This window comes from Calonectris borealis, chromosome 2 (genome assembly GCF_964195595.1).
Source record: "Calonectris borealis chromosome 2, bCalBor7.hap1.2, whole genome shotgun sequence".
In the NCBI taxonomy this organism is placed as follows: domain Eukaryota; kingdom Metazoa; phylum Chordata; class Aves; order Procellariiformes; family Procellariidae; genus Calonectris; species Calonectris borealis.
The window spans coordinates 78,163,479-78,276,421 of record NC_134313.1 but is presented as its reverse complement, the minus strand read 5'-3'; the positions used below and the strand labels follow the sequence as shown (position 1 = coordinate 78,276,421).

General features: G+C 41.2%; 1 protein-coding gene across 23 annotated transcripts; it reads left to right on the top strand.

The window, feature by feature from the left end:
* Positions 1 to 40,698: 40,698 nt before the first annotated feature.
* IKZF1 (IKAROS family zinc finger 1) lies at positions 40,699 to 112,527 on the top strand. Of its 23 annotated transcripts, none has more exons than XM_075142385.1 (10): positions 40,841 to 40,890; positions 52,037 to 52,230; positions 53,285 to 53,338; positions 60,530 to 60,649; positions 87,885 to 87,944; positions 90,056 to 90,316; positions 96,075 to 96,242; positions 98,231 to 98,356; positions 103,723 to 103,857; positions 108,107 to 112,527. In XM_075142385.1, exons 2-10 carry the CDS (start codon positions 52,152 to 52,154, stop codon positions 108,811 to 108,813), a joined length of 1,710 nt encoding a protein of 569 aa, XP_074998486.1. In that variant the 5' UTR covers positions 40,841 to 40,890; positions 52,037 to 52,151; the 3' UTR covers positions 108,814 to 112,527. The 23 variants fall into 23 exon arrangements, with proteins under 23 accessions (XP_074998499.1, XP_074998494.1, XP_074998486.1 ...); XM_075142384.1 differs by lacking the exon at positions 40,841 to 40,890 and adding an exon at positions 40,992 to 41,643; XM_075142388.1 differs by lacking the exons at positions 40,841 to 40,890; positions 52,037 to 52,230 and adding exons at positions 40,992 to 41,643; positions 47,646 to 47,777.
* Positions 112,528 to 112,943: the final 416 nt, after the last annotated feature.

The window sequence follows — 112,943 nt, the reverse complement described above, 5'->3', positions numbered from 1 at the left end:
GTCAAAGGCACACTTTTTATGTTTGCAGAAGAGAAGCTAAGAAAATGTAAATAGGATGAGGGAATTATATGACTCAGTATTATTTCTAAAATAAAAGGTAAAACCATCCCATTTTCAGTTACAGCCATAGATACACGATGTAAAATGGAAAGAGCATAATGTCAGCAATGACATCAGCGCTTACTTCGAAGTAGTTGTTTTTTAGAAGAACTGCACTTGTAAAAATGCCCCAAAATGCAGAAAAGGGCCAGTCAATAACAGCAGAAGCACAGAGGATAAGACGATGTGCTCTTACACAGTCTGAAGGGACTGCACGTCACTGGAGTCAACATCTCTCCCAGGTCACGGCTTACCTGGGGGGACGGCTAACAGGGATGGAGGAAGCAAGAGGGAGAGCCAGTGGCTATAGCAGACATCGCCTGCTGCGGTGCTTTACTCGAGTTATTTCTCTTCTAAGTGAGTAGATCCACTGACACTGGAAAATATTTTCTCCTCCATTTTTAACCATGATCAAGCTTCTGCTAGCAAAATTCTTCTACAGAATTTCTTAGGAAATTAAAACAAACAGAAAGGCAATAGTTTAAAAGGAATTATTTCATTTTCTGAAGCTTGTCAAAAGTCCACCAGCTTGCATAAAAATCCCTTGCTCTGAGAAGAGATCCTGCCTGGTAGATATTTGCCTAAACACTGAGCTTGGTTTGTCTGTGCTTCAGAAAGGGGGGCCTTGGCAGCTGAGGAGATGAGCAGCTGGGGGAGGTACATTTATTATCTGTGCAAACACACCAAGGCTTCTCTCCCACAGGTGTTTGCAGTCTTTAAGAAATCCCAGTCCTAAAACTTTCAAAATAACTAGAGGAAAAACTATGAAATTCAATGGGCCCTCAATTAGTATCCCTAATTACACTTCCTGAATCATTTTCTACCTTAGACAGTCTGGACAGGAACTTGGCTAGTGCATGACATCCTAGCTGTGCCTTTGCTGGGCACTGCATCGCCTGCTTTCAAAGATGTGATTCTCTATAGGCACCTTACAAACTTACATATACAGTACCTGTATGGAGCACAGTGCACACTTATACGTACTTATACACATTTTTACTATATAAATGTGTAAACATATATATAAAAGTATACATAGTGTAAAAAGTATATACTTTATACACTATATTAAAAAAGTATATAAACACACACTTCAGCTGTTTACTAAGGCATGCACCAATGCATGTTGGTGTCAAGTACAACCCAGCAGCCTTCGAGCCTAAGAAATATTCTGCTCTTTTACAAGACTCTTTTTACAATGATTTTTTTTTTTTTCATCTTACACCATCCCCAGAGCTGTGAAAAAGCGGTGAAATTTTTTTATTCTTTTTTGGTTTTTTTGACACAGAGAAGTGTGTTTTCCTTTCCCCTTAAACTCAGAAGACAGTTTTACCTCACATTTCCAAAAAGTTGTAGCTTCACGCAGAGGCCAGGCATGGAAATTTTTAACCTGAAGGGTGAAAGTTTGAGCAAGTGGTTTAGGTGGGTGACCGAGAAGAGTGGGCTAGAGTGGAAATTATTGCACAACGTTAACAGAGACACGTAGGGGGATACCACTCCTGTAATAGTCTGGTTTGTTAATGAGAATATGCAACGGGGTATGCTGTACTCTTTCAGCATCTAACAAAGATAGATAATCAGAGACCATTTTTTAACCTGATGGGTGCCCTTGTCTTTTTTTTTTTTTTCTGGCTAAAAGAGTGAGCAGTTCGATGTTGCTTTTTTTGGTCAGAGAAGGAAAGATGACATCCCCTACAGCTGCGCAGAGCCAGGACCAGACTCCTAGGGATTTCCCTGGGAGAGCTGAAACTCGCCTCTCTGCCTGAGGTCTTTGGGTTCCTGGTGTTCAGAAGACATCAGGATATCATTCACGAAACAATCCAACAAAGTAAAAACCCGTGGTCCAGGATACTCCTTGGCTAGAGCCGCGTGAGGCAGAGCCTGTCACTGCACACTGCAGGCAGCCAGGGGCACGTCCGGAGGGAGCGCCGTTTTGGGTGGAATGTGGATTTGAAAGGCAGATTTGGAAACTATGAGAGAATTGCCTCTCACTCAGGGGAGAAGGGCAGACAGCTTCTCATTTTGCTTCTTTATAAGGAGACAGCAATATGGTGGCTGTAGGGTAAACTCCCTCCCTCGGTGGAAATGGCAGGCCTCCCTCCTGCCTTTCTGCTATGCCGCAGCCATACAACACACCCTGCAGGGCCCTGGCTCCTGGGAAGGTGTTGAGACAAGTGCACAGCCATGACAGTGACATTTCACTGCCACCGCCTGTGGGGCAGTACCACAACCGGGCACTGAGAGACCATCTGGGCTCTCTTGCTGCCCTGGGGGGCAGCCATTTTGCAGCAGTTACAAATCCCGTGCTGATATTCACCCCTCGGGGGAGCCCCTGTAAAATGATGTCAGGGCTCCCGAGAGCACTAATGGATCTTAATGTCCCTGAGAAGCCTCATCTGGGGCCTTCACCCTATGCCTGCAGGCTGGGGCTCCATTGCAGGCACCCATCCTGCCCTGCGCTACTGCCGCACAGCAAGCTCAGGCCCATGGGGCCTGGCCTCCCTCTATACCAGGCCCCAGCAGGGCTGCGCCTTGGAGGTCTGTGCCCGGCTGCGTCAGGCGCAACCGCCACCAGGCCCTGGGTGGCCTCATCCTCCACAGCTGCGCAAAGCCAAGGCGCAGTTTGGGGGGCAGCAGGTGAGTCCCTGCCAGTCCTTGCTCAGGTGTGGTGGCAGTGGAAAGCAGAGGGTTGGAGGCTTCATCCCAAGCAGCACAGATCTTCAAGCTGTCCAAAGGTATGTGCTTTATATTGTTTTTTTAAAGTATGAGGCTGTGAAAAAGTTGCTTAAAAGTTAATATTAAGTTAGTCTTAAAAAAAAAAAAACAACCCTATAACACATTTTTCCTTAAGGCTTTCTCTGAGTTAAATTCTTCTCAATTCTGGTTTTCCTGTCATTAAGTAAATGAGTTTGTGGCTTTTGATTTAACAATTATGTTTTATTGTAGCTGAGGCTGTCTAATATAATAGAGGATGGGTTGGGTTTTTTTTCTTCAACTGTGAACCCTGTGTTTTTCATGGAGCCTTCCGCAGCAGTCATGCCAGGGAAGTGCAGGGCAGCACCACCTTTTTCCAAAGAGGTGGCAGTCGCTGGCCCATATTCTACGAATAATTATGCGTGTGCTTGCCTTCATCACGTTAGAGGTTTCTGTTAATTGCAATAATGTTTCTCGTTCCAGTAAATATGTACATAAGCAGCCCTAGCAAATGGCTAGATAATGACCTTTTCTGATATTTTGACTTTGCTGGAGAGGAAGAGATAAGGGAGAGGGGTGGCCCCAATGAGGCTGTAGGGTTGCCTGCGGGGAAGGGAGCTTTCCCAGGTGCTGGGGAAGCTCGAGATGGGGACCCGTTTCTGCTTTCCTCCATGACATTATCAGCACAGCCAGGCTGACAAGCCTTCCCGTGCCATACAGTTGCTCCAGGAAAAACCTCCAGAGCGGAAAATTCAGCTGTGCCCCACATTTGACATAGCCTTCATCCCTGAATCGTAATTACTTGTCTGCAAATTCCTTACTCAGGGAAGAAGTAACAAGGGAAAATCAAAGTTTGGGGAAGGACAGGAAATGAGCATGCTGACGGTGTGGTAAAGATTGCAACCGAAGCGGTGAACATTGACAACTTTGAGAAAGAGGGAGATGCGGTTGGAAAATACAATGACTGGAGGAAGAAGTGGAGATGATAAAATGGCTGGCGACAGAAGGGAACAGTAAAGGGAAGGGGTGTAGAGGTGCACATGAATTAAGGGGCAGAGCACAAATATCTATTTGTCAAAGAAGAGAAGCAAGTGCCTGGGTGTGTAAACAGGTAGGAAAAGATAAGTGTATGGGGGTATTAGGTAAAAGTTTCTTTCTACTAAGGGCAAAGCCAAAATTCCCATGGCTTTATAAATAGATGGTCTTGAGTTTACAGAAAAAATAAGAAAAGCTATGGAGAAACTTTGTTACTACTGAATTCATCGATAACCATTGAGTGCAGATTTGGGTAAATACTAACCTCCTGAAAATCCCACACACATTATCTAGAGACAACTCCACAGAAAAATTTAAGAGTACCTCCCCCCACTCCCCAAACCAAAACAGAAAAAAAAAAAGACCAACCTCACTAAGCTGTCTGAAATATCATGAAGCTAGACACAGGAACTCGTTTGGGGTTTTGTTTTGTTTTCTACTTTGGACATTAGCCTCAAGAGGAGGAAGAATATCATACATCTAGGAACTAAAACTGGAAGAGACTCTGCTTCTGTGCCAGCAACCACCATATGGTTTGGTATGAACATCTATAGTAACTTGTATGCTTACTGTTCTGCACTCTGCCAGCTGATATAAGAAGTGAGTTATTTGATAACCACCTTGCTATTTTTTAAGTATTCTTTTTCATGAATCAAAATAAAGGCTATTAGGGACTGAGTAGCCTTTTCTTCCAGGCATGCACTGTAGTTAGGAGCTTGGAAAAGAATTGTTCAGATAAACTGTATGACTAATACTTGGATGTAAGGTAGACTTACATTGTTGTGGCCTAAAGCCTTACCTCTTCTTCCAAAGACATGACTTTAAAATTATAATAAAAAAGCCTCCTCAAGAGAGGTCTGTCCTTATTTAGCATTCTTACATCCAGTTAAATATTCTGATTTATTTGTGTTAGAACTTGATTTAACTGCTATGTGGCCAACCAGCAGAAAGGCTGTTGCTGACTTCAGTGGGCTTGGAACAGGCCCGTCTGCTGACAGATAGATCAGGTACTTGAACCATGTCTGCATTGAAATCAGAGCCAAAGATATAACATCACACTATGATACCAATTGATAAAGAAGACTGCCCAGCTAGTTTCTCACTGAAGTCACAGGCAATGAAATCCTTGGAGCAGTTAGTCTCCTGCAAGTTGTGCAAGTAAGTGCTGTGGTTTGATATTGAGTGGATGAAAAAGAATCAAACTAGTGGATTGGTAGCTAGGTGCTAAAAAGTAGATAGATAGCTGCTTGGGGTAGTTCTTCCATGGAAAACTCAGTTATTTTTAAAGTAAATCCATCTTTGTAGCCAGATAAAGGAAAAGATAAAAAAATGTACTAAAATTTTCCTTGCTTTCTACTACTACTTCGCTTTTATAAGGGAATTCACTCACACTTACATTCACTTTCTTCCTCTTCGATAAGCAATTTGATATCTCAGTGATCTGTTCTTAGATGTCTTATTTTTCAAGAAATTTCCTGCAAGTGAAGAAATTAAAATGAATCATCATAGTCTTCAGTTTGCAGATACCTGAAAGGACATGGAAAGGTTTCTTGTGTGAACTCAAGTCGATAGTTTAGAACTTGATAAGAAAGGATTTAGTAAATGAATGTTTAATCATTTTACATTTAGTAGCTTATATTTAGACAGGCTCCAAACTGGGGAAACATCTTTTGACCCACAAATATTTCCCTAGTTCATTGAAAATGGAACATGGGATTAAGACAGCTTTAGATACAAATTGACCTATGGTCTGATAAATAAGGGACTTTCACCAGAGAAGCAGGTTCAAGTCCTCACAGATGAAGAAAATTTCCACATTCTGGAAGAGTCCTGTAAGCAATTAGTTACAAGTAAGGTTGCTCACCTTCTGCAGAGATGCTTGGCTTAGATCCCTAATTCACAACTCGGTAGCGTATTCTTGGGGCAGGGGGAGAGGTTTCTCCTTGTAGGAAAAATGCCTCATGCTCTCCTAGCTGGGGCTGTAGCTGCACTCCTCTCCTTGGCAGTTTTTGCGTGCTCTAGACAGCTGCTGATTCTTGTGGGGTGCCATGCTTGAGCACTTAACTTCTTTGCATGTATTGTGTAGGGATTTTGAGTGCCCAAGTCAGAGCAGTAAACTCTGCTAGATTACAAAGTGAATGTGTCAGTACTTTTGTTCTGCAAATCTAGCCTTTTGTCTGTATGTGCTACTTCTCCATCTAGGCATAGAAGTACTTTCTGGTATTGGGTATTTTTTTGAAAGATCCTGATTCCTTCCTGGGGGCTTTCAAACAAAAACTAGACAAAGATGTAGGATAAATGTCCCAGATAGTGACTCATTCCAATTAGGTACACAATGAGGAGTAGCATGCAGTTTTAAATATCAGTCATTTGTGTCTAGTAATGAATATTTGTAGTTTCAAGATGACTAGCATAAGGGCATCTGTGTTTCATTCTAGAGCAAAGACAATCAAAGGAATATAAAAGAACAAGGGGGAAAAAAAGATATATTTAGCAATAACACATTTGTGTTCATTTGACTATGAAAAAATTACTTATGCAAAGCACAGATGCCCAGGGCCACCCAGCTTCACAGCTGACCTAAACTGGCAGGGCTTCCTGTCAAGCTGTTTTGATGAGCTCCTTGCCGTCACATAGGATGCAAGAAGGGATCATATCTGATCGAGCTGGTTTGCATCCCTCTGCACCAGAGTGCCAAAGAAAGCCTGCAACTCAGCAGTTCCCTTCACACCAGAGGAATCCTAGGTTGGAGTGGAGCCAGCAAAGTAGCTCTGTTGTGCTGTCTGTCTGGCAAAATAGGGGCCATGGCAGGAGAAGTGCTCTATAAAGAAGATTTCTTCCTACTAGCAGAATCAGTCGAGCCCAGAGCAAGCTGTATGGACTGTGCACTGCACTTGGGACGTGCTGTGCATGGTCACAGCTCTAGCTCTGCCTTGATTCAGTTGAGCTCGAGTACCCAATGCCACTGTAGCCAACTCAGCAAAACGTCAATTGATGTGGGCTGTACAGATCTGCCTGGAGTCCCAGGGGCAGCCAGAGCAAGACTGCGCTGGAGCCTGTGCTGTTGTTGCAGCACTGCTAGGCTGAAGCTGTCTTTGTTAGGTCAGTCCATGCTAGAGGGCTGTATCATGTTGCAAATGCAAACATGTCCTGTGCGTTGTTAGAGGGGCTGATGAGCTCCCTCATACCAGCAGATCTGGCTTAATGTCAGTTGTTCCTCCCAGCCCTACTCTAACTCGATCCGACCAAAGGCTGGAGCCCGCACTGCAAAATTTCAGGTGTGCTGGAAATATATTGCTGGATCAGAATGAAGTGTTCTCTTATGTTTCTTTTTTATTATCTCAATTTCAATGTTAAAGAAATCTAAAATTTTTGTTTTATCTCTGAGATTTGGCTTTCTTCTTTGTCATTGTGTTTGTTCTTGGTAAATCATAGGAATAGAAGCTTTTGACGATGAACTTGTCCTTCCTAGCTTTTAAATACAAATTTCCTCAAACTGCCTCTCTTTTTAAGATCAACTTGACATAAGTTCAGAGCTCATAGTGAACAATGTAGTGTTTTCTCTCTGTATATATTGAACAGGAGAGAATTAATGAGGAAAAGCATAGCTAAAAGGCTCGCTGGGACTTTTATCGGAACCCTATCTGAATTTTAATAGTTGAAATCTTTCAAAATCCTGCTACCTACTGAGATTCTCATACTTCCTTCTTTCAAACAGCCTGACATATTTCTAGAAAAATCTTTCCTGCCTTATTTTTCAGGTATACTTCCTATTCCAAACTAAAAGAATATGGCACAGATTTCTTCTAGATAAGTGTGTGCACAGGCAAGTTCCTTGGCCTCCCTTTTCAGGGAAATCTCTGCCTCTGTTTAAAAGCACATGTTCTCTGAGCAGATAGTCATTTACGTTTTCAGGGTGCCATCTGCGCTGTATCTGATAATTCCAGGAAGGGATGAGGTACACTTAAATGTTTGTGTTAAACTTTCAGAACTTTAACATATAAGAGTGTCAGGCTGTTCTGTCAGTGAAAATTTGTGATTTTTTCACTTACAGAAACTGATTAAACTGCATTTTATCCTAGGGGTCTGTAATCAAGATTTTTTTTTGTCATGTAGATAAGTATTAATGATAACCAGAAGTAGAACTGAACAAAGAAATAGATTCATATCTCGGCACTTGGAATACTTGACCTGAATCCAGCAGATTCAAACCCTGTGGTCAAGCCTGTGTCCTTGGTTAGAATTACATTTAATCCAGAGTTTTTTGGTGCTCTGTATTTATGATAGAAGGGTGATAAGAACCTCTGCCTCTGATCCTGACCTACCTCTGCAAAGCAGCTATTTAAAATAGTTACTCTCGCAGCACGTCATTTTAGGGGAAAAAACAAAGAATGGAGTCTTATCAGTGGGGAATTTGATTTCTTTCATTTAAAGAAGGCTTTGCCTGTTGTTGAACCTATGTATACATATATGAATGCAATTTCACAATGCTTCAGACAATGCATTCGTTGGCTTTAATGTGATTTAATTCAAAGGGTTTTTCTGTTTGTGAAATGAAATCATATTTCCCGCTTCTGGGTGTTTTAACGTCCACCCTTTGCAGCACAGAGATAGCTTTCAATATTGTGATTTTCCTATTGCTAGCTCTGTCACTCAACAAAACTTCTGTATGTGAGAACGCTTACTGTAAAATAGAGGTTACTGAGCATCATCATATTCAAGAATTAGGCATGTCTATGTAACGAATGTCTTTTAGTGATCTGATGATTATTACTGTTACAATGGAGGAAATTACTGTATTCCTTACTCAAAACATTCCTACAAAGTCAAGCATGACTATCAACCATACATTTATTCGTGCAAAAGAGGCCTACAAAATGTAGGTGTTCCCCTTACATCAGCTTATATCCTGTTGACAACTCAAATGACACTAGGCCCATTTATTAGTTTCTAGTGGTTTAACTGACAACTTTTGGTCTCATAAAATGTACTATAAATACTATCAGTAGCACAGCTTTGCTGTTCAGTGGTACACCAAGTGTTCAGATGGTTGAGAATGCTGTTTCCCAATGGGAAATGTGGCATTTGGCAATCGTTTATTCCAGTTTCCTTTGAGGATATGAAGGAAAGATTTTACCAAAGTAATCCCTGAGTAAAAAACAAGCGACAAAATGATTAATACCAAAGCACTGGACTATGGAATGAATGCTAAAGTGCAAACTTTATTATACCTTAAAAGTAGATAGGGTGATTGCATACTTCTACCTCTACAGGGAAATACGTGTTTGTTCTTTCCACACACGAGGTTGGTGGGAAAATTGCATGGGATTGATTTCATGAGTTTGGAAATGAGCCCTGGTATTGAGAATGACTTCACAGCCCCAACTCTGAACTCACTTGGCAGCATGGATGTAGGAACCTCTTGCTCCCAGCGAAGTCAGTCCTGCCAGTGGTTTCAACACAAAGAGGGTTTGGCTCGGAAAGGACAAGTTGTGATATAATGAAGTCCCACTGTGGGGTGAAAAAAACTGGATTTGTTTTCATCTGGAATAGGACAGTTTGTAGAGAGGGAGGAAAAAACAGCCTGTGCACTTATTCCTCTTGGTTCCTCTAGAGCTATGCCGCTTCTACCTTGTCAGGAAGAGCAAGGAAATTAAGAAAGACTGTAAAGCGCAGGTTTAGCCAATGTAAGATCAACACATTTGCTGAACTTTAATCTCACTTTTCCAGTACCTAAGTTTACCGTGTTCCTCATCTGCAGAGAGTTTGTAGTTGATCTTTTTTTCTTCTTGGCCTCCTTCTTGAGGACATGAGGGTTATGGGGCTGTGCTGTTACATCACTTTAGGCAGCAGGCAAACTGGCTGGTGACTTTCAGCTAAATTTGACGTGATGTAGGGATGACAAGTATATTAAGTTCCTACCAGCCTCTCTAGAGAATTCATGTCTGTATGGAGAAAAGAGCCTGAACTAAGAGAAAGGCCCCTGCCTAGCCTAATGGCAGAGGACAGGTGACCAGCCAGTGTGTGCGTATCGCCGGGCTGCCGACACGTGCCACTCGGAGGCAGCCACTGAGCACACCACCTCCCTCTCGGCTGAGTGTGCAAAGGATGCAGGAGGAGAGCAGGGGGAGGGAGAGTGACAGAGAGGCACATGAGAAGGTCAAGGCGGCATATGGGGGGCTGGGGTTTTTAGGAACAGGGCATGTGAAGAATGGGGTATTTCATTCCAGAGGAAACAATGCTTCATACTCAAAGAACTCCTTTTTTTTTTTTTTTAATCTAAACTAAACATTCTGTTTCATAGTTTCTTTTTTACATGACCTTTCCCTGCCCACACTCATTAACCAAGCCTGTGACAACATGGAGTTAGCAGTTTGGGTGGGCTGTACATTTTCCTCAGGAAGATTTTAACCATCACTTAGAAAAATGAATTAAAACTCTCATGTGAAGGTGCAGATGCAATGAACTGAAACACTTATCCCAGAATAAGACATGAGACCACAAACCCATTTTTTTCAGCCTCAGAATAATAGCCTCCCTGCTGAAGCAAACAGAAAATATGTTGTCTGTGCAGATAAGAGAACCTTAGAGTACCTTTGAAACTGTGATTCAGCATACTGAAGTTACTACTGTTTTACAAGAAGGTGCTGACTCATTTACTAATTGCATGTCGATGGCAGAGCAATAAAAAAGTGTCAATCTCTTTCTCCAGAAAAATTGAGACATTACTTTTGATAGCGATCATGAGCAAAGAAGGGCCAGAAATGGCTTTTGGGACGGCAAGTTATTTCTGCACCCTCCAAAGCTGACTGGCCGGTGTTGGGAATTACAGACAACTTTCAGGAACAAATCTGATCACTGGTAACAAGAGAGGTGCTTGCTGATTCTAGATGCTGGGTCTCTTGTAGTGTGATGAAGAAGGTCTTAATTTGAAGGGGATCGATCAAATTTTGAATGTTGTCCTGAGGAACCATTAGAGACAAAGAGAGAAGGCAGTCAGGTTCAAAGTTATCCTTTCTGCTGTTTCATGCTTTTTAAGGCAAACTGACAGGTTAGATCCATGACCAGCTGTTTTTTTTTTTACCTTCTTCACAGCAGCAAAGAGGTAATATCTGTCCCTGCAGAGATCTACTGAATTCAGTAAACGTCTGTAACAATGTATTTGTTAAGGTTTTTTATGTGAGGCTAATACTTTTCCACCAGAAATAACATGCTAACTGAGAGTTAATTTTGTTCAGATTTCCTAACAGTGGATGCACTAAAAATCAAGGAAATGCCAGTTAAGCAGTCATTAGTATCCGGACAGTCAGTCCCATTTGATGTAACATTCAGCATTGCACTCTGATTTTGTCCTGCACTTCCAGCATATGACCACCCATACTGCAAATCTCCAGTTACTTCCACACATGCCCAGATTGACTCCAACTTCAGTAATGTGAGATGTCATATGGAAACATGGGCTTATGCTGGGTTAACATACAGTGTACCTGGAAGTTTTGCGCTCAGTGTTCAAACTGGAAGGCTATGGAGTCCTCCCACCACCTGTGCCTTGCTTCCTGATTTCATGCCTCCTAACAGGTTAAATGCCTGTTCAGTAATTTTGAAGCGCTTCTGTGGCCTCCTTGTCTTTTACTAGAGAATTTAGTAGAATGGATGCCAGAGCAGCACTGTAGAGAGATGCTGGCTACACATTTCTGGGTTTGTAGAGTTGGTAAGGGCACTTTCTTGAAACTGACATTGTGTCCATGTGAGACATCTGCGATTCAGTTCGTGTATAAGGATGTGGCCCTACCTAACTCCAAAAATGCTTTGGAGAGAGCTGAGCTTTCTTTTATAAATAAATCTTTTGGCTGAAGCACTTCAGGAGTCTGAAAGCAAAGACACAGGTTAAACTAGTATTGATATAACCTTCTCAAATCTCTCAAGATGGGAACAGATAGTGAAACTGCCCCATGCTCCTTCTCCAGGAGTTAAATATTTACATCAAAACCACTTCTCTTTCTTGTAAATTAAACCATGGCAGGGCAGGTATGGAAACCATGAGCAATGACCAATTTGCAAACATCGCTCTCGTTCTTCCTCTAAACCAACATATGTGCCTCACACCCGGAGAAACTGTCTCCTCAGCAGACCTGGGCAGTGGATTCAAAGTGCTTGCAACTGCATCTCTCAGAGTAGGGCCCAAACTTGCATTTTCTGTATTCTAGCTGAGCAATTTATTTAATATGTGTAAAATGATCCTACTACTGCCATTTGCTCTTTTGTATAGGACTAGCTGTACTAAGAGCCGGTGACCTAGAAGTAATATAAATCCCACCATGGCTTGGCGGGAGTGCTTAGCTGCTCAGAGGAATTGGGACTCTAGCAATTGTATGGTGTGCCTGGAGATCAAGGATTTGCCTGGAAGAAACAAAAGTACCTGTAAGGTTAGGCAGCTGTGGAAGGGATACCAGTAGAGTATACATGCTGGATTCATATGCCGCAGTACCTCTTGTGAATCTAGCCTAAAGCTTTCCTAGGTTGCCCTGCCAAAGTGCCTCAAATCTAACCAATTGAGAATCCAGGTCACTTTTTGTGCTTTTTGCTTACGGTTCCCTGAGGGGTTAATTAGTATATAGCAATAATAGATCCTTGGTCTATTTACAGTACTTTTCATCAATAGAGCCCAATATTAGTTTTAGGGAAACTAAGGCAAAAAGAGATTTGCCTGAATTCACACGCCTAGTGAGGCTTAACACTAAAGGCAGCTCTGTTTTGTGTATTGACTTTTCTTTCCACATGCCCCCAAAGTCTGACTTTGGAACTCAACACTTAAAATTCGCCTGTATTGCACATTCCTGAAGACTTGTACTAGCTAAAAATGAGAAATACCACAAAATATTGCAGAAAAAAACCCTCCCCTTGAAATTGGAAGGAACTTGGACAGCAAATTCATTGGAGCAGGATTTTAATCCAAATTAAAAAAAATGCATACTTTCCCATGAGTATGTATATGATATATAATTGTAGTTGTATGGCATTACACAGCCACATGATACAGTATATAATCACCTAATCCACTACAGGAAATACATAAGCAGAGAACAGTCTCCACTGGAAGTATTTCACACTCAGGCATTTGGTAATACAGACGTAGCAGTTCGTGCGCTCTCCTCTGCATTTGGTTTTCCTGGGGTCCATTAAGAGACAAGACAATGGGGAATTGTAACCCTCCTCTACGTGCTCAGGGGAGTCCCAGAAATATTAATCTAGTATTAAATCTGTAGCATAGTGACTTAATTTTTTGGGGGGGCATAAGCTTGATTTGGAGGTACATCAATGTCCTCTTTCCATAATTTATTTTGAGAAAACTTATTAATCACTGATTTTGGAATCTCACCTGTAGCTAATTCCTCAGGTGTATGGCTCTAATGAAGCTTATTGCATCATGCCCTTGGTCTTCTCTTCCTATGGCAAATTTACTTTTTTTTTTTTTTCATTCTTTGCCCATCATGTAGCATTTCAATACATTTCTCTTTAAATATGTGAGTCTGTTGTGGTTCTTACAATGCTTTTAATTCTGCTAGCTGTCAGGAACTGCTCTAAATAGCAGCTAAAGCCTGATTTTTCTTGTCTGTGCCTTGAAAACAGTTAGTTACAGCTGTGTGGCTTCTGCACATTGTTTTTATCATATAAAGATCCAAAGGTACAGTGTATTTTCTCCTCTAGTGATCTGCTACTTGGCCTTTTCATTCTCTCTTCCTTTGAAAAGCTTCTGCCTCTGCTTCCTCCTGAAGATGCTTCCTCCCCATGTCCCCTGGCACGTAGTTTCCCACTATGCTTTGTAACGTTCGATCTGGCACAGGAGGCAGTAAAGCTGCTGTAGGAACAGGAGAAGCTGCTGCCATCTTCCCGGCTGTGGAGGATCTCTGCGGAGAGGGGGATTCTCTGGGGAGAAACTGCAAGTGCTCGTGGCTCCCTCTGTGCCGCACAAGCAGTACCAAAAGATGTAGCTGGATGGAGAACCCAGCTAAATTTTATCTTTTTGGAGGAATATCTGTTTGAAGAATAATGTGGTGGTAATTCAGAATGTACCTCACCCTAATGAGCTGCTTTGGCTGATGCCTCACTGTTTTGCTTTCCCTACTGTTTCACATGGTCTCTATGTGACACTTACACAGGCAAAAATGAGGTGTTGCTCTCAAAGAGTTTCCAAGAGCAAGAGTAATGGGGGGGTTTGTTTCCTGGAGATTAGTTTATAGTTAGTGTGACTCAACTCTGATAAGATCAGCTTGTAAGAGCTGATCATGACTTCTGGTTGTTTTTTGGTTTTGTTTTTTTTTTTAAATATCTATTTTTGACCGAGAGTGCTATTTTATGGCTTGCATTTGTTCCTAGAGAAGCCAGAACGTTATTGTGGGCAACAGCTGAAGGATTAGATTTTAAAAGATGAGTCTTCATAATCTGTGTGTTGCCTTGTCTTTGTCACACGGCTCACTGAGGTGATGCTGTCAATATGCATACGAACTGCAGCTATGCGTCAGAGAAAGTCTGCATCTGAGTGTCTCTGGTCTGCAAGTCACTGGATAGGCTTTTGCTTTCTACCTCAAGAAAAAGAGTTGCATTCAGAGATGAGGGTGTAGTGTCAGGCTACATCGGACCAATAGCTGGGTACTCTCAAAATCTAGGCTAGAGCTCCTTCTTCCTCAGTGTTGCTTCATGTAAGGCTGTATGTATGAAGTAGGGGGGTTAAAGGTCCGTATGTAACGCTAAGAGGAGGACTCTTAGACTGGGAAAAGATTCAGTAAAGTTAGTGCAGAACTCTGTTTCAATGGGAGCACTTTTGGGCTGAGAGAGCTGTTACCGCCAAATTTTGCCGGTATTGCTGCATTAGTTAAATGTGAGAAACTAACCACAGCACTGCCACATATATATGCCAGGGTGCTGCAAAGAAGCACCACAATCCTTCTTCTGGCAATGTCTGTGGTGTTTGAGGAATGCAGTTTGGGAGTGCTGGCATAAGGGCTCTGTCAGCAGAGACTGTAGTGCAGCCGGAGGATTTACAAAATGATCAAAAGAATTTTGGAGAAAGTGGTTAGAAAAAGAAAAAAATGTGGATTTCTGTTGCTGAAAGAAAATATTTATGTGCAAAATGTCCATTTCTAGTGAATATTTGGAGCGTGGAGTAGATGGGAGAGAATGGCTGAAAAAGGAAAAACACAACATATGAAAAATTCCGAATTTTGAACTCTGTTAATAAAACGCTTTTGGTTTACAGTGGAGTTTTTTGTTTGGTTGGTTTGGAGTTTTTTATTAGTTCCTCAGGAGGAAAACAGTTTTCCCAGTAAGGTCTGTAGTTGAGTGGTACTGTGAGAATTGGCATTAGTTATATGATACATATAGTAAATGATGTTCAAGGTATGCTCTAAAAAGCAACTTCAAATTTAGAGCAATATGTAGTTTTTGTTATAACTACCTTTTCCCTTTGGAGATAATAAAACATTGCATTCGTAATTAAAAGACCATTCAGAGATGCATATTGATTCAAGTTTAAGAGTCACTCAGTAAATGAAGGTATACTCTGAAGTGTTTACAGTAAAACTGTTGACACTTAGGAAGAGCAACTTTTTCTGAGGCAAGTCTGAATGTGCTCCCTACCCAGCAGGGTGCAATGCTCGGTGTTCCCTTCTCCCACCTGCTGCCCACCCAGATTATGTGAGAAATGTTTGAGTGCCTTACTATACGTAGTCAAGAGTTTATTCTCTCCTGCCGAGGTCAGTGGGAGGAGCTGAAACCAAGATGGGGGAGCCATGTGGGAGTGAGCAGGTGCATCCTGAAGCTGGGAGGTACTGGGAAGAGATGGGTCAGCTTCAGCCATCACATAGAGCAAAATGTCAGTGGGAGTGCAGGGCAAAGAGGTGGTACAAAAATAAAAGTCGCTAATACTTGTGGAGGTGGAGTGGGGTGTTTGCTTTAAATGAAAAGCTTGAGCTGTATGAATGAAGCTGCAGGGGAAAGGTGGGACTGAAAGACGCGGGTTAGAGGAAATTGTGAATATGCTTGCAGCTCCCCTTTGTGAGCTGGCAGAGCATGTGCTGGGACAAAGTCCATATGGGTTGTGCAGGAATGACATAGAAAGAGTAATATATTCCAGTAGCCATAAGTGATAGGAAAGTTCCCATGGCTGAAAGCTTTGTCATGGCTAGGTTAATCTGTCACTTGTAATAGGTGTTATTGTTATAATCTCTATAGTTGACCAGACAATATTCCTCAACTCTGAGAACTTTCCTCCCCTCAGCTTGAAATCTGGTAATGGAGAAAGACACAAATTTCAAGTGAATGCTTTTTTTCCTTTAACAGTTTTTTTTGCTTGGGGTTTTGGTGTGGTTTTTTTAACAAAGTAAGTTTTTTTAAGATTGAAAATTTTTACCTGCAGTGAATGATTGATTCTTACTTGCACAGAGATCTCCTACCTTGAAGGCCTGAATGCTTCACAAACAGATACAAAGAAGGCCTTGGAGGCTCAGAGACAAATGATGCATCTATTTTGGGGGGAAATGAATGGTATGTTAATTTTTTTTTAAATAGGGAGTTTAAATTAAAGACATATTAAACAGTGAAATTGCAGGGAAAAGCTAACACAGCTTTGAATGGGAACTGCAATTTATTCTCCCTGTAAAGGATAAGTTAAGTTTGATGGCTAACCATGACCACTGAACAAGGATTAAAGCAACTTCTACATAACTTGGCATGTGCTTTTCAAAAATAAATTCTTTTTCTCAGGTAGATGAGATTCCTTCTGTGAGGAAGGAATGTGTATCACCTTAATTTTACAATGGGAAAATGCTTGTGGTCACAGAAGAAAAGCTAAGTAAGGAATTTGACACAGGTTTTCTTAGCTGAAAAACCTTTCTTCACTGGTTTCTCTTCGAATTCAAGGAACATTTGTGAGTTTATATATGAACGAGGCTCTGCTGCGTTGGGTAGTACTCACTCCAGCTCAGGGAATCTTAAGCACCTTTAGGATGTCAAACAGGCAAAATGTACATATCCTTCATTTTTCAGAAGAATACATGTGACTAGTATATTCATTGGGTGAATTTTTCTTTCAAACCCAGTGAATGAAAAAAGAGTTGGTGTATTGGACAAAACACTGTGTTTTGGAATTAGAAAAGAAAAAAGGAAAAGTAGGGTGGAAAAGAGGAACTATTTTATTAGGCTGCAACTTGCATTCTTTATTTGGCATCTATTTCATTGCTCCTATTTCCTGATGATAGCGTAATGTCCTCCCTTTTCCTGTTACCCAAGCACTTTGCAGAACATGTGTTGCACGCCTATTGGCAATCATGGACAACTTGACATTCTCAGCTTCTTTTTACATGACTTGACATCACTTCTTTTTCAAAATACCTCCCCCCCCATCAGCAGAATATGTCTCCCCCTTCCCATTGCTGCATTACACACTGAAGAAAGGTAGGTGTTTTCTGCAACAAATTTTAAAGCTACAGGACTTAGACTTTAAAGCTTGTGCACTTGGACTGAGCTACCATCCTTGGCCATTACCCTTTTGGAAGTCAGGGGGTGCTCTTGGTGGTCCTGGGAGCATAGGACAGCCTTCATCTTTCCAGGTGTTACAAGGAAAAGACCCTGTTCCACCTCTTCCCAGGGTCGGTTTTAAACAGCAGATTTAGACAAGCTGTAAGGTCTTCTGCAATCACTGTGGGTGTTTCACAGTGTTTCGTGGGCAGTCTGGACAGGTTCTTTATGTGAGACCAATGTTCCCTAGCTCACGTCAGGCATATTTCCATATATAAATATAACACCGAGCCGACATCTGCTCTTAAAACTGCTGAGATGGCTTTCTCTTCACCCTGGAGACCGAATTACCTCCCAAGCACAGGTCCACCCCTGCTGGACATCAGGCAGCTCCCTCCATTCAGCAGATCTTGGAAACATCACCAGCTCTGAACTGCTCTGACTCTCCTTTCCCATCTGGTGCTTGGTTGCGCTGTCTGTCCTGGGTCCTCAGTGAGAGACAGACACGTGTTTTCGCAAGATAATACATCCACCCTCCTTTTCCACAGCTGTCTGTTTCTTCACTGGGAAAGCATGCCCTGCTCAGAGTGTCTGTCATCACTGCTGGCTTGGCTTGACATGGCCTTACCCCTGCATCATAGCATTTTTGTTTCAAATGTGTGGTTGTAGTTGTGTGGATCCACACCACAGGGATTTCTTTACAACACTTTCTCATAGGTAGTGACCCAATGAATCACCACTTCTGAGGTCAAAGGCAGAACCGCTGAATCTATTACCTGAATCTATCCCTTCCCTACTTTTTTTTCAGGGTGTCACCAAGCAGATGCTTAGTATCTCATCCTCTCATCTCAGCTTGTCAGCTTCTTTGACGTAACAGGGAAGATACAAGTATCTTATCATCGGTAACAATCTGTGACTTCTTTTCAATAATTGGTGGCTTTGGGTCAATGCAGGTTCACAGTCAACGTCAATATTTTCTGACCGATGAAAGTTTTCTGAGTTCAGTGACGCATTTTCTTGTCAGGTTTGACAGTTCATTCTGCAGGGACTCGAATGCAGGCCGTGCAGTGGTTAGATGTCTTTTGTCACTTCAACTCCTGCCTTATGTCCGGGCATTTTTCTTTCCGTTTTTCATTATTTGTTCCACAATGTATATACTGGATTGGGATTGCCGTGCACGTCTTCTTTGCTTTCTCCGTTTGGTCTCCATTTGTCCTGCTACCAAGGCTTCTTTTTTTGTCTGAACTGAACTACTGGCTATTAGGGTTTGTTTTGCAACTTCTTGATAAGTAAATATGAGCTTGTTACCTGGAGTTCCTCTAGAGTAAGGCTTATTTCTTGTATGACTCTTCATTTTAAGGGGAGTCTTTCTGAGATCTCCAGTGATGCTGAGGGGAGATCCGTGTGAATGCTAGCGTCCTCAGTTATCTAACATAAGTATCTAGTCTACTTTTTTTACTTTGGTTTTCAGGTTAAAATAACAAACCCAAAATCCTGTGTTTCTCAGATGTCTAATTCTGCCAGTGGTCACTGTAGTGGTCAAACACAGCTACCAGGATTTCCTGCTTTTCAGGCACTAATACTGGCAGCGTTCAGTACAAAACTGCTATGGTGGTTATTTAACTAACTGCCAGTAGTCCCTGAGTGAACTGCCGAAGACCACACTTCCTGTAAAAATGTTTTAAAGAATTAATATATGGCTATCAGATGTTACTACGCAGAGCAAGAAGCTGATGTACCTATAGTCAGAGCAAACTGATATTTTATCTGTAATGTATAGAGCATCTATTAATCAGCAATGATTCCTGAATTGCTAGTAGATGGAATTTAAATATAATTTAATATACAATGTGTTCTACTAAATCCCCCAAATTCTCCCTCTTTTAAGCTACTTTCAGGGAGGAACTGCAGTATACACTTACTTGGGTAAGTTCATACTTTTATTTTGTTTATGTAGATATTAATACATACCTTCTTACTTATGTTTCTTATTAAAGGAAGTGATTAGATGTGAGAAACACTTGTGTGGGAATGTGGAGAATGACTTATGATCTTGACTGTTTTCCAGGCAGAATCCTAGAGAAAAAATTGCTATATTCCATAGATGATATCACTTTACAATATCACATTATGTATCAGCTAAACTAGTAAACCTCCCTTTAAAGTGCCTTACATGCATACGGTTTTTTTTTTATTAAACACCATCTTGGATAAAAATGTTGTAAAGAAACAATTCTTCTGCCTTATGATTGTAGGGTTTGTAAGATTCCTCTCATAATCTTGCTGCATATGAAATTGCCGTGTTTCAAGGCATGGGCCTTAGCTGAGGGAGTTTAATGTCGTGATGGTAAGGGTGATGGAAATGATCCTCTAAGAGTATGTGCAGCCCTTGCAGCCAGGGCGGCTTTCATGCGTGAACCCTCCATTGGTTCCTACAGCAGCAAGCGGGTATGAGTTTGAGACAATCTGGTCTAAGAATAGAGACTGAAGAACAAGAAATTCCTGTTCATCGGAGTTTTCTGTCTCATCTGGAACATCTAGTGCTTCAGAGGGGGGGAAATACTATGGCAATAAGGGGGTGGAGGAGGAGGGCTCTAGCTGCCAACGCTTTTCCCCATAAAAGTACACCAGCGGAGTGCAATGATAGGAATGCGGGAGACCTGAATAAAAGAACCTCTCTTGTCCCTTTTGAACTGTGTAAGCATGGATCTTGGGCTAGAGCACCTATTGTATTAAACAGTGAGCAGCTGCTGCTGATTTGCAATTGAGAACTGAAATCTATTTAGAGAAATAATTGCTTTAGTTTCCAAGATGCTCCTGGAAATAAGATCTAAATTTCTCATTATAGTCTTACCTGGCAAAATACAGTATGTTCTAAACAATAATTAAAAATTCTTAAATTAAAAATTCTTAAAGAAGGTGAGTTAGTCTTCCAGGTTTGTAATGGAGAAAAAAGTAGGAACAAACAATCCTCTTGTAAAGGGGACAATACTAATTGTGTCCTGTTCTCTCATCGGAGTGAGAAATGGAACACCTGCGCTCATCCTCTCCTAAGTAGTGCTTGGGACTGTATTTCTCTCCTGGAGTATTTTTCCTTCAAAAAAAAAAAAACAAGAAGAAAGAAAAAGTAAAAAAAGAAAGAGAAAGAATCTGCATACCTTTGTTTTTCCAGTCCATCCCACAGGATATGATGTAGAGTGCTTTATTGCCAAAATTTATTCCAGATTAACCAGTGCATTTGGGTAATTCTTTTTTAAGTTGTCCCTTCTTAAATTGCTTTTAAGGGATAGTGCTTTTAAAATGCACGCAAAATTCCAAGTAACTTTTAAAAGTGTAGCCAGCTAGCATATTTCTTGCATCTTGCTGTTAAGTGCCCTTGTTCCTTTCTTATGCTGATGATCTTCAGGATACTTTTTCAGAAAGACAGAACTGAGAGTGCACATGGTGGAGGAATACAGGTAAGGCCCTAAATACACAAAAAATTGTTCATATAAATATCATCTTAGAGTCACTTCCTAAATCCTATCTAATACTGGGAATCAGGACATTGGTTAAGAGGTTACTAATTCTGAGAATTCATCTCCTGCATTTTATAGTTAAGAATTTCTTCCCTTTTTTTGTACTTCACAATAAAGATTGTAACACTTGCAATCTCCCTTTTAAGTGTGGTAGCAGGATTAATAATTTCTCTAAGGTAGTTCAGTTGAAAAACAAACTTTCCTTAAATGGCACCCAAGTTCTGAACCAACCTTACATACGCTACCATTTCTATATCAAATAAAAATAGATGGCTTAGCATTTTAGGGCTTCACCTCCTACCTTTTTTATTTTCCTCTTTTTTCCCCCTGTTCCTACTAGCCCAGATGGGTAAGAATTGAGAACTGCAGGATTAAACCATCAGCAACAAAAGACTTATTTCCAGAATTTTAATTTTGATTGCACAGCTGTCCTTTTAAAAGTCTTTATTTTTAAGTGAAAATCCGACAGTGACTTCCTGACAATCCTATCTTACACTGAGTGTTCACCTGACTTTTTCCAGAAGCATGGATCACTTACAGGTCTCATTGTTCTCAGCTGAAATGAAGTCTTGTGAGTGATTTTTTAAAAACACTGGTTTTGCTGAGTGAGATAACAAATGTTCAGCCTTTATCTCTTAATCCACTGGCTGATGCCATGCAAAGATGTGAATATCAAGGGAGAGCGCCAACTGGGCTTCTGCCTCATGAAGCGCAATCGTTCCCTTTGCTGTTTATCACACAGGATAGTAAGAACCACTGTACCATCTTCCTCTATGTGGTGAGCCTCCTGATCTGCTACCAGCTGAACACTGGTGCTGGCAGGGGCCTTTTGGGGGGGGGTCCTGTAGCATAAAGGCTAACTGTGGGGAAAGCATTAACTTCTGCTGTCTGGGTTCAGACATTGCTCTGAGATTCCTTCAAGTGCAAGGAGGCTAATCCTGCAACCTTGTTTCAAACAAACCACATCTTCTGAAGGCAAGAAAAATGCAGATAATCTCCAAGTGGACTAGGTAAGGTAAATATATGCCTTACTAATGACATTGGAAAAATAACCTCACACTACAACACATCGTATTCCTGTGACGCTGTCTTGGGGAAGGACAGTGACTATTCCTATTTAGTAGTACAGCATCAATGTTGAGTGTCAGTGGAGCTGAAGAGTTGTTGCTCACTTGTGTTATATCACAAAGCATAATTAAGTTATTGGAAAAAGAGAGGAAAAGATAGAGAATAATTGATAGCACATTTTTATGGGCCATCTCAGTTATGAAATCTGTTTTCATGGCTTAACTGGTTTCCACCAATGCAGACAGATGAGACGGATGGCTCACAGCCTGTTTTAAAAATTGCTGGGGAAATACTTCCTTCTGTGAGTGAAATTAGTCTTCTCAGTGACTGAACAAGTCCAAGTCTAGATAGGACAAACAAGGAGGCCTGATCAGCTTCCCAACATAGTAGTACCCAGGTCTCCTGTGCCTGAAAGAGCTGAAAGGGAAAAATGTGTGGACAGTTATGGGGGGTTTGTCCTGAAGAGGGAAAATCAAAGGGAAACAGGGTCTTAAACTAGTGACAGGAAAGTAACCTACTGGCTCCCTGATCTCTGATTAGGTTGAAAATCCCTTAGCTTACCACGTGTTAAACCTGTTCTGTAATTTTTTTATTATTCCCCGCTTCCCAGTTTTTCATCTCTCAAACTGTTGGAGCATATTGCAGGGGTGCCTGCAGGAATGGTGAGTTACATCAGCTAACAGTGAGAAGGGTGGGTGATCAGCATCTCGTAGGTTTGGGCCCTTCTATCAAGACTTTAATGATTGGAGGCAGAGAGCAGGTGGAAACTACTTTCACCACAACCTGACTCGGAGTGCTGACTGCTTTGAGTGATGCTGATAGGGGGCAGAAAGCTATAAATCCACCCTGTGCCTCACAACCCTAGTGGCAAAGTTGCATCGGTTTACCTGTGAGCTAAGAAAGACTCAAGAGCAGTTAATGTATAAGCAAGCTGATCTACAATTACCCTAAGAACTAGTTTGAGAGCATTATTACTGTTCAAAATGCAATAGCAGTATTACATAAGCAGAATAACAATACTACATCTCTAAATGGTTGCAGACTGCCTCTTTTGACAGCTGTGGTAGAAAATGGATCACTGGATGGTCATGAAATGAATATTTTCCCTAATCAGAATGGAGAGCTTTATTACCCTTATAATTACTTGTTTAGCAGTCACTTATTAATTTTTTTTTTAGTCCATGAGTAATAAAATGGGCCTGTTTATTAAATAACATTTTAATTAGGAATCATTTTTAACATGTGCCAAGTTCTTAATGTTTTCTTCTATGCAATTACTTAGATAAATGCTTGTATTTCTGATAACTCCATTGACACCATCAGCCAAACTAAGCCTTTCCTGGTATACAGCTCATATAAAATAACAGGCTCCAGGTGTCTTAGCTTCCCCAAATAGCTAATTTTTAACATATTGCAATAGAACATTGCTTATTTTACTAAATAGCTTTTACATACTCCTGCTAGATACTGTGTATTTACAGCTCATTTGAATTCAAATGTACTATTTTTGCTCAGCTAAATTTCTTATTAACTGCACTGGAAGGCTTGTATTTAAACATTTTTTTAGGAAATTTCACATTTTCATTAAAACACACCTCAGAGGCAATGTTGACAAATTGTTTTGCAAATGTCTACATACTTTTGGCCATGCATTAAACTTGTTTAAAACATTATGAATGTTAACGTAATGTCAAGTAAATATTTTAAGTGTTGATCTCAAAATGAAATAGTCATGATCATTCTGATGAAATGAAAATATCTGTCTTTCATCTCTTTCACAAAAGCTAAACTACTTCTTTTTTTTGCTTTTTGCTGCTATTTTTTGAATGAGGATCAGCATCATCAGAGTGCCTACTTGTTTACACATGAGATATTGGCACAGTTTCTTCTCTTGTCCTGAGACAAACTCTTGCTCAGGTCAAGAAGAGACATGGCTGTCTTTTCATTAACATGGAACATGAGTAGATCAAACATCCTGTGCTTGTTTGTGCAAGTAAAGCCCTCTTTGGCCAGCTAGTACACCTAATTTTGGCATAGGAATTAGGCTAATGAAGTATCAATTCTGGTAATAGCATGAGACCTACAGATTCCTTGCATAGTGCCAGCTGATTTTACTAAATCTCTGCTGATCTATGCTCACCAACAATTTTGCTTTCTAAATAGTTTCCACATGCTTATCTATTGCTTCCCTACCTCTTCTGTACAGGTTTGAGGCTAAAACTGGCCATCATAGATAGCAATACAAATTGTCTTATGAGACTCAGTTTCAAACATGGGCTTGTATTTCAGTCCTTTGTCATTTTTATGAGTTTCAGCCTCGTGTCCCAGAGCTATCTGGAATACTAGCCATTCAAAAGTTAATGCAATTTCACCAGGACAATTTAGCCACTGTGAGGCATTCCTATATAAGGGGTTCCATGTGTTCCCTGCTTTTTCATTAAAACCTTTTCTTTGGGATTATTCTAATGTATGCTAGTTACCATTTGTCAGTAAATACTGGATGCATAAATCTTTGTTTATAGCTTTAAACCTAGTTTTGAAGGAAGATTGAAGTGGGCTAAGGGTTCAAGCTGACTGTAAATGAGAAGTGCATTCTGTTCTGAAATGAACATTTCCCTTCACGCACAGGAACAAAGGAAAGAAAAGAAGAAATTGTCCTTTCCCCTGGAAAATTTCTACAGTATTTTTCACCATATGACATTATCAGTGATAAGAACATAAATCTGTGAAAGATCCACATTTTTTTTTTTATTTATGGACTTCAGAGGGCTCTAAAGAGAGCAGTCTTAGCTCACATGTATATCTCAGATTCTATACCTCAGTCACTATGAGAACAGGACATTAAAAAAAAGTTTAAAAAAAAAAAAGTCCATGATCACTTCTCCAGGTAGCAAAGAGACTTTGGAGAATGAGGCTTCCCAAAAATGTAAGAACCAGATGAATTTGACTGAGGACTGGTCTGATGGTTTGTCTGCATGTCAGATAGATGAAGCAATTTGCAAAAAATGAGGAGTTTTCCTTGATTTTGTCCTGCAGATCCTTATTCCTGCAGCTTGTTTCTTCTCTGCTTTTACTTGGGTTGGGTTCTAGCCGGTCTTGGGTGGTCAGTCTCACCATCCTATATGACCTTGCTCAAGTTTTCTCTGCTTACAGTTGTATACCGTACCTGGTAGTAAAAGCTCTGGACCCAATAAAATTACCTTTGATTCTTACAAAAGGATAACCCTTCGACTGGCATCACTTACAAGTGAAGCCTTGATTATGTCCATATTTCTGTGTAGTTTCTCCCAGTTTATCTCATGCTAAAGGATGGTGGAATTGAATGTACGATTTTCATGTGGTTAGAAATGGAATTTGAGATCCATATCTGGATCCTGGGCCTTCTTTGTCCTCATTGGAAATTCTCCAACACAAAGATGTTGCAGTGTTAAATTAAAATGACAGTTCAGAAGTTCCCTAGACTGCTGCCAGGGAAGGCAAATATTATTGTCTCTGGGTCATGTTGCTTAATGTAGGAATAAGGAGTAAGGAAAACACCCTCATGTTCTGGTATCATCAGGACTCTTTGGAGGCTTTCTAAGTTGACTCGGAGGTTAATCAACCTTAGTTTTAGGGGAGAGATGGAGTGTCACCTGAGTGCAAAAGCCCCAGACAACTTGGGCAGTGTTGCTAAACTTCTCAGAACAGGATCCACCCAGGTCAGTGCACGAGGAGGGAAGCACCTCAGCTCTACTCATGTTGACTAGCTTACGGTTCTTCTCTTAATCAGTCACAAATATAACTAGCCTGCTGGGAAACACAGGCTGGTACTTGGTAGTTACAGCCCTGAAATCTCCTTTGATTGATAGTTCAGTTTTACCCTGCGATGTCTGCTTTTTTCTGACAAAACACAGCAGAAGTTCCTTTTCTCACCCTGCTCCCTGATCTCCCCACACCAATTTTTATCTGATAGTCCTTGTTACGTCTATAGGAGACCTGGGTTCAAGCTCCCCATCTGCCAGTAGGAAGGAGCCTATATTTTCCATAAGAGAATATTGCCAGTTGGTTGAACTGCTGAGGTATTGACCATTCAGGGTAATGCTGTCTCTGTCTTGCCTGTTAAATCCTAACAGCTTTATACAAGTGGGAAGAGGCTTGAAGCTAGGTCCTGTAGCTGAGTGCTTTTCATGACTCCACAGGAGTGCATGGGAGTTGCAGGGATTCAACCAGCAGGGTGCACAAGTGAACCTGAGTTTGCTCAGGCAGAGGAGAGATGTCTATGTGGGTGCACAATCTGTGTGCATGGTCTAGCTGCAGGCTTGTGGGGTAAAAGCAGGGTGCTGACTTCACCGGGGAAACACAGAGGGGCTGCCAGATTGAGGTGGCAGATGAGTCTTGATTTGAGACTCTGGATTGTTCTGCCAACATACCTAAGCATATAACAGCAACATAAATGTCAGTTTAAGACCTTTTGTGCATCAGCTTCCTTGACAGTTGGATCTGAGGCTTGGACCCTGCCTGTATCTAAGCTGCTTCTTCCTCTCTGAAAAAGCCTCCTGATGTGAAGATTGCCTTATCATGACAACCTCAACTCGACTGAGTGTTTGGAAACATTCTTTAGACAAGATAAGTTTCCTTTTTACAAGAAAAAAAAAAAAAGAAGAAAGAAAAATGAGGAACACTGGTGTACTAAGGATTAATAGAAGCTTTTCTACTTAATCAGTTTTAAAGTCTAAGAGGCTGCTACCATGTCTAGATGTTCTGGTTTCAAGCAGAGAGGCAAACAATGCTTGTCAAACTTGACTCTGAAAAGACACTAGCTTTTTCTGTGGTGGTACCCCTCAGTTTCCATTGCACTGGCTTGTCCTATTTTAAATTTGTAATGAAAGAAAAAATTCTAAAGCTGGTAATCATGCGCCTTCCTTGTATAAAAACACATCTTGTTTTTATCATCAGTAACCTGTACTACACAAGAGCTCTGACACATACATTTCAGGATAGATTAGGAATTGCCTGCTGCATTTACATAACATTAAAATCACTGTCTAGGTACACAAAATAAAATGAATACCTTCCTGATTCTCTAGTATGGGCTTGCATGAAAACAATTTTACCTTGCTTTTTTTTTTTTTTTTCCATGAATGCAATAGCCCCTCTCTTTATTTAGTAGGTTGGAAGAGAAGTATTTGATAGCTGAAAGAGGGAACACCTATGTAATTCATTTTTCTGGCAGACTTGGACAGCATGCTTACTGCATTTAAAAAAAAATAGGGGGAATAACTGTTGCAAAAAAGCGTATGGAGTGTGTGACAGCCTGGCCCTATCTGACTCCCCATCATTCCTTGCAGCTGCCGGAAGCCAACCGCTCGTCTTTCCAAACCACAGGCTCATGTGGGTAATGATATGATTTCCTCTGTCTTGTGTTTTGTGTGTGTGCTTCAAGAAAAGTAACCCCCCGCAAAACTCTACACACCCAGTTAATCAAGACAGTACTGGCTTCTCATCCTCCTGAAGTGATTCTTGCAATGCTGGGACAAGCAGCTGGAGGCTTCATCTTCTGTCCCAAGCAGAGTTTTGCCATAGTTCACATTTTTCTTGATTGCTTTGGGCTTTATCCTTCATCTCACTACTAAATAGTGCCCTCACCAATTGAAAAAAGGAAGTGGAGTTCATATAATCTAGTTTCAGACTAGTATAAAATCTTTAGTATTTCACTTTATTGAGAAAATTATTCATATATTACAAGAAAAAAAATGCAAAATCAAGACTTTTTTGTTGCATTTATCATCACTGTTCTCTATTGAGGACCTTTAAAATGCTGTCTGTATGTCTATAAACGTTGGAAATAATAGATGTTTTACCAAGAGAAGTAAGGTTACACTAATCTTGTTGGAAGTATCCATATACCGATTTCTTATGATTGGAAATACCATACAGTTTATTCTTCAACCCAACATCTTGTTGTCCACAAGCCTTTCCCACTACATTATAAGTATAAATTTCAGTGTTTTTATGACATTAAAAACAGGCTATTGGTTTTAACTTTAAGAAACAGTAATTCTGGTTTCCCACAAGGCCATAGGTAAGAACTTTGAAACCGTGAAGGAAAGAGTAGAATCAGGAGCCATTCACAGTGAGGAGAAGCATGGGAGAGAGAACAAAGGTTCTTGGTGTCTTGCTGGATGGTGGAGGCAAGTTTCAAAGGACCACTGAATGTCAGGGCTTACATTTGGAAAGGCAATGAGAGATTATAGGCCAGAAAGGACTCAACCCAGATTCCTTCCTTTTTTAAGTGATAGAATTAATATCTGATGGAGGTATCTAGGAAAAGATCTATTTGGTCAAAGGGGCAGGCAAGCATAACGATCTCTGTAGCCATATTCTGAATGAACATGACTGCAGCTAGATGGTTTTTGTCATGATTAGAAGAAAGAATTTTGCAGTAATCAAGATACAAGGGGATGAGAACTTGGAGTTAGCTGTTATAACTGTTGCATGTATAGCCGAGATCATTTTTAGAAATGTTCTAAAATAGTTTTCAAGTATTGGCAATAGTCTGAATGTGAAAAACATGAGAGAGTTCTGAGTTGAGGATGAGGTTTTTGGGTGACAGTCTGAGTAAAGAGGCAGGATGCTGATTTGGTGTACTATGATTCAGAAGGAGGTCGTGGTCAGGACTCGAGGGAGAGGAATGACACCTGTTTTGGCACTGTTGAACTTGGGCTTACAGAAATATTCACAAAGACATGTTAGAGAAGGCTGAAATTTCAGTTTGGACAGAAAATGACAGAAACCAGACAGGAAAGTCTGATTGATAAGTCTGTCAATAATCAACATGGAATTGTTAGCTGAAATTGTAATTGCAAAAGCACCTTGCATCTTCTTATTTGAGGGAAGCGGGGGAGAGAAGAGGTCTAGGGCAGAGCCCAGAAGCCTCCCCAGAAAAAATGGTTAAAGAACAAGAGGGGCTTCCAAAAAGTGTGAGGAGGGTAGGAGGAGGACCAAAAATCAGCACTGTTTTGAAGTCATCAAGAAAAAGGAGATTATTATGTAAAAGGATGCAGACAGGTCAAAAAGGAAAAGAATAAGCAAGTTCTGGCTCTGAAACTTGGCTGGAAAGTGATCATTAGAGATTTTGACCAGAACAGCTGGGGGTGGTGGGGAGAATATCCCTATATCCTTGCCCATACTGATAACACTTCACAGGCATCTGGTTTCAGCAACTGTGTAAGACAGAATATTGGGTTAGATGGTCCTCTGGTCTGATCAAGTTCAGCTGTTCTTAATTTCAGTGGTGCAGAAACTTAAAAAAAGGTGCAGAAACTAGATTAGACACTCTAGGGTGGAAATGGAATACAGGAAATGTTATCGGTGCTTGCAAACAGTACACTCAATGTGTTCAGATATGAAGGGGAAATGTAGGAGGTAGCAGGACAGGCAAGGGAAGTCAAGGATGGGAGAGACTGCTGCAGAATTGGCATGGGAAGGGGGCAGATGGATTATATAGAAAAGTAACGAAGGGAGTGAGAACGGGTGTGAGGGAGATCGAGGGATGATAGGGTGGAAGGGGTTACTGGGGAAACTGGAAGAATTAGAGGAAAATAATTGCAAAATTCCTGTGCCTGTGGAGTGGTGAAGGAAAGTGGCAGGACATGAAGGAGGCAAAGTGGTGCTATTGGGAGTGTAGAGGTCATACTGGGCCCACTTGCAACTGTTACACCTTTGCAAATTGTGAACAGGAATAGCACAGTGAAGTGCAATTGAAAACATCTGTTACTTTTCTTGCTTTTTATTAATAAAAATGAAATTATGCATGTGATATAAGGAAAGTTATGCACTTACGACTTGCAGTGCTTTGGTCGAACAGCTGTACACAGAGGTGACCGATTGCTGCAGTGGCCTCAGGATAGATAAAGAAAGTGCGATTCCCTCAATGCTTTCCCACTCACCCTGGGGGCTGGTGGATGGGTTCCTCTTCCTATGCCCCCACTGCAGCGGCAACAGCCAGCTTTTCCTCCACTCAGTCTCCGTCTCCCTGGTCAATGGGAGACTGGGCGTGTAATTTGCTTAGTCCTGCGCAGTCTCACTCAGAGCTCAGAAATCCAGGGTATAAAAGGGATTGACAAGTGCTGGAAGGTGTGTATTATAATTTGCTCTTCTGCTGGAAAAAATATTTTGGGGGACTATTTCCCCCAAAAGTGGCCTGGGTGATTAGGAAGCCTGTGCCACCGTACAACTGGCCTTGCTTTTCAGACAGTCTGAAAATTGTCCTGGCAAAAAATGGCAACCTAATGGCAGACTAGTCCTAATGAGAGTATCTTAATTTGCCACATAGCAGTAAATCAAAACTATGTAAAATCCATTAAGATCTCAACTCACTTGGGGAATACAAATTTCAATGTAGTAGCATAAATGGAAGGTGTTTTCACCTGGTAGTACTGGAAATTGAAAATCAAGATTTTACCTCAAAACCCAAACTCAGTAGACAGCTTCTGAATTTGGTTATGTATTACTGCAGTAGGATAGAAATGAGAACCCTAACTGCAGTTCTTTAGAAGGTAAAAGTAGTTTTTTATTATTTTACTTAGTTATGCATTTATTCATAAGATATATTACAAGGTGTGCATGTTCATGAATCTTTTTACTTCCCCTGCCTTAAGGTAGTTAATAATCTTAAGTTACTTTAATTCTGTAAAGCGTTTCTGTTCTTAAATTTTCAAAATGTAGCAATGCTTCTAATATTTATTTCTTTTCCTAATTCTTCATCAAAAAAAAAAAGGAGCTGCCAGAATAACCATAAAAAGTTTTTGTTAGTTTGTTTGGTTTTGTATATTCAAATAGTATTCTTAACTTTGTTTCCCTATGCATTTTTCCATGAAATATTACCCTTTTCAGACTGAGATCTACTAGGCCAAATTCTCACTTAGTATAGATCAGACTAGCACTTTCACAGCTGGCTAGTTTGCCTTACTGAAGTGTGGAATTTATTCAAGTGATGGAGTTTGGGAGTAGCAAATTTGAGTTTTGGTTTTGGTTTTTTACTAATAATAACCTGGAGCAGCAACCATGAGAACAAAGTGGCAGGAAAAGCTTTTGTAGTAAAGGATTTCTGCATGTATGTGGAATAAAGAAGAAAAAAGATGAAAAATCCCAGATTCTGAAAATGCTGAGGTTCTGAAATAATCGTCAAATTCTTATTTCCTCTTATTTCAAGGTCAGGCTATCAGTTGCAACTAAACAATAGTTAGGATGCAGAGCTTGAAGATATATAATCACAAAACACGTCCCAGGATTCCCTGGATGTTCGTACCAGTTGTTTAAACATACACACAAAGAAATACTCCAGGAAGTTAAAAATAACCAAAAAAACAGAGAGATGTATGTGGAATATTGACTGCTTCAGCTTGAGTTCAGCAAGCACCATTGTTCTCTGATTAGAAAACTGGGTCATATATGTGGATGTTTATTATATTAGCTCAGCAGATGTGAGTGATAGTATTTTCTGAACCTCATATGCAGCATTCTACATGTTCAGTCTGACTTTTTTTTAAAACCCTGAGCCCCACAACTGTTGGAGATAAGCAAGAAAAATGTTCTCATTTACTGTATACCCACTTTTATCCAATTATGAGGCAAACTTTTCCTCTATGTAAGAATAAGTACTTATTGATTCAAGAAGAAACAGGTATATTGATCCGAAGGGAAAATACACTGTACATGTTGATCAATATTTACCTTGCAGGACAAAACATCCTGATATTCACTTCAAGGCATCAATATATACATATTACTGCATGTTTGTGTCATTAAGTCAGGTAACTGGGCTAGATTTCCATCTAACAGTATAAACTCTCTTAATGATTATTTTTCTAGTCAAATATTAGTCTCTAAAGGGAAGAAGGAGTTAGAGGACCAGAAAAAGAATAATTGTTCACCTCCCTTGAGAAAATAATATTTTTCATTAAACTCAGCTGATGCCTATCAAGAGCCGCTAGACTGATTACATAATATAAGCAGTGAGAAGTCCTCCAAATTCCTCCTAAAAGTATTTACCTGTACCAAGGTAAAATCGGAAATCTAAGCATATGTGTCTGAAGATATTTAGGTGCCTAGCTTGTAATTAGTTCGATGTCAATGAACTTGTACAAGAAGGAGCTGTTTCCTTTTAATTTCTGAAGATGGAGTGCATCTGAGTTCCTAGAATACCTTTAAAAATTTTGTGCAATCCAGGCATCACTGGCTCCTCTCTTTCAGCTTCACCGCAGGCCAGGGTTTTCTTCTTGCTGGAATTCATTGACATAGAGCTAACCATAAATTATACAAAGATAAACTAATTATAGTGTAATGGGGCAGTCGTGGTACACATTTTTTTTCTCTGACATTTCTTTTCTGTCCCATAATAGCTCTAACACTGGGTTAATCATTTTTATTTAAATGTTTTCTTTATGGCTAATTTCACCCTAATATCAACCGTCTCCATCTTGAGTCTCCTGAGGCGCTCGCTGTGAAGGACACACCCAGGGAAGGGGCAGGCATGGGACAAAAAGAAGCTGTGACAGCCACACAGTTAATATGTTCTTGACATGATCAACTCCATGATAAAAGTGTATAATACATGTTGCTTCAGACCAGAATATATAACGTGGTCCTCCCTTCAAACCACCTTTATTGTCTCCTCCTCTAAAGAATATGCCTGAAAGCTGTGGATCCTTTCTACATGACTTTGCCAAGGTGGCGCCCTTCCTGCACCTGCCCATAGCTGAAATGCATGTTTAAATTCTCACCACCTTGTGTCTCAGTCACCTTTCACCTTGTTTCTCACTCTTGTCAGAGACAAGCCTATCCTGTCATGTCCATTCAAAATGCTGGAAACATCATTGCCTTAGCACATGGTTTGGGAGTTTCTATCTACTCCTGGCTCTCCATCCTTGGTTTAATCTAAGATTTACTTACCATACTTCTGCTGGGAAGCTCTTGTATCCCTGCCTGCTCTCCCCAGCCTGCTCGTTCTCTTTTCAAATCGGCACTTTCTCTGGCTACTTGTGGGGCTGGGAAGGATGTGTCTGTACGTACCATCCTGGCTACTTCATTTTCTCCCTTGAACCTGTTTGTATCTGTTATCCCTACAAAACTTGATAACAACTACAATGACGTTGCGCTTCAAGCCCTGGCCTGTTGATTTGCCTGATAATATCTTACCATTTCCTTGAGTTCCCTGAGCTGTGTGTAGCTGTTGGCTATCCATTGTCTGATTAAATATAAGTCATGGACTGTTTGCACACTGCCATACATGATGGAGTCCTAGACCCTGAGTGGCATCTGCTTGTTGCCAGGTAATGCAAATAATAAAAATAATCTGAAGTACAGCTTTTTAGAAGCCCAGGTTGTAAAAGGATGCTCACCTGCCAAATGTGGATGCCTGCACGTGGATGAAGGGACAAGATATGATGTTCCCTACCTATGTTGTGCATCGGCTGGAGTAAGCAGCTCTACGCTGGGAGTCAGACAGCCTTGCTGGTATCTTCAAGCTAGCATCAGTGTGACTGTTTGTCTTCCAGCTCATTGGGTTTACATGGCAAGGTTTTGGTAGCGGGGGGAGCTACAGGGATGCGTTCTGTGAGCTGCCCCATGTCAGACAGAGCCAGTTCCAGCCAGCTCTAGGACAGACCTGCTGCTGGCCAAAGCTAAGCCCATCAGCTATGCTGGTGGCACCTCTGTAATATTTAAGAAAGGGTAGAAAACGCTGCGCAGCAGCTGTGAGCAAATGTGAGAAAAACAGCCTTGCAGGCACCAAGGCCAGTGAAGAAGGAGGAGGAGGTGCTTCAGGCGCTGGAGCAGATTTCCCTGCAGCCCGTGGAGAAGACCATAGTGAAGCAGGTTGTCCCCCTGAAGCCCATGGACCTCAGTAGAGCAGATATCCACCTTGCAGACCATGAAGGACCCTATGCCACAGCAGGTGGATGTGCCCTGAGGGAAGATGTACCTCGTGGAAAGCCCATGCTGGAGCAGGCTCCTGGCAGGAACTGCAGTCTGTGGAGAGGAGCCCACTTTGAAGCAAGTTTTCTGGCAGGAACTGTGACCTCATGAGGGATCCAAGCTGAAGTAGTCTGTTCCTGCAGCCCATGGGAAGAATGCATGCTGGAGCAGTTCTTGAAGAACTGCAGCCCGTGGGAAGGACCCATGTTGGAGCAGTTCGTGAAGGACTATATCCCATGGGAGGGACCCCTCACTGGAGCAGGGGAACAGGAGCAGTGAGGAGGAAGGAGCAGCAGAGATGAATTGTTATGAGGCCCATTCCCCATCCTCCTGCACTGCTCAGGGGGGAGGAGGTAGAAGAGTCAGGAGTGAAGCTGAGCCTGGGAAGAAGGGGGGTGGAGGGAAGGTGGTTTTTGTTTTGTTTTGGTTTGGTTTTTTATTTCTCACTATCGTATTCTGTTATTAATTGGCAATGAAGTAAATTCGTTTCCTCAAGTTGAGTCTGTTTTGCCTATCATGGTAGTTGGTGAGTGATCTCTGTGTCCTTATCTTGACCCATGAGCTTTTTCGTTGTATTTTCTTCCCCTATCCTGCCGAGGAAGGGGAGTGAAGGAACGGCTTGGTGGGCATCTGGCAGCCAGCCAAGGTTAATCCACCACAAGCTCACAGCTGGCTTGTCATCTGGCCAGCTCAAAGTGAAGGCAGAGAAGCTTGAGTCTGACCTGTAGACACGCCCTTATAATGTGTTCTTTTATCACACTTCCTGAAATTTTCAAAATGTTTATGGTGTCCTCTGAATACCCTTGTGAAATAAAGATGTGTTAATATTGCCATTTTCTCCATAGAACTATGGTACAAAGGAGACTGAACGGTTCACTTAAAACTGCACAGCGAACACTGTCCAAGCCTCTCGCTTGTAAACTGCAGCACTAATCTCCAGAGCTTGCTTTATTGCTCTGTTTCTTATAGAAGAATGCTTCCCCTTGGATTCCTTAACAGAAAGTCTTAACTGCTATTAAACAAAAAAGGTTTCCAACAAGTGATAGAGATCACAACGGCACTCTGACCACAACGGCACTCTGACCACACACCTGTCATCATTAACTATAAATAAGATAATCCAGAAAGGAGATGTACACTCTCAGCTATGTTGACATACATTGGAATAGGAAGGCATAAAGATAAGGAATATAGCTCACTTAAAATGGGTTTGTTTCTCCAGACTCAGGATATTTGGCACATGTGTGCAGCAAGCATGAGAAATTATAATTCATCACTAACTATATACCAGGATCTTAATGGACAGTCTCCTGAGCAAGGTGGGGCTTGTAGAAGATGGCAGACCTCATAGACACCAGTATTGTTTTTTAGGGCCAAATGAGTGTACTTATTATAAAGCTGAATTGCGTTTTCTTAATAGAAATGTTAAATGAAAGCAAATCTCTCACAGAATGAATACTAGATTCAGTAGAATGTGGATATTCTTGCCACTTTCTGGCAGTTCAGAAACAACGTTATATGATTCACATAATCAAATAAAACAATTGAATGTTGAACCACCACGCAATGCAAGTATTCAGAGATCTTCACTGAATAATTATCAGTAATAAATTAACTTGGAAAAATCAGGATTTGTTATTGAAGCTTTTGCAAGCAGAGAAGTTGGATCAATCCTTCAGGTATTAGAGGTACTATTAGTAGGTTACTCTTTCTGAAAATCAAGCATACTTCTGAATCTTTTTAATCTGACTTCATTTGAAAAAATAGCCAACAGACTTTAAGAGATGGAGGTTTAAAGAGATTTAAAAGCAAATGAAAAAGCAAACCTCTATGACCAATACATTGGTTCATTAACACAACTTTCCATTGCTTCCTGCTTCTTAGTAGACAGCATTGAAATGACAGCAGATTTGTTTCATTTCACCTTTACCAGAAAATCAGACAGATAGCTACCTTCAAGCTTTTTAATCTGTCCTTATTTATTTTTAGGGAGTAATCAGAGGAGTAGTTGAGGAAGAGGATGAACTATCCATTTGCCAGTCAACTATCATTCTGAATTTCTAATGTCTTCCTTATCTTATTAAGTCAATATTAAGTCCATACAAAAATTGACCTTTTTTTTTTTTTCCTATTTCCAGCTACCTGCTCAGGTAGGATTAATTTTGGCAGTAGTCTCTCAAAAGAAACATTTGTCAGCTCTTAGACAACTCTATTAGTGGAGAAATGCCTGATTAACGATGTGGATCTTGGAATAGATCCAGTATCTGACTAGGCTCAGGGACATCTTCATCCCTGCCTGGGTAGATTAGGTCCTAACCACTGTGATCTTCACCCTGTAGACAGACAGCCATAGCACCTCCATGATATAATATGTGTGCAAAAAAAAAAAAAATTAAATTCTTTGAACCTCAGATGCAATGGATAGCACGAAGGAAGTCTGATAATCCCTCTTAGTTCAGCCTCTTTTGCATACATAGAAAAGTTTTACCCCTCTTTTCCAAAAGGAAAATGACTTTAGAAATTTTAACTGAAGTACAGTTTTGTGCATGTGTGCATGTGTACGCCCATAACCAGAGTGTTTAATTCCACTGAAATCATAAATACATATAAACTTGAGATGCTCCTTGCTGAATAGCAAATGTCATTCAACTTCCTGGTTCCACTTCAGTCAGTCAGTCGCTGGTCATACAATATGTACCTGTCATTGATGCCAAAAAAGGTGTGCGGTCATATTCAGCCTATTACATTCCCTTACTGTAAAATATTCTTCTATCTTTTTTTTAAAAAAAAACAAAAAGCCCTCCCTTTGCATTTATTATTCCTAAAATGGAAAGAAGTTAACAAAGGCACTGATGAAAAATTGTTAAGTTTTCTCTCCTTTCACCTACGTACAGATTAAAAACTCACGTATCTGATCAGCTGTCATCCACATTTCCTTGCATTATTACAACAATTATTTATCTTGTGTTTGTGGTAGTGTCCATAAGGCACTAAGAGTTTCTCTGGCCTCTAGATAAGAAGAAAGAATTGAGAGGCTGAGGTATAGAAAACAACAAGGAGGGCTTTCTGATTGTACACAGGTGACACTGTTGTATGGTAGAAGTCAGTGGAAAATACACAGACTGGAGAGAGCAAGGGACTTGTAGTTGAGTTCAAGGAGGTCAGTCAGTGAAGAAAAGTTATGTGGGAAAAAAACCTAGAGGCAATTTCCTGAAATGCTTATATGTAAATGAGAAATGAGAATGATGTGAGAGATCAAGTAAAGGACAGTGGGAAGCAGATGCAAGATGGATACAAGTTAGGAGAGAGGTGAGTAATAAACATGTTGCAACAGTGGCTGAGGAATCAGCACAGCAATGCAAAGAGGAAAATGACATGATGGGAAAGATAGAAGATTTTGGTGGTGATATTTTGTATTTATGTCAGTGGCACAGGTGGTATTTCCCATGATGTGTAGGGAGAGGAAACCATGGACCTTTGAGATGCTTTTGAGGTAAAAGCATTAGAGCTTTGCTAAAAGGTGACAGAGTTCTCTTCTGAAGTTAAAAAATGGAGACTACAGTTTAATGGATCAAAAATTATAAACAAAGTAAGTTCTATTAAATGTTAGATGTTAATGGGAATGGGAATGGCGATCTGTATTTCCTATGTTTTATTCAAAAAGCTGCCAATCAACTGTTTAGTGTGAGGTCCATGATATTTTCTTAAGCACTTCTGGTACTGCAAAGTATGAAGAGCCATTTGAGAGCAAAATAGCACTGTGGGGGGTTTCTTGGGGTGGGGGGACTAGGTACGATAAGAATTGTGAAACAAAGCTGGTCACAGTATTATAATAGAAATCACAGTTTGGGGGAGATTTTTCGCTGTACAAAACAACATCGATTACCCTTTGTGCCTCTGGAAATTTACCATGCTTCAGGTGATAAATCTTCACCATCCTCATCTTGATCAGAACTTCCATTTTCCAAACTGAATGAGAACTACTCACCCGAGAAGTTCACCGTCCTGCAAGCAAACACTTTGGACACTGTGCCCAGGCCATTCTCTGAAGAATTAGGACTACAACATAAATCTTGTGGTGTAAAGGCAAAGTGCCTGGCACACTCCAGCTGTTGTCGAGAATATGCATTTTCTGTGCTTAAAACTTTGTTGTTGATTCTCAATTTGAAAAACTTTTCTGTTGTATTTTTGTATTTAATTATCATCACCTGCCTGGTAATGGACTGAAGCAGCATGAATGTGGCATGCTGTCCGTTTTTAGGATTCAGGTTGGTAAGACTGCTGTAGGAAAGCAATAAATGGGAAATGCTAATACACAGCAGTAGAAACATTGTACTTCCTGCAATAACAATTACTATTTGTATTGAAGAACAAATCTGAAGGAAGCCATTCACTGTGCAGCCTTGTTAGATGCTTCCCATAATAGAACTGAGAGCAATGGAAAAGTTTCTTTAGTAGACTTAATCTGAGATAAGATTTGGCTGGCAATGAATTAGACAACTGTAAGGCCACTTGGTTTTTTTGCTATACATTGCTCTACCTTATATTCTTTACAACCCACTTTCGCTCATCCAAAATTCCCAGTAATGTCAGTGGTAATACTGCAAGAAAAGAATTGTAGAATCTGGCTCCTCAAGCAAGTGCCTAAGTGTATATCTGCAATGATGCCTTAACAGGTCTGCTCGAACTAGCTCTAGCCTTGGTAAGCATCACTGGGACGGTGGAGGTCTCTCCAGGCTACCCACTGCTGCTCTCCCAGCAAGAAATTTGCTGTACATGAGAGCAGGCTGCCAGCAGTGAGCTCAGGGCTGCTATGACTATACCGCTAGTAAGGTGTCAGCAATAAAAGGATCTTCACAACATCTTCTAAGTCCTGAGAGCTTCTATGAGCTGTTAACAAACCTAAGCGCAGCGAGTGGCAGAAGATGCTTAACATCTCACAAGATTAGACTTCAGCAGGCTCAGCTGACACATGTCCAGCAACTTGATTCTGTCCTTAAAACTCTTATCAAATGTTTAATGAGGAATCGTGGCTTGTACAGTGTGAAATCTGCCTTTAAAAATGTGTGCCAAATCAGCTCCCCCTGGTAAGCTGCAGCACGCTCAGAGCTGCTGGCCTGCGGGCCTTGCGGCAGCTGGAACACAGGAGAGCAGCAAATAGCTCCTGAAAGCGCCATTCCTCAGTGGAGTATCGGTCCTTTTACTTCAAAATATCTGGACACACGTATCTGTGGAAAGTTGCTGCATTCTCTTGAGTTCACCAGCTTCTGCTTTTCAAGAGGGTGGTTGGTGAAGCTCTCCCTGCCTGTATTTCCCAGTCTCACTGAGGCAGAGCTCTTTGGGATTTCCTGGAGAAAGGTACTAACCGATAAGCGCATCCTGACACCTTTTTGTGGATCTTTTTTTTCTTTCTTTCTTTTTAATGCCGGGGTATGATTCTACTGATCAAATACTCTTGTTTCCCTGTATGCAAACTCTGTATGGAAGATGTGGGGGTATTCTGGAATAAATAAGAGGAGAATTTGGATAGGTTTCAACTCTATCAGATCTATAAGGTCTGCTTATGAGTTGTAGTAAAAGGAGGGTTCTGCAGCTCTGTAAAGACGCAGTGAGAAAAATCAAAAAATTGAGAAGCAGTAAGTACACCTGGTTCATCTCGAGTGTACCCAGATATTATCCTAGCTTGTGAAGCACACAGCAGTCACGTCTGCAGAGCTTTTCCGAGGAAAGGAGTGCCTGAAATAGGTCTTGCCATTTCTGTTTTAAAAGAAGCCCAACTTAACATTGGAGACCTCATTTCATTGTACAGTATAAACTTTTAGTAAGCAGTAGACAATTTCTGTTCCAAAGAGCTTGCATTATAAGGCCCTGATCTTTCCAATGCTTACATGCTTGCTTAACTTTGCATCTCTGAATTGTCCCTTTTAAGTCAATGAGATTACTCACATGCGTAAAGTTATTCACATGCCTAAATTTTTTGTAATATGAGAGCGCAGATAAAGATAGGATGTGACTAAAGGAAGTATTATAATCCTCATCTTGCAGATGAGGAACTGAAGCACAGCAAAAATGAGATCCTGATCCTCCACAGCGTGTATATGCGCTTAATTCTGAAGCGTACGAGTAATTTCCATCAGGTTCGCCGTGCCCTCTGGACTGAAGCGTAGGGTCTGGATTTCAGTGACTGGCTCTACCGCCGATTTTAAGTAAGTTACTTAAGTTCTGATCCCGCGACATTAAATTAAAGTGCTTAAAAAGCGTGGGACACGTTTTGCACGGGATGCAATGGCCAGGTGGAGATAAAGGAGGATGATCCGCCCCCTTTAACCTTAGCTCCGAGGCGTTACAGGTGGATGCCTGCATCTGGCGGCGTGTGACATCCCGCCGCACCGCTGTGACTGGGTGCTGCCTGCCGCGCTGGGAGACCTCCCAACTCCCGGCGCCGCATGAGCCCGCACCCGGCAGCGCCCGGCGGGGCGGCGCGGAGCCCGGCCCCTCTCCCGCGCCTCCAGCTCGGCGCAGCCGGCGGGGCGCCCCGGTAAAACCCCTCGCCAGGTAAAATCCCTCCGCCGGGCCCGGCGGCCGCCTCGCTGCCCACCCGGGCGCGCTGCCGCCACCCGCCCGCCGCCGCCCGAGGCGGCGGCACCTGCGGGGCGGGGGCGCCGGTGTGCGCGGGTGCGGAGCTGGCGGCCGCGCGGGGCGGGCGGGAGCGGCGAGGGAGGGACCGGGCGCGGAGCCACCGCCCGCGGGGCAGCGCCGGCACATGGAGCGGCGCCGCGCCGCGCCGCCACAGCTGCCGCCCGCCCCGGCCCCCGCCCCGGCCCCGGCGTAGCAGGTACCGCGGGGCGGGGGGTCCCGGGCGGGCACCTGCCCCAGGCCCCGGGGCGGGCGGACGGGGGGTCAGCCCCGGGCGGCCGCGGCGCGGGGGTGAGGAAGGGCCGCGCGGAGCCGGCGCTGCCGGGGAGAAGTTGCCGGGAGCAAAGTGGGAGGCTGCGGAGTCCAACAGGCAGGTCCTCCCATCCCGTCCCGTCCCGTCCCATCTCGTCCCGTCCCGTCCCATCCCATCCCTTTCTTCCCCTCCTCCCTGTCCCACCCGCTTTTTTTTTTTTTTTTTTTTTATTATTATTATTTGAAAACATTGCGCCGCCGTTTGGGTGTAATCCAGGCGTTTTGGAGCGCTTCCTTAAAATGTCAGAGATGAGTAGCCATAAGGAGCTGGCCGAGAAGGGGTGTTCATTGATTCAAAGGGGAGGGAAGCGGCGGGGCGGTGGAAACGTTGCCCCCACGCAGGAGCGGGTGCGGACCGGTCTGTTTTCGCCTCCTCGAGTCAGCACTTCGGTTCATTCAAAGCCCGAGTTCAAATTGCTTCGGCCTGTAATTTGCAGAGGGGAGGCAGGTATGGAGGTTGTAAAAGCCATTAGGAACTCGTAAAATTAGCAGCCCCTGTGCGCTTGAGGGGAGCGGCGTTAGAGGAGAAGTTGCTGACTTCCGAATAGCGGTGCCACCAGAAGTTTTCGGTCGTTGCGATACAGCCTGTCACAGCTGGAGGTCTTCTTTCACCCTGCTCCGCAAAGTTACCCTCTCTGTGAAGGGACGGTTTCGCTCTGTAGTCGTTATTAAAGAAGATGCGTGTAGTTAGAAACTGTGTGTGTGAAGAAACGACTTCCCACTGCAGCAGTCGATTCTAAGGAAACTTTTAATTTTGTGCTTCAAGAAACCTGAGTACTTCTTGGATTACTTTTCTACCTTGGTCTAGAAGGTATGGTAACGCTGCCAGACGTTGTGCAAAGCATTCTGCTTTCAAAATTGTTAGAAGTTAATAATATTGTGTCAGAAAAAAAATTGTAGCTTATGATTGCAAATTATCTCAAAAAACTGATGTTTTGTGGAATGCAAGAATTTTTAGACCGGTATGGCCACTGGCTTAAACTATGTAAATTATTGTAGAGGAATATAAAATTATTTCTTTTTTCTTTTTCTCTTTTTTCCTTTCTTTTTTTTTTTTTTTTTCCTTGCATTGAATCTGCTCACACATATAAGTGCAAGCAGTGTTTTCAAAGGACTTTGTGTGGGGATCAAAAGTTAGAATGAGAGCTTCCTGACTAGGTATTTTTATTTTCAATAGCTAAATGCTACCAAGGTTACATCCATATGCATTTACTGTCCAGCTGTCAAAAAAAAAACCAAATGAAATAAACCAGGTATCTAATCCTGATTATATTTCATGCACTCACCTTAACAATCCATTTGCTAGACTTTAATAGTCTAGTTTTAAAATTGGAAGCTGTAATGCATTGTAAGGGCCAAATCCTTTAAAAGACGCACTCTGTTAGCTTCAGTTGACTGCTCACATCAATTGTAACTTGCATGCATACTGGAGTACCATGTAGTATGACTCTCTATTAAACATTATAAATGGTCATTGAAATGTAAAGAAAAAGCATATTAATATATTGCATTTAGAAATGAGTACTGAAATTCCTTCCAAATATTTGGAAGGACTTTATCTGAATCAACTAAGCAGGGGCATGTTCCGGGTGGCAGGCGACACTGCTCTCTCGCCTTGCTAGTGAATCGCATAGTTTAAGGTTTTCAGAGTCTTAGTGAAATACAAAAATTAAGGATGAGATGTCTTTCTTATGTGAAAATGTAGTTGCTTCTGAATTTTCCAAACCAAATTTTTGCCTTAGGTAACTTTGTTTATTCTTCTTTCTCTTCTCTAATGAGGGAAATTGTAAGTCAAAAAAGTGAGAATGCATTTGTTCATGTTATCATGAAAATGCTCAGTATTCCTCTTCATGGGTTAATATAACAGTGTAGCACACAGTAGTTTATACTATGCCCCTTTTCCAAAAGGTGTCATTGCTTGCATTCAGAAGCTTTTTTCTAATATTGACATGCTCTGCTTTGATTTTAACTCATAAATGTTTGTTTTAAAACTGAATAAAAAATACAGGTTATACTGCTTAGACTGCCATATATTTCCTGCCACTGCCTCAAAAGATACCTCAATCTTTAGCAAAGCTCTACCAAGTTTAGTTTGCTGGCCATATGCCTTATCTCTTTATCAAACCCTTTGAAACTGCTGCATGTGGACATGAGAATCTAAGTGTAGACCAAGTGCAAGACCAAGAACTCTTAAAATGATAGCTGTCCTTTGCAGAACTGTGTGGGGGAAGTGTCCAAAACACTGCAGAGCTCTGCACTTTCCTTAGTTCATGTTTCTATTATCCCAGATTCACCTCTAACCTTAAAGATTTTCTCACAAATATTAACATTGGTGACTATCCATGTTCTTTCTTTCCTTTTTTTTTTTTTGAGTAAAGTAGCTTAAACTCAGAACTTGATATACTGCAAGTCTAAAAAAACCCAAGAAACAGAAATCATATCCCTAACAGTAAAGTAAATTTAACATAAAAAGCCAAGGAGAAGGCAGGTTTATTCACTAAGTGAGAAGACTGACCAGACTGAAGTCAATGGAAGTCCAATGCTGGACATCCTCAGGAGCCAGGATTTCAGACCTAATGCACTGGTACCTGCAAGAGTCCTCTGCCTCCTGGGTACAGCTTCCAGGGGAAGCGACAGGAAGGCAGAGGCATAATGTGGAATTGTACTGACTGTCCTAATTCAGTCAGGAAGGACTGGTGGATCCCAGTAATTCAACAGAGATCACTAATCTCTCTGGCCCAACGTAGTGATGGGCAGACAGGGCAGAGGGCTCTTCTCTCTTTGCCCTTCTTGCTCCCAGTAACTGCAGAAGCTTAGATGCTGATCCCGTGCGCACCATTTATTCCCGCTGAGTATTTCTGAGGGTGGCTACCTAACTCCAAGTGAGCAGAGTGAGTTGGTGTATTTTTAGTAGGTCCCATACTCAGGAGTTGCAGTAGAGAGACAAGGTTGTCATACACCTGTGACTTTCCACCTCGGCTCCCGGCTGCCACTGCTGACTCCGGCAATGGTCTGATTGCATGTTTTGTTACATATGCATGGTGACACCTTTGTCATTTGACTTACATGCAGTGTACAATAAAAAGTGCAATAGTCCCCATCTCGGTGTTACTGTAGCAGTTTTCCTTTCTCTTGTAGACCTCAATACCAAAAACCTGGTTTGCTTGCCACTTCCACTGCATAGCAATGCAGAAATGTAAGTGGAGAATCAATCCACAAGGTTTTACAGCAATGCAAAACTTGTTTCTCATCATTAAAAGCAGATAACTCCAAAAGGAAGCCAAAAACATTTCCAGGCATATTTTATTTGAGCTTAGGTACTTCTTACACTAATGCCACAATCTTGCAGAAAACAAGGAAATGGGTCCAGTCTGTATTTCAGCAACAGAAAACAAGGGCATAATGAATCGTACGCTGTTCTGGCAGATAATTTTTGGCAACTTTTTCTTAAAAAGTCCAGAGGATATCAAAAGTCATGGATCACAGCCTAATTGTGTGGCTTTTTGTCAGGAAAAACTTCCACTGAGGACTTGTGGGATTTTTCTTCCCCTGTTTTATGTGCAAAAAGAGCTAGGTCCATAGTGAATTTTATTGTTTTTCAGTCAAGATTCACATATGTACTTGATTACATTTTGACCAGTCATTACTTTCTACTATTATTAAATGTAATAGAATTAGACCAAAGAAAACATAATAAAGTAGTAAAATGTAGTGTAGCAATAACGGGATCTTTGGAAAAAGTTGTCATCCTTATGAGCGTAACGTGGGATGCACTGCTGGCACTGTAGTGGGCTCTCCCGAAATTCCCCTCCCAAGTGACAAACCCCACTTTTCTAGGAAGTATAAAATCACACAGAAAGAAAGGTTTGGGAATGAATTTTTCTTCTCAGAATCCTTCCCCCCCAAAAAAAAGAAAGGGGAGGGGAGGAGTCTGTGCTGCTGGACAAATGCCGTTGGGTTAAATGTAGTTGCTAGATACCTTCAGGAGAGAACCGGGAATACATTATGTCAGTTGAGGAGTGGAAGGTAAGGGCTCTCATCAGTTTTTCTGGGAGTAAGATTCTTTGGGAAGTGTTTTTAAATGCTTGCAAGTCAATGCAAGAGTCAAAAGAGGAAAGACCTATTCCTTGCTGGTATTTTTTTCTGTGATCCAAAGACTTTTTTTTCCCCTGCTGGAGGGGAAAATCTCCCTAGTGGCTATCCAGCAAAACAGACTGACTTTGGCTGGGAAACTCCCTGCTTCCAAGCTCAACTGTGGGTTTGTTGTCCCCTACATCTGTAATCTATACATAAACATAACTACAACTTGGAGTCAACAAGAGTTTTGTTTGCTCCCTAAATTTAAACAGAATCATCTTAGCCCCCGCAGGTATATTGTGATGCATTTTTATTAAAAGCCCAACAACTTCTGCCTCACCCTTCTCCTTTAAGACACTCCTTCCTACATGTATTAAGCTGGTGAACAAGAAGAGATTGCAGTTTTTTTTGCACTGAGCAAGTCACTACCAACACAGTGTGGTGACTGCAAAGGTAGGTCCTAGTTCTGAAAAGATACATGCATGTTCTTAGCTTTATTTGTACCATTGCAAATTCATGGCGATAGCAGGTTTGGGACCTATATGGCACGCTCATGCTTCTTGTATAAATGCCTCAAAAGGTCTTTCAGACTGTAGTTTTTCAAGAGCAGTCACACTGAAATTGTCATTTTTTTTTTAAGCAATTGGAACTGTCCACTTCTTTAGCTTATTTTGAAGTGTATTTCATGTGAAAGATTTACGTTTCTTCTTCTGATCCCAGTTGCTCTAGCTTTCTCAGTAAAAGAGAAACTTGCTCTGTAAAGATGGATCTGATTCCCCGCTGCATTGCTTCATTTTTCCATTTGTGTCAACTCACTGAGAACAGTGCAGCAATTGCAATATAAAGCTGGAATTGTCTGTAATGGATTGGGTCCAAAATATTTGCAAAAGCAGAGTGACTTAACTGAAACATGTAGTGTGGAGAAACTTGCTAATTCATTTCAGTTATAGTAATTTTAGGAGTTATTTTTAGGTTTATTTAGGGAAAAAAAAATCACACAGATCTCTAATATGCTTATTCAGGCTCATAATGTCCTTTAATAATCCGTAACAGTTTGAACAGTTTGAAGGGAAATTAGGAAGCAATTCCGTGATCATGAAGCAGAGTTATTGAAACCTCCTATAATTCAGACAAATCGACTACTGATATATTGTTGGGGATACTTGGCAATAACAATTCTAGACATAAAGGTATCCTTTTATGTCTTCTCTATTGCATATTTAGATATGCTGTTCTAAGGACATCCTACGCTTTTTAAATCATATATATATATATATATATATGGGTACAAGAAGTACAGTTTTGCATCTGCTGCTTGCCCCTCTCTCGAGTGAGGGTCCTGGAAGAATACCCAAGAGCTCAATTTGGCCACTTGAGAATGTGCTATGTTCTTAGATTGAGTGCCTTAATTTACGCACCTCACCTTTTTTTAGTCAGTTTATTTATATAATGGAAATGTGTGCATTTTCTTTGTCATGGTGAATTTATTCCACTTTTCTGGTTGATTTTTAGTGAATAAAGGTGACAGAGTTTAATGAGTTAATAAAATGTGGCCTTAATTAGGAAAATTACCTTCATATTTTTCTCATATTGTGGAAACAATTTATAATGACTCTGGTTGCAATTCAAAAACTTAAAGGAAGAACCTTTTTCATATTTGCAATGATATCAAGTCCAGTAGTTTGCACACAAAGTCAATGAAAGAACGGATTTTTTTTTATTATTTCTTTTAACAACGAATTGTTACATGAATATAGCTCAAACACAGTAGAATGCTAAGAAGAATGCATATGGAAAACACACACATGCATGCAAGATGCACTCTTTATCCTTTGTCAGTGCTTTGAAAAAGAATTCCCAAAGAACTGAGAATTATGTAGGATCTTTGAGACAACTTTTTTTACACCCTCACAATTGTTCACTAACATGGAAATTAATTTTACATGTGCCAGACATATAAATGTTTCACATCTGCACTGTTAGCAGAGTTCTTTTCTTAATCTTGTGTGCTGAATTATAGTGCTTCCTTCATTTTGCAGACAGGAGCTCTCCATTGAAATTTGACTGTATGCTCATAATTGTATTGTCAATTTGTGTAGTTAACCAGAATTTACACTAGGCTGGAATAGAGAAATGACTGAATAAACTAAACATCTCCTTAGACTTTGTAGAAAACGCTGAATATGGAATTCGTGTAGAAGGAGAGAAATTGATCCACTTAGTTTTAACCTTTTTTTCTGTTTTAATGCAGTCCTTTAAAAGACCTGGAGGTTTTTTTTTTAAAACACAAATGGAAGGACACTGAAGTGCTTATTATGACTCTCAGTTTTTAGTTTTCAGAAAGGACACCCCTCATTTTTGTAGTTATTATTTACATTGAGCTGTGTGATGAGGCGGAAATTAAAAATAGAATTAAAATGGCTCTAAAGTAGAGTCATTCACAGAGATTGTGAAGTCTAGCATATTAAATTACAATAATAAAGCTAATTATCAGCTGCTTGCCGAGATATTGGATGCTTTTAATTAAAACTAGTTTGTAGGATTCTAGCAATTTTCTTCCAGTATTTCCACTGGTTGTGCAATACATACTACCTTTTACCCATATTCAACAGCCTTCCTGTTGTGTGTTCAGTCGTATGTAACACATTTGTATGTGAAGTTAAAAGTCTATTAAAAAGAAAAAAAAAGATTAGGTCTTTTGTTTAAAAGGAAACTAAACGTTAAATACTTTTACAGGGTTGTCTTTATTCATCTCCTCTCTTGGTTGTTGTTCAAACTCATCGACTTCAGTGGATGCAAGAGACTTGGTTCTGCTAGGTCGAGACCCTCTGGTGCAATTAGAAATGCAGCTGTATTATCATTCCGCAGGTAGATGCAACTCCCAACTTAAAAACTAAAAGACCGATGACACATACATGATGATACATTATCAGTCCTAACCTGTTGTTAATGTGCAAATTCTCCTTTCAGGTATGTTAAGGGCTATAGGTGTTCAACTGTACTGTGTTTTTCAGGTTGCAGCCTGGTTTTGCTTTATTAATTTATTTATTAAACTTCTTTTCCTATGTCATGGGTTGTTGAATCTAGGACCCAGTTTAGGGGCTTTGCTTCAATTTAGATTGTAAAGTGGGTTGGGGTTTTATGGTTTTGGTTGTCGGTTTGGATTTTTAGTTTGCTAAAGCTGCAGCCTATGTGATGAGGAGCCAATGAGACATGTCAAAGACCACAAAGACGAGACGTGCTTACACACGAGCACTCCGTTAGGGCCAGCTGCTCCAATGACCTGTGCGAGCGGTCCCTTTTCCTGCCGCGGGGCTGCTTGCACAAGAGGGGCTTGCGAAATCGGCCCTTTCCCCACGGTGGCTGTGGAAGCAAGGCTGGGTTTGCCTCTTTGCTTGTTTGCTTTGTCGCAGTTAACCCAGAGCTGCCACTGCTGAGGAACCCCTCTCTTTTTATATTTGCAAAAGCACCTGGAGAACACCAGGTCCCTTGTAGAAGGTTTCTTCTCCCCTCCCCCCGTCCGGACTTTGTGAGCGCTCATATTTTCTGCTCTGAGGCTTCGTGGAAAAGTGTACCTGCCGCCGAGGGGTGCACTCAAGACAGAAGTGTTCTTTCAGGGACCTTTCTGTCTGCTCAGCAAGGCTACACCTACAAATAGTCAGGAAACATGCAGCGGGAGGTGGTGTACATTTGCAGACTCCTTGCAGCACCAGAAGTAGAGCTAGATGGAAGGACAGTAGATGGAAGGACAGCTCTGAGTTTAGGTGTGCTGGTGTAAGTCCAAGGTGGCTCCACAAACGACAAAATTTGTGATTTCATTTCCAGACCATAAGTGAGGTCCCATTGTGCTGAGCATGAAGCACATGTTCTCCCAGAGAAGTCAGTGCATATGTAGCTTGGGAAACAAAGAAGAAAACAAAATAGCTAGTCTTTGGCATTGGATTAGGTCATTCCATTGAATTATATCAATGGCCCAATCTTGTGATCTTTTAATATCCTAAGAGAGCAGGGTTTGTAGAAGGACTGAGATGCTTACATGTTTGTTTGAATTGATAAAACACTGTATAAATGCTAAGCATTCATTTTCTTGACAAGAAGGTTTACTTTTGAATTTGCATTGTAAAACAGGAGATGAAATAATAAATGAAGACTTGCAAATAATTAATTTGCTGTATTCTGAAAAATTAGAAAATCTTGACCTCGCTATGACTTCCTCATATTTACACCTGGAATCCTAAAAGGGTCCCAAATCCACTTCTAGTTGTAATTGACAGCAGGTATAAATGGAGCAGCACCTCGGTGATTCACGGGGCGTATTTTGATATATTCTTAAGACATAGCACAAGTTATATTGTAGAGGGATTTGCAAGGAGGAAAATCAGTCACATATAAATTTTCTTTGGACTCAAGATGGTAACCTGGACAAATGCTGACTAATTTAAATCCAAAAGTTTTGTGTGAGCATGGTCAGTTAGGTGCTTCCTTATTTAAAACAAAATCAACGTAGCCTTTCAGGTTTTTTGTGTGTTGATTATTAATTAGCTTAAGACTGCAACTTTTGATTCTTTTTCCAAAGCATTATGGTAGCTTCATCTGTGAATCTGGTATTTGGAGTCTGAAGAGGAAAACGTACAGGTTAGAGTTCTGTATCTGAAAAGACTTGAAGAAATAGTTTTATCTATTTTGAAGGGAGCTCTTTCAATAAGGGGCCAAACTTTGAAGCTATTTGGATTCCTAAATAGAAGAAATATCTATTATCACCTAGGTGCTGATCCCTTTCCTGCTATAAATGAGAGCTACAGCATTTGAGAGCAAGATTGTTTTGGTCAGCTGCCCACTCAGCTTTTGATTTCTAACTTCAGGCTCCTAAGTTAGCTGCTAACCTAAATAGATGCGATTGCATTGAAGACAGTGAAGTCATACACACTTCTTATGCTAGTGATAAATTTGATTCTGTAGATACAACTTACAATGAAAAATTGCAAAACAATTCTTTTTCTTGCCAAAACAGACAGTTATTTAGGGTTTCATGTCATAAACATTTCTAAAACAATGTCCTTTTAGATAAATCTTTGTAAAGATCTAATAATTTACAAACTGATGTCAAGTAGATACTTTGGTGCAAATCCTTATATCTGTACATAGGGCTCTCTTGCTTTCTGGGAAGTCTGTGACAATGTTTCTGCTGATTCTAGAGCAGAGGAGGAAAAGAAGGGAAAACAGGGAATAGTTTCCTATTCATAGATTTACCATACTAAAGACAAAGAGGTAAATTCTACTCTTAGCACTTGAAATTTAGCCCAAGACACGTTATGCCCAAGTGTGAAAAACCTTTTAACAATCACAGAGCCAAAACCAACACACTGCTGTCATTGCAGATTGGGGCAGGGGCGGGGGGGGAGTCCTGCCATGTATTCTTTGCTGATACAGAGCCTAAGCTGAAGTCAGCTGGGATTTCATTAGTATTTACCAGATACCACAGGATACTATAGTGTTAGAGTACAATTTCCCCCTGGGAGGGATTCAAAACACCCTTTAGGATTTTTTAAAGTTCGTTTTTTTTGCTTTTATCAATTTGCTTGGTGCTTGTGGATCTTAATTTACATTTAGGAACCATGCTTAATTGTTGTAAGTAATCATTAGGGGGAAAAAGAATCTTTCCCTCATCACTTTTCCACCAGCTCTATTTTCTCTCCGTGTTTCATCCCCGGGAAGTGGATCAGCTTTGACAAATGTCCTAAAATCACCTAATTCAATTGCATGCATTCAAGAGATGAAGGCATGTCTTTGAGAACTGAGGGCATCTGTTTCAGGACAGGCAGCCATCCAACCTCACAGAAAGCAAGCCTAGGAGTATTCCATTGAAAAAAAAAATAAAACAAACTGTACTGCAGTTTACCTCTCCATTTAAGAACTGCGAAGTGTTTTCAAACTGAATTCTGCCTGATGGCAGCAAGAGGCAGGAAGGAGTACAGCTTAAGTGTGCTTCTTAAGTTGCAGAAATGCTGAACGTAAGGCTTGTCATGCCAAAGGCAGGTAAATTCAGGAATATGAAAATAGAAGAAATTTTATCCTTTGCCACCTCAACCCCTTGTCGCTCCCAGTCCTGCTGAAGCCCTGCTGAAGGCAGGTGCAGTTGGAATAAAGTGCCCTTCATGCGTGTGGTTTCCTTCTGGTGGGTGTTTTCTTGGGATGTTTTCTTTGATTGGTTGGGGTTCACTGTACTTTGTGGAAAAATGTGTAGTAATCAACTGATTAATAGTAGCCAGGTGACCCTCGAAGGCAGTAATAGATGCACGGACATTTATTTTTTTCTTCCTGTGTGTTCAGTCATGCTTGCAGGAGAAATAAGGGACTATACTGAGCACTTGTACCATACCACCTGCCATAAATACACCACATTTCCAGTAACTGAGCAGGCTACCATTATAGGATTTTCCCTCCTGCAAGAGAAGCTGCATTTCCCACTGACTACTTCATTAGAAACAGATCTATTGAAAACTCTTCAGTCTCATAGGAACTGATGCAAATTGTTGAGTGGTAGGTGGCTTTTTGCGTTTTGCATAGCTGTAGTCATTTCTGAGAATTATTTATAGATGCTAAACAAATTGTTTATCTGGAATTAAAGTTTAAGAGCAGCATAAAGCAAGACAGAGCATTATTGGATATTAAGCAGTGCTATGGTACGTGTGCAACAGGCAGAATGCTCTGTGAGAATACCAAACTTTTTTGCAGACTGCATAGACCAAAATCTGTTCCCCAACCTATCTGTCTGCAGTCCTGCAGTCTACATGCTCTCTTTTTGCAAGTCTAGCATGGACCTGGTGACGGAAGCCAGCTTTTGCAAGGGGGGGGCAGCAGTGTATTGGATCTCAGATGTACTGACGACATTCAGAAGCAAATGAGTAGACCATAAAACTTATGAAATGAGTAAATATGACCACGGCTATTACGCTTTCCCACTGCAGCTTGTCGGGTAGCAGGTTGAAGATTTTTTTGGGAAAAAAAAAAATTATGGAAGTTGGGCTAAAAAGGTTAGGATAAGGTTTGAACCCTTTCTGTAGGAACTCAAGCCACATCCTCCTCTGCTTCCAACCCTCAAGAAAATGCTTCTTCTTTAATTCCAGGAAACAGGGTTGATGGAGCAGGTATCTCAGTTTTGAGGAACAGCAAAGAGCCAGCTCCTCTGCTTGGTAAGATGTGAAGCCAGCCACACCAGCTAAAGATGTGACCTAGCATGCAATGGCTGAACAAAGAGCTTGTAGGCTTTTTGTCCCCTCCCCACCTGAGGCTACCTCAGCTGCCCACGCCATACTTCAAGGTGGGGACCAGGTTGTGCTGGGTAACTACGTGCTCCGGCAGCACATCTATTATCCAAGGGGCCACCAGCTGTCCACAGCTGGCGCTCGAGCCCTGGGACCTGCAGGGTCCCCTTCCGACTGAAAACCTGAATTTTGTTTCTACCCCACTAATCCTCTGCACGCTTCTCCCTGGTGCTTGTGGTCACTGGCCGCTGGCTCCTCGGAAGATGGTGTGTCGCAAGCAGAGGGCAGGAGCTTCCCGGTATCGCTCGCCACGCTGTGGAGCCAGCCATCTGTCAGCAAAACAGGAAGGCACGGGTTCCCTCTCCCTCCTGGGCTCGTTTCACTATTTTCGGGAGCTGTACTTCTCCCCTGCGCAGCGCCGGGCTGGTGCGGTCTGCAGGAAGGGCTCCCGGGCGAGCGAGGGGCCAAAGCCTGAAGCTGCTGTTCTGCCCATCTGCCGCGGCTGGAGGTGTATTCATTATTAATGGAGGTAGTGGCGGTTGCTGCTCAGATATGCAGCCCTGCCTGGGTAAATGAGACATTCTTCAGCAAATTGCTTCGTTTTTTGATTGCTGATTGTACGCGTGTCACCAAGCTGACTCAAGGTTCATCGATGCATGCTCAGTAAATTAGAAAGAACATAACTATGGATCAACCAAGAGAATGAATTCTGTGCCTACAATGACCCAGGGCCATTTAATTTTCTGCTTAATTTTGTTGCAGTCAGTTTGCATTTTGGGTTATTATGCAGTAGGAAATTAACAATAAATAACAAATTTGGTCCTCCTGTGCTTGTAATGATATTTTTATAAATCTTTGTAATGCTGTTTTTAAAAGGATCAAGGTCTGTGCCAGTCCGATACTCCAGGAAGTATGCAGGGAGGAAATAAAGAGAAAAATACATTATTCTTCCCAGATAATCTTATAGTTAAATAGCAAAGGTGGTTTTTTTTTTTCTTTCCCCTTCTTTCTCCTTCTCTGTGTGTGTGGGGTTGTTTCTTTTTTTTCTTTTTCTGTGTGTGTATGTGTGTGTTATTTTGCATTAACTTAAGGCTCTTCCTCTCTTCTCAGATAACTTGAGGAAAATGGAAACAGATGAGGCTCAAGATATGTCCCAGGTTTCAGGTGAGGTCCTTAACAAATACTTCTACAAAGAAAAACCCAAATTCCTGCTCATCTTTCTAGCACAGTACAATGTTTTTCTTGTTGTCAATAAAATTGCTTTGGGTCTTTTTTAAAACCAGAGTGGGAATTGCGATATAATTAATGATATCACTTGATATCAAGCCCAACAGTGCATGGATTTTTTTAAAGGAACTGGGTAAATAAAGAAGTCAAGGGAATATAGAAGCATAGATGTAATTTTGCATTAAACCTGTGGTAGCGTATCCCTGAAGCATGGTCAGGTGCACATTTACACTCTTTCTTCTGGGAGCAAAATTCTGATTGTTACAAAATAAATATAGAACAAAGAAAGTTCGCTAGGTGGGAGGGGGCAAATACTAATTAAAAGCAACAAAACTGTGTTTACCACATAGGGTTATTTGACTTTTTCCAGAGCATTCTGTTTTACTTATAAACATTTAAAAAAAGAAAAAGAAAAAAAGAAGAACTGATTGACATGAGGCTTTACACTTGTAACTGTTTTTGTCCAAGATGATAGTATTTCAAAAAAATTTGAAACAACAGAGAAGTTACGTTTCTAAAATTTGACCTGTAGTGGCATGGATAGGATTTTGCAGTCTTACTCCATATTGATATTCCTACGGGGTGGGGGGTGGGGTATTCTTAATTTCCTCGGAAATTGATTCCTTAAAAAATTGGCTTAGCAAGATAATATGTATTCATACCGTTGTGCCTCCGCAGTTGAGAAAGGACAAATTAGTCTCTTTTCCTAGTTTCCCTAATATGTTGGCAGCTGCAATGGTTAATGGCTTTCAGTTTTCACTTTTAGTGCTCAGCTTGGAGCAGGACAGCCCCACCACCAAGGCAGCACCCGGCAGATACCTGGGTGTGCGGCTCTTTCTTAAGAGGCAGTTCTTGGGCCCTGCCGGCTGAAGACCTGGAGGCCAGCTATAGGAGATCATGAAGGTCTGGGTACAGTGTGGGTGGCTAGGTCACTGGGTTTTCCTGAAATACATGAATACAATTTTCTTTCTCTTTTTTTTCTCTTTCTCTAAAAATGTTGAGGAGTCTTCTCAAAAATTGGAACCCAGAACTTTTAGTGTCATCTGAAAATTGAAAATCAAAAACATTTTCTGTCTGAAAGAACAACAATATAATAATCCTTCATCCAACAGAAGATTATCAGTTACATTTAGTATAGGGAAGTCATTCCTAGTCAGCCCTGTGGAGGCATGTTGCACTCCCCTCCTCAGGTAACAATTTTAAAATTGTAACTGGATATACTTACACATGATTGTTTTGTCGCATGCTGAAACAATTTGGAAATGAAATAAAACCTGTTGTATACATGCTGTGCTTGGAGCATGTGTGGCCCTAGCAGAAAAGGCAGCGGGGTTTTAATCCTTTATGCAGACAAAGCACCATGGATCTGCTCAGAGCAGTGATTCAAGCCCAGCTCCTCTGCCTGCTGCAGAAGCCCTTTCCTGCTTGCGTGAGCTCCTGGGAGCAGAGGTGCTGACCTCCTCTTCCTCTGCAGCAGCACAGGCTCCCCTGGATACCCACACCTAACCTTTGTGGTATTTTTTACAACGGCATTAATCGGAGCTCCACACCTGCTACCTCTTACCAGGGCATTGCTTTTTTTTTTCTTTTGACACGGGGAGGAGCAGTGTGGGAGATGCTGCCTTGAGTCAAGGAGTGGATTAGAAGGTCACACACTTTGCCTTCCTTATGGTCTGCCTCTCCCCTTGAGAGGGAAGATTTGCAAGAAACTTTGCCATTTTGAATGTCTGTGTATATGTAAATATATACATAATGTATGTATATCTATGTATATAATTTGTAGCTCTCAAAGTTTTCCAGGATTTGAATGACTGTAGTACATTTTTGTGCACTTTAGCTTTTCTAGCAAATCACACTGATGAGAATAGTACTCTCTGTGATGAGAGAGGGTTCTCTTAAAAAAAAAAAAATCAGTGTAAGAGGAATTTTACCTCTGACAAGCAGTAGACCTACATAAACACGTTACAGGAAAAAAAAACCTGCTTTGAACTTTTCCTGTTGTTCCTGTCACTAAGCATCTGGTACTTTCTGTAAGCAGAGGCTGTGAGTTCTATTGGATTGTTAGCTGGATTTGTGTACAACTGGCCAAAGAAAGACCTTGCTAATTTACTTTCATTTATGATCTGAGTTGTATGTGAACTCAGCCTTCTGGAAACAGGAGTTTGTTCCACACATACCGGCTCTTCATAAGCTCTTACTAGACCTGAAAAGTAGAGGATCTGAAGGTACAGGGTTGTTACCTTCTTCTTTCTCATAGGCTGGCAAATCCAGAAAGGAGTTTTCCCCCTCTTCTCCTCCTCCTGGGGTTCTACGTGCTTCTAGGATGCTTCCTTGCATGATAAGGGAGCTCTACTACATATTGGGAACCAGTTAGACAATTGCAGAGTTTCAGGAGTGTGAGATTGTCTTGTCAGCTGAAAAACACTTTTATTTATTTCTCCTGCTCTGTGAGTAATGCTTGTCAGATGTAGCTTACTCTCTGAGCCTATGGAATTAGGTGACTTGGCTCACTAGCGCACTTGGTTGCGTTTTAAAAAAAAAAATAGTTTGGGGGGTTTTGGGTTTTTTAGTTTTGTTTTTTAACCCAGAAATAAAATAGGTCTCTAGAAACAGTCTTCTCAGCTCAAAAGCAGTGTTTTGCAGCCATGTGCTTTATGCAGCTGTAGCTGACTCAGGTGTGGCAGGGACAAGCCAGGCCAAGAGAGTATAAAACTAGTGTGAACGAGCCAAACCCTGCCTGCGCACAGGCATTCCTGCTTCTGGGAATCCAGGCATGGCTGGCTCCTAGAGGAACTGAAATACTGTGTGACTAGCACAAAGTTCACACTTTTTATTTTTCTCCTGAAAGTGATATTTCATGAGGCAAGCAGTTGCAGTTCTGAAATGAGGAGAGAGCTGACATACATTTAACCAAACGGTATCCGGCACCCGTACAAGAGAATCAGAAAACACAGATAATATCTCACTTAACAAGCAGTATTTTTCCTGCCTTTTTTTTTTTCTTTTCTTCTCAGTTCTAGGGCCTAACAGTTAAGGAAGGTGAAAAAACAGTACAAATGTTTCCACATCTAACATAAAAAGATCCCCCTAGCACCAACCAGGCTGTGCCACACTCTGCAAAAGCAGGAAGAAGAGTTTTGCATTTGATGTTCTTGCTAGGTACTGGGAAGGTGGAAATGAGTGTATCTTGGGCTGGTATCTCCCACCTGAGAGCCTGGCTCCTGTCCCAGAGCGACTCTCTTCTCATCACTGGAGGTTTGAGGTTCCACGAGCGAAAAGGGGACATGAATTGGGTTGTAACTCTCATCCATAGAAATGTGTATGTTGCTTATGTTGCATAACTTCTCCAGCGATTCTAGTGTTTCCGTAGGGAACAACCCTCAGGTATTAAATGCACCCAACGTTAGTTTGTGAAAGGATAGAGAATGAGATTTCTGTAAGAAATCCTGCCCTGGTTTTCTTTTTAACAGTCATAGCTCCAGCAGCACCATCCTGGCATGAATGAATTGCTCCCAGAACTGAATGGAGATGTTAAAGAAACACCAGGCTATGGACTTTGGTAGGAATAAAGGATGCATAAAACCTTACTGGGCTGGGCATTTTGTTCCCTTCCTCTCTTTCCTCATGTCTTTAACTATATTGTTAGGGCAGAGATGAGGAAACTCAAGTAGAGAGAAGCTGAGGGTCTTACCAGGCACCGTTGATAGGTTAGGCACTTCTCTGACAATTTTCATACAGAAATGGCAGTGTTTGGAAATCTGAGACCGTCTTTCAGAGCTTCAGGATGAACTGGGGAATGTATGATACAGCCTGCAGCTGAAGTTATCTTCATTTGTGACTTAACCAAGGGCACCATGCGTCAGTGGCAGTGCCAGAAACAGAACTTCAACTCTGTCTTTTTTGTTTGATATGTCAGGTGGCTCTTTATAAAAATTAAAAAAAAAAAAAAAAAGACACCCCTCTGCCCCAAGATTAGATTGCATTGTTTATGCTTCACTTCCTGGTTTTGAGCAAAAAATAAAAATGGGAATGGAATAAATCTATGGTACTTTGCTCTGTTATGTGACATTTTAATAATTTACCCCAGTACTTGCCACTAGGTGTTTTTTTTTAGCTCCATCCCTTTGACCACTTATTGTTCTGGACATGCCTGTTAGAAATTAAATGGGAAATTGTTCCCTCCTTTCCCCCACCCCCTTTCCATTTCTAAATTCAATGGCAAAAGGATGTTAGTGAGATTGCATATCTGTAAGATTACCATGCAGTAGTGAATTTATCATGGTGTAACAATTTAGATGTAGTTAAGGCATGAAATACAAATATCATGCTCTAGAATCCAAGACACAGAGCTCAACAAATATATCTATTTTAAAGCCACTATTTTTACCCTGCCTTTTTGCATGCAGGGATTTCTCGATCATGTGTAACAGGAAGAAATCAAATGATGTGAAATGAGTCATTAAAGCCAAGTTTACTATGTTTTCTTAAGTGCAGTCTCCTGCAAAGAGGAAAGCGTACCAGATCTCCAGCTTCTGCCCCACCAAGTCCGTGAGGCCAGTCTGATTCATGCCACCTGGGCAAATGGCTATTAATTTAACAAGTAGAAGATTGATATCTGTTTAGTGAACCAAACAGTTCACCATAAACTGCAAAAGTACTGATCTACTAACAGGTTTCTGTTCCAAAAGACTGCTTTGACTTATCTTCAAAGCATCTTACTTAGCCTGCTTATTTAGGATGCCTAATTCCACACTAAGAAAGTTTTGATTTTGTTTGCTATCTGTTATCTCATAGGTTTGATATTATGTGTTTATATTGGTTTGTAGCCAAAAAAGCCTTCAGTTTTTTAGGGTAAGTGTTCTAAGTAATCTACGCTAAGTCAAAGCATCAACTTCCGTTGTTGTAACTGGGAGCACAATTTGAACCTTGGAAGATGCTGGTGGCTTTTTGATGGCTATTACTTTTTAACAAATTTCCTTAACCTACATGTAGTGTCAAGATTCTGACCAGACTGCCTCTTGCCCTCCGATTAAACCTCTGGGTTTTTTGGTTTTGTTTTTGTTTTGTTGGGGGGAAGTGTTGAAAAAGCTGAAATATTTCAGCTGTCTCTCCTCACCCATGCATCCTGTCTGTAAGAGATACCTGAGCTTGGCAGGATGGGACTTGCATTGGAAAGTTGCTGCCAGTTCTTTAAGTTCCTTACGTCCCATAAAAATGGTGCAGAAAACTACAGGAATAACTAAATAAGGAGCTAAAGAGTCAATGGCAAAAACTGTTTTAATGAACTTATTTCCTGCTTTTACTTTCCTCTGCTGTAAAATTCATAGTCCTTCATTTCCATTTACACAATCCACATTTGCTCTTGCACTCGCATCCAGTGGGTGTGATTTTGCCCATTGAAGTATACCCCACAGAAGCTGGAGATGGGAGGGACCCTATGAAATCACCTAGTCGGTCCCTCTGCCAGTGCAGGACTGTTCCTTCGTTACCCTCAAGTCCTCTGGCTGCAGTTTTAGATGGTTCACCTGATGCCGCTCCCACCACTCCTGCTCAGAGATTATTCCACAGTCTGATAGATGCATCATTAAGAAATGCAGTCACCCACTCATTTCGTTCATTTAAACCTAGATTTGTGCAAACAACCCAAACCAGCTGATTTGGAAGATGACTTAAACCTAGCTGTCATCCCCCCCCCATCATGATCAGTATAGATTGGAAAGCACAATGCTTTGCTCCATCCAGGATGTTGGGAGGAAACTGTTTTCCTCTTTCAGGTCAAATCTGTAACTGGCATCACCAGACTGTTGTCACCTAAGTAAGCTATATTTTTTTTATTTTTTCCTTTTCTGAGAAGTGATTTCAGAATTAATTATCGTTTGTGTGTTAATGAGGGAATTTTCATTAGAAAAAAAACACTAATTTGCTAGGCCTTTGTGTCATAAAATTACTGCCCTTGCTGGTGTGCTGATTGCCATGGGATGTCTAATAGATTGCATCAGTGTAAATTGGTAACATCTCCATTTTGGAGACAAAGGTCTTATGTGAACATTACTGAGTTCAAATCCTGCTCTGGGCCTACTCCATTCTTTGCTATTAATGCGAAGACCAGCCTTTTAGTAATAGTCTATGAAACTAATCACTTAGATAATTCTTTTGGTAGTTGTTTCCAAGGCATGCTTTTGTTACAGATCTGTGAAGTCATTTTAAAAGAAGCTCTGCAAGACAGGGATAGTACTGTGGGCAGGATATATATGCTGTGACTGAGCGCTAAACCAAGAAACCTCACCATTTCTGGAAGTGCAATACTTAGCAAAAGAGTTATTTTCCTTATTGTATTGCATTCGGCACTAAAACAGTTCCGTAATCTTTCTAAGACACTAAAGCACCAGACTGTTTTCTTCTGCAAAACCTTGCGTACTCAAGATACTAGGGTTTTTTTCCTCTTTAGAAATAAGAGATCATAAAACCCTTGAAGTCATGTTTTGACTGACCTCTCCTAATTGTACATGGTTTAGGAAGTCCCAGGAGCTACAGACACTTAATTACTTGTAGGCACAAGGACCAGCAAAAGCTAAAGTTTGATCTGTGGGTATTAGTGAAGCTTGCTGAAGATATAGTTGAATTTTTAGTTGGAGATAATTTTTTTTTTCGGGGGTAGTTCTGTTAGAGCCCCAGAATACTTGTGGGTTAGATTTCACTATGTCATTGAAGCAAATCCGGATGCTCTCAAGGAGCATTTGTGGAAGAAAGAAGAGTTTTTACAAAAGACAATCATTTGATAACCTTTGTAATCTGTCAGTCTCCGTTGGCTAAACTGGATCTTCTGAGCATAGCAGCTGAAAAATGTGCGTTACAAATATCCAAAAGGGTAAGACTGATAAGTGTGTATCCAGACTTCAGTAAATTTGGAAGAGACATTGGCCATGCATTCTTTTCACAAATATAATTACCCTGTATTCAAAAGAAGCTTCCTCTGCAGGACAGACGGTTTTGGTCCTAAGAATGTCATGCTTTTAGTAGTGTTTAGGATTTTTCTTAAGTTTTATTTGGTTTGTTTTTCCTCTTATGGTGTTATTTGAAAATGAGGCTACTCTGATGACTCACTGATGCTATTTTCTTCACTACTAGGAAAAGAAAGTCCTCCAATTAGTGATGTCCCGGATGATGCAGATGAACCTATGCCTGTACCAGAGGACCTTTCAACTAGTACTGGAGGACAACAGAGTGCTAAAAATGAGAGAGTCTTGGGTAAGATGACTAGTCCACTCTGATAAGAAAGATTAGTACATAATATAATATGTCAATAATGTTGAAGTATATAGCAAGCTGGTATACAAGCAGGCCCTGTGCTTTTTCATCTTGTTCAGCACAGGATTACTCAGGTGCTTAGTGGTTTTTTGTGCAAACTTCTCTTTGAGAAAGGCATTTTGAAGGACAGCAAGCCTTTTCATCCACAGAGAAGTTATAAAGATCCTACTATTTATCTTATTTCTAAAGCATGACTGATTGCATGAAATTCTCCCCAGGAAAGATGGTTTTCATTCTGTGTAGGAAATGGAATTAAATATGTTGTTCCAGGTCAAAATTATCTGAACTCAGATTTGACAAAAATTCAGTAAACTCTCAGGTTTTTTTTTTTTTAATTAATTTAAATGCTATCTTGAATGTTATCTGCTATTCAGGTTTCTCCAGAAATGCCATATTAGAACACACATAGTATTTATATGTTTCAGATTCCAATATCTGATTTTCATTTACCCTTGATTTTTTTAACCGGAAGAACTTTAGAAAACACTTGAATTTTGTTCTTCTAGGTAAAAGTCCACAATTGATAAAGTCTGTTGGATTAAAATAAATTATTGTCCAGAGATGATTTTGCAAAATGCTGATTCTTCTTAGGGATCCCAGACTCCACACCAAGGACTTGCAATGCTGCTGACTACTGCATGCATCAGCTCACGTGTAGTGCACTAAAAAAGACTAGATGATATTCCTTGAGCACCATACTTGTTTACTAATGGGGTGGGAGGAAAAAAAAAGAAAAAAAAGTACAATGACTCCCAGAATGCTGTGATCAATGCTGTATATGATAAAAATATTTCAGGAGAGGAGTGACTATCAAAGTATGTTTGTTTATCCACAAATAATTGCTCATCATTTTTACATTCCTATTGTAAGAATGAGGTCAGGGTGGAAGACTGGTTACACAAAGATTGCAAGTGCCTTTAAAAGTTTTTTGTCTAATGAAGTCCAATAAAAGACGGTAGGTACAAAAGGAGGCACAGAAGGCAAAATAACCAAGTCAAGGTAATACAGCAGGATGGTGTCAGCATTAGGAATAGAGCCTACTCCCAAACTCCAGCACTAGCTAGTAGACAACGCAACATCTTATGCATCTTCACTTTATTTACCACTTTATCCCCTCTTACCAAAAACGAGAGCTTAAAGTTCAGCTCCTACAGGAATATTGACATACCTTATGAACAAATTAATTTTTAAAAATGCTTTTTAATAATCTGATCACTTACTTAGTGCTTTGTTTCTCAGTCCAAAGCTCTTTGGACAAAATCTTGCCTTTACTGCTTGTGTATAAACTCAGTAAAATGAGTTAAGCCTCCTTTCTCCCACAGTAACTAAACCCTACAAAATATTTAAGCCTTGATTTTAAAAATAATAATAATTTTAAAAAATCCCTTGTTCAAACCCAAACAAGCACACAGGATTTTTAATTGCATTGAATTTACTTCACCTCGCAAATACCATACAGAACCAGCAAAGATGAAATTTACATTTGCTGATGATGTAATGATCCTCCCAATAGTTCAATTATATATCAATATGAACACATATTAAAAGTTACTGTAATAAATGAAGGAGAAAATGTTATCTTTGGTGTCCTAAATATGATAAGTTCCATCTGTTGTTCTCATTAGTTTTACTTTGTGCACTCAGCAATAAATTAGATTTTCAATATTTTTTCTACAGCCACTTTCTCTACCCATAGCTCTTTGGTTTTGAAGGGTCACATCTTGTAGTTGAGACATTTACCATAGTCAACAGAAACAAAGACAATTTACAATACTCTGTTTTATGGATGATCTTAACTGTAGGTATCAACTCCAGCACTTGCAATGTTTGTCTTTTCTGTAAAGCTGCATACATTCTTACCTCTTCTACTGCTCATTTTTCTAGCCCTGAACTAACTTTTTGAAAACAGTATACTGAAAAAATTAATTCTCCTTTTTTTACAAAAAGGGTCTGATCACATGCCCCAAGCATATCAGGAGCCATATGATTGCTATCCACATTCTGGATTATTGTCAAAAGAAAATCTATTAGGGATAAACCAATGCCTTGGCCTATATGATCCCATAGATGTATTAGGGATGAAGGGGACTGTCTTTCTATGTAGACAGTGGCATGGCAGTGTAGACAGGCTTGGCGTTCAGTGCAACGCTGTCATCTCTAAATTCTAAGATCTGTTTTTCTCAGATCTATTTATCACCAAACTCAGGTAGAAAAGGATGATCTGAAAAAGCAGTTTGAAGAACGATAAATAGGCGGGAGAGTTTTGTAAAGACCCACTGATATTATATATATCCCGTACCCCGGAGATAGACTGTGGCCTATGATAACTGACCATCAATGCACATGAGCAGATACGATGAGGCAGTAATTTTTCTCTATATGACTTTCATAATGTCCCACCTGCTTCCTTCGTCAAAAGGGAATCCCCTGTGCACTTTGCTGTATTTCAACATATGATTTACAGTGCATTCCACTTAATCTGTAATGCCCTGAGAGATCAGCTGTCCATACAGCACGCACTGAGGAAGGGTAATTTGAGTCAGACCTTTAGGGAAGAGGGCCACTAGGCTCTGGAGGACTTTTTTGTACGTGTAGTGTTATAGAGGTAACAATGGAAATTGCAGGTTTGTTAAATGAAAAGAGTAAGTATTTACCTCATCTTACTAAAATTAGGTGAGAAATCTGTTTTTAATTTTAATCAGCCTGTGAGATAGAAACGTTCAAATGACCATTTGCTTACTCAGATTTGTAGTAACACTTCATGAAACCTTTAACCCTGGAGTCAAAAGTTTAATTACCTTTTTCATCAATTTAGCATTTTAAAGGTCAAAGATTAGGGGAAATAAGCTATTTTTAGAAAAGAAAGATAGGCTCTACCTCCTCTGCGTGTTTTCAGAAATGTCCTTTCTTGCTTCTTCCAACCCCAGACTGAGACTTGAACATGGTGCTATATACCTGGTAGAGAGAACCATTTGAAACACCTCTCCTGCTCTGAGAATGAAGTTGCAGTAGAATTCAGAAGTTAAAGTACTCAATTCACTTACCAGATTTTATTGGGTGCCTTCAGATTTTGAGTGTCTCACTTAAAATGACTAGAGAGGGTGCAAATTTCATAAGGGAGGTGTCCAGAGGTTCATGAAATGTATGCTTTCACTTGTGTCCCCAGATAGAGGCTGCCAAGACATGGGTTGCTTCTGACCAATGCAAAAATGATAAGCGGGTGTGAAAAGGTCATTTGTGGAAGTAAAGTCATCAACAGTTTCTAGTAATAACCCCAAGCAGCACAGCAAAGCAGAAACATGTCAAAAGATGTGTTCTGGTCACTGCTATGTCTCTTCATTTCCTTGATGAGCTTGCTATGTTTTTAATGTTGTAACTCCCATAATGCCACTATGTGTTGAGCAGCTTCCTCCTGCAAACTTCATTTCTGCTGCTCTGTCCACTAGATCTTCTTCCTTCCTTGTCCTCCACCCCAAATTTCCTTCTCAGTCTGATCTGACACCTATAACTTTTTTATTAATTTATTTTTTTTACTCTGCTCACCCACCTGCTCTACATTTAGTTTTTCTAGAAAACACACGGAATGTTTTCAGACAACGAAGAGCTAGATTTTCACAGCTCTTTAAGGCTGTTTTACCATCTCTCCTAAATATCCTTTTGAAATTTTGATTTAAGTTATTTAGAAATACACATCTCACTGAAATTCCATTCCATTAAGAATTAGTGCTTTGCAGCCTGTTTTGGACGGGCAGCCCTATTTCCCATGCTAACCTCTAACATAGGAGCTGATTTGAAATATCTTCTGCTGATTCTTACTGTCTCCGTTCAAGTTTCAGGTTAAATGTTGCATGCACCTTTTGTGGATAATCAGTACTGAACATCCTGTATGTGGTAGACGGTTGCAATTTAGGGCTGTTTCTGCCCTGGGATTGTATCCTAATTCAAGCCATGTGTGGGAAGCTAACGATTCAGTGAGCTGTAGGTCAGACCCTACTTCATGCAGAAAAAGCCATTTGCTGCAGTGGTAGCATTTGCCCAGAAAGGCAAGCAGTACCTTCCTTTATCTATAACTGCCCGTACCGTAGCTGGCCATCAATGGGTAAAAAACAAAAAGCCATTTCACAGTGTTACTGGCCTCAGAAAGAGGCTGTGGGCTCACCATTTCTGCACAGGCAGCTGTCTGATGCTGAAGATGAACATTTAGACTTCCAACACAGAAGTCAAGGGTTTCTCACTGAAAAAAGTGATCACCACCGTAGTCACAGATTACAGTCTGGACCTGGAATATATAATGCATACAGATATTCTTCTGAGAGGAAGAGGTGGGGAGAACTCATCTCATAAAATTGGGTTGAAACTGTTGGACAACTGACAGAAGATGCCCAAAGTAACAAGTCAAGGTGATCCTAGACATCAATAGAAGACAGATGAGATTTATATGAAGTTAGAAATTCTGTTTGTTTAAAATAAAGAACACTAGTATGGGAAGACATGTTAAAAGGAAAGAGCTTTTTGACATTTTTCTCCGCCAGTGAGAAATGTCAAGTGACTGATGTTACCTCCCGCCCACAACCCTGTTACTGAAGCAGAAGCCGGTGTAGCTGCAGAGTCTCGGTGCCTGGCATCACTGGGAACCTGGCATTGCCTTCGCATCCTGGGGTCTTCCCTCCCGGCCATGGGCATTCAGAGGTGGTAACCTGCATGAGTAGCTAGTTACTGTCCTCACTCTGAGCTGCTTCAGTGCTTTATTTCCTTAAAAGGAGCTCAAGCATTTGAGAGCACGGACACAAGCATTGCTGAGGGGCCACCAGCCCAACCACAACAGCTTGCCATTACATCAATCTGCTGCAACTCACACAGAGCTGGGTGGAGGCAGAGTAGAAGTGTGGAAAGGCTGCAGACAGAGGGGAGAAGGGAGAAAAGCCAAAAGGGGAAGTGCCCCACCCCAGCTTGCAAAATCAGTCCTGTTGCTTGAGACAGGTCCAGCTCTCTGCTGCCCCGGCACTTCTGTAGGGCAGGGAAAGGGGCTGAGGAAAAAGACTGCCAGAACTAAACGTCTTTATGCGCTCCTCCTGTAGGAATTCAGTGGCTGTGAAGGCAGTGTGTGTGTATGAGTAATAAAATGCACGTGTGGCATGTGTGCACGTGTGCACGTAATCATTCAGAGAACTAAAGTAACCTGGAGGGCTGTGTAATGTGTTTTACTTGCTCAGGTTTCAGATGGACATCTCTGTTGCTCAGAGGTATGAAAGTGCCTAGGAGCTGATGAGCCTTTGTAAATAATTGCTGATAATTGCTGTCTTACCTGATGTAGCCCTACTGGCTCTGAGAGCAGAGAGAAAATTTTTTTCAAGATGGTTTGGGGAGCTTTAAAAATTGTCTTTAACCCTCCACAATGAAACAGGGCTTGAAAGTCCAACTGAGGAGGCTTCTGAAGGAATTGAAAAACTTGTAACTAAAATATTTTAGGAACTTTTAAAAATAGGGAAGTTGGGAATCTCCCCTCTTGTTTGGTCTGAAGCCCCTATTTGTAGCCCCAAAGTACCAGTCCCCAGTATGGACTGGTATTGCATGCTCTGAGACCCTGCCAGTATGACATACCTGTTTTTAAGGGGAACACAGGAGATATTTGTGTCAGGGTTATTTTCATTTTGTATGCAAAACTCTTCTGGGAATTTGTATAGAGTAAGATGAAGCTGGTTTAGTGAGAGAAGGCAAATTTCATGAATGCCTTTATATGCTGTATGGGATATATGGTATATACCAGCCTTCAAAGGTATGTTTTCCATAGGGTAAAACAGTATGCTAGAGTGAGGTGCAGAAGACCCAGGTATACGGGGCCGTTGTGAAGCTGAGGAATTAGCCACACTGCCAGAGACAAGCTGTGCTCAATGTAATGACTTAGGACTTAGCAAAATATGCACGGATTTTCACAAGGCCAGTGAAGAACAGCCCTCTTACTGAAGGCAAATTCCTTTATCAAATTTAAAAATGCTTGCTGCAAGTAATGGAGGGTGACCATTTTCAAAACAAACTTGCAAGTAGTTTCTTGAAGGGAGGGTGAGCCAGTCTGGAAAGGAGAGCTGCCGCAATCCCAGCATAGGCTGCGCTGTATTAGTGCAGTTAACTCAGCCCGTGCAAAGCCGGGGCAGAGCCACTGTGTAAGCAGGCCCGTAAAAATTTGTCCTCTGATGCAACCGGAGCGAGTGATAAAATCAAATCCTTGACAACAGAATTGATCCTAAGTTGTACTTTTTCCAGTGATTTCTACTTAGTTTTGCGACGAGTTTTTCCACTCCTGGCCCATTTGGTAGAAGTATGGTTTCTGTTGCCACTGTGTGGCAACATGACGTTGCAGTGGGTGGTGAAGCGACGTTTTTTTCCCTTATTTCTCCAGAGCTGTGTAGCTTGTGGAACTGTGGCCAATTTTATGAGTGCCTGCTGGGTACTGCTATGTTTTCAGAGAGGAACACTAGTGCAAAAGCTAGGGAAAGCCTGGGAGCTGTGCGAGTTTGTTTCTTCAGCGTTGAGAAAGCGGCAAGCATTGTTTGAACTGGAGAGGTGCAGTATGTTTAGCTGTGTGGCTTTTAGGTACGGATACTGAGCCTGCTGATCTAATCTGCAGTTAGAGGAAGTTGTCTTTATCTGAGCAGAAGAGATGTGCCTCAGAGATAAGCCCCATTCTAGCTCGGGAGTTAAAATTATCTATCAGGATCTCAGCCGTGGCTGCAGCACAACTCAGAAATACAGGGCTCTGGCTGGAAGGGGGGCATATTTTAAGTTGGGGAGGACCTCTATAACTGCAGCTTGCTAAACCTCAGGTTATTTTAAGGGAATGACTCTGCATCAGAAGGTTGGATGGACCTCCCAACAGCAGCCATCCCTCTATTCTGTATTATTTCTTGCTTGCTCTTTCTTGTAGGCTTGCTTTTTCCCTTGAGCAAGTTCTCGTTCAACCTGAGTGCTCTTCAGGAGTGCACCCTGAGCGAAAAGCTTAACCGCTGGACTGAGGCACAGTATAGGGACCACCTGCCTCCAGAGGCGCCGTTTTGGAACAAGCTGCTGTTTTGATTTTGTTCAGCCTTTCCTCACATTTCTCTAATTTCAACTCCTGCTCTGGTGCCTCCCTGGGAGGAGACGGTTTCTGGCTGCAGAGGACCTGCGGTAACGCTCTCCCCTCAGGTGCGAGCTCCCCAGGCTCTGTCCCACAACAAAATGTGCAAACACAGTGTCACTGTGGCTACATCCCTGCATTAGAGATTTGCAGAGAAGGATTTACAGTGTGGCCATGCCACCACAGGTTTCCCCAGTGTAGAACTGGGTAAAGAGCGGGGGATGGAGGGAGCTCTTTTTGGAGCTGTAGTCCTAAAGCCACTCATTGCAGCAGGACAGAGATTTGTCCCTGAAACTTTCTCATTGAGCTCACTACGTGAGATTTCTTGAAGCCTCAAAAGATGGTCTCTCCAGAAAAAAACTTTGCCCCACGTGCAGTAGGTAGGTATGCCATAGCAGCCAGTGCAGGCTCACCCTCAGTGTGTCATTTATGGTGAAGAAGTGTGACCACAACAAGCTGTTAACTTGTGATAGTGGAGCAGCCAGCACCCCAGGATTTTGGCCTCCAGAGACAGCTTGTTGGAAACTCTGTCCTGCCTCATCTAGCTGCCTCCCTGAACAAGTGAGCAGCAGCCCAAAAGCAGGATAGACCTGCAGCCTGCAATGTGAGACACTTTCTGCTGCTCTCTCCCTCCCCTGTAAGTGAATTCTGTGTTGCAAAGGTGCACACGAAGGGAATGTAATTCCTAGTAAAGTAACCCATTTGGTGTGTCCTTCTCTTTCTTTGGTTTTTACACATTTTTTAAGTTAGGAATAGTGCCTAGTTCTTGTATCCATTGCAGTTTACGGACGTGTGTCCAAGAAGCATTTATGTGTCTAAGTTATAGGCATAAGAAGAGATCCCAAGAAGGTATCTAATCTATCGTACCATCAGCCATAGTAACACCACAGGCACCAAATGGGATTTTTGGAAGTGAGTAACTCCTACTCCTTTGATATAAATAAGATTTCAAACCTAACATGCCAAAATCCATACCTAAGAATGGGATTAAGAACCCCATTGAAGGCTTGCAGAGAATTAGTAAATGTAGAGCAAACACAGAATTACTCTCAATTTCCAACCAAAACAGGGCTGATCCAAAAAAAAAAGTTAAGGTCCATGTTTTGCTCTTTGGTTTTCACCTTCCATTTCCCCCATTTCTCCTCCCCCCAAAATAGTCCAAAATTATCTCATTTAAGAAGTGTAATAAATGTAGCAAAAGTGGAGAAATGTGACAGAATGAATTGACTTCCACTCTTCCAAGCCACATATCAGAGTTTAAAGAGAAAAAAAAAGAGAAGAGACTGAAGAGTAAGGAGAACTTTCACATAAGCCATTTTTTTTTACCCTGGAAAAATTACTTCTGAGGAAGTGGCTCTTACCAGAGTTTTCAGTAACTTCTAGATTATTTTATGGAACGACATAAGAACTCGCCTGCTCCCTGACCCCTCCTTTAAAAAAAAATAAAATCGAGAGCTTTAAAAGGAATTGCTAACTCCTTCATATAACAGAGAATATCTGCACATGATTTTGCCCTCCCTGCTGATTAAGTAACGTATTTGTAAGAAGCTGTGATCAGCCAACATCCCCGCTATGGATTTGAACTTCCCAAATCTTTGGTGGTTTTTGTGTTTTGGTTTTTGTCTAAGCTGAGAGCTTTGCGTTCTGATTTTTCATGACAGCTTAGGGTTTTTTTGGAAGGAGATCAGTCCCTTCTCATTCACAGTACTGTGCACCTCAGCATTATACGGACTGAGTTACTGAGCCTGTTTTTTCCTGCTGTGAATATATGTTGCAATGCTCGGAAGTGGTGGCAGTGGTTGGTGTTGAAGCAGGATGGTTTCATTAGCACCGAAGTGGTGACTGCCAGCTAGGGAACACTGCCGTTTCTGCACCCCTCACGCTGCATCTGGGTTTCGGAGATATCTTTCTGAGTCTTCCCATATGAGAATTTATTTTCAGGGGAGAACAATACATGCACATACAGAATTCGCTATGAAAAATTTATATTTGCCTTATTGCGGGGTGGACTGAGACCCACTGCTTGGTTTTTGTGCCCAGATTTGCAAAGGGAAAGAAACACCTATGTGGCCAAGGGAAGTGTCGAGTTGTCCATGATCGCCCCAGCTGCGGGGAGAATTCACAATTCAGGCTGTGAATGTCTCTGTCTCTCCTGAGCAGAGCATCCCTCTTGGTTTCCCCAGGCTGAAGCCATGGGTGAAGAGGTGAGAACACCCCTTCCACACTGACATGGCACCTTCCTTTCTGAGTCCGCGTTCGTCCTTTTTCCTCCCAGAATCTAAATCATTTTGTAACTGGCACCTCCCATCACTGGACGTTAGAGGGGAGGTGGGGAAGCCCTGATGGCCAGCGTGGTTGCTGGGACTTCTGCTGCTGCAGATGTGGGCCTACAACAATTTATCTATAAGTCAAATGGGAACTAGGCTTTTCTGGGGAGGGGTTGAGCTTCCTGCCCATTTGTCCACATGATGGCAAGTAGAAATAAAAATGAGAAATGATATTCGTGCTAGCAAAACACTTCAGTGGCTTTGGAGCCAACACATGTAAAAGACGAGGAAGGAATAATGGTAATGAGGCATTACCTATGGTGTAGCAACACATATGTTTAATCTTACCATCACATTGCTAGTAGATCCTAGTAAAATTGGTATCTTATCATGGTGTTAAATGGAATTTTTTTTCTCCTCGCAAAACAGACTAGAGAAGTCTGATATTGTTTATTCTGTAATTACACATTAATGAGTCTGTACATTCACTATACAGTGTAATCATTGCTAATAAGCTCTTTCCTATGTGCCATGAAAGAGATTGATTTATACAATGCATGATTTAGCCCTTGGTGTTAAGGATGCAATGCAAAAATATTTTTCATTTCTAAAACTTTTTGTAATTCATTTCTTCTCTTTAATACTCCCATTGAAGTTTGAAATGACAATGTATTTTCCAGCCAACAGGAGCCATTTATTCAATTTTATCTCTTTTACATGTGTAAATGCACACACATACACTCATGTACATACAAAGATATGTCTGTCAGCACACATAAAATTGTGTGCCTGCAAAGTCAAATTCCTCTGTGTATATGTCTGTGTAAAAAACTAAAAAACAGCACACGTATGCAAAAGAGCATTTATCTTGAAAGCTAAGCGTTTCATTCTTTTTAAGAGGGAAAGAAAAGACCTATCAAACATATACTCTGCAAAATAAGCACATGTCATTAAAATATTTTTTTTCAAACCTAAAAGAGGAAAAGGTTAGTTCCTGCTAATTTTTCTGTATCCCTATAAGAAACCTAAATGTAAATTCCATTTGGGAAGTGGGCAGCAGCTGAGGAAGACCCACTTGTACCCGTTGTGGCTTTTACAGTCTGTGTAGAGCTGCCGGGCCGAGGCGGCTGTGAAGGCAGACGGGGTCATGGTACTAAAAGGACCACCAAGGAGTTCATGAAGAAAGGGGGAGTTGGGGAAAGGAGAGAGAGACATGCACCCCCTGTCAATCCTTCCCACTGGCGTTCCTCGCCTGAGGTGATGCCCCGGAGAGGCTCTCCTGCCTGCCGCTGCTGGCACAGCAGTGGAGGGATACATGGGCTCTTGAGATCCTCCCCCGCAGTTCATAAGTGCTACTCCTTCCCGCGTTCGGATGTTTTATTTGCTTAATTTCTTACAGTGTTATTCAGGTAAGGTCTCTAATGAAGAGTGAGGGATACGTTGATGAAATGTTTTTTTCTAGAAGATTCTTTTACAGTCCTATACCAAATTTAGAATTGCACAGTGAAGCTTTGGGGGTGTCTGATCCTCACAGCAGAGGGATAGATGGCTGACATATTGAAATAATCTAATGGGAAGTGCAGATATAATATCTTATGTCTCTCATTTGAGATACAGCTTTCCACTAAAAGCTGATGCGTGCCTAACTTGGTAACTTTCTTAGAGATGTTTCAGTAGCTAAGTGAGCTAACGAATACAAAAGCATGATTAAAAGAACCACTGTAACAGATGTAGTGATGGACCCTTCTGCTCTCCTGTCCCGGAAAGCGAAGTCATATTCAGGGAATCTCCTTATGCACGTCTCGGGTAGCTACAGCTGAATGCAAAATATAACCCCTCACAAAGGCCAGGCTGGTTGAGCAAAATGCAGTCCCCAGCCTTCCTGTGTGAGGACTGGTGTTTGCGGTGCAATGGTGTTTTTTTCACCCCTCTTTTTTACCCTCAGTGAGACAGAGCACAAATAGTTATATTAGTTGCATACTTCCTGAGAACACAGTGATCCACATATTCTGGGCTGTGGGTTGTGTTTTTCACATTCAGGCATAGGATGGGAGTTCATCAGATAGCAATGGGGAGCTCTAGCAAATAGCACATTTGCATCAGCAGAAACAAATTTCACAAGACTTGCTGGGAAGCTTTGCTGCAGCATGCCACGGTCCTGCACTACTAACAGCCGCTGCACATTCATTCGATAAAAAAGATGACAACGGAAAATGAAACTTTTAACGTTCTCTTCTATGAACGCTTGAGAAGCACATTACCCCGAAGGCATGACTCTGTGGCTTACATCAGCTTCGCTGGGACTCCGTGGTGCCTTTGAGGTAAAGGAATTTGAAGCTGTGGATGAGCTGTGCTTCGTTTGTCCTGGCGGCAAGGAGAGCTCTTGGCACTGCTCTGATGCAAGTGACAATCCTGATGTCCAACAGTTTCCAAGAGTCCACAGGCCTGCCAGTAGGATACTGGGATCGCTGGGATTTGAGTGGCTTATGTGCTCAGAAATATTCAGCCAGCATGATTTTGTCTTTTTGTGTTGGACAAGGCAGAAGCAACTTTCCTTGAGATGCTCTCCTCCAAACGAACAAAGCATCATTCATCAGTCCCATATTTTTGTCGTTGGTTGCTGACCAGTTTATCAGGTAAAGGTTAATTTTCTGAAGACCAAGTCTGCACACTTGCTGCAGCCTCTGACAAACTTGCCTGGTCGTGACCTGGTTCACCCTATAAAACCCAGTAGTCCAAACTGTATTTCCAGAGTTTCCAGATGTATGTGTTCCTAGGTGGTGATGTTAGCAAGATTTCATTTGCTTTCTTGACCTCACACTATACTCCACAGTGCAGCACGGCCACGGCACAAATATCAAAGTTTACTTTAGCTAGTAAGAAACAGCAACTTTTGTAGAGCTGCTTAGCATTTTAATGGGGAAGATTTTTCACACTTTCCATTTGCCTCACTCTTAGTCCAGCCACACTGTCTGGGTGTTAGTATGAAATTTAGGTGCATTATGAATTCTGGACTGAGTAGTACTGATGCACTCTCTCTGGCTTGGTAGCAACAAGGAGTTGCAACTTGGTAGTTCATGGGAAAGAAGAAGGTTTCCTAATGTGTAATAGCACATTAGCACACATATTTGGGTGTTTCTACGCTTAGAATCCTTCATGTTTGGTAAAAATGCAAAGCAATGTCTGTTCCTTTGCAATATTTGAAAAGTGCTTTAAACATAAACTGGGCAGATGCTTTAAAAAGCAACAGAAGGATGCCTCCAAGTAAGAGACATTTACAATGTCTAGGACACGTGACTAGGAGCAGAAACGAAGTTTGACAGAAACTTTGCCTGCTGGACACTTTCAAATATTCCATAAATGCTGAGAGGGCAGGAAACGCCAATGCTGATGGTCTGAACAGATCATCAACCCTTATTGGAAGCCACGTTTTGATCACTCTCTGAATGCCTGGTGCCAGTTTTCACAGCACAGATCTTGTTCTAGTTGCGTATAATTGCGTGTCCTCTGTCCGTATTAGCTCTTAGTGTTTATGTAAGACTGGGAAGCGGATTGAGTTAAGCTTTAGGTGTTTCTACTGTCATTCCTCTCCAATTGTTTTGTTGTTTTTACCTATGAATTTGTGTTGTGGCACAGGGTTCCTGGAAAAGGAACAGAGCCCTGTGGCTCTAGACACTGCACAAACACCACCAACACACCCCAAAGACCTTACAATCTAATTAAGGCTATATATACATGATTGATTAATTAAGCCTTACAATTCCTAGCCAAGGTAAGTGTGAGGTAGGGCACAATGAGATGTAATCAATTGTGCTGTGGAATCTAAACCATAAATAGTATTCTGGAGACCAGAGAGCAAATTTTTCTAATAGCTGCAGCAAAATAGTCTTGTGTGTTCTTCCAGGGTGCAGTGGGATTGGTTTGGTTCAAAGTACTCAGCTTTGTTTTAAACAATGTATCTCTTTAGCTTGAAAAGTGAGATAAAAAAATATAAAACAGGTAAACATAAATAAATGAAGGATTTGGTGATGGTACATGAGGAAATAAAATAAATATTGGCAGCAAATGATTAGATCACTTTGGGAATCAGGAAATAATTAATTGCCTGACTTCTAATTAGTCTAGATCTTAGTACAGAGGAGCAATTCACGGTATCATTTGGACTTTTGGAAAAAGGGGAGGGCTGATCTCCAGCTCCATGCTGAGTTGTACAGGCTGATTTGGGTCATGCCAGTGCAATGAGTGGAATTACAGCCTGCTGCCGGCGTGACAGAGCAGTGAGCGAGGCTGGTCCTAGGAGGGTGGGCAGCTGAGGATAAGGTTGGGATATAAGCCCAAATTTCAGGGGGTCAAATCCATACTCTTGTCCAGGCTTTTCTTTTTGCTGAGATGTTTCTGAAGATCTTTTGCATTACAAAAATAATACTGTAGCAATTTGTTTTTGGAATGAGATTTCACACCTCATAACTGAACATGTATGAGAAGTGCTACGAAGCTGAACTGGAGATGACACTGTTTTCAGTATTTAGTCATTTCCTACAAAAAAGGTACAGGCTGAGCCCTTCTCTCGTTTCCTTTCTCAGACCACTGATAACTTCTGCCATGCTGGCTGCAGTGTGGCGGGAAATTAAAAAATGGTTTGGATATTTTAAACAGCTTATGCTTTTTTTTCTTCAGATAGTTGCCTTTGGGATTTTTACATCTCTGTTGGAACAGAGTGGTAGCATGGGAAAAGGCCACCTGAGGAAAAATATCATTCCTTTCCTGCTTCTGCACCATTAGTCTGAGGAAGAAAAAGCCTACTTTTTGACCTTGAGCAATCCCAGATAAGGGAGAGCTGGCTGAGGGCTCCAAGCACTTGATATCCAGTATTTTATGGGTGCAGCCGAGGTTTACTAGGCTAGACAATAATTCTACCTTTGTATAATTCTGTGGGACACATCACAGATTATGGGTAGCATTTTCACAAATACCTAAGTGATGCAGCCTCTCGAGCTACCACTGCTGCCTGTCCCATGGTCCCTAGTCACCTTCTGTGGGACACATGCCAGGAGGGTGACCAGTGCATGGCCAGATTCCAACCTTATGTGGTAGGACACTTGAGAGACGTGTACCCAGATGCAGGAATCACTCTAGACAGCAACATAGCTTTTGAGTTTCCCCGTTAGGAAGAAGAAAAAAAAAAAAAAAAGTCTTATCCCCATTAAAAAAAGAATTGAAAAATGTGCAGATAGGGAAGTAAGGGCACATGATGGATTAAGTGCCTTTCCCATGGCCACACAGGAAGTCTGTGGCCGAGCTAGGAATTAAACCTAGATTTCCTCAGTCTGCATCCAATGCCCTGTCCCTCTTTGAGGCTGTAAAATTTTGTTTGTTATCAAATTGTCTATAGGCTGAAGCAGAAGGTTATTCCTTGTGACGAAGAGAATTATTAAAAGATGAGTACTGTTTATAATTGGTGAGAAACTGAGAATAGTTCTGGACCAAGTATTGCCCATTTCTATTGCTATTTAATGTTCTCTTTTTTCCCAAGTTTACATCAGCTAAAAATCCCCTTGTGGTATTGCTCCCTAACCAAGCAAACTACTCATGCCTTTCCTTATGGCCTAGATTGCAGTAGAGGCCAATGCTTAGCTGTTTCCAGCTGTCCTGGTTTAACAGTAAGTAACATTATGACTGGCTTGACCAGAAAATGATCATATTTCTGCCTCTTTTGCTTGACATTTCTCATCCAAAATCAAATACAAAAATTGTGTTTATTTGCTGTTGAGAACATCCATAGCTAAGTTCTCTCTTACAATACTCATTTGACTTGACATAGCATTGTTTCTTGAACAGCTGCATGACTGGTTTTTGGCTTTGGAAATGCTGAACTAAATCAAGAGGGGCTCTACTGAAGTTAAAACCACACCAGAACTACTAAAGCCAGAAGAAGGCAGGTCATGCCCCTCAAACCCAAAATATACACCAGCCCTTCTCTGTAATAGGTAGGGCATGGCAAGCTAGGCAAAACCTTCACAATGGTCATAGTCCCTCTCACATATGTGTACATCGGTATAATACAGCTTGGTCACCCTGCCATCCCTAGAAAAATAACGCAGTGTATAAACTATGCCACTGTGAACTAGAGGTATCCGTGCTGTATCTGGAGGGAAATGGAAGAGCAGTCAGAGCTGCAGGATGGGACATGCAGTGCACGTCTCCAACAGTCATAATGTCTAAGGGACTGTTGCCGTTCGCAAGAGGAAACTGCTAACTCGTTCCTAGGCAAGTAAAGTAATCTCTCCTCTGTTCCCCACATTCCAAAATACATTAGCTTTAGCTGAAGAACTAAACACTGATCGAGTGGCCCAGAAGACATTTCCTAATTCACAGATAAATGGTAGTGAAAGTAGCTGAGCCTGTTGATATTCTCTGTGCAAGAGTGTTTCAAAGAAAATGAAGCCTCACTAATACCCATTTCTTATCACCTCCTGACAGCCTCCTTTGTGGGGGAATAGCCACAAATGGTTTTGAATAAGCTCGTCCAACAGGGCAGCTTTCATGCAGTGATGAACAAATAATTATACCGCAGTACACCTTTGTGTAACACTCCTGTCTTCATTTACATGCGGGATTTCACCACTATCTTCCTGAGAAACTACAAAATTCAGTTAGCCACCGGATAAGATAAAGACTGGAGCTTGACTCAAAAGGGATGCATAACTATTAGTGTTGTGATAGTTATAGAAGGCCATTTCTCAAGTTTTTACTTTCTACTCAGCTCAGCCCTTATCAGACAAATTCTTGCTGAAAAGTCCCTGAGAAATGGGAGAGTGTCAAAAGCTGGATCCCACTCCATTCTTGAAGAGGTTCATGTTCTGCTTTGTATCTCTTTTGCCTGCAAATGGAGAAGAGAAAATTCTTCATGTGAATATCAAACACTTTCTGCTCTGGCCAAGTTTCGTTCTGAACGAGCGGGACAGAACGGTACATGATCTCAGTGGAAGGACTTCCTAAGCTGTCTGCTCCATCCGCTGGCAGCCGGGCAGGATTGCCTAGTTAGGCAATCCCTGCCCTGCTTTAGCCAATTTCCTTCCGTACTCTTCCATCACTCTGTCCTCCGTGGCTGCCTTCAGCAAATAAGACCATTGCCTAATCAAGCCTTCTCACCCTGAGGCTAGGCATTTTGAGGCCTTTTCTTTACGTTTGATTTCCCTCTTTTCTTTCTGAGAGTGGTTTGAGGAGTCCCTCCTCTTGGTGGATATGAAGATAAGGAGGGGGATGGTGGTTGGTTCAGGTTTGGTGAAGTCCAGCCGCACACAGAGCAGCACAGTCTGGTAACTGTCTTAAAATAGGTGTGAAGGGGGATACAGGTCACGTGGGCGAAAGTCGGAGAGGAATAGTAATCTAGAAGATTGCTGCAGAGGCAGAAAAGGCTAAGCCTATATATTTTTTGTTTGTTTTAAATTTTTCTTCTGCTAAGCCACCAAGTATAATTCCTGGTCTGTGCTTCCCTTTCTGTCACTTCTCCATAATTCTTAGCATTTCAGTTGGGCTGCTGTCTCTCGGCTGCTTCCTCTTTTCCTGCTTTCCTATATTTCATTATTTGCCCTTCTTCCTCTTCGAGTGCTTTTACAACAGAATGAGGAGGATGTGGAAACCCAGTTACAATATGACACACAAACTGCAGTGTCACAATTGCAGCTGTTCGGTTTCACCTCCGGGAGCGCACAGAAGCAGGTCAGGGTGGAGAGGCAGGAGTAGGAGGCTGAGGAAAAGAAGGGAGAGATTTATAAATAGGGGAGAGAAATGACAGAAAGTCACAAGGTTTCCAGCTTGGGAACTTAGGATAATGGCTTTCCACATATAGTTTAAGATAATCCCAAATTGAATCATCACTGTGTTCTTGAATGCAAAGGAGAGATGGCAATCTACGCCAGTCTAAGGGTCTCCCACAATACTGCTGCCACAGAGAAGATATAGCCCTATCGTGTTTCTGCACTTGCCTGTAGAGACATGAAGGCTGAGCAGACCTCTAGGCCTGTATTGTACACAGCTCACAGCATTGCCCTTTCAATAAAAAAAAAAAAAAGAAAAAAACAATAAACCCTCAAAGGAAAAATTATTCTTAGTGCCCATGTCTGTGTGTGAAGTAAATTTTTGTAAGATGCCGTGGATGAAAATGAGGAGGTGCTGTAGCCTTCTTGAGATACCAGGCAGCTGGGAAAACTCACTCCCACAGACTTTGCTCCAACTGCTTCCTGGGGCACCCATTAATTAGAGGTGCTCTTTTTCTCCTCTCCTCTCCTCTCCTCTCCTCTCCTCTCCTCTCCTCTCCTCTCCTCTCCTCTCCTCTCCTCTCCTCTCCTCTCCTCTCCTCTCCTCTCCTCTCCCCTCTCCTCTCCTCTTCTCTCCTCTCCTCTCTTCTCCTCTCCTCTCCTCTCCTCTCCTCTTTCTTTTTTTTTGTCTGGGGTCTCCTAGAAGCCTTTCAACTGATTTAAATTTACATGATAGCAACTGGTGTAGGACTTGCTCCAAACTTCTAGGCCATGACAGATGCTAAGGAGATAAACAACTGTGGGTTGGGAGGAAATGGGTAATATGTCCAGACTGCTCTGTGTGTTTGTGGAAGGAGTTAGAGGAACAGTAGATAGAGGTTTCCTGTTAAGCCGGACAAGGGGGAAGCTGTGATGTTTCTCAGCTATGGATGCAATTGGACTCAAGTTCAACAGCGTTCTCAGTGTGGGTTTGCTGTTTCTCCACCCCCCATGAGAAGCTCAGGTTGTCTTAGAAATCTGAACACCACTAAAATCAAGGAGACAAGCTCCCAAATCATTTAGATATTTCAAAATTGCTCTCCACTGCCGCACAGTTGCTTGCTGTCTGTGGAGTGCTGCGGTGGAACAAGGGTTTGATAGTCTCCCTCTGCTGCAGATTGCGAAGCAATGCCTGAACCAGCTCTGAGCTTTGAAATCAGAATATGCCGATACATGTCCTTTTTGTTAACTAATTCTCCACTGATCAACTTAAAAGTTATGGCAAACAGAGTTTGTGAGGAGTTAACAAATGCCTGCCTGCATGAGCATGCTAAACAGAGGTGGTCGTGGTTTTCAGAGGTGACTGGATGCCCAGAATTCAAATATGAAGCTTGAGACAGTGGTCTGATTTCTCTGTGATCAGTGTTTTCCAGGCTGATCTGTTTTCTCATAATCTAGTTTCATTAGTGTCTGAAGTTGGAGAGCCCCAAAACATTAGTTGCTTTTGTAAAAATCTTTTGTTGATGGACAAATGTTAAATAATTGGTAGGCATATTGAAATGAGTGGAAGAGTTTAGAGAAGTTCAAGCAGTATTTGAAAGCTAGTTAAACCATATTAGGTTATTCTCTTCTATACCTCAGCCAGAAATGAAGGCCTTGATGGAAGAATTTCTGTGGTCTGAGTTATGTAGGTTTCTCCTGTTCATAATAGTCAATTTTGGGCTACTTATTTAGTATTTGGGCTACTTATTGGGCTACAGACAATTTAGTCTACAGTGGTGCTATTGGAGACCGTTTAATTTAAAAACAACTATTCTTTTGAAAGCCTTTTGCCTTGAAGCTCTGCCAGCAACGTGTTGGCTTGCATGCTTTGTTGATCTATCCATGTTAAGAAAACGGTTGCATTTTGATGTAAGATAGTGATACTCAGCATGGTGATTGTGACTGTTTGAAGATTGTGATCTTGACTGTGTTTCCAGTGAGTTTTAAATGTCGGATTACTCGTTCAAGAGAGCGGTAAAATAAATTTAAAACACCCTTTTACATTCACCAGCCTTAAGCATTGCTGAAGATTTGTTCAGAATTTGAGAAAGCTGTGCCGGAGTGGATTGCCATACTGGCCTTTATCCTCTGGAGGCATGATGATACCTGCACCAGAAACCCAACTAAACCTCAGCTTGGAGTTCCCTTCTGCAGCACGGTTTCTTTCTGATTCTGAAGATATCCTTCAGGACAAAAATAGGGACTCCTAAATTCAGTAGTTTCAAGGTGTGCTTGCACACCTAGGTGAGCTAGGAAGTTCAGCTAGGATGCTGTTCCTGATGTAATATCTTTTACATATAGAAAATTATTTAGCCTGAACTTCTGTCATATTTTTCCCCACATCTTTCTGAGAAACTGTTTTTTTTTTAATAATCTCTCCTTTTTGAGTCAGCTGTTGCAGAAAGCTGGTGAAGTCTAGGTTTTTCTCTTAGCATTGTGTTCAAAGACCCAAGGAAACAGTATACAACTTTGCAATTGTTGGATGCCTCACAGAAGAGGCATCCAATGTCAGGGGTGACTTCTCATAGTGCTAATATGGTTAAGGATGGATTCTGTTCAGGTAAAGGAAGGAAGGCTTGTTTTTCCTGAGGTAAAAGCAAGTAAACAGCAGGCATGAAAAGTGGCCAAGGAAGTGAGGAAAGACAAGAAGTCTTTTAAAAATGTGGACTGAACTGAGTTTGCAGACTTTCAGAATGATCCAGTGTTTGAGAATCTCCCAGCATCATTTGGTGTTTCTTGCCATTTTAGCACAGAGGACTGATTGCCGAAGGGGTACTCCAGGTCCCCGTAGCAAAGCATTGGCTGCAATACATGGCGGGAAAGAATTAATTTCGTCCTGACATTTTTCTCCTCAGAAGCTATCTGGTATGTCCACATTCAGAGAATTTCTTTAGGATTTATGTAGAGCAATTTATGCCTCCTCCCCAGAAGATGTAGATTAGGATTTCCTTTCACTGGACTGTTGAGCACACTGTAATCAGGTAAACAGCAGTTTACATTGCAAAACGTTCTGGCAGTATTTCTACAACCCAAAAAGAAAAATCTTCAATAGCCTCAGGTGGATACTTCTAGAAAAATAACTGAGCACTCAGGATTAACAGATCTAAAGCAGGCTACTTCAGGATTACCTTCTTTGCACAGTCCTGGGAGACATCATCTACTTTCTCACTCATAAAATGATGACTACATTTGATCTGCTTTAGTCGAAAATAAACTTTCAGTATCCCTGGGTTTTTTCCCTGCTGTCTGGTGAGGGGGACACAGAGGACTCTGCTCTTCAATTTGTTTTCTGAGTAGGCAAGATGATAAAACTGTCATAAAGTATTCCTCTCAAGTGCTGAAATGTCTAGGTTCCTTTCCATTTCATCCTCCAACCTCTTCTCGAGAAGAGGAGACTGACAGTGCACAGCCTTGGCACAGAACCCATATGGTGGGTTTGTGTCCCCAAACCTAAACACAGCTGCTTGGTCTAATTTTAGATCTACTAACCCTTTGACAGCTGAGGAACTATGGACACTTGCATAAAATAGCGCTCAAGACATCATCACGATAGCTAAACTGTCCCTGGTAAAAGTCCCCGCGTCCGTCTCTCTGACAGTGAAGGCACAGCACATTAAATGTTCACATGGGTGGACTTGTGAGGGCCTGATCCTGGGCCAGGGTAGCGCTGTGCCATTCCAGGGACGAAATTAAAGACATGTAAGCAGCTCATTGAGCTGGAGCGTGAAAAGGGGAAGGTTTGCAAGGGTTAACTTTGCATTCAGAGCAAGGCAAATTTAGGTGCTCTGAAGCAATATACAAAACAGTTCATCTCCCTGCCTGTCCCTGTGCCACCCCCCGCACCATGCTGGCTGTACGGCAAGCCGAGGAGCTGCGTCCTCCCTTCCTACCGCAGACTCAAGGACACTTAATTGCTCCTAAGCGGTAGCTTTCTTCTGTGGGGTACCGACTGCTGCCTTCAGCTGGTACAGGTCTGACCAATACCCTCTCTACATGTTCAGATTTCACAAGGTTTTCTCTTGGTCAGGCAGGCTTCAAATTCCCCTTCTAGCTACAGTTCACATCATTTGTACGTAACTGATCCCCTTAAGTGTGTAGCTGTGCTTTACTTGTACTTCTGCATTTGTTAAACCCCTTGCTTTGGCTAGAGGGTAAGGACAACTTCCAGCCATGACAACATGGCTTCATGCAAGAACCCGCCTCTCTCTCCCACCTGCAAGGAGCTTCTTTGGTCTCCCTGTTAAATGTCAACGTAGTCGCTCCTCTTCTCCAAAACACTAATCTTTGTGAGTGCACACTCTTTTCACGTTCTCCCAGGCTGCCACGTGCGACTGCCATTAGCTAGAATTTTGTTGCATTAGTTGAGGACAGGTTAACACCCATGAATTTCACCAAAGCACGCTTTGTGGAAGGATTAGAGAAGGAGGATGCCTTATAAATGTTAGATTATCATATGCCTGAGGCTCTGCTTCTCTTGGGTAACTGTTGCTGTGTGAGGAAGAGCATAAGCAGCAACATTTGTGCCTATAGCATTTCTAGAGAACGCAGCTTCACAGGTGCCAGACTCAGCACATAAGCACGTGTATCCACACAGATATACCTGCGTGAGCCAGGAATGTTCTCATATATGGTAGTGTTTTTACCTCACCGTTGTGTATTGTTACTTGAGATTACTTTTTAAAAATTTCTTGCTAAATGCCCTTTTGCTACTTCCTCATCCTTTAATGCCCACATTAAAAAAATCTGATGGAAGCAGAAAAGAAAAAGATGTTGAGGATGAGAAGCTCTGTTCTTGCCATTGTTTGTCAGCAAACCTTTCCCTCCAGTTTGAAAATCTTCCCAGCTTACTTCTCAAAACAGAAAAGTGTCAGTAAAGTCTGTTACCGACAAGCCTGCAGCAGTTCCCTTAGCTTCTCCATCATGCAGCCAGTAAAAGATGCAGAGCACTTCGTATAGAGGAAGCATGGGTTACACGTACATGTGGAACTTGAGAAATAGGTTTAGCATGGCTTTTCTTGATAATGCTCTTTCTCTCGCCTTTAAAACTTAGTTTTACTGGTAATTCAGATGATGAACATCAATCAGCCAGGTAGTTAACAGTCCTTTGAAAAAACAACTTGAATCCAGTACAAAATGTACCAGCGAGTAGCACAACAAAGACAATGAATATGAACAAGATCAGCCCCTTGGCTTGGTTACAGATCATTTCCTGCTGAAACGCAAATTCAGAAAGATACATAAAAAGCACCTAGCTTCAAGTGTGTGAGTAGATTTCAGGGGCATTACTTGAATCTGTCTTTAACCTGTCCATTTTTACTGGTGCATTAGAGGATTCCCATAGGTAACTAACCAGAGGTTACTGGGAGTCTGCACCATGGAGCAAGAGCCACTTTTTCTACCTAGAGAGGACATACTTTGTTGGTTGTTTTGTCCACTTGTTTGCATTCCGTATGGTTTGATCTCATTGCAGCCCCCGGAAAACCATATTGATGTGTTTTGTAATGCAGTGAGCACAGCTCCCTGCTCCTTGCAGCTAAAGCCGAGCCGTGCATGCCGGCGGGCGCTGGCACGGGCTCTGGCACACCGGGCACCTCCCCGCGGGCAGCCGCCGGGCTCCCAGCAGTGGGAGGAAATGGCAGCTGTGGGCGATGACATGGGTGGAGCTCCTCACACCAGTTGTCCCGTGGGAGATAGCTTATCTGGGGACGCCTGTGTTTCTGGAATAATATATTTTTGATTGAAAGCCAAAATTAGAGTAGGGAAGAAATTGGCTGCCAAGGGCTGATTGGCGCTTGGAGTCAAAGGAGGGGCAGCACGGACCCCGCAGGGAGGATCTCCTTATCCGTCGGCACCAGTCTGCTCTACTTGCAGGTGTGCCCCAGCAGTTCCTGCTACTACTCTTCTTTCTGTTATTTTTGTTTCCCTTTAAAAAACCAGCTGAGAGCCTGTCATTGAGAAGCCTTCATTTTTATCTGTTGCCCCCTCTTCGCCATGTTGCAGCCTGTGGTAAAGACTTCAGCTCTCTCAAGCAAAACGATAAGGTGCCAGCATCACATCGCTGGGCTGCCTCGCTGGCCTCAGGCGTTCACCTCCCGCTGTGCTAGTGGTCTCTCTGTCCTGTGACACAGTGAATGCTGGGTCCTGTTTTAACAGAAGCCCCACATAACAGTCTGTGCAACACGGGCTGCATACTGTCCCTTTTATTTATTGATGTGTTCCCTTTTGTCCACAGCAATTAAGTTGCATTGTAGGCTCTAACTTTTTAGGCAATTCTGAGCTGCCTCTAACTTTCAGCATTTTACACACGCAGACACCACAAATGCTTGATTAATGGGCAATGCAGTGCTACATGTAGAAAGGAGAGGGCAAAAGAGTCATTATTAAGAGCACTTGGATGCATCTGCTTTTTCTATAGCTAAATAACTAGTTAGTGTGAATCAGTCCCACCTATGTTGTGTTGTGTGTTCTGAATTTCACTGAAGAGCTGAGGCCATTGCATAACCAATTATGGTTGCTCTGCCCAGACCTTTTGTTGGCCTTTTTTACATCTACATGATCTTCATGTCACTTCCGAAGCTCATAAGGGAAAAATACTGTTAATGGAAGCATATTTAAGTTAAAGAATTGGTCTTTGTTGTTGTCAACTCTAGTCAGTGAATACTCATTCCTTAAATATTCTGTGGACAAACAACTTGCTTGTGTGCCTTACATTTCTGAGGATGGAATCCTCCACCCGCAGTGCTCTTATGTGGTGAGAACAGAGCTGATGCCACAGTAAATGACCATGATGTAAAAAGAAAAGAGGGAAGGTCTGGATTTCAGGTCATAGCCAAGTGCTAGAATTTGGTGCACTGTAACAAAACAGAATAGCTGTTATGTCTTATATCAGAAATAACAGGCGGAATTGCTGGCAATATTCTGTTTTCTGGTTTTTGCACCTATGTAAACAGGAAAAGATCCTGGACATGTGTTGGCATGCTGAGGTGATTTATTTTGGCCTAATGGGCTTTTTTCATCTTATTCTGCCTTTTTAGCAACATTTTCTATAATTCGTTAGAAGGGATGGTGATAAAGGTTTTCTCCTCCTCACCATAACAGTGGTAATCCACTATTTAAATCAGCCAGGTATTATTGCAGCTTCATCTCTCTGCTGCTTGAATAGTTATGGTGCCTTCATTAAAAACTCTTGTTGGACTTTAAAGCTACCATTTAAACATTAACATCAACAAAATACTTCTGACTTGTCTTGGAGTAACAAGTGAACCATTCAAACAAAAAAATTACATGCACCCAAATTATTTGAAGCAACTTGAAGAGAGGTCTTGCCTTTGCTGTTGGCTACAAAGTATGAGCAAGACATTGCATGGACCAAAAATCAGCTTATAGTGGTTATCTTCAAAGAAAGGCTGAAGGATAACTTCTTAAAGGCAGATACATGCCACAAGATGCAGTTAAGTCCTACTGGGATAAAAGTACTAAAGATGCTCAAATCCCATTAAAAATCAAAAGGAGTTAAGGAACTCTATTGTTAAAATGCTCCAGAAGCTTCAGTGTGATTTATCTTTCTCTATTACTCTCTAAATTCCTTTTTTCTTCTTTAAAAATCCCACTGGAGAAGAATACAACTTGGGAGGTGAATGCCCCCTTCCAAATGGGATTTTGGCCAAGGTGCTTAAACCTGTGCCGGTGCCAAAGTCTCACAAAACTGAAAGGATTTTACATCTGGGAGGGAGTCCCATAGCTATAAGAGAAGGTAAATTGGCAATGGATGGAAAACAAATTACTAATTCTTCACATGCCTTTTTTTTCATCTGCCTATTTCTCTGTCCTTTAAAAGCCACCCTCCATGTCCTGTTTCCCAGGAGGTCCGTTTGGTTTCTCCTTTCTCCCCACTACCAACTCTTTCACTCGTTGCAAAACATCTCCCTTCCCTCTCCACATTGCTCAACTCTTTCCAGGGAAGCGTGACTCTTTCACCTCGCCCTCCACCCTGCCTTCCCGACTGTCCCAGCCTGAGTTTCATGCTGAGCCAGCTACACTGCTCTTCACTGATAAATCATATCATCACCCCTTTCCCCTTTGACATGTCAATTCTTTTTTTTTTTTTTTCCAAAGACTTGCATAAACCACCTTTAACCATAGAATACAGAACAGGCTTTGTAACATAGATTTCAAATGCTCTTCAGAAAATCCTGAGTGAAGCTCCCAGTAAACCTCAGGGAGCACAAGAGACCCACTCAGTGCCCTGCTTTTGGGTAATTTTTCCACACTCTGGGTAGGTAAAAAGGGAGCGGGGGAGAGCTGTCAGTTCAGTGACACTGGTGCACTCCACACTCCTTGCACAGGGGAATTGGAGTAAACTCCCCTGAATTGCAATAACATGTACAACGAGAATAAAATACAGAGCCTTTTAAAGTCATCTCCAACCAAATTGAAGTAGATTAATTAATGAGTAATGTCTTAACAGTGTTAGAAGAGGCATGAGAAATTATTACCATGAATTATTGTAGAGCTAATTAATGTCTGCATGTATGTCTACATAGACATGGATGTGCACAGAAATTATTTCTACAAAGACTGTATCGAGTAACTGCTTGAGAAACCTGTACACATGCTGAGTATGTTCTTGATCAGTGCATCTGAAAAGTCTGATTCCCAGGTATCTGTGACATCATCCATGCTCCAGGAATGATTTTCCCCACTATAGCAAGGGAGGGACAGGAACCTCTCTCACAAAAGAAATAGAAAACACTGTTGATTTTTATTTTCAGATTAAGTCTCCAGAAGAAAAAATTCTATAGCCTGCCTTCCCATTTCTCATTCAGATTTAATAAAAAATCCTTAGTATTTCTACTGGAGCGATTTCTCTCTCCTGTTGTGTCTCCTACATCAGCGGGGCTTTTTTCACTAGTTTTCATTTGGAAAACAGGTTTGCAAGAAGTGCTAAGTTTGAATATGAAGAGATTTTGTTTGTTAATTAGACCTATAAAATCTCCATGAGGACCCAGGGCAAAGCGGGTGGCCTCACCATCCATCAGCTCTCACTGGCAAAGTAAGCTCCACACCTGAACCAAGCCCCTGCCGTGAGCTGCGCTGCCGAATGGATCACTTGTAAGGGCATCCTGATGCTCGTCCTCGTCTGCGTGGAGACATTCATTGAGCAGCACAGCTACGGCAGTCCAGAGGCATAGCTGCAGAGAGCTTTAGTGAAGATTGCCTGGATCAATATCCCTATCATTGCTTATGTCAAGTAATGAACTCCATCATTACTTGTATCAGTGTGCCCCATGGCACGTTAATTTGCATGTGGCTGCTCAATATGCAGGGTATAGTGTGTTTGTGCAGCTACTTTTGTGTAGATACATTGTGAGGACAAGCCTTAGAAATACAAACAAAAAATGTGCCAATATACACAATAATATATATATAAAATTGAACTCCCTCTTCTTCCATTGCATAAGACCAGCAGGCATGCGAAGAAAACAATGCAATTTCATTTTTTATATCTGCAGTGACTAGAAACAAAGACGTATAAAGAAGAGATCTCTGGCACACAAAGAAGACGTTGGCAAAAAATAAATCCTGAGAGGAAGCTTGCACTGTAGGGGCCTGTGGTTTCCCTCGGGGTGGGAGACGGCTTGTTAGGTGCTCTGCTCCCGTTGACCCTTTTGAGACACTTTAGCGAAAGTTCCTCTTGACTTCAGTAGGAGTTAACCTGCGAGCAAGGGGAATACCCAAGAGAGGTTATGCATTTAGAAAATATGATAAAACTTGTTGGATGCTTTGGAAGAAAAGGGCATTTTTACAAATGGGAACTGTTCTGGGCAGGTCAGGATTCCCTTGCCAACTGTCCTGCTGCTTTCCTGCTTCATCCTAAACTGTTTGTGTTGCTTCTGTGACGATAGTTCTGTCTTCCTCCTGGGTATTTCTCTTACAGCAATAATGCCATCTTCTTTTACATTTACTGCTAGCAGTACCACAAACCAGCATCCTGTTTGCCTTCTTTATTGCAGCTGCATACGGGGCAGAAGGCTTTAGGGACTTTCACGCAATAATTCCCAAATCTTTTTCCCGTAAGTATACTGTAAACTCAGCTCACTACAGAGCATTTCCATCTAGTTCCTACTTTTATGATTTTTGTTTGTGTCACTTCACTTCTCAGTAATGTATGTTTGTCTGCATACGCTACCAAAGGGCTTAAGTAGTCTGATCTTTTTGCTTTGTTCACATGTATTTTGTTTTAACTTAACATAAAACTTCAAAAGCCACCTTCTCCAAGTCCCTGGCAGGCAAGGAGCCTGTAATTGTTTTGTATAAATATATTTACATTCAACTTATTATTCTTATAATTAAGAAAAAAAATTGGTGTGTGAATTATGGAAAATCTGTCATATGCTCAAGCCAAATAGTTCTATTGCTTCTGTTCACCATGGTGAAAACAGCAGTACAGGGTTGTAGTTCACTAAATTTGCAGAATAGTGTAGATCACTTAGCCAGTCATACCATCTTTGTAAATCACTGTTTAGTCATTGATTTTTGTTTTCCATATCTCTAAATTATTCCCTTTTTAGGGCATACACTTTAAAGGAAAAACTGCTATTTATGAATGTGCACTCATTCTGTCTTGCATATGATTTCTATTAAAAATGCAATATTTGAAAAATCATTAAAATGCCTAGATTGGTAGACCTTATAGAAGGTGTCCAGTCAAGCGGTGTTCAGAAATGTGAACATCTTCACGCTCAACGTGTTTCCCAGTAGGATTTTGAGTCCAAGATACTCTTGTCAGTTACATCCATGCAATCTTCCTGAGACACCTGGGAGGTTGCAGGGTGTAGCAGAGAAGAGCTCGTCAAACCTTTCAATTTCAAATGAATGTCAAGGTCTTTCATCTCTTGAGGTAATTATTGCCCATAGCTTAATTATGTCATTGCTACACCACCACTTATGATTAAGGCTACCATAAAACCACTGTTCCAGAAAGGAAAAGACCTGGTCTTTATTGAGTGAAACAGACCCGTTGTATACTCAGCTAGCCATTAAAGCAAATGCTCTCCTTTTTGGAGTGGGGTGGGGAGAAGGAAGAGGTTTTCCACTGAAAGGAAAGTAAGATTTGGGGCAATGAAATGGTCTTTTTCAGTCTAATGACAAACTATTTTTTCACCAAAATAATCAGATTAGAAAAGAGGGAAATAACTGTAAAGATGATTTATTCTACACAAAACATCATACAGTCCTGTGGAGAGAAGAGGCATGAATACTGGCATTAACTGATCTGAATCTTGGCTCTTTTCCATAACGTTTAGGCTTGCTGTATTCATATCAGATCAAATTTACCAACCTACGTGTTGTCACATGTAGTGAGGTTATGCCAAATTTATACCTCAATTCTTCTTCTAGTTGCAAGCGATTGTCACCTATGGGATTAGAACACAAAAGACTTATCCAATAAAGTCAAAACAGTTCTCCAACCCACCTTTGATGATTTGACTGTTTTTCAATAGTAGCTCATGGCTGTAGAGATCCTCTCCTCTTATTCAGCGATCCTAATCCTGATGTCCTAAACACACAATTATCATTCCTATAATTTCCTGTAATGCTAGTTCTTGCTCTTAAATTCTTCCTTCCATCCTTCACCACCGTAGTTTCTTTATCAGTGTTTGTACTCTTTGCTTTGCCATTGTCCTTGCTTACTCCATAGAACTGCAAACCAAATATTTGGATTCAGTACAGCTCTCAGGATCTTCCTGCCAAGTGGAGAATGTTGCATTTTCAGTTCATTTTCATTCATTGTCTTTGATGAGTTACTTACTTTCACAGTTGTTTTGGACAAATCCATGTGAAGTGGATTCATTTTAAGTTTCATTCCAATTAGCCTGAATTGTCAAAATGAATGCTACAAATGTAAAAATCTCAAAGTCACCTAGGAACAGACTTGTAATGTTGTTTGGGTTCCCAGCTCCCTGGATGCCTTGTATTTGTCTTACTGATATTCACTGTTCATTGCTCCATGTGTTACAAACTCATCGCATTGCCCATAGAAATGTAGTTGTGTTTGTAGCTTGTGTAATTTAGGTATATTGTACATGCTGTTTAGATGTTATCTCCTTTGATGTGACTGTTTCTTTGCCACCATATTTATTCTGTAACAAAACTGAGTGGCATCCTGTATTGTTTTTTTCAGCCGGTAATATTAAAATAGAGACTCAGAGTGATGAAGAGAATGGGCGTGCCTGTGAAATGAATGGGGAAGAATGTGCGGAGGATTTACGAATGCTTGATACCTCGGGAGAGAAAATGAATGGCTCACACAATGGCCCAGGCAGCAAGGCTATGTCAGGAGTTGGAGGCATTCGACTTCCTAACGGAAAGCTAAAATGTGATATCTGTGGGATAATTTGCATCGGTCCCAATGTGCTCATGGTTCACAAAAGAAGCCACACTGGTAAGGCCTGCCATAGTTTTTCCTTTAGTTGACAAGAATTGGCCACGTATTAGGAACTAAGACTTATTTTCTGTATCATGCACATGTTCCCTCTTATAAGATAATGCAGCATCGGTGGGCATTTGGAACTCGGTTATTTTGTTATGCCATTTCAGACAGCACAGGAACTGAGATTTTTTCTTGATGGAAGTCTATCTATTGGGCTAGAAATTGTGCAGTTTTTTTGGTTTGAAGCTACATGAAAAATTCAAATTTAAAAAAAAATGTAAAGTCGTCTTTTTAATTTCTAAGAAATTTCTAAGAATTGCTGAAGAAAAACGCATTTGTGGCTAACTCTGAAATCGACCCAGTTCTAATGTTTCCAACAATGCAACAAAGCTCATTATGGATCAGTGATTATGAAAGTGAATGGCAAAATAAATGTTAAGGGAACTGTACTGTCAGTCTTAGTAAAATGGTGTTAATTTTATGTCAACTGTTTCATGAAGTAAAAACAAGCATTGTCACTGGTCAAATCTGGACTAAAGGGTTTTCACTGGGACACTAAAAGAGACATGTAAAGATGTTGTGCTCCGTAGGGATGGCTTTTCATTATACAGTGCTGTGAATCTTCTTGCCTCAATTTTCTAATTCTGAATAATCTCAAAGAGTGCAAAAATTAAGAGGCTGAAACAAATGAAGAAGTGAAGACCAGGGTGAGTCTCATCTTACCTGATATAAGCTGTCTAAAAATTAGGTTTCCAATCTAAACTCTAAGATCATCCGTAGTCAAAAGAGAAGAACTGAACTATACTGTTGTGCTACACAAGCTACTTTGAAAATAAATAAATAAATTGGCATTTTTGTATGAATATTCAAATGAGAGGGAATTTTAAAATATTTTTAAGGTAAGAACAACCTGTCCGATGGTTAAATTCCACTGAAATAGTCGTGCTAGTGAACACATAGATACTTTCTTCCTCCTCATCCCCCAGTCATGCTTAAATGATTTCCCCAGAATTCCTAAGGAGTGAGATTAGCAAAGTGCTTTCAGATTTTAAGGGCGAGCATCCATGAAAAGACCCTGAGTGTCGTCCATCCACCCCAGTGCTAATGTCTGTCATTGTAACTGTGACTGTTCAAGCTCTGGAAGGTGTGATCTGTTAGTGTAACGCGGGTTAGCCACGTTCAGAAGCAGTGCTGATGATAGCTGTCAATGCTGTGACATTGCCTGCTTCAAAGCACTCTTCAATTCAACATGCTAAATCCCTCTGCCAGGGAAGAGCAGATAATTATCCTTATTGGAAAAGCTACAACTAGTTCTCAGAAGGGAGGCTGCAGCCTACTTCCTAGATATAATAGAGTGCTTGTTGATCGATTGTTTCCTTTTTTTTTTAATTGAATGTTAATGCGATCCTTTAAAAGTTGATAAAATGTATATGGAAAATGACTTGGACATGAGGCCTTTTAAACAGACCCATGGGCTTGAAGAGGATGCTGTACTAGTTGAAATAAAATGTTACAACTTAAAATGCATTTAGAGGTAGAAGTCTTTGTGCTTGTTTAAGGAGGCTGCTGTTGCATTAAAAGTATGCTGTTGCTGCTTTGGAGGAGCTGTTTCGGGTCCCTGAGGGTCAAAGGCACCCTCAAAGGTCAGTGTTCGCACCAGGGCTGAATGGCCTCTGTGGGGACACACCTGATTTTAGAGAGGCGGTGGGCAGAGCTGCCTTTGTTTCTAGTGCATGGGTTGGCACCCGGCAGGCTGAGTCTCCGGAGGACGAGCTGGGCTGCCCATTCCCTGTGGCAGCATGCCCGGGGGCTGCCTCACCGATTTCCCTGGCACAGACCTCCAGCAGCCCAAACTCCCTGCCTGGCAGAGGGACTCATGGGCCTGCCAATGGTGCTCAGGGTGCTACCACGCAAGGGCTGTCACTCTGAGACTTCTCCACCCTTTGCAGAGCCCTCACCTTGCCAACGGGACACTCTTTTTAATCAGAGAATGTAGTTAAAACCTAACGTGGAAGCAATCCACGAGCTGCGCTTCGCTCAGCAGGACCCCCTTCTTTTACACTTAATAAAACTAAAGGGTGTGAAGTTGCGCCCCTGAGTCCTTCCATGGAAAGAAAGCCTTTGCCTTCCCTCCGGCCTCGCCCTCAGCTCCTCTCCTGAGCAGCCTCTTCAGGTGAGCTCAGGCACTTTTTCAGGGGCTGGTAAGGGAGTAGAGGCTGGGAGCTGGTAGATTAAATTAAAGGGACGTCATGGGAAAACAGTGGTGACTTCTTTTCCTTTCAGCTGCGCTGTGAAAATTAAAAGGAGAAATGGAATATACTATTACAGACATTTAACTGACTACACGGAAGCCCATTTCAATACATGCCCGGTGAAGGAATAAGACTCGCAAATGAATTACTTTGCTGCTAATTCATGTAAAACCTGCATATGCAGTGAGGTTTCCTTAAATAAATATTTGATAAGTGAACAAAACTCTAGCACACTAAAGTGCCAAAATAAAGTGACTGCCTGACCTGATAAAAGGCATAATTACTTTTAATGAATACACCTGCCAAGAGCAGATATGCAGAGCAGCACCTGATATTTCTGCCCCCTCCTGTCTGCAAGCAGCTGTACAGCACTAACTGCTTCCTAGTGCCTTACCTGTTGCTCCTGTCTGCAGAGCGAATCCCACTCACAGATGCCCGCCTATCCTCACTCTCATTCCCCAAGGCTTTCAGTACGTTGATTTTCTCCAGCTTGCTGCTGTCTGGCTTGGTGTTTAGGAAAAAGGAGATCTAGAAAGAAGGGAGAAATCCCCTCCTGCTCCCTGGTGCTGAGACCTCAGGGTATAGATTCAGGCTTCACTTGCTCAGTGTGCACATATGTGTGTGTATGTGTGCATATGTATATATGTGCATATATATGTGTGTGTGCATAGGTATATATATTCCCTCCTTATATGTACACTCCTTTAACTTAAGTCACCAGTTAGTTCACTTATGTCTTGTTAGTTGGGTCTGAATGTCTCAAATTTATTTAGAGAACTAATGCACATTGAAGAATGAGCATTAAAAAAGAAAAAAAAAGTGCGCTATGCACATCTCTGAGTATTAGGTGATTTTGTCATTATATTGTTTAAGAAATGAGAAAGATTTCGATTAAGATGATAAATATTCTTCACTGAATAAGTAGTCCGGGGCCCGTGCTCCCACTAAGGCTTGCAAATCACTGCAATGGTGGCTGATTCAATTCAAGGTCCCATTGCAGTTTTTGTTCCTGGGCCCATATTCGTCCATAGCTGCACACCGTGCAGTGAAATCCACCCAGGATAGACATGTGCTGTTCAGAACTGGTGAGAAAATAACGTTTAAACAAAAGATGCATTATGTATTTTTTCCTTCTGTCCTGTCCCTTCCCCATTTTTGGGGGATAGCGCCACACCCAGTAAGCTTCCATCAGCGACCGTCTCCATCCTAGCAGGGCTGGGAGCTTTGCTGGGCTCACAAGGCAGGCATTCCCCACCCCAGTAGTTGCAGCATGGACGACCAAGGGCCGGCCAAGCTACATGTAGTTTTAGGGTCTTTTGGTGGTGGTGTCTTTTCCCTTATACAGCAACGTAGTGCAGGTTCCCTTACATTTGATCCCACTGTAAGTTTTGTAGAAATATTTGGTATGCAGAAGTCTCATTTGAAATGCTCTCTCCATCTGTCCTCTCCAGCCAGTGCAAGATTTCACCCTGTAATTGCAAGAGCTGTAGGCTGGAGATACATTTCATTCTTACATTGCTTTACATTTCATTCCTGGAGTACTTTTACAATCCTCGTTTCCTCCTCTTACACTCCTCTGAGTAAAAATAACAGAAATGAATGCTAGAATAGCTGTTTAGTAAGAATTAACCATTTCTTCTGAATTTGTGTCCCCCATGACAAACTGACTTCTTCATTACTGTTTCAGTCCATTTCTGAAAAATACCTTCCACGCTGAGTAACTGCCCCAAAGATTAAGAGGTAAAGCAGACAGACTCTTACCTGTTTTCTTTTTCCCGTAACAACTACTGTGCATGGCTTATGAAGTACATTGCAAAATCTTGTAAGGCTAATGCTGGCATTTTTGGGGCCACCCCAGTTGAAGCAGTTGCGGATGTAGTTTAGATGAATACAGTTACCTGATGGACAAAGAAAGTGAGCTCATTTGGCTTGACAGGGACTATGCTGACCTGCTTGAAGCTGTTTGACCAATGGAAAGATCTTGCCATAAAGTAGATTCATTTTACTGTTTGCTGAATGCTAAAGCTGCCAGCCCTGACGGTAGATTTTGCAGATTTTGGGGCTGGGATGGTGCTGCTGTCTAATTGATTTTCAGCTGTTCTATTGCATTACCCAAAAGTCAAAAATGATCATGCTTCACATATATGCGCACGTATGGACATACAAGTTGGTCCTAGATGTGCAAAATAATACATGATAGTTAAGTAGGAGAGAAGAAATAAATTTTTTAATTTGTATTTACTTTTTTTATATTTTAACTTCAGTACTGAAATTTTAAATTCAATATTATTGTTATATAAAGAAAATCAAAACTAAGAACAGGTCATCTCTGGGCTGTTTCTAATATTGTCGATGCATTATAATTACTATAGCAGATTACATTTACACCTAAGAGAAACAGAATTCAGCAAATGAGTGTCAAAGGCTGGTTTGACTTAGTTGACGGCTAAGGAGAAACAGCATGCAGGAGTGGATCCTGTTGATGGAGTGCTTTCATGTATAAATTTTCCTTTACTCCTATCTGGTACAACTGGAAACATATTTTATTTCCCACTGACTTAAAAAAAGGCCTCATCTATCTTAAATTTTTAAAAAATAGCTAAGCGAATAAATGAGCATATTGATTTTAAACAGCACTAAAAAGCAAACAACAGCCATATTAATTTTTGCAAAGACTAGTTGATTCGCTTCCTTGATAACAGGCACCAGTTTAGACAAATCAACGCTGTGTCTCTTCAAGTTTTATCCTGTGTCCATCCAAAGTATAGACCAGCAGAGCCCATTTGTGCAGCTCCTCTGTTCATACCTTACCTAGAGAAGGGTTGGGAGTTTGGCACGGCAGTACAGGGCTTCCTTTGCACTGTCTTAACTTATGTGATTTTAGTCTCTCTCTTTCTCTCTCTTTCTCTGTCTCTTTCCTGATTTGGCTGCTTAGGGACAGACAGGTAATGGAGAAGAAATTGAAAGGGAAAATACAGGGAAAATGTAAATGAAAAGAAGTTATTATAACTGTTATAATGAAGTGCCTTTCATTTAAATATAAGAATGTAACGCTGAAATGAACTTGTGATCCTGAAATGCATTTTTAATGAGTTTCCTTTTTATTTTGCTGCTTCAGTGGCATATTTTAAAGACCCTTTGAAAAAAGCCACATTAAAAACCCCACCAAATGCCACAACATGCAAAATTGGATATTGGTTTATTCCAAAACTGCTGATCAGGAAGAGTGGCTCTTCAACACAAAATGTTGCAGTCACTTTATTTAAATGAGTTTGAATTTGCATTGTGATGTGCCATTCTGATTTAGAAAAAAAAAATTAGATTTTCAGATCAAATTGACCCAGCCAGTGAAGCATTAAGAAACTGGCAGGTTTAGTCTGAAAGCCTCATGTTATATCAAACCTGCAGCCGGTGGAAGTCACAGAGCAGTAGTGAGAAAACAACTTTCTCACTGAAATCTTTCTCTTGTTACCACGTAAGATTTTTTGTTCTCACATATTTTCTCCTTCTCCCCGTAGGAGAACGCCCTTTCCAGTGCAATCAGTGCGGAGCCTCCTTTACACAGAAGGGCAACCTTCTGCGCCACATAAAGTTGCACTCGGGTGAAAAGCCCTTCAAGTGTCACCTGTGTAACTACGCCTGCCGTCGCAGGGATGCCCTCACAGGACACCTGAGGACTCACTCGGGTAAGTGAAGGTGCGGGACTGTCCCGGGGCGCTCGTCACTGCACCCATTGAGGAGATGGGGGTGTTTGCGGCCACCAAGCCTGAGAGGTCTTCTCACCCCGGGGAGGCGAGTAGCCCCATATTGGGGTTAACCAATCTGTGAGCTGGCCACAGTGCTTTAGCAGCAAAGAAATGACTAAACTCATCTCACGCTCATGATCCTTCACCAGAAGAACTGTTTTTTTCCCCATACTTCTTGGCTGATTAAAAGTTTCTGTATTAGGGTTTCATCTTACAAGCCTCATGTGAGTAATCCATTTCATGGAACTGCGAACATGAATTAAAGCTGATGAATGTTTTAGGGTTTGGATGGCATTTATCCGCACATAGAGATAATATAAGGTCTAAACACAGTAGGTTTTAAGTCACGAAGACTCAAAAACCTCCAGTCTGGTAGTCATTCTCGACCTAAGGAGTGAATACCACCGACAGCATTTAGTAGCAGTTTTTTGTTGCACCTTGTTATTGCAAGTACTTTGAAAGAGTAAAGGGTGGGAAGGAGGAAGAGGGTGGGAGAGAGAAAGATAATAATCTTCCAAAAAAGAGGACTCTGCTAGAGTTTTTCAGTGTTTTGTCTCAACAGTAACATGGAGATCTGAATAAATATTTTTAAATAGCTGTGCTTTGCCATTGCCATGAACCTCTCATTGTTTGATAGAAGCCATAGTCACATACCTTCTGTGAAGCAACACCAATTTAGCACCTTTAAAATGCCTTTAAAAGCAGGGTGTTGCTTCATCTAGTTTCCCAAGCTAAGCTGGAAATCCAAATTGTTATTTGTATAGGAGACCTCCAAAACAAATTGCTGGAATGGACACTGGTAACTTTACTTGCAAAAGTTGGCTTTGGGACCAAGTTCTGGGTAGCAGAAGAGGAGCTCTCAAAGTGACATTTTTGTGTTGCACAAAACTAAAGAAATTCTTCTCTAGCACACACATTAATGAGCAAGATCCCTAGTGTTGGTCCCAGATGTCCAAAATAATTTCCACTTCTCCTGTTTGGTCCTGACCTGATTCAGGAAAGCACATCTTTAAAATGCTATTTTGCCTCCCTTTCCCTTACTGTTACTGATTTTCATGGCTGCACAATTTTAAACATAATTTTTCTTATACACATGAAATTACACCTAGACACTTTTGGCAAACTCTAAGGATTCCGTAGCTAAAGAGACAATGCATAAACTGTAGATTTTTATTAGTTCCTGCAATTGGCAAATTGACATCAATACATTATAAAACAAGTTGGATGTCTGAATCTGATTTTCACCTGAGAATTTGTAAATAAAATTCAGCTGTGTAACTATCTAAAATTGTGAAATAACATATAAGGTGACAGACTTGTCATGCTAGGACGGAAAATTCAGGTCCAGAAGTCCATGAAACCATATTGTTACTACAAAATGCCTGGAACTGCCTACATCTGGATTGGTGTAATACAGAAAAAATTTTGTCATGCCATGTCTCTTGAATTTCCAGAAGCAGAGGACAAGAAAACATGTGAAATCTAACATTGTCCTAAAAGGGTAGAACTGGTTCTGGTTACATCAGAACCGACATCCAGCCGTGGGCAGTATCTCTACCTACACCACCAGTTCCCCTGTGGCAGTCTCTGTGGGAGCTAGGCACTAAAGCAAGTATGCTCAGACCTTTGAAGGTGTCTCAGTTTCTCACTTGTGTAGATGCCGTTTGTGCAGATTTAATGTCGCAGTCCTTATCTGATGTGAATCATCTGAAATCAGCTTGCAGCACCCACAGAATTGGCCTGTTGATGTAAAGATATTCAACTAGTTTTCCATTAGTTTTTTTTTTTTTTAATTGACAAAATTTTTCTTCAGTTAACCACAGCATGGGTTTATTTTTGGGGTGGGCTTTTTTCCCGTTGTTCTTACCATTATTAATATGCTGTTGAATACCTCATTTGACTCTCTCAATTAATTGTGTTTTCTCCAGTTGGAAAACCCCATAAGTGTGGATACTGTGGTCGCAGCTATAAGCAGCGCAGCTCTTTGGAAGAACATAAAGAACGCTGTCATAACTACCTGCAAACCATGAATATCTCAAGCAGCCTTTATTCAGGTAATAAACATGTCCGTTTGGGGATTAACGCTGTCCTGTCATGTACGCAGAAAAAGGAGTGCAAAAGGAACAGTAGTACCATTTGTGGCATCTTTTGCATTGGGAAGGCACACACAAACCCCATATGTATGATATTGCTTCTGGATTTATTCTGTATTTGATAAATATTTGGCTGTTGTCTCCTTCTGTTTAGCTTAAGCAAAAAGCCAAAGTAAAACTCAGGCATGTAGCAAAACACTTGCAAGACCTCGAAAATTTCAGTTCACCATCTTAAGAAAGTATGACTACATCTTCTCACCAACGTTCCCTTTTAATTGGAGTCCTATATCGCAGTACTCTTGTGGATGTATTCTTAATGAAGACTTAATCTCAGTGTTCTAGGTAGAGCTGCAGAATCTTCTGCATTGCACATCTCCTGGCCTTCCCAGGCACAGCTTAAGGGGCTCACTTGACCACTGGGACCAACTCATCTAACAAGGATAAGCCATCTGACTTTGATCTCACTCAAGCAAGAAAACATGAAGCCAGAGGCATTTAATTTAGCCAGTTTGACTGAGAAGGTCCAGAAAGGCTAATAATTTGTTGACACCCTTCTTCCCAACCTCCCCTTTAAAAGAAAACTGGGGGAAGGTGAGGAGCTGTTGTGCTTCTCTGAGACCAGTCTTATGATGAAGGTAAAGTCCATTTCTTGGAGAATATCAAATCTAAAGGTATGCCCAGAAATAGAGCAAGCAGATATTGGGGTTTGGATTTTTTTTAAACAAGGATCCTAAAGATCTGTATGGGATTGATCACAGTAAACAGCCATACAAAATCCCCTTGCATGTGCAGTTTTAGGTGGAGAATATAAGATCCAGCTTCTGTGGTGGAGTTTAAGCCCATACAGTAAGTTACATTTCTTGCATACCTTTTTGATCCTGTCAGTACATGTTATTTGGTTTGTCAAATGACAAAAATGGAAGGTTCTCTCTGACCTATTTGCAATGATGCCTCATCTAATATTTTATATCTGGACAGAACCTGAATATGTTTCTACATGCTACCAAATAATGTAAAGTATATGCACATAATGATAGCAGTGAATACAGCTGAGATGCTTCTGGCAGACAGCATGTTAGAGCAGCGCTCCTTCTAATTTTATTGAGGGGCTGGAGAATGTATAAATAGAAAAGCTCAACGTAATATACAGTAGACAGCAACACTTATTGCTCAAAGAGGTGATAGGATTTAGAAGCAAATATTCTGCCTTGGGATTTGAATTTTCAGTGTCTGGCACATGGTTTTGAATGCCTGCATGCAGAACATGAAAATCTGCGTGAATGAGTAGCTGAACTGCTACTAAAGTCTTAGTAAGCAAAAATGTCCAGATGAAACTGGTATAAGGAATCATAAACTTTAATAAGAAATAATAGGATTTTAGAGATGGACCTTTGTTTATAGCAAATCATGACAAGAGAGTAAAATCTAATACCTCAGTGGGATGAAAACTTGGGGAATTCATGAATGCTTGTGTTCTGGTTTTGACTGGGATAGAGTTAATTTTCTTCACAGTAGGTAGTATGGGGCTATGTTTTGGATTTGTGCTGAAAGCAGTGTTGATAACACAGGGATGTTTTAGTCACTGCTGAGCAGTGCTTACACACAGTCAAGGCCTTTTCTGCTTCTCACCCCACCCCACCAGTGAGTAGTGATGGGGGTGCACAAGAAGTTGGGAGGGGACACAGCTGGGACAGCTGACCCCAACTGACCAAAGAGATGCTGGCTGGGGTTAAACCACAACAGCTTGGAAGAATTACTTCTTCCTTGCATATACTGAAAGCATCATATAAATTCGTATTTGATATAATAGGAATGCTTTTGCAAATTAAAAAATTAAAGGAATAACTTCTGGGTTTAGACCTTGTACTTGCCAAAAAAATCACTCTTAAAATAAAAAATTTTAGTACTCAGTTAATAAATCAATTCCTTACATTTCTAAAAATAAAACTTTCCTGCATTTTTCCTAGTATTTTGCATTCTAAAGAATCTATTCTACTTCACTGCAAACATAGCATTTTGCCATGTTTACATTATTTATTTCCCTTATAAACCCAAAGATGAAAACATACAATGAAACAGTTGAGAATGAGCGAGTATCCTTCTCGGATTTTTAGTGCATTCTACAGTATATCTAGAAAACTGAGCAGTTATACTACCACTGTTCTTATAATATTTCATGGTGTGATATGGAGCTATTAGAGTCATAATTCAGGCCCTTTTTTTTTCCCCAGACTCAAAAAAGTCGGCACAAAAATCTGCTAGGGCATCTAATTTGACATTCTGCTACAGTGGAATTGTTTTTTACAGCATTTTTAAAATACTTTGTGCTGTGTACATAGAAAAAATGTCAGCTGAAAGGACCTAAACTGGTAAAAGCTTTCCATCAGCTTGTAAATCTAACAAATATAATTTCATAGAATCATAGAATCATAGAATCATTAAGGTTGGAAAAGACCTCTAAGATCATCGTGTCCAACCGTCAACCCAACACACCATGCCCACTACACCATGTCCCTAAGCGCCTCATCTACACGTCTTTTAAATACTTCCAGGGATGGTGACTCAACCACTTTCCTGGGCAGCCTCTTCCAAGGCCTGACCACTCTTGCAGTAAAGAAATTTCTCCTAATGTCCAGTCTAAACCTCCCCTGGCGCAACTTGAGGCCATTTCCTCTCATCCTATCGCTAGTTACTTGGGAGAAGAGACCAACCCCCACCTCGCTACAACCTCCTTTCACGTAGTTGTAGAGCGCGATGAGGTCTCCCCTGAGCCTCCTCTTCTCCAGACTAAACAGTCCCAGTTCCCTCAGCCGCTCCTCATAAGACTTGTGCTTCAGGCCCTTCACCACCTTCGTTGCCCTTCTCTGGACACGCTCCAGCACCTCCATGTCCTTCTTGTAGTGAGGGGCCCAAAAGTGAACACAGTATTCAAGGTGCGGCCTCACCAGTGCCGAGTACAGGGGCACGATCACCTCCCTGCTCCTGCTGGCCACACTATTTCTGATACAGGCCAGGATGCCGTTGGCCTTCTTGGCCACCTGGGCACACTGCCGGCTCATGTTCAGCCGGCTGTCAACCAGCACCCCCAGGTCCTTTTCCTCTGGGCAGCTTTCCAGCCACTCTTCCCCAAGCCTGTAGCATTGCATGGGGTTGTTGTGATTCAAGTGCAGGACCCGGCACTTGACCTTGTTGAACCTCATACAGTTGGCCTTGACCAACTGTAATTTGGAAAGTACTTAAATAAGGGAAAGATCCAGTAAAGAGGAGTAAGGAAGTGAACAAGAGATTGTATTTCTATTTTAATTTTTGTTTACTTTCTTTAAGGGAAGGAGATTCAGCATGAAATTAGAAACCTGATGAATGAAATGGCAAAACTCTTATTATTTTAGAGGACTACAATCTCACTGTCCATGTGAAGTTATTTTCTTAGAGATATTAACTGGAGTTTTGTTTTTGAGTTGAGTGGAAGTGTGCTGAAGTCTTACCAGGCCTATATAAAATAACAACAGAAATAGTTTATGAAGTTTAAAAAGTGTCAATTACAATTTCTTCCGTCACTTGTGGATTTTCATTTGGAAAGAGAATTTTTTTTTTTCAGTTCACAGACACCAAATTACAGAAAAATAGTTATCAGATAGGTGGCAAATTTCAGGGGGTGTCAGTTGCAAAGCCTGGAAATTAGTACATAATTCAATTTGGCCAGTTTGGGGGGGGGGTTATAGTGGTTTAAAAAGTTGCAATATTAAAAGTTTGAAAGATGAATACATAACTTACCTTCTCTTGAATTGATTAGAAATGGAATGTTGTTATATACTAAACAGATATTTCTTGATCATCTCAACTTTTAATTAAAAATTCAATCTTTTGTTTCCCCGTCGAACGGGCTGCTTTAAAACATTCTGTGTAAGTCTCTTCCTAAAGTGGTATCTGGAAGCCTTAGCCCGCACAAGATGCTTGCTAGTGTGTGCTTGTTCGATGATGACTAGATACCATCAATGCCCTTTACTATCCTGCATCTTCATGACCAAATTCTGCTCATGTCTTGCGTTGGCCACAACCTTTAGCATCTTATGGGGCTGGGGCATAACTCCATGAGACTCCCTGTCACTGTCACGGTCACTGTCACACTGTCAGCACGGTGCAGTATGTGCTGCTGCAGCAGGGACTCAAGAACCAGCTGCGTACTATTCTGCTTGGTGTTGCGGGTTGTTGCTGTCTAGGACACTTCACCTGCTCTTTCCAGTATGCACAGAAGGCAAAATGCAGTGGAGTGGTGCACCTAATTGAAATAGCTTGCAGAACCAAAGTCTAAAAAATCATCTTGTGCTTCTCCCTTTAATAGCAACTCACAAGTTCAGGAAAAATAACCATATCCTAGTAGCAGGTAAAAGTAAAATTAACCTCTTTCTCTCCTGTCTCTGACCTCGCTTGCGGAAAAAAAGAAAAAACAAAAACCAGTTGTGCTGTGATCTCACTGCATATCACCTTTAGATGCTGGAAGCCAGAAATACCTTTCCATACATTTTTCATAGTCATTGTTTTGACAGTACATTTTCATACATCCCTTCTGTTTCTGTAGGAAAGTACTGATGTGAAATGTAGTGAAAGTGAAATAGTCTCCCTTTCCTAGAGCCTCACAACTAAGCTCCTTTCTAATCCTCCAGTGTCTCAGCAGCAGCAGGAAGTTGGGAAACACACTTGAGTGTTGGAAATCAGTGCTCCACTAAAAACGTGACTTTAGCAACTCAGGCTAAATTGCCATTTAAAGTCTCAAATTGCATCAAGGAATTATAGCAATATTTACTAAGGGAAAAGGAGAGAAGGGTTGGTGGAGCTTGCAAATACATCTTCCACTGCTGGAGTTGAGAAGTTTGTCCATTGTTCCTGCTAAAGAAGCAATGATCATACAGGCGGTTCCACTGGGAGAGTTGCATAGGGATGGGTGGGGGTGACAGCGGGAGGGTGAAAAGATTAACTGCTTCATGTCCAGTATAATGTTAGGATGTAATTTATTCATGGAAATGCAGAGTGGCTGTAGAACAAGGGTGGAGTGATTACGTTACATACAGGCAGACGCCTTGCACTGGCAATCTCATTTTTGTATCCTAAACGAGGGAAACATGAACATGTACATAGATTAATCAGCATGAGGGACTTTGTTATCAGGAGTCAGAATCATCCTGTGTGTGCAGTGGTGAGCTCCTCCTTCCAGCTGGTTGCTCCAGCTGGAGCTAAAAGACATTAGCTGAGAAACTATAACCTGAAGACAATAGTTCCATTAAAATGGAACAAGCATGCCTAACCCTTCTGATGTCATTTGATTTCAGTCATAAAAGACGAAACTAACCAGAGTGAAATGGCTGAAGACCTGTGCAAGATAGGGTCAGAAAGATCCCTCGTGCTGGATAGACTAGCAAGTAACGTCGCCAAACGTAAGAGCTCTATGCCTCAGAAATTTGTTGGTAAGAGTTAAACGTTTGCTGTCTATAAAAATAAAACAAAACAAAACCCAAAAAACATCTCACAGGATTTTTACTTTTGCTTTATGATTTTACTTGTTTTACTAAATTAGCAATATCTATCTCTATAGAAGCAGATACAGCGATGCGTTGGGGAAAAAAAAAAAAACACCAAACTTCTCCAGTGAGAACATTTCTGCATGTTTAATTTTCCACATCTGGAGATTGATTTTAAGTCTTCCTGTCTTTTTCTAATGCTTATGAACCAGATCATTATAAGATCTGGACAGGCTTTTGAAGTTGCCTTAAGAACCTAAAGATAGGAATAGAAGTTTCCTATTGGAAAAGCACCTGACCACACTTTCAGGGTTATTTTATTAATTTCTTGGATGACATCCAGATCTGGGCATATTGGTGTTTGTGAAAGCATTTGTGAATGGTTGAGCATAGGCTGGATAATATTCTTCACCCCTTCATAAAGTCTGTATGCTTTTACAGCCCAAAATGATCATGGAAATAAAAATACATAGGTCTAAGAATAATACCTAAATTAAAAGATCTTTGGGTACATTCTATAAATGATGCAAAAACTTCATGCCATTTGCACCTAGTAGGCATGTTTTTGTCTTAACAATGAAAAAATGGAGGCCACACCTATATTGTTCTGTTTGGTAAGCCTGTACCAAGTAGTGGTTAGATCAGTTCTGTAATAGTGAGACCCACAGACAATATTTTGTCAGCTATATAGAGTTAGTCTTAAATGAATAAAACCATGGGAGATCAGAGGACAGCGTATTCTCATATCTAGTTAGATTCTTTTATAATTCTCTGCACATTCATTTATATTAGTCTGTAGGAGACAATCAGAGAAAACTGAAGTCTCTGAAAAAAACCACACCTTAAGAAGGTCTTCAGTCAAAAGTCAAGGCAAAAAAAGACCAGTTTATGGGATAGAAATTCCAAACATACCTTCTTCAATGAGGGCACAAGGGTGAAAGGAAAGTTAGTATTTCTGAGACAAGGAAAGGGGAATCTGAGCTATGCCAGGAGGTGCAACAAAATGTTTGAAATGAAAGTCCAGGATTGTCTTCAAGTCCGAAGGCAACAATTCCAGGAGGCAGTCAAGAATAAGAAATGCTTATGCTTATAAAAGGACAAAAGTTGTAGTAGATGTAGTTACCAAAAATATATCAACTATGTGAGGCAAACGTGATTCGTTTAGACACTCTAGTAACTGATTGCATTAGGCAAAATAATAATTCTATGAAAGCTTCAGGAAGAGCAGAAGTGTTAAAATTTAAAAGGTACTAGCAAGTATCCTATATGCGATGTATCCATTGGTGTGGACTAGTTTTTTGTTCTCCTTTTCTCTCTTCACCCTGAGAAACAGTAAAGAGAACCGCTTTAACTATCAGTTTTAGGAGGGCAGAGTTTCCTGTCAGTTAGTTATTCAGGGTGTGGTGTAGGAAGACAACCTACTGACAGCAGATATTTATGGAAATTTGCTAACCTTCAAAAGGATGAACTTTTCTGACAAGAGAATGCCCCCAAATCCTTTCCTTTCCAATCCTCACCTGCTGCTTCATGTAATAGGTAAATTCCTGATTAACACAAGGTTTGGCCAGCTGGTCAGGAGAGCTTTTGGGTAATAAAACATGTTTATTGCTCCTGTAGATTACCGTGTCATCCCAATCTCCGTGCTGAATTCCAGGGAGAAGGAGCAAATGGCATCCTTCGCATAAGAGAGATACTGCCTGCTGCTTCGCTCGTTGTTCTCAAGGCTAAATTCATTGCCTTTCAAAAGTGAGATTGTTCACCAAATTAAGCCAGTTATCTGTAAAATTCTCCATCTATTCCAAACTGGAATAGCTCCCAAACAAAAGAGCAGAACTGAGCCATCCAAACTAGAGAGTGAGAACTGCAGGTGAGGTTGACACATGTTTATCATGTTAAAACAATAGGCAGTAAAGAAAAGAGACGGGGTAAAAACAAACCAAAAAAAAAAAAAAAAGAAAGAAAAGAAAAAAGTGCCCACATGCACTGAGTGCGTTTTTACTATTTAGGTATCTGCTGCAGAACCATGAGCAGTGCAAACCATTAGCAGTTTAATTTACTTATGCTCTAATAACCACAGAAATGAGCTATTATTTTTAATGAGTCCAAATATTATCTGCATTGCCCAGATATAGAAATGATACCTGCCTACCTCAAGTTTGTGCCTGTTTCAGACAGTTCTGCTTGGAAACAAATTCTTCTTATGAGCACTTGATCCTCTCAGTCCACCTACCAACTAGTTATGCTACATAAAGCAAATACTACCCAAGAAACAGCTATTAAAATCATGCCTTCTGGATGCCCAAAATTTTGTGTATAACGAAGACCAGTCCAACTTTTCAGTGATATACAGTGCATATGGAATACAAAGTATTTTGACCTCATTTTTTCCTCCTTGAATTAAGGGTATACATTCATATTAGGACAGTTTTTCTATATATCATTCAAGAGTCTTTCACAACGCTTATTTGGAATCTTAAGGCTCAAACTCTGCCTGAAAACTATAGCATTAGAATGGGTAAATCTGAGAGAAAAAAAAAAATGCACCTCTGTAGAGGGGTGCTGAAATTGTCCGAATAATAGGGAAAGGAAACAAGAGGAAGTAGAAGTTTGGGCAGCATAGCTAGAAGGTGTCTGTACCCTACATCCCTTACAGGAACTTACGCAATGCTCAGAGTGTTTCTTTCTCTGCTTGCAGAGCATGGACAAACTAGTATGAAACCACACCTTGTGGGAACTGTAGAGAGCAGGACTTTCTACACTTTAGCCCCATCATTGCAATAGCGTCATGCTAGAAGTTTTCTGGGCTCTTCTCTGACTTTGAAAAGTCAATTTGAGTAGAAACTGGGTGGGAAATTGTTGATAAATTAATTTGCAGACCTTCTGGTAAATTTTCCATGCTCCTATTAGCACTTCTTTTAGACAAATTAGGACTTCCCAAGGCCTACCAGCAAAAGTAATGTTGATTAGGAAATGGTGACAGCATCTCATAGAGATGTTTGTGGCTTTCAATGAATTTCCCAAGATCTGCAGAGCTAGAAAATCCATCCAGACTGTAAATAATGTGTTATTGGTAGTCCCTAGGAATCTGTGGGAATTTTTTACTCCTTTGCATTTGCAGAAATCTGTTAGGAGCCTGATAATAACGTTGATGGTTTACACTGTTTGAGAAGACTGTTCAGGTTCATAAAATCAACGCCTGTGCATTTAAGTAGTTTCTCTCACTCCTAACTTTTACCTTCTATGTTTTGCTTAGTCTTATCTGTCCAGAAATTTTGAGAAATTGTAGTGAAACTCAGTGTTCAGTACTAGGGTATCCAGCTAGAGATATATTAGTGCAGTCTGATTTCAAAAAAATTAAGAGTTCCCCCTTACTTTTGGCATCCCAAATCAGAGTCGAAGTTACAAGTAAGAAGTAATCTTGCTCTATATAGGGCTTTTTACCTCGTGGGAAAAATACATGCCAAATATAAATGCACTTAAATTTTTTCCATGGTTCTTGGCTGCTCCTGTAGGTGATAACTTTTTGACACAAAATTTCTAGGAAGAGGAGTAGCTTCTGGTAATGTGTCTAACATGGCTTATTTAAAAAACAAGGTGTGGGGGGAAGGTGGCAATATGAAAATCTAAGTTTTTGTTGATTTTTCTCCGAAATGACATGTGACCGCATTGCCGATGTGGGTTATTTGTAAGAAACTGAAGGTCTAAAACTAAAACATACAATTTCCAGTCTAAAATTGTAATATTTTAGGGGAAAATATTGATAACGTGCTTCATGCTTTGAAGCATGAAGGCCAGGCTCACTGTAACTGTGCTGGTACTCTGTCTTCACTCACCACAAAGGCATGCCTCAGCTCACTGTAGGAGGCAGATGAGGGAGTCCAGTTAGAAAAGAGAAAGACAGGATGAAGCACTCGATCTCTAGCTCCCATGAGTCCCCATATAATTATTTCCAGAATCTGTTTTCATCCATTTGCTTTTCCAAAGACCTCAAATTATTTTGCAGGTTAAAAAATAAACACCAACCAACCATTTTTCCGACCAGCTATGTTAGAGAACTATGAATACCTCAGGTGAATTTCAGAGGTGGATTTGATCAACCCTTTTCTTCCATGTTGCTGTTTTATTAATCCATGATATTCAGTTCCTTAATTATGTAGAAATCAACCCTCTAACTCCTGACTGTTTTTCACTGCAGGTGAGAAATGTCTGCCCGATCTTCCATACGATGCCACCACCAACTATGAGAAGGAGAATGAGATAATGCAGACGCACGTTATAGACCAGGCCATTAATAATGCCATCAGTTACCTGGGGGCAGAGTCCTTGCGTCCCCTTGTCCAGACACCACCAGGTGGTTCTGAGGTGGTGCCCGTCATCAGCCCCATGTATCAGCTCCACAAACCTCTCGGGGACAATCAGGCTCGCTCCAACCATACAGCTCAGGACAGCGCAGTGGAAAACTTGTTGCTGCTTTCCAAAGCGAAATCTGTCTCCTCGGAACGAGACGCCTCTCCCAGCAACAGTTGCCAAGACTCAACAGATACAGAGAGCAATAATGAGGAACGCAGTGGTTTAATTTACCTGACGAACCACATAGGTCCCCATGCAAGAAATGGCATCTCTATAAAAGAAGAAAACAGGCAATATGATGTCTTGAGGGCAGGTACTGACAATTCCCAGGATGCTTTCAAAGTAATCAGCAGCAATGGGGAGCAAGTGAAAGTTTACAAGTGCGAACACTGTCGAGTCCTTTTCTTGGATCACGTGATGTATACGATCCATATGGGCTGCCACGGGTTCCGCGATCCTTTTGAATGCAACATGTGTGGCTACCATAGCCAGGACAGGTACGAGTTCTCTTCCCACATAACTCGAGGGGAGCACCGTTTCCACATGAGTTAAAACTCCTCCAGCACAGATCTAGCCTCAACAGCTGCGTTACTGGAGCTGCACGAGCCACCACAGCAACAAAGCACAAGTCAGCTGGACAGTACAAGTAACAAGAGAATCAAAAGTTCAGCTATCTTCTCCCACAAGACAAGATTTTTCCTCTTGGTAGCATGCATTGCAACTCAGTTTTCTAAAATGAGTACTAAAGTTTTTACTGAAAATCACCAAAAACCTTTAGTAATGTAAGTAGGAGCTTTTGTAGTCACATAGCTGAAAGCCTTTCCCTTAACTGATGCTTCTTGCAAACCTCCCTTGCCAAAACTGTTAACCATGCACAGGACGCACCACACAGACGAGGACGCAACAGGCAGGAGTGGCCAAGCTTTCTCTCTTAACACCCTGAGCGTAGGGCTCTTACACCAGACGTATGTTTTTTGACTTCCTGGTATTATTTGACCCTTTGGGAAGATTAAACTCAACTAAAGATGGAGGGGCCCATCTCAGACGACTTCTGAGGGTTCTGAGTTGCTTTGGCGGTAAAGAGTAGAACGTTTCCACCTGCAAGGGTGCTGCTGGTATTGACATCATGGCATGCCTTGTTTGTGTCACTAGGCAGGCGAGCAGATATGTGAAAGATAGAAGAAACACCCTTGTAATATAGTCTGTGAAGTATGAATTGCATTTAATGTATAGAAAAAGGGTATTGTTGGCTCTTCTTTGAATAAATGTTTTCCCTCCCTATCCAATAAAATCCCACTTTCCGTTAAGCAACCCCTCCTCTCTCTGCATAAACAAGTTACAGTGTATTTCATTTTTCTTTCTTTCTTTTTTAAGTTTTAGTTATTTAGAAAAGTATGATGTACAGTTGAGAAAAGCACTAGCTAGAAATACATGTGGAGAAAGTCTCCTTATGCGCATTTTTCATCTTTTTAAACTGCCTGGAAAATATCCACATGTCCCTCTCTTACATATGAAAAAAAATCCCATTTTGCTTGCACAGAAGATGTCCTCTTGTAGATTTTGTACTCGTAAGTGTTGCACTTAATTATTTTTAAAGCACTGAGCTGAATTAAACCAGCCAGTCGAAATTTGTAGCCTTCTCCTTTTTTCCTAGCACTTGCTGTTTAATGAGGGACCAAGCCCCGCAAAGGTGCTGAGAACCCTGGCTTTCTATTCAACAAATCATTTCACCATGTGCTTTAAGTTACTTTTATTTCAGTGGAAGGTTAAAAAAATGGTGGTTTGCTGAATGGAGACCAGAGACTGCAGCACTTTGCAGAGTGCAGTAAAGTCCACCAAGAGCTTTCTCCATGGCGGGTTCTGCTGCAGATATGTAACTTCAGTTAGAATAAAAACTTCTATGACGAATAGATTTTAACCCCAAACACAGCTGATATAAAAAATTACTTTTTTTAAAGCTTCTACTTAACTTCCTCTTCCAAATAGTTCATTCCTTTCCCTAAACACCCTCGTACTTTAAGATTGGGCAAATAAGAAATTTTTGCAGCTGCATAAAAATCTGTTATCGGTGCTGCAATACTTCCTGGGCAACATTCGTAAAAATAACCCATCTTATTAACTTAATGTATAAATACTTCCACTCTGCATAATAAATGGATATTCTGCAATAAACACAGTCATATAACCAACAGGACTAGCAGTCTTGTCATACAGTTACACATTCTCCATTCACAAGTGCATGCAAGCACATATATTTATTATAAAAGAGATTTGATGGAACCGTGAACGCTTATACTCAGGCCAGTTTGGCCTGATATGCGTAGCTATATTTGATATACATTTCCTATATATACATGCTATTACAGGCACGCAGAGTTCCTTCTTCTGCTTTCACTTTTGCAGGTGTAAGTCAGGAGCAACAACACTGAAGTTAGAGGAAAAGATACTGATGAAATAATGAATTACAAATATATGCTTTTACAATCTCATGTCTTAGCTTTTCATGCCAACTATAAGACGCTTACTTCATATGACACGTGGGCACAGAGGTGTTTTTACATTGACAGTGCGTGCATGCATGCCTATTTCGTAGCTTTGCCACCAGATGTGTATGCTGTGTATGAACGTCCGTAGACTGATGCCTATACCCACAACACTGAAAACAAATCACTAGTACATATAAGATAGTCTAGTACATACAGGATGGCCAATGACCCCCCAGAAAATGGGTAATGTAAACTACAGGCCCAAAGGCGATCCTCTCCACTCCTGCATTATAACTCGGTTGCCTTAAGAGACATTATTGCTTGTTACCTTCCAGCCCAAGATACTGTGCAGGGGGTGGGCACAAGGAATCGTCGGCCACTTTCATGCCCCAACCACGGTTTTGTCGTCAATGCTCAGCTTCAAGACAGACTGTGCCTGGCAACGAGGTATTACCGAATATTTTGTATAGGAATGACCTGAAGAGGACCTTCAAGGGGGGAGTTTACGGTGATGAGTTTCCCTTATTATTTTTTTTAAATAAAGTTGAAATGGGTTCATTTTTTCATAGCTGGTAGGGATACATTCAGCTATTCTTCCCACTCTCCACTTTCGATTGACACCAACCAAGAAGGGACAAAGTAATTTCCCAGCCCTGCTGCAATGTCCTGTGTAAAGTCAGATGTCAGCTGTACAGAAACAATTCTGCTTTTATTGCTCTTACACCTCTTTCCTACTGTTCTTAGATTTAGGCCACTATATACTCCATGTCATAATTTTTTTTAAGCCTTCATTTTAAGACACCCCAAGCTTTAAAGGGGAGGGGGACAGAAGCCCACTCAGGTGATTTTGTTTCTTTGCTTTTACTAAAATCCAACGCAAATAAAGCCACGTTCATTAACCGTGTAAACAAGCATAGCTCCAGTGGAGTTTAAGACTGCCTTGAACTTATTGTTTAAACATGATTTCTGATTGCTGGGTAGGTTCACTGCCTTTGCAACAACTCCGTGCACACACGCACGTGTATGAGGTTCTGTGTCACTTTTCTTGTTGACATGCACATGCCCTATCTGTGGTTTTGTGTATCATTAATATTTTATATACATATGTATGTGTATATATATCTAAAATGGTTCATATGACATGATGATGCACTATCAATCACAGTGGGTTTGTTTCCTGGGTCTGGAGTTTTCTTATTTATACTATTACAGAATATGTTGATGTTGTATATTAAACAGTACAGTAGTATAAGTAAGTATATTAAGACACAGTGTATCAGAGGGCATAGTCTAAAGGCAGGAGCAAACAGCATTCCCTGTTCATGAAGGGGCTTTTTTAGGTCTGCTTTTTTCAGTGTTTTTTTTCTTTTTTGCACGAAATCATCTTCAATTTGTTTGGAAACAAGTGTTTCAATATTTTTATTTATGAACATATGCAAGGACGGCATGAAAATAGGATGTTGTGTGTATGTACACCGAAACAAACTGTGCACTCAGAAAATTAGTGTAATCTCCCTTTTTCTCTTTTTTTGCTATGGTGCAATACCCTGATATGGTTTAGCTGAACCCATGGTGAATGGCTTTAAGTTTATATCTGTTTTAAAAAAGTAAAAAATAACCGCTTCCCAGCCCTTCCCTAGACACTGCCTTTTCTAATAGAAAAGTTGTATTTAGACACTTTTTTTTTGCTGTGATTTTATATTGTAACTTCATTTTTCTTTGAGAACATTGTATTTAAAAAAAAACAAGCAAATTTCATTAAAATTAGAAATGTTATTAAGCTACGTCTGTAAAGTGAGATGTATCTTTTAAGACAAGAGAACATGGTAAAAAACCCAAACCCCAGAACGTTTCTGTCACTGTCCTAGTGAGTGAAGAAGTCATTCGGTACAGCTGGAGGCCCTGTGCGTGCGGGGCGGTGACTGTGTGTGCGTGCGGGCAAGGTATGGTAAGGTCAGGCAGACAGCTCCGTGGGCAGCAAGGGAGAGCTGAGCATCGTGCTTGGCCTCAGCCTCTGCCGCCGCACCTACAGCCCGCATCACGGTGAGTTCATCCTTGCTGTCCTCGCAACCCATCTTCTGTGGCCAAAAAAGGTCACGGTGTGTCAGTCACCCTGCGCTCACCAGCTACGTGAAGCAGCCTTGCTAAGCCAGCTCCAAGCTGAAGATCAAGTCCTACATTGGCTACCTCCTACCC

What these genes read in the sequence shown, in the direction of transcription:
- IKZF1 (XM_075142385.1), top strand. Translation starts at nt 52,152, where the DNA reads ATGGCTGAACAAAGAGCTTGTAGGCTTTTTGTCCCCTCCCCACCTGAG. An exon ending in AATTCCCAAATCTTTTTCCC is followed by an intron (nt 87,945 to 90,055) that starts GTAAGTATACTG and finishes TGTTTTTTTCAG; the next exon opens with CCGGTAATATTAAAATAGAG. An exon ending in TATGCCTCAGAAATTTGTTG is followed by an intron (nt 103,858 to 108,106) that starts GTAAGAGTTAAA and finishes TTTTCACTGCAG; the next exon opens with GTGAGAAATGTCTGCCCGAT.